At 35.8% G+C, this 110006-nt stretch overlaps 10 protein-coding genes, 2 long non-coding RNA genes and 3 pseudogenes across 12 annotated transcripts; 14 read left to right on the forward strand and 1 right to left on the reverse strand.

Moving 5' to 3' along the window:
* The first annotated feature begins 3952 nt into the window (after window positions 1-3952).
* Window positions 3953-5950, forward strand: LOC145219334 (uncharacterized; annotated as a pseudogene).
* Window positions 5951-18069: 12119 nt separating this feature from the next.
* On the forward strand, window positions 18070-22406 carry LOC145219335 (uncharacterized). Its single transcript, XM_080086710.1, has 13 exons — window positions 18070-18135; window positions 18290-18314; window positions 19045-19205; window positions 19953-20085; window positions 20144-20235; window positions 20296-20458; window positions 20759-20919; window positions 20976-21064; window positions 21121-21226; window positions 21294-21446; window positions 21670-21797; window positions 21883-21968; window positions 22225-22406. Exons 1-13 carry the CDS (start codon window positions 18070-18072, stop codon window positions 22404-22406), a joined length of 1545 nt encoding a protein of 514 aa, XP_079942836.1.
* An 11995-nt stretch (window positions 22407-34401) lies between these two features.
* Window positions 34402-37581, forward strand: LOC145219337 (uncharacterized). The gene is made up of 7 exons (XM_080086711.1): window positions 34402-34542; window positions 34604-34714; window positions 35581-35735; window positions 35824-35848; window positions 36452-36615; window positions 37151-37286; window positions 37493-37581. The coding sequence occupies exons 1-7, from the start codon at window positions 34443-34445 to the stop codon at window positions 37579-37581; spliced, it is 780 nt and encodes a 259-aa protein (XP_079942837.1). The 5' UTR covers window positions 34402-34442.
* Window positions 37582-38695: 1114 nt separating this feature from the next.
* Window positions 38696-39633, forward strand: LOC145217376 (uncharacterized). Its single transcript, XM_080084640.1, has 5 exons — window positions 38696-38830; window positions 38889-38977; window positions 39035-39140; window positions 39206-39358; window positions 39489-39633. The coding sequence occupies exons 1-5, from the start codon at window positions 38699-38701 to the stop codon at window positions 39618-39620; spliced, it is 612 nt and encodes a 203-aa protein (XP_079940766.1). The 5' UTR covers window positions 38696-38698; the 3' UTR covers window positions 39621-39633.
* A 304-nt stretch (window positions 39634-39937) lies between these two features.
* Window positions 39938-40510, forward strand: LOC145219338 (uncharacterized). The gene is made up of 3 exons (XM_080086712.1): window positions 39938-40123; window positions 40223-40311; window positions 40374-40510. The coding sequence occupies exons 1-3, from the start codon at window positions 40026-40028 to the stop codon at window positions 40508-40510; spliced, it is 324 nt and encodes a 107-aa protein (XP_079942838.1). The 5' UTR covers window positions 39938-40025.
* Window positions 40511-47469: 6959 nt separating this feature from the next.
* LOC145217396 (dihydrofolate reductase-like) lies at window positions 47470-49165 on the reverse strand (annotated as a pseudogene).
* A 911-nt stretch (window positions 49166-50076) lies between these two features.
* Window positions 50077-51377, forward strand: LOC145217408 (uncharacterized). The gene is made up of 2 exons (XR_013857391.1): window positions 50077-50842; window positions 51119-51377. It is a non-coding gene; the product is annotated as an uncharacterized LOC145217408 (long non-coding RNA).
* Window positions 51378-52529: 1152 nt separating this feature from the next.
* LOC145219339 (uncharacterized) lies at window positions 52530-61855 on the forward strand. The gene is made up of 2 exons (XM_080086713.1): window positions 52530-54135; window positions 60780-61855. Exons 1-2 carry the CDS (start codon window positions 53361-53363, stop codon window positions 61553-61555), a joined length of 1551 nt encoding a protein of 516 aa, XP_079942839.1. The 5' UTR covers window positions 52530-53360; the 3' UTR covers window positions 61556-61855.
* LOC145217373 (uncharacterized) lies at window positions 57351-58925 on the forward strand. The gene has a single exon (XM_080084637.1). It carries the CDS (start codon window positions 57664-57666, stop codon window positions 58330-58332), a length of 669 nt encoding a protein of 222 aa, XP_079940763.1. The 5' UTR covers window positions 57351-57663; the 3' UTR covers window positions 58333-58925.
* Window positions 61856-68780: 6925 nt separating the features above from the next.
* LOC145219340 (uncharacterized) lies at window positions 68781-73206 on the forward strand. The gene is made up of 13 exons (XM_080086715.1): window positions 68781-68870; window positions 68948-69067; window positions 69337-69472; window positions 69537-69848; window positions 70116-70270; window positions 70432-70520; window positions 70584-70689; window positions 70753-70905; window positions 71243-71370; window positions 71428-71513; window positions 71587-71764; window positions 72144-72232; window positions 72294-73206. Exons 1-13 carry the CDS (start codon window positions 68781-68783, stop codon window positions 72395-72397), a joined length of 1746 nt encoding a protein of 581 aa, XP_079942841.1. The 3' UTR covers window positions 72398-73206.
* Window positions 73207-79557: 6351 nt separating this feature from the next.
* On the forward strand, window positions 79558-80219 carry LOC145219341 (uncharacterized). Its single transcript, XR_013857911.1, has 3 exons — window positions 79558-79657; window positions 79853-79900; window positions 80041-80219. It is a non-coding gene; the product is annotated as an uncharacterized LOC145219341 (long non-coding RNA).
* A 6211-nt stretch (window positions 80220-86430) lies between these two features.
* On the forward strand, window positions 86431-86579 carry LOC145220922 (small nucleolar RNA U3; annotated as a pseudogene).
* Window positions 86580-88647: 2068 nt separating this feature from the next.
* On the forward strand, window positions 88648-91122 carry LOC145219342 (uncharacterized). Its single transcript, XM_080086716.1, has 11 exons — window positions 88648-88863; window positions 88921-89056; window positions 89116-89207; window positions 89262-89424; window positions 89624-89778; window positions 89856-89944; window positions 90007-90112; window positions 90173-90325; window positions 90504-90631; window positions 90722-90807; window positions 90941-91122. The coding sequence occupies exons 1-11, from the start codon at window positions 88648-88650 to the stop codon at window positions 91120-91122; spliced, it is 1506 nt and encodes a 501-aa protein (XP_079942842.1).
* Window positions 91123-97987: 6865 nt separating this feature from the next.
* LOC145217385 (intelectin-1-like) lies at window positions 97988-99187 on the forward strand. The gene is made up of 5 exons (XM_080084655.1): window positions 97988-98109; window positions 98184-98269; window positions 98574-98751; window positions 98931-99019; window positions 99084-99187. Exons 1-5 carry the CDS (start codon window positions 98000-98002, stop codon window positions 99185-99187), a joined length of 567 nt encoding a protein of 188 aa, XP_079940781.1. The 5' UTR covers window positions 97988-97999.
* Window positions 99188-102215: 3028 nt separating this feature from the next.
* On the forward strand, window positions 102216-105757 carry LOC145219343 (uncharacterized). The gene is made up of 15 exons (XM_080086717.1): window positions 102216-102312; window positions 102384-102497; window positions 102751-102901; window positions 102980-103004; window positions 103116-103286; window positions 103580-103715; window positions 103774-103865; window positions 103925-104087; window positions 104286-104449; window positions 104507-104595; window positions 104669-104774; window positions 104835-104987; window positions 105113-105240; window positions 105326-105411; window positions 105576-105757. The coding sequence occupies exons 1-15, from the start codon at window positions 102216-102218 to the stop codon at window positions 105755-105757; spliced, it is 1857 nt and encodes a 618-aa protein (XP_079942843.1).
* Window positions 105758-110006: the final 4249 nt, after the last annotated feature.

The following is a 110006-nucleotide window of genomic DNA, read 5'->3' on the forward strand; positions in this document are numbered from 1 at the left end:
GTTTAAAACCACGCGGCACAGTCAGCAATTCGCAAAGGAATGAACTTCCTGGGCAAGATTTTTGCGCGCAAATCTGGGTGTGACGTAACTTTTCGCGCCGAGTTTCCGATTTGATTTTATACTCCTAAACTTTTCGCGCCAATCGATTCTTTTTAATTTGTGAAATTAAAAAGTTACAAAAGATGAAAAAAATAAACGTTTTGAAGATAAACTAATGAAGTTGAAAATCTTTTTAAGTGAAGATCAGAAAGTAGCGAAACGTAAGGACGTTAAGCTCATCCGAATTTAACTAAACAGGTTTATTTTGGCTGAAACTGGTTCACTTCATATGGTTCATAGTCATAAATCATGATCAGTTGACATGTGTAGTACTAGTGTGGAAAGAATTTTGTTCAAGTGCACATTTTGTGCTAACTGTTTTAAAAGTAGAATGGCTTTAAAAAGGCATGTGTTTTCTTCCCATTGCTATGACAAGACTTTCAAGCTAATTTGCAACATAGATGGTTGCTCGATGCAGCTAAATGACAAAGTTTCATTGCGACAACACATTAAAAGATGGCACTGCGGGAAGTCCTGGCATATGCCGACTTGTTGGTACAGATACTCGTCCATCAACACTGCCTCCAACATAGAAGAAATTACCGTTCCAAATGACACACCAATGGAAGAAGAAACTGGTTCATGTGGTAGTGATTGTGACACTACTACTTGCAGTGATGCAGCTTGTGAAGATTCTTGTATTGATCAGGACATTATTACTTACAGAAACACAATAAAAAACTTGCACAAAAGAAAGCAGTTAATGGCTCTTTCACTAACCAAATTAAAGGTTGATTGTAATTTGACTGAGTCGGCTTTACATTTAGTAGAAACGTGGGCGGAAGGCCTACTAGAAGAGAGTATTCGAACTATAATAGGAGGAATTAAGGCAACGCCACCATTGTCTTCAAGCCATAAGGAGTTATTTCAACTCGCAATGGGATTAGCCAACCCCTTTCATGATATTGTGACTGAATATCAAAGAAAAAAACTTCTTCCAACATTGGTGGTAAGTGTGATTTGCCATGGTTGCCAATATTGTATTTTTTAACTGAAGTATACTTAAACAGACTCCTATACGACATATATTATTTGAATGTCCGAAAGATGGTTCAAAAGAAGGCGTGGAGTACCATTCACTTGAGTATATTTCACTTATTGCACTTTTAAAAACATTGCTGGAAAATTCCAGTCTCTATGACTGGGTAAGTATATTTGCAGCATTAGATTATACAAAGTGTGCTCCGTGGAAAATATTCATCTCTAAATTTAACTAAGATCATCGAATCAGAAGAGGATTTGGATGATGTGGATGCATACCAAAGTTTTTCACATGGAGAGTATGCAAAAATGCATCCTCTTTTTTTCTGAAGCAAGACCAAACTTACAACTTTTATTTTACTATGATGGATTTGAGGTTGTTAACCCGCTTGGATCCAAAACAGGCACACACAATATGGGTACAATAAGCAGTTTTGTTTGTTGTATTTCGCATTCAAGTCTTTTTTGTTTCTCTTTCAAGGTGCAATATATTTTTTGATACTCAACACTCACCCCAAACTTACATCAGCTGTAACTAGAATTTTTCTCAGTACCCTATTTTATACTAAAGATTTAAAACACCCTCCGATTGGTTGGGAAAAAAATTTGCAGCCACTTAATCAGGACATAAAGCAACTTGAAACAGTAAGTAAAATGTAGTGACAACTGTAACTCAATGTATATATATTTCTGTGTGTGTGTTTTGCAGATGGGTGTTCAGTTCAATTATAAGGGTTCAGAAGTGACTGTTCGAGGGACAGTTGCACAGATATCATTGGATAATTTAGCTGCACACTCCTTTCTAGGCTTTACCGAGCGATTTTCAGGGTTGAATACATTCGTATCAAGATACTGTACGTGCACTGGAAATGACATTCAGACAAAGGTAAAAGGCTTTTTATGTGTTGCTTATTACGTAAACTATTATAAAAACTTTTCGTTTGCAAAGTGTTTAAATTTGTTAGCATAAAGTGTTCTCCAATTGTTTTAAACAGAATTCCTACAAACAATGTCAACTACGAACCCCAGAAATGTACAACAAGTCAGTAGTAGTAGCACAGGCAACAGGGAAACCTCATCACGGTATAAAATTTCGATGTCCTTTGTTATCTCAGTATTTTCATCCAGCAGAAAATTATGCTGCTGATGTCCATCATGATTTATTTGAGGGTGCAATTCCATACATTCTTAAACTAACTTTACAGGTAGTTCGATTGTTAGCATATAATCATGAGTACATCTTGCCCTAAGCTTTTTTTTCTTTTAAACAGAATCTGGTAATTAAAAAAAGACTGTTTAGTCTTGATTGTCCGAATAACAAAATTGATTGCTTCAAGTATGGTATTGACCTAAACAACAAACCATCTCATATTTCTTATGGCAAGTTGATTGATGATTCAAACAAAAATTTGCGCCAAATCGGTATGGCATGTGTGTATGTTTGTTCAACCTAGTTTATTTTTGCTGTATTTATTGTTTTGTCAGCATCACAATATTGGTGTCTATTCCGATGTTTGCCAATGTTGATTGGAAGCTACATTCCTGATGAAGATGAAGTTTGGGAGTTATATACAATGTTTTGTGGAATTGTTGACATATGTTGCGCACCATTTGTTTCTGGGACCACAGTAACTGAACTGGAGTTAGAATTGCAAAGTTTTTTTAAAATGTTTCATGCCAGGTATCCTGATGCAACAATTACGCCAAAATTGCATTTTTTACTACACTATCCAAGATTAATTAAAAAAATTGGTCCTTTAATACATTTTTCATGCATGAGATTTGAGGCCAAGCATAAAAGTTTAAAGCAAATTGTCACCAGGAGTAACAATTACATTAATGTTCCACACACCATTGCTGTCCAGCACCAAGTGAAATTAGCATCAAATATTATTGAAAATGACATATTTTCATCCTCTTTCGAAATTAAAAAGTTTACAACTGTAAATTCACGTGATGTGTTTGGATCAAGTAGTAGCCCCACTGATGAAACTTATGTTAAAAAAACTGACAACCTCATATTTGAAGGGATAACATACTCTGTACCTTGTGTTGTATGTGTACATGTTTGTTCTGATGGGGTGCCAGATTTCCTGTCAGTAGATGCTGTTTATTTGAGTTCATCATGTGGTCCAATACTTGTAGGGCAGTTGCTTTGTGTTAATTATTACAATGAACATTATCATGCATGGTCCGTAGAACCCACATCAGTGAAAGCGTATGTTCTTCAAAAACAATTATTTTATCCTCACCCTTTGTGCATAGTTTCCCCATTCGGTGTATTTGAGAAATTTGTGTGTCCAAAATTTAGATTAGAGCCATTGAAATGTTCTGCCTGTATGTATTTGAGTTAACTGAATTGTGTGGAAATAAAAAAAATATTTTAGGATCATGGTTGCCATGTGGGAGAAACACAATGGTTGTGATTTTGCATTAGTTTGCTGCAGCTGCAATAACAGACATTTTTTGGGTAGCAATCAGGGTTGCCAATTTGGCGGTTTTGCCGCCAAATACCTCAAAATTGGCGTTTTTTGAAAGTAGTTGGCACCAAAAATAGCAACTGGCGGTTTGGCGGATATTTTTTGTAAAATTTGGCGGTTTATGGAAATGGTTGGCACCTAATTGTTTTATTTGGCGTTTTTGCTTTTTTGGAAAGGTTTGCGCTTCTGATACAACAAATTATGGCTTAAATCCGCTAGCTTACAATGGGTAGGTTCTGTTTCAATGAATTCCCGTATACGTCACACAAGCCCTTTTTGACAAATCAATGCAACAATTAAGAACAAAATATTAATTGTGGGCTAAAGGCAGAGCTTGTTTGACATCATAAAGTTTGTGTTCCAGAGAAAGTGTCAGCGCCGGCAAGTAGCATCGAGTTTATTTAGTTTAAAAAGTTCAACAATGTCATGCAAAAAGTGGAAACCATCGTACGACAGCAAGCGAAAGTATAACAGAAAGTGGGAGGACACTTTTAAATGGTTGAAGAAGGCTGTTGACGGTTCGGAAAACGGATATTGCAAGATTTGCCACCGTACTATTGGGCCACGGTTAAGTAATTTCAAAAAGCACGAGGAGACAGAAAACCACAGGAAAAATAACATTTAAAAGACAGGCTACACTTAACCTGACAAAGAATCCTTTTTTGCAACTTGCCGTAAGCATGACTTGTCATTGTGCCATGCGTTCAGTCGATCACCTAGGGGAAATATTGGTAGCTCACGGTCAGGGCAGCACTCTTGGAAAAATAAAGCTTCATAGAAGTAAATGCACATGTTTAGTTAAAAACCTCACTTCGCCCAGCCTGAAAAGCGAAGTTGTTGAAGACCTTCGTGATAAAAAGTTTGCTCTAATTGTTGATGAATCAACTGACGTTACAACACAAAAACAATATGTGTTTTAGTACGCTTCTACAGTGAGACAAAACGGGAAATTTCTACTAAATTTCTTAGTTGAATTCCGGTTTCGGAGGCTACTGGAGAAAATATATTTACATTAATTGCGCACGAAGTTACAAGTTGTGGTCAAAGCCTTACAAACTGTATAGGTTTCGCATCAGATGGCGCATCAGTGTGGTCCAGAATTAAAGCTGTGTCTCCCCAATGTGTGCAGCTCAGATGTGTATGTCATTCATTGGCACTAGGCATTCAACACGCCGTTTCCAAATTGCCATCCAATATCGGATTTCTGTTGTCAGAGACAGGTTTTTTTTATGGTTTGGTTTGGGTGACCGCTAAGTAGTTTTAAGAGACCGCAAGTGTTTCATTTAAATAAGAAAGGGAAGCTTTTAAAGAATTGTTTACAGTTATGAATGCCGCTTCTGAATTTTCAAGCGCTCCTTTGCCCTTTGAAAAAACTATCCTCCACTCGTTGGTTGGTACGGGGAAAAATCATGTTCAATATATTGATGAACTGGGAAGAACTTAAAGCGTACTTTACCTCGGATGAGCTCGGCCACGCATTAAAAATAGATGTAAAATACAAATGCAGGGTTCTGAAAGAAATGATGTGTGACTACAAAAATTACTTGTATTTTGTATTTGCCACACCGCTTGTACAGGAGTTTGAAAGATTAAACAGTCTTTTTCAGCATACAAAGGCTGACCCTCATCAATTATATCAAGATTTGTTTTTACATCAGCGTTGTCTTGAGTCGCGAATGTATGATTCAAGTGGAAGGAAAAAAAATATCGAAGAAGTTGATTTTGGTGCGAAGTTTTTAACAGAATGCGAAAAACTTGTGCAGCAGAAGAGAACCGCCTTTATCCAGGAAGAAATTGGAACCGTTAAGTCTAGGTGTCTCTCAACCGTCTTCCGCCAGCAAAAGATACATTTTAAAGTTTATCGAAATTAAGCCCAGTTGTAGTGCTAAATCAAATATCACAAACCCGTTTTACTGATTTACCATATTTATGCATCTAATACCTGAAGACAGTTTTGCAACTATCGAGGAGCAATACAGAAGAATTGTTTTTGTTAACTGGAGCAACGAAGATCCATTTAAAGAAAATGGGCTACCTGCTGATAACACTGAACGCTTTTGACTAGGTGTACGTCAGCATGAGGGATATGAAGAGCTCGCTAAATATGCGCTAACTTGCTTGATAACGCCAGTCAGTAACGCCGTGGTTGAGAGGATTTTTTCCCTTGTAACATCTATTAAAACCAAAACTAGGAATCGAATGCAGTTGTACCTTCTTGATGCCATTGTAAGAATCAGAGCGGAGTTGATACTGTCTGGTAAATGTTGTAAAGACTTTGTTGCATCGCCAAAAATGTTACATGACTTTACTTCAGATAAAATATATTCTACTGAATATGGCAGTAATGATGTTACTGGTCTTGAAACTTTAATGTGAAAATGTCACCAAACTTGTTGTTATTGTTGTTTCGTTAAACGTCGTTAATAAATCATGTTATAAAAGTGAGTGTCAGGAGACTGATTGGTTGTGGCAATACTGGCCATGTTAGGGAAAAAGTATCATCGCCAAGTAAAACGCTTAATTGTGGGTAAACAAAAACCTGAAGGCGGCATTTGGTGCATATGCATGGTTTAGGGCAAAAACGATATTTTTAGAGTGATTTTTAAAGAATTGTTGGTAAAACTAATTAAAAATGTACACCGCCAGGTGGTGCTCTTAAAACTTTCTGGTTCTGGCCGTGCTGGAAAATAAAGTTGCTATTTTTGTAACTGCATGGTGTACAGTACTGGTAAACGGTTACACGTAGATATTATAATTATAAATTCTCTACTAACCAGATTTTAAGTATGGATCAGTTTATAACACCTATTTAGCTATATATTTAAAGCCGATAATACTCGTTATCCTGCTATTTCTGTAAAATTGGTTTGGCGGTATTTTTGGCATCAAACAGTTTTGGTTTGGCACTTTTTTGTTGTGTTTGGCGCTTTTTTGAGAGTTTTTGGCACTCTTCTGCGTTTTTTATCTGGCAACCCTGGTAGCAATACCCAAGTATCTGAAAACACTAACGATTTTTTTTGGGTACCCGTTGACCATACCCAAACTATTTTTTGGGGTACAAAACCTGAGCTGAATATTTGGGTACAAAAGCCGACTACCCAAAAAAAACTTCTCACACAATTGGGTGGTACAATTTTCTACCCAATGTTTGATTGAAGTTATTTTGGGTAATCATACTACCCAACTATACTTGGGTGAATTTTAACGATACCCAAAATATTTCCGCACTTTTTTTGGTAAACAAACACACTACCCAAAACTTTAAAATTTTGTACCCAACATTTTTGACAGTGTAGGGTGCGCACAGGTTAAAGAGCACTTTTAGGTGACAAAATCGTTGCATAATAGGTGTTAGATTTATGATGAGTTGTTGACGTGTCCTTACGTTTGTTTTTTACATGACTTAACTATTAAACATAAAACAATAGAGATAATGCAATTCTAAATTGACAATAGCAAATGCAAAACTCCACAATATTGCCTAAAATTGATTTGCATGTGTGCGGCTGCATGAACATCCGACTGTAGGTTGTGTGACCTTCACTAAACGCAAGGTCACTAAAAATATGTTTTATTCCTTAATTACAAGTGAATTCAATAAAAACAAAAGTTTGGCCATCAGTAATGATCGTTGCACGATATTTAGAATTTAAAACGAAATGATTGTCTTGTTCCTTGTAACGCTTTTTTAATATAACGGTTATATTAAATCCGGCCCAATACCATATTTAGCCAGTTATTAAATATGTAGGTAGCGTTTATTTTTGCTAACTATCACGTAACTAGAAAGTTTACGGCCTGTAGATTTGTGACAATAGATATGGAACTGTTTGATTGACGCGTCGAAGATAGACAAAAACGTATTTGTTACATCACAGGCTGGTACAGCTATTCATTTGTGTCTTAACTGATCGATCTGGCGATCCCCTATTACGAAGCTGACATGTGCAGAATACAAGACAGGCAACGGTGCTTGTGATTCGACTTGGGCCTGTGTAGCTCAGTTGGCAGAGCCCGAGTCCAGGAAAAGCTCCTTTCGTTAGTTTAAATCCCACCCCGAGCTGGATTTTTCTACGCCTTGCCATATTGGAATGCATTACGAATTCACAATGCAGTATAAACTCAGTGGACTGTGCGAAAAAAAAACGTTCCTTGATAAAGTCATAACAATTTTGCGGGCGCGCCAAGTGGGCGATTTGTTACATACCACAGCTCGACCAATCATATCGTCAAGTTCGATCACGTGGCATTGTTCGACCAACAAACTATATGACTGCATGTGAAATGTGAATGTAGCTCTCAAGGTTTTGTGGTCTGTGTCCCTTAAAAGACCTTGAGCGCCGAAATTCTTATAATGTGGCTGCTTTTTGTCTTGCTTGCATCTAATGTGTCACTGGTGTCGTTTTGCAAGCGCAGGAAATAACCCGTCATTATGCTCATATGCAGGGGCGGCTCGTGCTAGGGTGTTGCGGAGCTGCAGCACCCCCTAAATATTTTTACCTAATATTCCTACCACAACAATACAGATAACTTTCATGATACTTATTTTTTATTCCTAAGTATAATTTTTATGAGAATAATTTCCGCCTTGATCGGCATTTTTTTTATTCAAAAAAAAAATTATGTCAATAATATGTTATCTATGGTGGAACTGCAGCTCCAGTTTCATGCCGAATCGTGACGTTTCACGACGTTTTGCACTTGTGCGCATGCGCACTTGGAAAAGCTACATGCCGGGCGAAATAGGCGTCTGGGTGCTGCGACTCGCGCAGCTCCAGCAATCACACAGCGTGTGAACCGGCCGCTGTGGTTGTGTTGTCTGTTCCGGGTCTATATTGTGCTCCAAAACCAAACCCGTTTGCTATATTCTAAGTTCGACAGTGAGTACAGTTAAACATTTTTTTTTGCCATATTTTAATTTTTTTGTTTGAAGATTAGTCGTGAATTTTTAAGATGACTGTAAGTGGGCTTCAGTTTTTGCAGTTATCATTGAATTAGAAAGTGTATCTACCACCTTGAAAAAGAAAAACGTCATCTAACACTTTGAAAAGTCACGATTAACCTTTATAATAAAAACCTGAATAAAAAGTTAAGAAAACTGGGATAAAACATCTTCTATTTCCAAATATGTCATGTAGGAATAAGCAACCAAGAATAATATGTTTTAAATTTAAGTGAGAGTGTTGTAATTTTCAAAGCTTGCAGAGTTTTGTACTTCAAAAAATGAATTATAAGCTATTTGTCACCAAATAAGGCAGCAAGTTTAGCAGTTAAGAAACTTACAGACAATTAGTAGTTGTACACAAAAATTAAGAAAATATGTTGAATAAACAAGTTCTGACACAAATGTAATGTGGTTGTTGAATATGTCAGTTATGATGCAAATAAAAAGCTGTATGACTATTTTTTTGTGTGGCAAATATAATCTGTAACGTGTAATGGAAGGGTCTGGTATACTTTCATGACCCAACGTCATAACTACGTCATGCCTGTACATACACCAATGACCTTTACATATGATCAACTACGTCATAGTACGGATACGTCACGCACATAATGACGTCACACATTTTCCTTATCGCCCGACGAAAATTTCCCACTTTACAAAATACACATCGCAGAAAGCTGAAAATTGGTGTGTGACGTCATGAAGGCTTTGGATGACGTCATGCAAAAAAATACGTCAATCGGGTCACGCTAACTACATCTATTCAACGTCTAAACTTACTCGCTAATGCAAAACACCTCTCGCTCGCCGATGACCTGCGCTTCCTCACTTAGGTACAATGACAAACAATCTTTAGTTTGTAGAAAGGGTAAATCATTTGAGAAAATCAATCACAATCATTTTTACACTGGTTGTTGGCGTTGTTCCTGCAATAACCTAACGTTTTTTAATATCCTGTTAATTTAGAACGCCCGAAAATGTGTAAAACATATTCAGAATGAAAACATATTCAGAATGCTGATTTCTATGTTTACCCGAATTATGACGATATTGGGTTCCTTTTAATCACATAAATCCAAGGAGCAGAAGATTGCAAAATTAAAATCATTTCGTACGATCACGAAATGGCCAGTAGTTCTGGTGCTTGCTGCAGCCAAAGTTGAGATCGCAGAAGCGCGACCGAGATATTGTTGGAAAGGCCTATCCTTCCTCTCCAGCTTGCACCCCCATGGAAGTGCGTCACCTAGCGATCGTTGGAATAAAGGTAGTTTTCGCATAAGTGTGACGTCACAATGCCTGGGGGTAGGTCGGTGGGGTCAAAGTGAGTGGAAAGTTAAATGCCTTGTGAATATTCGTGCCAAGTTTCGAACCGAAAGCTCAAGTACATTTCGGATGAGAGACCGATATCTCGACCCGCTTCAAGCGGCCGAGTTAAGAATGGAAAAGCCTATATCGGCACCTGGTATACTTTCATGACCACAAATTCTCGACCTCGCTACAGCCAAAGTTGCCATGGTTTTTGTGTTTTAATTTTGCCGCATTGCGTTTATCATGATATATACAGTTTTGAAAGTTATTTTGTTTTTGGATTGATTCGTTTGTGTTTTAACAGGCATGCAGAAAATTAGTTTCCATCCGGAAAGGGTCGTATTTTGAGAAAAGCCATCTCGACCTGCGTCAACTGGTGACACTAATGTATTTTTGGACATTAGATGTCTGTCAAGACGTAATTATGGCAGAGGCGTCAATCTCAAAGACCATTTGTGTTGATTGGTGCAATTTCCTTCGCGAAGTAAGCTTATTCGGTAGATACAAGCTTTTATTGTAAACACCTTCGTCAGATCTGCACGCAGGATCTCCTGTCCAGGCCCAACGTGATTGGCGGAGTCGGGCACATTGTGGCCATAGATGAAAGTCTGGTGGCACGCCGAAAACGCGGGTCAAATGCACAGGCGCGCCCAATACGGGAACAGTGGGTTTTTGGAGGCGTTGATCTTCAGACCAAGTAAGACCTAAAACTATTGCATATTATTTGGCTAATAAACTCTTGTACAGGGAGTGTTTTTTGGAACTAGTCCCACGCCGGGATCGTGCCACGCTAGAAACAGTTATTGTCCGACACGTGGCCCCTGGGACAACAATCTGGTCAGATGAATGGGCTGCTTACAATCACTTATCTAGTAATTTGTTTTTATTGACACGTTTTGCTATGTAATTGCTGTGCTGTTCAATTACAGGTTTGCCACAACAATACCAACACCAAACCGTCAACCATTCTCATCGTTTTGTGACTCCAGTCGGAGTACACACTAACGACATTGAAAGTTTGTGGTGTGACTGCAAACGCAAATTTAAACGCATGAACGGCGCTTACCGGGATTTTATTCCGTCTTACATAGACGAATGGATGTGGCGACGTATGCGAGATAAGTCGCAGTATTTCGCCGACCTCATTAACGCCATTGCAAGCAACCCACTGTACCAGATATAAATGTTAATAGTTCCCCAAGCGGCTATGATGAAAGACTGGTGCCACGACTCCGGGTCTCGACCCTGTCGGTATCACCTGAGCTCTGAGCCCTCGTGTTAGAGAAAATGGAAAAAATCCCGCCCGGCAAAATTTTTCCCATCACAACAACTGGCACCTTGACGTGGTGTGATGGCTTTTCACTAAGACCAGTTCTCTGTCTGCATTATTTAATAAAAATGTTGTATCAGAAGTGTCAATGCAAACACTCAATTTTGAGTAGACGAGTTACATTGTTATTAGGTGTTTTGCGAAACAATTTGTTTGAAAGTTATCCAATCTTTTGTAGAAATTTACATGTGGAATAGCGGGCTTTGACAAAGTTTTGCATAGTTTCCCACAAAACCCTTGGAGGAACCATAGTTGAATTTAGTCACTGTAAAGTCGTATGACTCAACGGTCTTAAAAATGTCAATGAAACAATGCTCACATTTGGGAAATAGAGAAGCTTTTTTGGATCAAGACAAGTCAAATTTTGTTTGCATAGTCACTTCATCATCACAGTTCCATTATCCTGCCGTAGGATCGCAACCGACCGCACGAGCCTAGCGGGGTACGTCCGGTTGGATGAGACGGTTGTACCCGCGGGTTCTGCTGGCCAAATGAAATCCGCCAAACGGAAACACAAGGTCGGTTCTTCGCAACGTTTCCTGTGATCCCATTGACAGACCCGGGTGTCAAAAGGACAGTTCGTTGCGACAATGAGAATGTTGCCGTCGAGCATCTCCTCATCATGCAGCTTGTGTAAGATCGATGACGAGATCTATGATGTTGTTCGCTGTTAAAAGTGCTGCTGGCCTTCGACCCGGACGGTTGGTCTGAAAAGACCGAATCCTACGGCAGTTTTTCGGTCTTTTGTATATGTCTAAGTATAATCTCGTTTCATGGCACAATACTAAAGAATAAAAAAGTAAAACCACACTAAGATAAAACTAAAACACCCCTTAAAAACCACAAAAGAAAAAAATTGAAAACTAGCACGAGTTCTGGTATGCAGAGATTTGATGTGTGGTAACCTCGATGGCAAATTGTTCTTGTGCCGAACGCGGTGTTTACGCGTGGATGAAAGTTTTCAGCCCTTCGGGTGTTGTGATGGTGTACTGACGTAATATGCGTGAACATGGAGTTGTATATGGAAGGTAGTGTACCAGTACGAAACGCATGTAATAGTTTGGCTATCTCATGTTTGTAAATATCTTTACATTTTGGAAGACACAAGTCATGATATAGTTGGGTTGCGCGACACCGGTAAGGGCTGCATTCGAGTGATAGTTCGCAAAATTTTGTTATGTTTAATGTTGTTGGTTTTAATTGGTGCAGTGTGGCTGCTGCCCCACGCCGCGACGGCATATTGCAGATAGGGGTTCGCAAAAGAGTAGTAAATAATACGGAGATACTGTTGTCGCAGAGTAGTCACGTAGCTTGAACACTAAACCGCAGGCTTGTGCTAGGTTTGGCTCCACATGAGCTATGTGTTTCTCCCATTTCAACTGATCGTCGATATAAACTGCAAGGTATTTAGTTTCCGTCGATCGCTGTATTTGCTGCGATCCTATGGAAATCGAAAACTTCGGCGTGTTTAAGCGTTTGGAAGGACAAAACAGTAAAAATATTGTTTTATCTGTGTTAAGCGATAGTTTGTTGTGCCGCATCCAGTTGTCAACATAAATGAGTTCCTTGTTTACGTTTACATGTAGATCACTCAGAGTGGTGGTGGTGGTGGTGGTGGTGGTGGTGGTGGTGGTGGTGGTGGTGGTGGTGGTGGTGCTGTAGGTTGTGAAGCAATTGGGTTTATAAGATTAGATTTAAGTTATTTTCATGGAAAGCAAATAAGATTGTTGGTTTGCATAAATTTTTGGCCGGCTGGTTGGTAAAAAACGAAAAATGTAATAAGCAATTAAATCTTACAATAAATAAATTTAATTATACAAGCAACGACATGTGACACGGAATGCTAACGGTTCAAACAACTGCTAGGTTCTGCACCATGTGGTCATGAAAGTATATCAGGTGCCGACATGGGCTTTTCCGTTCTTAACTCGGCCGCTTGAAACGGGTCGAGCTTCGTCGAGGTGCACTCCTTTGTCGGCCTCTCATCCGAAATGTACTTGAGCTTTTGATTTGAAACTTGGCACGAATATTCACAAGGCATTTAACTTTCCACTCACTTTGACCCCACCGACCTACCCCGAGGCATTGTGACGTCACACTTATGCGAAAACTACCTTTATTCAAACAATCGCTAGGTGACGCACTTCCATGGGGGTGCAACGCGGGGGAGTGCAAGCTGGAGAGGAAGGATAGGCCTTTCCAACAATGTCTCGGTCGCCCTTCTGCGATCTCAACTTTGGCTGTAGCGAAGTCGAGAATTTGTGGTCATGAAAGTATACCAGGTGCCAATATAGGCTTTTCCGTTCTTAACTCGGCCGCTTGAAGCGGGTCGAGATATCGGTCTCTCATCCGAAATGTACTTGAGCTTTCGGTTCGAAACTTGGCACGAATATTCACAAGGCATTTAACTTTCCACTCACTTTGACCCCACCGACCTACCCCCAGGCATTGTGACGTCACACTTATGCGAAAACTACCTTTATTCAAACGATCGCTAGGTGACGCACTTCCATGGGGGTGCAACGCGGGGGGGTGCAAGCTGGAGAGGAAGGATAGGCCTTTCCAACAATGTCTCGGTCGCCCTTCTGCGATCTCAACTTTGGCTGTAGCGAGGTCGAGAATTTGTGGTCATGAAAGTATACCAGGTGCCGATATAGGCTTTTCCGTTCTTAACTCGGCCGCTTGAAGCGGGTCGAGATATCGGTCTCTCATCCGAAATGTACTTGAGCTTTCGGTTCGAAACTTGGCACGAATATTTACAAGGGATTTAACTTTCACCCACTTTGACCCACCGACCTACCCCAAGGCATTATGACGTCACACTTAAAAACTCACAGCTCATCCGAACCTGTTGGAATTTTATAACAGTGTACATCACATAAAATTAACATACACATTTTACTATTATGAAAACATGACATTGAAGTAATATACAACTTTGTAATAATATGAAAACTTTTTATTATGGTTACCGCAGCCGTCCACAAACTTTAATGGAATATGTTGAAAATGCTGACTGTGGCTATAAGGTACTTAAATGATACATGACCATATTAATGACTGAATAGCAAGTGTGTTGGTTAGTAGTCATCGTTATAACCAGTTTTACTTAAATATTGTCCACTTGAAATACTTCGAGCTTTTTCGACTCATTTATTAATAATTTTTTTCTATATACTGTTGTTGTGTTTTACCGCATTTACAACCGCTTTGTTTCGAGTCTGTGTCACGTGTGATTTTGTGCCACATTATTACTGCATGTTATTGAGTTTGGCCCGTCGCTGTGCAAGTAAACAAAATTCCCCAATGATACCGTCTGCTGTTTACACCCGTGTACATTATTGCGTCACAACCATTACGTCACAATGGAGTTGCTAATTAAGATTTGTGTTACTTGTTTTTCTACACAAAACAATGACTAGAAAACTAAAAATGTGGCTTTTCTATATTTTGCCAACTCATATTTCTTCAATAAAGGCTAAAAATTGGAGCAGCACCCCCAGAAATTTTAGACACGAGCCGCCACTGGTACGTTGGTTTCGTCTTGGCAGTATTTTCGTACAACTTTAATAGGTTTGGCGAATTATCTCGTATTTAATTCCAACAACATTTCTTAAAAATGCTTTGTAACAACAGTTTTGCTGTTTACCGCGCAGGATTGGAATTCATCCGAAATGCCATCAATATAATTAAACGACAACACATATGCAATATACTATTACTTTGAATGGATAATTATTGATGCTGTGTCCAACTAACTTTTTGGTTACACTATGCTTTCAAGGTAAACTGATGTTTACTGCCCAAGCAATTTGACCACAATCTTTTTGCAAATATCGGAATACTTGACCACTGCAAAAACGCATTTCCTTTGTAGAAAATATGATCTTTTGACATCTGATACAGAGATCAAAGATGTAATGCACAAAATATAGGAAATTATTTCGGAAAGTGACAACTTTTGTAAGTGAAAAACTTCAGTTTCATTAAATACCAATAATGCTAACTTTTGACACATGTCACCATTTTTGCATGGGTAGATATTTCAGAACCGTACAATTCCTGAAAAACAGTACAAATTCTGCTTTTTTCGCGGGCTTAGGTTATGCTATCAATTTATTCAGTTTTTTATTTCAGGCCCGGATTGTTATTATGATGATGACGATCTTTCAGTACCAGTTCAATTTTCCATGGGGAACGATTCAGTGGTTAACTCGATGCTGTCACCAAGTGTAAAACCTCTACCGACTGGTTTTGTTCAGTTTCGTGCTTATGGAAGAACTGGGAGCGTCTATGCAATGTGTCCTGCTGTTAAGTAAGTTAAGTCGATTTAGACAGTAAATTTAAATAAGTATAATGTACTTCCAAGTGAAAACAATTGTTAAAGTCAACTGTTTATACAAAATGAGTTTAACCAAACAAATGTTTCTTTTTGCACATTGTGAAGCTGGCGGTGCTCATACAATCGCCTAATATTTAATAAAACGCAGTTACAACCTTAATTTTAAAACAAAGCCTTTAATATCAAAACAAATGTTTAGTCGTGCTAAAAATGACGTACGTTTTATTATATTAAAACATAAGCATAGTCAAACACAAGTGTTACTCTCATGACAAATTGTTTGCATCGAGAGTAAAACTTATTTAAACCAGAAAAAAAACTGATTCTGATGATTTAAAACGATGAAAAACTATACTTTCAAACTTCATACAAAAGAGCTCATCAAATTACTAAATTATTCCAGGAATTGAAATCCGATTTAGTGATATTTCAAACATTGTTACATAAGTGGTTCCCATTTGTATTAGCTATTTCTTATTGAGAGTGAACGATTGGCGAAGCGAATTTGTGTGTATTGGAGGAATGAACAATCCAGATTTTATCTAATTGGAAGACTGCAATGATTTTACAAGTATATTATGTGTTTTTTACACATTTTTACGTTTAAAATATTTTTTGGATAAACGCAGATTGGGACGGATTGCCGAGAACTTCATTGAACGAAACGACTCCAGTTGATTATGCTCATTCTAAGAGAGATTTCGATTCAACAATTATGATATTTTATCGATAAATGTGATCGAAATCATGGCTTTTTGTTCCACAACATGACAAAAACAAAACTGTAACAAAAATGTTTTCATGTGTTTACGTTTTAATTTTGATTTGTAATTGCTGCAGTTTTAAAACCAACACATTAAATTGATTTTTACGCTTTTACTGATGTTGCATTACGTTCTGACTGATTTCATTTTTGATAATTGAATTTAGATTCGACTTAAATTTTGCATGTATCCTATGGTAGCCTATAATACATTTAAACCTGCTTATATCTGCAAACACAAACGTTTGTGCGTTGTTATTATGCTGTAACATTATGCTTCATTGCAAACTAATCATTTGTAAAATTCCACAAAAATAAACTAGAAATTTCTTCCAGGACTTTGTTCACAAGTTATATTGTGATGTGGGAAAAATGTGTGATGTGACCTACGTTCTTTCACGGTCACTTGAGTCTGTAAATAAAATTGTCAAAGATGTACGTACCTTTTACCCATTGCATAAAAAATCAACATCTACAACAGTGGTTCCCAACCTTTCGTTGACCGTGCCCCCCTAAAAGTAACTTTTGGGCCTTATGGCCCCCTTCAAGTAACCCTGTAGGACCTGTGGCCCCCTTAAAAATGTAAATGGCAATCTCGTGTTGGAATTCGGTACTATTTCGGCCTTAAACAGGTCGAATAGCGCAAACAAGAATCCGTTATCGTGAAAAACTGAATACAGACAAATGGTATATGAAATAGTCAATTAAATTAGGGAATGCAGTTGAAAAGAAAACGGCTTTTAATGGGTGTTTTAGCTGAATCTACACCCGTGCCCCAACGTGAAAAACGTGACATGTATACGAAAGCATTACAATGACTACGGATTAATAATGTAGATAATCAAGTGCAATTATTATGCACCAATAAAAACTGTTTTGACAAACTTTACAGTGCCCGATTTAAAGTAACGTGCCCATCGTATGTGTTTACAATAATTTTAAAACAATGACGATATTGTTTTTGCAAAAGTAGTGTTTGGCAACATGTTTTTGTCGTATCCAAAACACCCCATTCTCTGAAACAAGAGAACTTGCTGGACGTAATGGTGGCACGTTTATAACAGAAGCACGCCTTTACTCATTAACGCAGTGTTATTGTGTTGTTGTACGTGTTCCAGCTACGCATTTCCGCTTTAAATCAAATCCATTGTTTCAAGGAATTTTCAATTTTTTCATCAACAACATACGACCTATATATGAGGAAACCCGAGTGAAACATACGACTGAAGAGTAGCGATTTTATACTGAAACTTGTTATGTTAAAATATTTATCATTATGGAAATTATAAATTTTTGTAACATTAAGTGTGGAATAGCGCTGTTATCTATAAAAGGTTTTTAAATTTCTCAAATTATAGAATATTTTTGCATCAAAAATAATAATAATATAATGATTAATTTTCTTTCGATTAGTATTTTATGACATCATTCCCTTGCATAAATTTAACATTCTATGATTTCGAATTATGCGTTGCCACTGAGCGTCTGCAATGAGTTTGAATTGTCGACTATAATTGGTTGTTTGGGATAAAACCGCTCAGGCAGATGGACATGCGAAAGCTTACATCTTGTTTTCAGGTTTTCGTAAATAGTTTTTTAAAAAGTCTGATGCAAACGCACCAGCCTCGAATATAAGACAACAAACAAAGACATCAAGTGTTTCAATGAACCCCGGTAGGGTGTATTAATGAGATTAACTCTTTCGACATGTTTTGTAAAAAAAATTTTGTTTGTGCTTGACGGTAAACTTTATATCAATTGTACATTTTGACTCATAATTAGCAGTGCATTGCATCAACGCATTTTTGTCACAAAGATATGATTGCAACTGAATCAAACGAAAGAACACCCAAAATGCCTCCAAAACAGCAAAACATCTTACGTGTGAGTATAATCTTCATGTGTGCGATTCTAATTCTGACTTTTGGGGGATTCATTTTCGGGATACTCAATTTTACAAACCAGGTTGGTAATGAAAGTAGTTGTTTTTATTACTTAAAAATTAGAAATAACAACAGTTTTCGTGATGTTGTTTCAGATCGCTTTTCACGAAACTACTCAAGGTATGTCAAATATCAGTAACATGTCTGTAATGACCCCAGAAACTAATTTTTGTGTTAAACCTTAAAATGTTTTATGTGTATTTGTAATTAAAAAATATTTTGAAACAAAGCTAAGTGAAATGTTATACAACTTGGGAGGAATCAAGAACAGATCAACAAATTTTGCCTTTTTTAAAACATCTTGTTTTTTTTACAATATTTACAGCAGTCATAACAACTACACAAACAATGTTGAACACGACTGAATCGAAGTCAACAAAGCTAGCTAATTGTGTTGAAGTTTTTTTAAAAAAAATACCCTGCTGTTAAGTTCTTTTTCAAACTAAAAGTTTGGTGTCCCGATTTTTTTCATTTTATTTGGAGGCAATTCTTGGACCTAGCTGGATCAGCAACAATAAAACCACCGCTTGGCATATTATGTTTGCTGTTGTTTTCACTCTCAACAGTTTATTTGATGTAGAGTTTATATCTTCCGCAGCACAGACAAACGTACAAGCAACCTTGGACGCAACTAAATCAGTGACAACAAATCCACCGCTTGGTACTTTCCCTACTATGTTCTGTTTGAACCGAGAAATAACTGGAATAAAATATGTTGTTTTTTCTGAGTGAATGTGATATTATGTTCGCGATTAACTATTTTACTACTTTCATGCACTTTTTTGTTAAACATTTGGAACCAATTAGTCATTAGATATTACATATAGGTAATATCATTTGATTTTTCAAGCACCACACACAACTGGACAAACAACTTTGAACACCACAGAATCAGTGACAACAAAACCACTCGGTACTTCCTCCAATCCTGCCCGTTCATGTGTTGAACTGAGAGATGCTGGATTTAAAGATGGATTCTACGTCATACAACCCTCATTAACACTGTTTGAGGTAAATATATATGTAAAATTACTCAATCAGCATCAATGTAATCATTTTAGTGAGGAAAAAGAAAATTAAATTTCGTTTATTGAAAAAGGAGCGTCAGTTTCCGTCCAAAAACAACTCCACTAATTGACAAACAGTATCCGTGTGCAAAATCAAACAGTGCTAAAAAAATTAAGAGACGTTCTTTCAATAGAGACCAGTAATACTAACAAATTGCAACACTAGTACCTTTCAAGAGTTAATATTTTTAGTTAGCCTGTACGTCCAAAGCAACTATCTCATCCTAAGCCTGGGGTTCTCAACCTTTTTTATTGTCGGTGGCAAAAGGTAATTTTTCAAGTGTGTGAGGAGCCGCAAAAATAGCTGAATGAATAACTGCAAAAAGCTCACTAATTATGAATTATGAAACACATTGCAATAGACAATTACCTTTGTACGTAATTATTCTCCGTAATAGATATATTACATTTAATAATTTTAAAATAGGCTGCATTGTAAACTTTTTGAAATAGTAAATTTCGAAAGAACGATAGCTTTTATGGTAAAAATAATCTTTAGTGATTTTATGAGGTCTAGTGAGGACCGCAAAACAAGTAGTTAGGGGTTGCATCTGGCCCTGAGAGCTGCGATTGAGAATCGCCGTTCGAAGCTATGGATTAACGTTGCAAAATTTAAGTCTTACGTAAAAATATTCAAACACAGATATTGAATATCTTTTTTTAAATGTGTTCGGATTTCTATCGTTCCTAGGCTTACTGTGACATGATAGCGGCTGGTGGTGGATGGATTCTCGCGGCCACTATTAACGACAACTTCAATATAACAGAAACTTATGATGACATGTGGTTTCTTTCGACGTCCAGCATTGAAGATAATGTTTTGGGTAACTTGTTATTCACACTTGCACTACAAACACATATTTTTAAGTGTTGTTAAAAAAGATTATCAAAATTGGATAAACACAAATTCATTCGGAACATTTGAAACATGTACAAGATCAGATTTTAAAAGTCAAGCTTATTATGAATATCAGGTAAGTAGCAAGTATGTGGTAACTGCACAATGGCATCTTTAATTTTTATTAAATTTTCAGGGTAAAGACGTTATGCTACGCCATGTTCCAAACAAAACACCATTGAATGTCAGCAGAGAGCATACTTTTCTTCAATACCAAACAGAGAACGGATTTATGGAAGATTATGGAGGGAATATGCACAAAATCTTTAATCGCAATTATACACTGCAACCAGGAAAGGGTCAGAATAACCCATTTTGCCATTATTTTTACAGAGTTTAAAAATTCAATCGTTAATTCCGCAAAGATAGACCTGATTACCATCAAGACTGAAAAAATATTGACTCAATCAAAAAACTATGTTTCAAATAGAATGTAGGTAAAATACATTTCTATGACCTGTACATCAGGAAGTCATAGGCTTGGCTGCATTGGTACTTAACTTTTTCAGTTCGAATAATAAACGGTTGAGCAATGGGGTATCACCCAAACCAGAAAACTTAAAAATTTATACTGGTAAATTTTATTCTTATTTTTTTAGTCTTTTATCCAGTTGTAAACAAAATGTTGGATCGACTTGCTGCAAAATCAAAAAATATTACTAACTTAATCACTGATTTCTATTTTTACAACTATTCGTCCCTTCATCGTCCTGATGCGTTGCATGATAGTAAATTGTTTGGTACAGATTATGGAATAAGGGTAAGTTATTTTTATTGCCATATTTTAGGCATAAATATCAATGACTTTGTGTTCAGGTTTACAGCACCCAAGATCAAGATTGTTATCAAAACAAATATAAAGGAAGCTGTGCAATCAGCAGTTTACATTACGGAAAAGATTATAGGTTAGTATTTTTTTAATTGCATCTCAAATTTTTAAGATGTGTTTTACATCAAATAGATGTGATCTTGGAAATATGATGCAATCTAGCCGAAAAATGCATCCCTTTTTTGCCTTGTTCGCTGTGGGAAATTTTGATCACTGCCTTAGTAATTTCTACTTTGGGGTACATGAAGAAGCGTTATATTCTTCTCATGTATCATATTATTTTTTAAAAATTATTTTGATTTTAGGTGCATTCTTTTCGACCAAACTATGATTCAAAAGTTGTATACAAAGGAAATCACACTATCATCAATTTCTTTTTACAATATGAAGCACAATGTAGATATGGTTCGTCGAATGCCAGCTTGTGTGATGTTTGGTTTTACGTCATTAATACCCAGGTGCGTTGGGTTTCAACCTTAGTTTTGTGAGGTTAATTATTTACGGTTTTATACTATATTTTTACAAATGCGTTACCGAAGGCTATTCAGGAGTTCGTTATGTACTGAGCACTATTGATCAATTTTACTTAAATTCTATAGATCGTTCCATCAGGTTTGGACACAAAAAATTTTAAAATCTTTTAATGTTTTGTTTGAAATATTAACTTATCCAATATCATAGAATTGGAAGTCATCTGGTAGACCAAACATTAAATTGCACAACGCAACATTAACAAAAAGTTATTCTTTTGGATGGAAAATTAATGAAACTGTTTCGAACATGCTATTTGGTTACACAATTGTTTCAAGGTGAATTGCTGTTTACTGCTAAATCTTTTGCGTATTGACGTTGGTGACACAAATTCGTGATATGCCTACACTTTATTTTACTTAGGAAAAATAATATTTTGATACCTAAAGCAGAGATCAACGCAGTTTCCCTCAAAATATTGGAAATTCTTTCAGAAACTGACAACTTTTGTAAGTAAAACATTTCAGCATCAGTAAATATTTAATTAGGATGTTAAATTTTGTTAACATGGATTTATACAATTGCTTTTGCCGCATGCATCATTTATACATGAGTTACAATTTCCAAACGAACATCACTCAACCTGCTTCTGGCATTTTTCATTAAATCATATCAACGTAGTATTTGTCATTCCAGATCCAGATTAAATATTTGCAACTGTGAACTAAGTGGAGTCCAGTAACTTGATGCTTTACATCAATTCAGGTCCAGATTGTTTGTATGATGATGATGTGCTTTCAATACCAGTTCAATTTTCCATCGGAAACGATTCAGTGGTTAACTCGATGTTGCCACCAAGTGTGAAACCTCTACCGACCGGATTTGTTCAATTTCGAGCTTATGGAAGAACTGGGAGCGTCTACGCAATGTGTCCTGCTGTTAGGTAAGTGGGACTGCTATACATATTTTATTGTACGGAACTTATGTACTGCCTTTAACAAGATCAAGTATATACTGTATCGATTGTTACTGTTACAGCTTCAATCGTACATTCTAACATTACTTTGCAGGGAATAAGCAGATAAACTTATAAATGTTGCAATCTTTTTAGGGTGAACGATTGGCGAAGTGAATTTGTGTGTATTGGAGGAATGAAGAATCCAAATTCTTCCTACTTGGATGACTGTAGTGATTTTACAAGTAGAATATCATTTTTATACATAAGGCACTTGTTTTTGCTTAAATATTTTGCTTTTCTCAATGTAGATTGGAATGGATTGCCAGGAACCATGTTAAACAATACAACTCCAGTTGATTATGCTCATTCGAGAAGGGACGTGGATTCGACCATTATGATATTTTATCGTTAAATACAATCAAAATTGACGTCCTAGAATGACCATTGATTAACATTCTTGATTTGTTATTTGATTTGTGAATAACTATATTTTTCCTATGAAAACAGTCGATGACATTACCGTTTATGTGTTTCCTAATATTACGCAATGACCTTTTTAATAGTTTGTCTCTCGTATCAACAAATCGACTTGAATTTCAATCAATGCAACAAACGTAATAAGCATTATATTATTAAACATTTTTATTTCGTAATTGACATGTAAATCAACTTTGGCTATAAACCAACGTGTTTGATTCATTTCTTTTTTTTGTAATACTATGTATTGTTACTCATTGCATATGACTCGTTTTAATCTTTGAACTTACCATTTATTGCCTTGTTGTTTGTACCTATTGTTGATTAATTAAATCGCAAAACGCAACATCGGGCCTGGTCCCGGTGAGAAAATTTGGAGAGTTTTCTGTCGGATATTGATCACATTTTAAAGTGTAACATAGTCAAGAGTTTTCCTCTGATTTATCACTGCGTTCTATCGTAGTCTACCTGTAAATAAAGTGTTACCAAAAAACCTTGTTAGAATTATCTTTCTGTAAAAAATACGTATGCGTATATAATGGGAAAGTACGTTGTGAGGACCCTTTTTGAGAAAAAGCAACATGCGCTTTACCACACCTACGCAAACTAAATGTATGTAGTCAAGCGGAAATGATTGGATACAGTTCATCCCTGCACTGATTAAGCGTGATACAGACACCTGGTGGTTGATGTACTCGCCTCTTGCAAACTTATCATCAGTGCGTGCTTGAACTGTTGCATCAGTTTGGTTGTACACAACTCGCTTTTCCCAGCCCCCTTTAATCGTAAATCTTTCACAACCATAATAAGAGTTGTGTGGTTTTATGCACTTTAAAAATGCTCTTGCAGGTGCATCACATACAAATGTTTTGATTGATACTGGAAACACTTTACCACAATAAATTACTGATTTACTTTTTAAAGCTCAATACTCAATCAAAAAATCAACCAGGTATATATCTACATTGTTTGGTTTTTTAGTTCCACAAAAAAACAGCAACTACAAATGGATGACACAGGTTAAATTGGCACATTACGGGCCATAGCTGAGTTAAAGTTGATTTGAAAAGTGGTAATCCGTCTATATTTATTACAAGTTCATTGTCACTCAAGTCAAGCATGTCACATGATCTTAGACTCAACAAAATACCTTTCTTCAAACCCAGATATCTCCGCAACACTTTTTGATGACTTTCACTGGTTTTGGAGAGTGAAGTAATGTTCTTGCATCATTTGGAACACTAAGACCATGACATTGCAAAATACCCGAAAGTTCGTTTAACGATCTTCGCGTGCAGTAGTTGCATGTAGACCACTCAGTCTTTCAGAGAAACCTCATGCGATGTCCCGCAATCTCCCGCGACGTCAGGCAATATTCAGCGTTTTACTGTCACCCCATTATTCAGACAATTCCAAATTTGCAAATGACGTTTACGCCATCGTTTTAAATACGAAAGTTCCATAATCAGCCTATTACTGAAAACACACGAACGTTTTAACAAACATCAGCGAATAATTAAGTTCACTTAAATCCTTGCCTGCACACGAATTACCAACCCACGTGTGAAACTGTCCAAAAATTATTGTGAGACATGAAGCAATCAATTGGTGGTCACATGATGAAATTGTAATTGTTTTGTCAATTGTGACGTTTCAGACGAATTCTAAAAATGCGTGGGAAAACAAATAACCACCACAACGGTCGGTGAAAACAACATAGTTTTGTGCTTATCGAACACATCCCATTAGCAGCAATAAGTGTCCTCGTTTGAACCTTCCACGTCGCCTGACCCACCAATGCTATGAACAAAAGGTGACTACAAAACATAAACGGTTTGACACACCGGCAAATTTAAACGTTTTTCACTGGCCAACTCAAAATTTCTGTCAGACACAGCATGCAAAGTTTTAGGTCATTCCAATAAGCAAATCGAAAATGAGAAGCGCACATCGTAATTATTTGCAGGGCAGGAACGTTGTCCAGAGAAAGACATGTCGGTCATAAAACACGAACGGTTTGACATAAATTCAAACGGTTTTCACTGGCCAACTCTAAACTTCTTTTAGATTGAGCATGCAAAGTTTCAGGTCATTCCAATAAGCAAATCGAAAATGAGAAGCGCACATCGTGATTATTCGCAGGACATGAGCGTTCAAATTAAGGCGGGCCAATGTCCAGAGAAAGTCGTGTCGGTCATAAAACACGAACGGTTTGACATAAATTCAAACGGTTTTCACTGGCGAACTCTAAACTTCTGTCAGATACAGCATGCAAAGTTTCAGGTCATTCCAATAAGCAAATCAAAAATAAGAAGCACACGCAGTCATTATTCACAGGGCACGACTGTTAAAATTAATGACGTCTTCTTTACATAGGTTTCGAACGTAATTCGAAGATTATTATTGTCATGTAGATACAAGGTTAAAAACTGGTTGCTTCAATACCTAGTAGTATTATTGACATTTTCTTTACATAGGTTTCGAACGTAATTCTAAGGTTATTATTTTTTTGTAGATACAACGTTGAGAACTGGTTTCTTAAATAAACCTGGTAGTATTACTGACCTCTTCTTTATGTAGATTTCTAACGTAATTCTAAGGTTATTATTGTCATGTAGATACAACGTTGAAAACTAGTTGCTTAAATGCCTAGTAGTTTTACTGATGTCTTTTTTAGGTTGGTTTCGAACGTAATTCTAAGGTTATTATTGTAATGTGGATACAACGTTGAAAACTGTCTGCTTAAATACCTAGTAGTAATACTGACGTCATCTTAACGTAGATTTCGAACGTAATTCTAAGGTTATTATTGTCATGTAGATACAACGTTGAAAACTAGTTGCTTAAGTACCTAGTAGTCAGACATGAGGCAATTCGTATTCGTCAATGCATTCGAATACAGGTTTTGCCACCTTCGTGCTGTATTCGAATGATTTTGGCTTTCGTTCGATAGTGCATGAATACAATTCGTTGATATTATCTTTTGAACCAACAATTCATGAATACAAAAGCTTAAGTAAATTTATTCGAATACAATTCGAATTGTTCTAGGTATTTGCCAACCTGAGAATTTGCAAATTCGAATACACGATATATTTTTTACGAATACAATCCGAATTGTTGTCGGCCTTTGGCAACGTAACAATTCGTAAAATCGAATACATGACTACATTTGTACGCATACAATTCGAATTGTTGTCAGCCTGTTTCTACGTAACAATTCGCAAAATCGAATACATGACTACATGTTTACGAATACAATTCGAATTGTTGTCAGCCTCTGGCAACGTAAGATACGTAAAATCGAATACATGACTACATTTTTACGAAAACAATTCGAATTGTCGATTACCTCCAGACTAGGAGTAGTCGAGAATATTTTGCTATATATTGTTGCCAAATAATTGGCAGTGAATGTGACCTGATTTGACAAGTTTTTGATTATGTTACGAAACAATGACACATAGAAGTTTAATTGTGACGTTACATAAATGGAATTGTGTTACAAATCTTGCAACATTGGGTTGTTCTCAGCACATGACAGGTGTAGCGTGTTCATGAAGCAAACATCTCATGTAAATTTCGTGAAATTTATATAACGGAGACTTAAATCAGTCAAGCTGAGTTGGCAAACAAAGCTCGTTGGTTTACATTTTTACCAATAAATTTGCAATTCATAAACCCATGTTACTTTTTGATCGAATACCTTTTAAGTTTCGGGGCGCTTTTATTTCTTTTATTTTCCGCAACTGCAAATATCCGAATCGGTGCATTCGAATGCTTTTCGAATTGTTTGCTTCTTACTACAACTGAACAATTCGTGAATACAAATAAGTAGAACTATGAATTCGAATACAATTCGATTTGTTACTTCTCAAAAAGTACGAAGTATTCGTGAATACGAATACACGTTTGGGGTTTATTCAAATAGTATTCGAATTACACGTTGTTGTTTTTTGGTCAACTATTCATGAATACTAATACTTGACACGTTTTATTCGAATACAATTCGAATTGCTGCCACATAACATTACGAAACAATTTGTGAATACGAATACTTGACTCGCATTATTCGAATACAATTCGAATTGTCGAACTTTAAAAAGTGCGTAGAATTCATGAATACGAATACATGCCTTGGTTCAGTGGTTCCCAACCTTTTTTTGACGCGACCCAAATACTTCCCAAAATGTTGTTTTGTGATGTCCCGCGACCCATGGACATGTATTCTTACTATTTCGGTTGTATTTTTGTTACTGAATCAGAAAAGCTTTCGAAAATTATTACGCCAGTTTGGAAAAGTTTAAAAATCAAACAAATACTATTCAAAACATTTCCATTTAGCCCGAACTTCAGAGCTGATTCAAAGCATTATCAGCCAATTTGACGTCACAAACAAAATTAACCATTATTACGCCAAGTTGTCTTGATATTATTTTAGGGCAACAATTTAAAACAGTTTGTTACATCATAGACAAAATAATATTACGATTATTCGCAAACAATACCCTTCTTTTGTTGAAATCAATGGGGCTTTAGAGGAGAGGAGAATCCTATACATTCCTATACGGCAGGGGTCGGCAACCATGTGTTAATGACCTCGCGTGCCAACGTTTTGCCAAATAATAGTAGTGCGTGCCCGCAGTTATTAATAGTAAAAAGAAAGCGGAGTGTTTTGTACATGTAAGGCTAAATTTTAAGACAATGGCATAGCAAAAACCATAAACAAGCAGTGTAACAGGTTAAATTGTGACTTCAATATAAACACGCAAATCGGTTGGCGTGCCATGAAAAACCCTCTCGCGTGCCAACGTTGGCACGCGTGCCAGTGGTTGCCAACCACTGCTATACGGTATACGGTAATCCTATACCGTAGAGGAGAATCCTATACATGCAACATCAAACTACACTACATTTACCTACTTAAATGATACAAATACTTCACAGTTTGGGAAGCGCTATTAGGCCTATAGGAAGTGTGAAAGCGTCACCATACATAGCCTCAACAAAGTGTACCTATGTGGCAAATTAATTGCCCAACCTTGCTGTCGAGATCACAAAAAGCACAATCAGTCGTAAGTAAAAAATGTATATTCAAATAGCGGCACGTTTAAGCTGATGCGCCCCTTGTACCTGGTAAATTTTGCTTGTAAGATAAAGTTAGCTGAGTCTCACAGTTCTTGTAAGTTTATATCGCCCCAAACTTTAAAAACTGTCACCATCAACCCCTCGTTGGACGAAATACCCATCGTTGAAGAACCCTGATTTAACCTTGGGAAATTAAAAAATAACGCTACGAAACGAAGTCAAAGTGTAAATCCTCTTATTGTCACAAAAAAACAGGCGAACCAACAGAACCTTCAGGCGACCCAACTTTGGGTCGCGACCCAGAGGTTGGGAACCACTGTTCTATGCGATAGTATAAAACATATTCCCTCATATTGTATGAATATAATAAGGTAATTTTCATGTAGCTACGCCTAGATGCTTGGTAAACGACTGATTGTCGGGTGGACTATGATTTGTATGTAAGTGTGCCGTGATCCCCGGAGTGCAAGATTGTTGCAACTGTAACGTAATCGGACACTTGGATAATTACTGAGCAGCATCAGCATTTTCGTTTACAAATCGCTAACACTAGTAACTACTTGGTTTTGCTCGACGTCATTTTTAGTCAATTTCAATTGTTGGTGGCTATACATCACCACAGAACTGTATTGTTATATAATTTACATCCAAAACAGCTTTGTATTAATCTAAATTATGTTAGTGAACATGATTCGTATCTTGGGAATCATACAGGATCGTATAGGATGTCATTGTTCAGAAATGCTTATTATACCTTTATTTTTATAGCACGTAGTACTCAGTGCTGGGTAAAATGTATAAACACTGGCTATTCAAATTAAAGGCAAATAGCTAATAAATATTTAGCGTATATTTTGCAGGTTTAAGCGTGCGCCACGCATAGTGTAAACGGGTTTAAATACCCACACTAATCTATTTCTTGACTCAATACAATCAAAATGCATCATTCGTAAAAAAGAGCTCAACAATGAATTCAAATCTTATCTATACTTGCTAATACTTAAATGTCCCAGATAACTCCAATACATCACAAAAAACATACACTCTTTTATCAAACAATGTACAGCTTTGATTTACTTACACATCCGTGAGTAGCCCGTGTTTGTGCTAGCAACGCAAGCAACAAAAGGCAAACTAGAAAGGTGTTTGCTTGCTCGTTACATTGGCTACAGCGAGAAATATTGCTTCTGATAAACGTTGCAGGTGTTTTGCAAGACGGCGCTTTGATTAAAAAACATAATAATGCCCCAAAGAATCGGTATGTTAGGTTTGCAAATTTTTTCAAACAAAGTTTACGTTGAGTATTGGCAGTGAACATAAATTAGGGGAAGTAATGTGTAGCGTTGTACCTTGGCACACATGTTATTGGAAATTATGATGTGAATATATCTTTGCGTTTATGTTTTGGTGCGTAATAAGTTTGTTCAACTAAATTTGTGTCAAAATTTTTTTAACATAATATACGCTTGTTTCTAACCGATAAACGACAAATTATCTAAAACATTTGTGTAAATCCTAACATCGTGTTTCAGTAAATACAGTGTTACTACCAGGTATATTTCAAACACGTTTCTCACATCCAAATCATTCAACGTTACGACGTCCTTTACCAACTTCATCAAGATAATGTCAGCTATACAACACAGTCTTTAGCATCCCAAGAGTGAACACGAGAAAGACGTTAGCGCAAAAACGTAGACAAAATTGTTGAGCAGTTTAAAGCGATCGATAGCTAATTGACTTTAGAACGTCAGTTTTTATGTTAATCGTGTTGGCGCGCGAGTGAATGTTCCACGATTTTAAAAGTTTATTTTTTTGTAAACTGTATCTTTGGCAATCGCACCAGCAGCTGCAGAGTTAATAAATTCATCTCATCGTTGCATGGCTAGCCTACATTGATGTCAACGAAACCTATTTTGCTACGTTTCTTTGGTGCTCCTTTACCCACGCCTTTAGTGACCGGGCCGGCTCTGTACGTACCTGGATGTGCTGGATTGTTTGTAGACAAAAGCAACAAGATTTCTTTCCTGGATACTGAAATTTTAAGCCGCCGGATGGTACACTTTCAAGCGTGTAGCACAAACCAATCAGCATTACAAGGTGTCTCTACAATTCAAGAGACTAATGCTGATTAGCTATCGGTCGCATTTGCAGCACTTAACTACGATTTTTATCAACGCATTATCGCCGTTTTTGCGGCAGAGCCTTTTTCGTGTTCACTCTCTTGCTGTTATAAGAACGATTGCTTGTCTAGCGGACGATACCCTTAGGTAGACTCCCAGTATAAGACGTCGAAACGTCGAATGACTTGTTTACATTTTTTTAGAGGGAAGCAAAGCCTATCTTGTTTCAGTTTGTAACACATATGTCGTAAAACAGCTTAAACAGTTTTTGTTTATAATACCTGAAAAACTAATTTAAAGAGAGATGACATCAACGAATTCGGACTTGGATCAAACTGATATTTGTGATCAAGGGTTTTTGAAAGGTGGAAATGTAAAACGACATATGCTGTAACACAGCACTGAGAAACTTCAGCGATGTGATGTTTGTGAAAAAACTTTCACCCAGAGTTGGATTTTAAAAAGACACATGTTGACTCACACTAACGCGAAACCGCATCGATGTGATACATGATAAAAGGTTTGCCCAAAGTGGAGATTTGACAAGACATATGTTGACCCATACCAAAGAGAAACCTTATGGATGTGATTTTTGTAATAAAAGATTTACACACTATGGAAATATGAAAAGACACATTTTGACTCATACTAAAGACAAACGTCATCGATGTGATGTTTGTGAAAAAAAGTTTGCTCGTGGTGGAGATTTGAAAAAACACATGTTGATTCAGAGAAATGATAAACGTTATGGATGTGATTTTTGTGATAAAAGATTTACACAGTATGGAAATTTAAAAACACACTGGTTGATTCATACTAAAGAGAAATCTCATCGATGTTATGTTTGTGAGAAACGATTTGCTCGTGGTATAGATTTGAAAAGACATATGTTGACTCACACTAAAGAAAAACTTCATCGATGTGATGTTTGTGAAAAAAGATTTGCACAAGGTGGATATTTAAAAGGACACATGTTGACACCCACTAAGGAAACCTTATCAATGTAATGTTTGTGAGAAACTGTTTGCTCGTGGTAGAGATTTAAAAATCCACATGTTGACGCATCCCACCACAGAGTAACCCTATCGATGTGTTGAAATTTGACGTGATTTTAAATTTGAACAGACACTTGTTGACTGACAATAAACAGTAACTTTACCGTAAACAGACTTGTTTGGGCTGAAATTCGAGTTTCATTTTTACCATTTGAACAAAAAACATGTAACACAAAATGACAACAAAAACGGATACTTTTCGTACAGTTACACTGTTCACTGAACCATTCGAGTCCACTGTTAATACTGTAAGAAATTAGGTGCCAGTCGGTGGGATATTATAAGATGCATTTAGGTCGCATTCATCAGGGTAAATAACACTAAATGCTCGTAGTAAATTGCCCGAAAAACAAAGGTAAAACGAATTGAACGCAAGTACGTCACATAGCAACGAAAACACTGCGCGATAACAAATGATTGGGCCTCTACTATTTGAGCAGCTGCTTGTAACAAGCTGAAAGGATCAAGTCTGTTTTAATGTTAATTGTGTTGCCCCGTTGGTGAATATTCCACGACGTAAGAAATAGTCTTTTGCTGTTTACATTACTCCTCACACATTCTTTCTTAAGTTTTAGATCAAGTTGTGGAATAACTGGATTGTCTCGTTAGTGGCAATAAAATGGCAGTAAAAGAAACAATATGTGCTTTTTTAATATCAGTATTTGTATTCCCTGACAATTTTTAGCTTGTCACAGCCTCTAGTTTCTGAGGATATGTCAGGAATCTTGGCATTTACGTCAACTGTCACTTTCATGTAGGTTTGTGTAAGAAACAACATTATGAAAACTACTTAGCTGTACCACATTTAACCTTGATCCTATAATTTGTGCTTTGGTAACTTTGCCGTGTAAACTTTTGATTTTTTAATGTTTTTTTTTTTATTGTACTCACTTACGTTATCTGTGGTTCTAAAAGGCTCATTATCAGTTATTGTATTAAGGAGATAACAGGTGGTGCCTTTGCAGTGTCTTCTTTAACGACACTGCGTTGTAAGTGCAGAAGTTTGGATGGGTTTCAAATTACGATGAAATTACGAGTGTAACAGATAAAAAAACGTCATGTAAGTGTGTCGATTACACTTAATTGCGTGAAATTCGGCAATTCAGCTACAATAAAGTAATACACCGAAACGTCAAAAAGCTTATACTTGCGTACGCAGTTGCACAAACACTCTAGTCATCAGTTAGTATACAAAATAGATTATGCGTAGTGACATGTCTGTGTCTTCATATACACATTTCGTCATATCATAATTTTGATAAAGGGTTTCAAATTGAAAAAAATTGATCTTGATGTGTATAAATTCGTATATTCCGCAGCGAAATGACATCTCGTAATTGTTGCACTACGAACCTTTTTGGCAAACATCACATCGTTATTAATTTACATGGTGTTGGTTGACGATGTAATAAACAACATAGGTTTACGACCGTTTAAACAATAAACGTATGGTATGATTTACTTTCTGTTTGAGCTTTTCCATGTACGTGGCTGATGCAATGGATGTATTGTCAGCAGTTAGTCTAAGTTCTTGTCAGGTTTTGCATTCAACTGGAATGTAAGATAACAATTGCAAAGTTGGAGAGCGTTGGATTAAGAAGAAAGTTGATGAGATACAAATATGTGACTACAGTTACCTAGAAACAAACGATATCGGATTATCCCCAGAAATAGTTGTTTTTACTGATATATTTGGACGTTAACATTCATACTTCGCAGAAAATATAAATAGTTACGACAAATAATCTAAAATTTTCTGGTAGTGATACAATTGTACACAAAGGTCTCGTTAGTGTACTATAGGCGGGGTTGCCATCCCGTCCTTGTCCTATCTTAAAGGTTCATGTCCCAGAGAAAATTGTCCTTTTTTAAAAAATATGTCCTTGTTTTTGACTTTAGTCATAATTTTGTCATATTTTTAACTAACTTAATACAAAACTGCAATATTTTCCTCCTAGAATCTGGTGATGCTTTTGTGACATCAGAAAAGAAAATATGAAAAATATCGCATATGATATGTCATGGTTCGTATAAATGCAAAGATTTGTTCATAAACGTTTGTTTCGTTTCGTATGAAAATTAATTTTTTCAGTTGTCCTTATTTTGGGGTCCATGTCGATGGCAACCCTGTCTTTGAAAAAAATTTGTTCTGATCAGCTCGTGTAGCCGCAGCTGCCTCGATGGCGACTTGTTAAGGGCGGCTACAATGTAAACTATGATGTTCATTGGAAATTGTTTGGAGAGTCTGATCTTTGCATCTCAATAACAGCTGACTGATTAACAGCCACACATATGTCTCTTCTTTCTTTGTATTCTTGAATAGCGTTAAAGGCGAACGTCCAAATCAGCTACACATCCACATGGGATAGAAATAGAAGCCAAAAATAGAAGTCCAATAGAAGCCCCAAAATAGCCGGCCGCAAACATCAAAGTCCACGCTTATATAACAATGCGAAACATAAGCCGGTGTACGAATTCTTTTTCTCATATTACTTATATTATTTATTTTAAGGCAGCCATGTAATTTACACAGGGTGGAAACGACGCGTTCTACACGAATCACGACTGCGGAAACACTGCAAATGCCGGCGGAAATATGTGTCAAAAGGGAATAAATACTATGTTTACTGTTAGATCTTTCTGGAACCCGAAAAATGGCTGAAAATAACTTATGACTACCATAGAAACGGAAATATAAACATTAGTCTCTGCAGAAATGAGGGTAACCACTTCCTTTTCGTGGTGTGAAACGTTATTGCGAAATAACATGTTACCGTTATCATAAACATTGCACAATAATGTTGCAACCGTTACACTCGCAATGATTTTAAACGAGATTTTCTTGGCCATGTTGCTGCTTGAAAGGTGTCACCTATAAATCTAGCGTTTCAAAAACGCATAAAAGCGTGGGTAAAAACAATGTGTATCGTTCGTGTTAACGAGGCTTCAAATGTCGCCATGTTTACGACCGTTCAAACAATGAGCACATGATGTATAACACTTTCTGTTCGAGCTGACACATGTCAATGCATTCGCTTTATTGTTTGGAGCCGATTACCTATAATGCAAGAAAGTGTAAGTAGTAAATAAGCAACGGTGTTATATACTTTTGAAGTGCTGCAGAATTCAGAAAATTGCATTAAACTTAAGTTAAACAAAAGCCTTTTGTTGCCGATAAAACCAGGGTTTGTGGTTCTAACATCGAACAAGTTTGAAACTAATCATCTAATTTTCAATCATATATAAGGTTTCTACATTTTGCAGATTTTATAGAAATTAAACATGAATCATACTTATGTCAATAAAGATCCAGATGCTTACGAAACCATAGAGTTTAAGAAAGGACAAATTGGAAAAACTGCAACTAACACCAAGAAACAGGGTAAAAAATAGTTTGTATACTTTGAAGAATAGTGTTTTAAGTTAATATTTTGGTCTTTAAGGACGTCAAAATCAAGAGACATTTTCCAATGTGTATGCAGGATCGTCATCAGACGTATATGACGAATCTATTGATACGATTGAAACCACAGTTAAAAGTGGGCACGGTTTTGGTAAGTTATATAATAGGCGGCTTTCACTGCATTTGAGTATTTTTTGTTCATAATTTTGCCAAAAATTATTTAAAACAAAACTGGCAATGACAGCTTATTTTGTCTATCAATTCCGTTCAATTCAAAGGGTAATTAATATGTAACAGGGTGACCGTCATACAACTGATTTATTCTTATACTTTTGAGCATTTATCCCACTTTAAAGGCCCATTTACACTGTGCTTAGTGGCGCCTAAACTGACCTTACCTTCCGTTTACACTGCTATTCAGGTGCGCACCAAAGTTTACTAATTAGTACACTCGACGTCATTTTAAGCTCTCAGCAACTGTCGAAGACCAACAATCACTACATAATTGTATTGTTACCTATTTTAGATTCGAAAAAGCTCGGTATGAATCTAAATCAAAAGATATTTTGTAAGTAAATACAATTTTGCATCTTGGAAATCAGGATTGTTTAGAATGTTTCTTGTATAGATTGGTGGCATGTGTATCAATTTTTATGTTTTTACAGTTCATACAATAATACATATGTAATAAATAATCAAATTTGAAGCAAATAGCGTACCATCATTTGTTTGTGGCAAATGAACCAACTTTTCAGAAAAATCAGAAACCCACACACAGCGATAACACTAATTTGATACGCAGAAAAACGCTCGGCCGGCAATCACTCGCTCATTTCTACTAGACATGAGCGGCCAAAATCAGCCAAGCTCGAAATCCGACATAAAAAAAGGAAAAAAACAAACAAACTTATGCAGATTTGATCGATCAAACTACGCATAGTGCAAACGAGCTTTGGCAGAAAATATTTTTTTTTCTTCAAGAAAGCAATGGTTATGACTGTCGTGTATTTTACACAGAAAATGTGAAATCGGATGATAAACGTCGTAAAATTGCTCCGAGCAAACAAAACCCGTCGATTCTGATTGTCGTCTTGGTATGTACGGTTGTTATTCTGGCTACTTTGGGACTAGTGTTTGGAATACTCAATTTCACAGCTAAGCAGCCAAAGCAGGTGTGTGTCAAAGCTTTTTTTGCTTTGTATGTTTTTGTTTGAAAACAATCCGTTTGAGTGTTTTCTTTTACATGTTTCATTGCTTCAGAACGGAAATGAAGAAATTAATCAAAGTAAGTCATATGCAGGGTTGCCATCGACTTGAAACCAAACACAAGGACAACCGAAAAATCAAATTTTTAGGCGAAACGAAACAAACGTTTTTAAACAAATCTTTGCATTTATACGAGTCATGACATAATATTTGCAATATTTTTGCCAGAAACAATCTGTTCAGTAACTTGTTGTTCGTAGAAAATATTTTGTGCATCTCACGACAGCTCAGGTCTAGACTCACTGTTACTTGTAGCAAGCATTTGACTTGTAATTGCTGAAAAAAAGACAAAAGAAGGACAACAGACAAAAATAAGGACATTTCTTAGAAATAAGGACAGTATGGCAACCCTGGTTATATGCAACAAAAAAAGTTTTGTGCATTTAGGAGTTTCGAAACAAATTGATGCTCAGTGATATTTGTCTGATTAAACGACATCCTAAATGCATATAGGGCTGAGTGAAAAAAATGTTTCTGAAACCCAATTTAACAACAGTAGGAGAAGCAGCATACTATGATAACAATGGGACCTAATACAAAAAAAATCGTTTTTAAGTGATGCGTATTTTAATGTTTAAGCCCTGATTGTAATTAGGTTAGAGGTAACATTTTCCTTCCGTAGCACCACAGACAACTCCAAATACTACCTTCAACACCACTGAATCAGTGACAATAAAACCACCGCTTGGTACTTTCCCAAACCCTGCCCGTTCATGTGTTGAACTGAGAGACGCTGGATTTAAAGATGGAATCTACGTCATACAACCGTTCTGCAAATCGTTTGAGGTAACTTATTGTAGTTAGATAAATGTCGTATTTTTTGTAAAACCTTACCTATGTTGTGACTCTCCATTGCCATTGGCAGCGCTCAATACGCTGTTTGCAATCTATGTTCAAAATTTTGTAATTACCAATTTTGAACCATACTTAGTTTCCGAGTAAGTTTCGAGACCAGAACAGAATAAATATGTGTTAGCAAGTCTTAATTTTCAAATAAGTTTATTTTATTTAACAGAAAATCATTCGTAAACATCCATTAAAAGGGGTATTTGAATTGTTGGCACTTAATTTTCTAACAAAAATTAGGTATTTAGTTGTAGAACTTTATTAGAGTTTGGTCTATTACCGTTATTTTGCCACATACTTAATTATGCCACTTGCACTTCCTGTTTTTTTCTTGAGCAGTCTTATTCAAGACATGAAATAAAGGGTGTTTAATCAACCAAAAAATAAATAAATGTCTGAAAGCATTTCCTTTAACAAACTACCACCCTTACATTTGATTTTGGTTCTGGCTAAATCACATTTTTATTGTACTTAGGTTTACTGTGACATGATAGCTGCTGGTGGTGGATGGATTCTCGCGGCCACAATTAACGACAATAATTTAAGTTTAGATGAAAGTTATAGTGATTTGTGGTTTGTTAAGTCGTCAAATAACAACGAAAACATTATGGGTAAATTATGATATTTTATTGCACAAAAACAAACATTTTACGTGCATCTTAAATGTTAGATTACCACAATTGGATGAACACAAATACTTTCGGAACATTTGCTACTTGCACAAGATCAGATTTTAAAAGTCAAGCTTATTATGAATACCAGGCAAATATTTTCTCGCATAATGCATTTGATTTAATAAGAAACTTGCGGTTTTTAGGGAAAAGACATTATGTTACGTCATGTCATAAATCAAACGCCACTGGAGTCCAGCAGAGAGCAGAGTATTTTGCAATATCAAACAGATAACGGATTTATGCAAATATATGGAGGAAATTTGCATGCAATGTTTAACTTACGATATCAACTAAAACCAGAAAATGGTAATACAAACACTTGACATGTTGTTTTTGCAAACAATTTAATCCAATCATTCACACAGGGCAACGAAAAATATTTTTTTCTGGTGTCAGTAATGTTTTAACTGAATTTGACTAATTTTACAGTAGTGCCCTGATGTCAAAAATGCAATTGGTTTATCTGTATGACGTCTAGTTTTTATTGTTATGGTACATCCACGTTTTAAAAAAAATCTATAGGTTGTGAAACTGGTTTTGAGTATTTTATTTGGAATTAACGTTGTTACAAGAACAAAATTTCGAATTTAATTTTAAATGTAACAGTTGGACACTCTTAAACAAACAAAATTCAACAGCAAAAACTTAAAATGGTTTAATTGTTGTAAGTTTTTAGGTATATCGGGTATAGGTTTGATCACATGTATTTCTGTAACTTTTGGAAATGACTGGCAGCAATATTCCGTTTAATTGACCCCAGTAATTAGCCAGGATCACATAATTGTACACCAGTAATGTAGCATAAAACATCTTGGATATTCATGCCACATCTCATAGATGACCTAGCCACTACACCTTGCTTTACTAGTCTGGAAAGCTCTCCACAAAACACGTATAGTTTAATGTTACCACTAGCTTGCACCAACCATTTTTAGACAGAGCATAAGCATAGAACACGTATTCATGCTATAAACATGACTACACTGGAGAAAATTCATGTGTATATTGTAACAAAACTTTAACAAACACTTAAAAGCGTGATTTTAAAGTCATTGAATCAATATGGTCATAAATTTCGATTTTGTAAACTTAAAACATTCATCTGATAAATCAGTACCCCAAAATTTGTCCATATCAGTTTTAATATTAAAAGCACTAAAAATTATTTTGGCCTGTGTTATTGAATAATGTCCATGAAGTAATTACTAGTAACTTATTGCAAATTTGGTTGCCAATGGAATGTTTGTGATCACCAAGTGGTTTAACCATCATTTAACGCAGCACTGTCAGAAGTCATGTCATGTCATAAAACCAGCTTTTTTGCAGTTTTTTATCCCGATGTGAATTCAATGTTGGATCGACTTGAGGCAAAAGACACAGAAATTATAAACTTAATTACTGATTTCTATCCTTACAGCTATGGCACTCACCCTTCCAGGCTGGAGGATAGTAATTTGTTTGGAAACTATTACGGAATGGCGGTAAGCTTTTTAAACTTTGATGGTTTTGTGGAATAATCAACAAAGTGTGTTATTGTAGATTTACTTTAACCCAGATCAAAATTGTTATCCATACGAATATAAAGCAAACTGTCCAAGTGATGATGTAGATTATGGTTTGGATTTCGGGTAAGTCAGAGATTTTTTCTCGTATTTTAAGTTTCAAGTTTCTACTTAACTATAAAGATGTGATCTTGGCAACATGATGCAATCCAGTCGAAAAATGCGTCCCTTCGTTGCCTTGTTTGCTGTAGGAAACTTCGATCACTGCTTCTACTATCTCCACTTTCGAGTAAACAAATACTGAATTAGTCCATATTCAAGTTATTGCATATTTAACACACTTAATCGTATAAGGCAACATCGTATCGACCAAGTACAGACTTCTTTAGAGAATACAAAGGAAATCACATTCTCAACAATTTCTTCTTACATTATGAAGCACAATGTAGATATGGGGCATTCGATGCCAGCTTGTGTGATGTTTGGTTTTATGTCAGTAATGCGAAGGTACGTTGGGTTCGTCACGTCTAGTGTTTTTTGACAGTTTTTTCCAGCTCCAAATTTATTTGTCAAAAATCCATTCGTCCTTTGTTTGAAATCACGGATTGTAATAATTATTTTGCTGTTTACCACTTAGGAATGGCAATCATCCGAAATGCCGCCAATAGAATTATACAACAGAACATACACATCAGACTATTATTTTGGATGGCCAATTCGTGAAGCTGTATCCAATACACTTTTTGGTTACACTATGGTTTCAAGGTGAACTGTTATTCTCTATTTAAGTAATGTGACATAAACGTCAAATTATTTTGTGCTTGTTTTCCTTATACTCTTTACTTTGTAGAAGAAATAGTGTTTTAATTCCTGAAATAGAGATCAACGCTGTTGCCTATAAACCACTGGAAATTATTTCAGAAACTGGCAACTTCTGTAAGTACAGTATATTAGTTTCACTAAATATCAAAGATGTTTTTTAATTTTTAATATAGTCACCAATTTTAAGGCCAAACAATACAACTCAAGCTTTATTAGCATCTTTTGTTGAATGTTTTAAACTAACCCATCAGTTTCTAAGTTTTTTATTTCAGGTCCGGATTGTTATTATGATGATGACGTACTTTCAGTACCAGTTCAATTTTCCATTGGAAACGCGTCAGTCGTTAACTCGATGCTGCCACCAAGTGTAAAACCTCTACAGACTGGTTTTGTTCAGTTTCGTGCTTATGGAAGAACTGGGAGCGTCTATGCAATGTGTCCTGCTGTTAAGTAAGTCGCTTGTTAAACTGTACGAAAATGCAGTCAATAATAGTAAACGATTTAAACTTATTTTAGTCCCTAAACTCACAAAATCCTGAACTGGTTTAGAGTGAACGATTGGCGAAGCGAATTTGTGTGTATTGGAGGAATGATGAATCCAGATTCTCCCTACTTGGATGACTGCAATGATTTTACAAGTAAATTAGCATTTTGTGCTGTAAAACATTTTTCAGTTCATAAATATTTTAATTAAACAAAGATTGGAACGGATTGCCGAACACTGCAGTGCAAGAAGTTACCCCAGTTGATTATGCTCATTCTCAAGAGAGATTTGGATTCAACAATTCTGATATTTTATCGATAAATAGAAATCAGTGCACATATCAAATGAACTGATTTAATTCTTTCTTTTTGTGTTCTAGGCTTTGAATTCAAGTATTACAACCCGTATTTACTTACCAATACTCGAATCTGTGTTTTGGTAATCAATTTTTTCCTTCTCACATATTTCATGCTGCAAATTAATTTCTTGAATTGATTTTGTGTTGACAAAAAAAACGCTTTCAGTCTGACCGTTTACTAAATTTGATGTGGATGTGACAGTCGCTTAGTTTGTCCAAATTACGTTAACGAAAAGTTGGTGACCGACAGTCTCGCCAATATTTCTTCAGTTTTGACTGATTGGAAGCTTTCTGTAGTTTTGACTAATTGAAAATTGCATACTACATTATGTTACTGATTGAGTCTGACATATTATTGAGTTGTAGTCAAAACAATTCGATTTTGCCTCAGTTGGTTTGACCCAGTTTCGGACCAATTTAAGTGAGGCGTAATCGGACACGCTGGAAAAGGAAATTGTTGAACAGCTGTCTGCCACATCGCTAAGTAACTTGATACTAGCTAGTTTGAAATTCACTTGGGAGTTATGCTTTATAGATAGTTAATCGCATTAGCATTCGTTTGTTTATTTGAGTCTCATTACACCAGGGTTGTATTTTTCAGTATATTTTGCTTTTTGCACACATGTTGTTGGAAGTTTGCAGTATAACGTAAATACGGGTTTGCTTCTACGTTCCGGGACGTAGTAAGTTTGTTCAACTAAATTTGTGTCAAACAATTTTAAACATAATATTCCGTTGTTTCAAACTGATTTGCAACAAAGGTGAAAATACTAACCTCTTGTTTCAACTCTTAAAAAAGTACTCGCAAGTCGGATAAAAGATTTTTCATAATACCTGAACAACTAATTTGACGAAAGGGAATCTCAGGATTTTAACTTCGAGCAAAGTGATGTTTATGATCAGAGGTTTGATGAACGTGCAAATGTAAAACGACACAAGCTGACAGCCAGCGTTGAGAAACTTCATCGATGTGATAATAGGCAACAATTTTTTGAACTTTACCTACTGTACTCCACTTACTTAGCAATAACCAGAAACAAGCAAACTTTAAAGGTGTTTACTTGTTGGTTACATTGACTACAGCGAGATATATTGCTTCGTATTCAAGTTGCAGGTGTTGCGCGCATTACACATGCGGGTCTATATTAGCGCATTAGACAAACTTAATTTTTTCCAGAGTTATTGAAAATCTGTCCGAACAGTTGGTTTTGCCAATTTTAAACAAATATAAATAACGTTTATAATCGGACACGCTGGAAATAAAAAATGTCGGACAGCTGACTGTAATATTGCAAACCCAGGTAGTGCTGGCAGACTTACACATTTTGATTTGCAGATTGGTGATTGCATTAATGATTATTCTGTTTGCAAGTCTGTACAATGCTTAGAAGACAAGAAAACATTAAAATGCCGCAAAGAATCTTTATTTAACAAAAATGTCGTTCAGCTGGTGTAATGTTAAACAAAAATACTAGTTGTTTCTGTCCATAACTTGTATTTTTGCTTACGTTTCGTCCACCAGATCGGTAGGGCTTCAACGCTGGGTGTCAGCTTGTGTCGTTTTACATTTCCATTCGAACATTTTTTTTTCACAAACATCACATCAATGAAGTTTCTTAATACTGGGTGTCAGCATTTGTGGTTTTGCATTAGCACGTTCATCAAACCTCTGATCATAAACATCACTTTGCTCTAAGTTAAAATCCTGAGATTCCATTTCGTCAAATTAGTTGTTCAGGTATTATATAAAATGTTTTATCCGACTTGCGAGTACTTTCTTAAGAGTTGAAACAAGATGTTAGTATTTTCACCTTTGTTTTAGAAGCTTTGTTGCAAATCAGTTTGAAACAACGGAATATTATGTTTAAAATTACACCAGCTGAACGACATTTTTGTTAAATATGCAACCTGGTGGACGAAAACGCCTGTACAAGAATGATTATGTTAGGTTATTTTTCGTTCTTTCTCGTAAGCCGCGAAATTGTCAAACTATTCTCATACCAAGACAGAAGTTCAAAAGCAGAACAGTACTTTTATTAGTTGTAAAATCTTGATGCCAGAACTCTCTTTGTTACCTTCACTTGGACCCAGAATACATCAAATACGGTTTCATAAAAAAGGCAGGAAGTAAATTTGAGGCAAAAGTGCAATGTGATAAAACAGCGGTCCGCCAAATTTTTTTTTTAAAGTGGGCCGTGAGCTGGAACAGGTTGGGAAGCACTGGTTCAAACACATAAAATTTGAGTCATGAGACTGAATATAAATTAGTTGCTTACATGTTATGTTAACCTAATGCTACATACTTCGGTCTTAATTACATTGTGGGAAGTAATGTGTAGTAGATATGAAATGTTGCTGCCAGGCATGATGTATCAAGAATTTTTTATCTCTTCCAGCAGTTTTTATTATAATATACCGACGTTTTGATGTTCCATACGAGACACCATCATAAGGGTAATGACATAAATTGAGACACAAAGTTGTTACATAGCAACAAGGGTGGTAAAACACACACAATACGCGGTGGTAAAAAAACGTAGTCTGCACCAATGGTCGAGTGATAACACCTAGCTCAATGCTGCAAAAGCGACGGATAATTTATCGTCCGTTTTGACGTTCATCGTGTTGGTGTGAGATTGTATGTTCAACAAGTGCTAATGCCGATCTTTTCTTTCTTGGCCACATCCCTTTCATGTTCTTTTCGGTACGTATTCAAAGACCTCCCCATCTCGTCGACGTAAATCTCATTGCACTCTTCACAGGATATACCGCGCCCTTTGTCGCGTTTGTATCTACGGTGTCTTTGATTTGCGAGGGCATCTGACGTAGGGTTTTGAATGGTGTAAACAAAAATCCCTACGGAGACCCCAAAATCGGTCAACATGCGGCGGATTAAATCCGTTAACTTAGATGTATGGCAAAGTGACAAAAGATTATTCAGTTCGGGTAGCCGTTTAACCGCAGGGCCTCGTGTACCCTTCGTAATGCCGTTTTACTGTCCATAACATGCTACTGTCAAATATTTACACCATTACCTTTTCTGCTGCAAAGGTTTTAGCGAGGGAAAGCGAGGTTTCCTAGAGTCGTAGAACATACATTCTCACACCAACACGACTTTTACACTATTGAGCTATATGACAACTTTCAGTTTATAAGTTATGTCATTTTGCCCTAATGAAGGTGTCTCGTATGTCGAAACGTCGACATACTATAACAAAAATTACAGGAGGAGATAAAAATTTGTTAATGTGTAGTATGTTTTACCTTAGCACGCATGTTGTTGGAAATTTTTAGCATGATGAAAATATATTTATGCTTCTACGTTCTGGAACGTAACAAATTTGGTCAACTCAATTTGTGTCAAAGATTTCAACGAATCCCACCTTGCTACGTCTCTTTGATATTCCTTCAAGCCCGTTCATTGATCTGTCCGACACTTTGATATACACAGTCTTTGGTTTTTCCGGTGGCGGAACTTCCACTGTAGGTACCTGAGTGTGCTGGTTTGTTTGTAGACAAAAACGAGAATATTTTATTCCTGGATATTGTTTGGCGTGCATCACAAACCAACCGGTATTACAAGGTACCTATAGTTCAAAATGAATACAAAAACTGATGTTCTAATGCCGATTAGCTATCGGTTGCATTTGCAGCACTTAACTATTTTGATCCAGGCTTTCATCAACGTATTATCGCCGTTTTCGCGGCATTGTCTTTTTCGTGTACACTCTCTTGCTGTTATAAGAACCACTGGTTGGCTAGCTAACGTTACCCTGATGTAGCCGCCCAGTATAAGACGTCCAAACGTCGAATGTATTGTTTACATTGGCCAGACGAAAGAAACGCCTATCTTTTTTCAGGTCGTAACATATTAAATACCTGAAATATGTAATACCTAAAAAACTAATTTAAAGAAAGATGACATCAACGGATTTGGGCGTGGATCAAGCGGATATTTGTGATCAAAAGTTTTTGGAAGATCGAAATGTAAAATGACAAATGCTGAAACACAGCATTGAGAAACTGCATCGATGTGATTTATGTGAAAAAACTTTTAAAGAGTTCGAACTTAAAAAGACACACGTCGACTCACACCAAAGAAAAACCTCATCGATGTGATGTTTGTGAAAAAAAGTTTGCTCGTGGTGGAGATTTGAAAAAACATATGTTGACCCACACTAAAGAGAAACCACATCGATGTGACGTTTGTGATAAAAAAATTGCCCAACGTGGAAATTTGAAAACACACATGTTGACCCATACTAAAGAGAAAACACATCGATGTAACGTTTGTGAAAAAAGATTTGTTTGAAGTGGAAATTTGAAAACACACATGTTGACCCATACTAAAGAGAAAACACATCGATGTAATATGCGTGAAAAAAGTTTGGTCGTATGGGAAAATTAAAAAGACACATGTTGACCCACACTAAAGAGAAACTTCATCGACGTGATGTTTGTGAAAAGAATTTCAGTGTCATTTCAAATTTAAAAACACACATCTTAACTCACACCAAAAAAAAAACGCATCGATGTGATGTTTATGAAAAAAGTTTTGCCCAAGGTGGGGATTTGAAATTACACATGTTGACTCACAGTAAAGTGAAACCACATCCATGTGTTATTTGTGAAAAGAGTTTCAGTATCACTTCGAATTTGAAAAGACGCGTGTTAACCCACATACTAACGAGAAGCCACATCGATTTGATGATTGTGACAAAATATTTACCAAAGTGGAAATTCGAAAACACACATATTGATTCACACTAAAAAGAAACCCCATCCATGTGAAGTTTGTTAACAGAGATTCAATGTCATTTCAAGTTTGAAACGACACATGTTGACTTACAATAAACAGTAGCTGTACCGAATTTATGTTCGTGAAAATATTTACTTTGACTGACAAACACTGATGGATTGAACTGATCTACGATCTAGCGACATCATTTCGACATCTATTCAACGTCGATAGGACGTCGTGTGTCTGCCGGGAAGCTTTTGTTTTCAAAAAATTTAAAAATCCACCTGTATTTCAAAAAAATCAGCTGAAGATGTATATTTGCCTGTTCTCAAAGGTATAGCATTGTTATTGGGTAAATAAGAAATTCAGTAAAAAAGCGGACATTTGAGCACTTTTTCTTGGTGACCTGGGTAAGCCAGGAACGAATTAATTGATTGAGCAGTATCTTTTCCCAGTGATACTTAACTTAATACTTAACATACTTGACGACGATCGCTTTTTTTTGTTTAAGTACAACTCTAACAATGAAAACTACAACTATCAATTCAAGTAAACTCTAAATCAGTTACGGCCTAACTACTGCGATATTCTTCAACCTTTGGTCGAATAATAGTACAATCAACTTGTCCATGATTGCTTTCGGCAATCTTTAGTTTTTATCAAAATGAAGCATTGTATTTTTAGCATCTGTACACAAACATGAAAAAGATGAAGCAATAAGTTTTTGCTGCCAACGAAATTTCGTTGTGTTTGTGGTTACGAACAATGCTTTATAAAACCGTAGTGCAGGGGTGCACAACCAATTTGCTAGGACAGCTTCAACGCAGATTCTTATTTAACCAACGGACGCCATTTACCAGCTTATTTTTGTTTCAAAATACTTGGTTTATATCATGTATTTACCATATAATAGCGCCCATAAAGCCAAGATTAATTTCCCGCTCGGTGCACAGATTGAGCTGCACAGCGAGGAGATCAGTATTAAGTGTTTATGATTTCATAATCTATATTGTAATGCTTGTATTCCTGTTTTGTTCGCATTGTTGCCACACAATAGGAGTACAGAAAGTCTGACACATGGTTATAATACTCTTAAGTACCACAAAAACTGTGTAGAGCAGTTCGAAACTCACCTGCCTAATCTAACCTTCCAGTGTTTTGATATTTGGCAATTACAAATTGCCGTTTTTGGTGATTCTCAAACACAGTAGTGTGCTGTGAGAGATTTACAAGTGTGCCGCAAAATATTTCCTATTTTTAAGTGCAAACACTTCCTGGTGTCATAGCAATCATGATGAAGTACTGGTGTGCATAACAACGTTTTTTTCATAACAACTTTTCCACTTTTACGATTGCCACTAAAAATTACAATAATGTTTGACATGACCAATTAGGTGTTAGCTTGTTCAAATAGAATGTATAATCTTTTTTTATGATTAATTTTATTTATTTCTGTACTGTATTCAATCGAAAATTTACATAAAACTTGTTTTGCTACGTATAGTCAGAAACTATAATGTAAGCATACGTACAACGGCAGTTTCTTAAATTGAGGTATTTCAATGTACAACTAGCAAGCCTGCGAAAAAACGGACGTCAAACTGAACGTTGGTACTCGCAAGTTGTCATCATTGTTTATCACGACATTCCAGGTAAGCCCCTCACCAGATCAGATTCAGCATCATCAATTCCTGTCACAAACTGCCAGCCCCTAGCAATCCGTGTTGTTTCACTTACTGTTATTCGAACAAAAAAAAGTTTTGTGTCGGGAAAGTTCCTCTCAAAAAATGTCAAATCTGACTTTCGGGGAGCATCAGTTACAATCCAAACCTGTTTAGCTGAAAAAAGAGCAATTGCCAGTTTGCAAAAATACTCTGGGTCATTGTTTTTTATATCCTACCCCAGGCTATCATTTTCTCCCTGTACAACTTTTTGTATTCACTGGACTTTAGTATTTCTTCATAATTTAGCCCATTTCTTTGGCAAATTCAAACTTTAGGAGTGCTGACAGTCTAATTATACCACATCTTTCTGTTCCAATAATGTGGGATACTTTCGTAGCAATGAAGTCTTTTCCACTTTTACGTTTGCCACTAAAAATTACAATAATGTTTGGCATGACCAATTAGGTGTTAGCTTATTCAAATAGAATGTATAATCTTTTTTTATAGTATTTCTGTACTGTATGCAATAGAAAAATTACATCAAACTTGTTTTGTTACGTATAGTCACAAACTATAATGTAAGCATATGTACAACAGCAGTTTCTTAAATTGAGGTATTTCAATGTACAACTAGCAGGCCTGCGAAAAAATGCACAACAAACTGAATATTGGTACTCCAAGTACATGAAAAAAATGCAGCTATATGTGATCACAATGTAGGCAACATAATTGACACAACAAAATTAGTAACACATAAACTTCAAAGCACATATGAAAGATTTAGGTATTTAGACAATCAATTCAAGAGGGTTTATTTTTTTGGTAAACTTCAACTTTCCACTTAATACCGTTTTTTTCATGTACACCCTGTGGCACGTTGTCAAATTGATCTGTTGGGAGCATCTTAAACGTTTCATCCAGCTTGGGAAAAAATGTGTCACATTTGAAATCAGCCATGACCCTTGTAAGATAAACTTTACCACAGTAAGGAGACTCTTGAATAACTTTGTAAATGTCAATAACTTTGTAAACCTCCAAGGTTAATTACTTCATGTATCTTGTTTTGCGATTGTTCACATGATAATAATTGAATTAAATCTTCAAATGACCGAACAACGGCATCCGCTCCAGGTGTGTTCAAAGGTAGTGTCCGACTCATAACAATGTTGTATCGATTTTTCACTGGTTTAAAACAGTGGTTCTTAAACTTTTTATGCATGCGGCACATTAACGAACTACAATATGTTGCCGTGGCACACTTTGCAGGTAAACATAACAAAAGTTGTTACAAATGGTAATTTTCAACCTAATCGTGATGAGTAAGGATGCTTTCAATTAACGAATAACAAAAATATGAGCTTAGAAACGTTGTCATACACACTAGTCTTTCATTGTGAAGTCTTAAAACACCAGGAAATGTTTGCACTTTAAAACAAGAAGATTTCGGGGCACACTTGGAAACCTCACACGGCACACTAGTGTGCCGCGGCAGAATCACTGGTTTAAAAGACTTGGGTATGCTATCCCATTTTTTTCTTCCCATTACAACAGCATTCTTCTTGCCCTCTGGTGGTGATCCAGTTGATGCTTTGGTGAACCATGCCATTTCCTTTCTTAACCTCCAAGGTAAACTGCCATTTACTCCAATTCCCCAGTTGTTACAACAAGCAGCTAACAGTGAATTTCAATATTTTTCATGTTGCCCAAAATACTTGATTCCAACAACAAATTATTCCTAATTTGTTTATTCAAATATAATGTATAATCGACGTCCTATACAAGACGTCTTCATCAGGAAATGACATAACTTGCAGGACAAAATTCTTATGGAGCGACAAAGTGCAAAACATATGAGAAACGGTTTGCTCTTGGTAGTGCTTTGAAAAGACACATCTTGATTCATACTAAAGAGAACCCTCATCGATGTGATGTTTGCGAAAAAAGATTCAGTGTCATTTCAAGTTTAATAAGACACATATTGACTAACAATAAACACTAACTTTACCGATTTCATGTTCGTAACAATATTTGCTTTGATTGTAAAACACCCCTGTTCGGTCTTGGTGTCCAAACAATGTGAAAAAAATCATGTACCACACACAGTCACAATGTAAACGCTGATGTTTTTCATATGCATGATCATCTGTTTCACAGCAATTACATATTTAATTTCGTTCTTGCTAATACCAGGCTTGCCAAACTTTTGAGCTATTTGAAAACTACAAATTAAGCAGTTTTATCTTACTTGGTTAAACAAGAATTCATCGGTAAACCAAATGATCATGTTTTTGTGGTGTTTTCTGTCGACCGGTGAAATCTTACATGGTTTAAACAACAATAAATTTTGCTGTATGCCGTTATTTGTGTTTTCGTGCAACTCATACAAACACACAACGTGAACAGTGTATTAATTTTGAAAACATACTACATAAGGATTCGAAATCATGCAGAGAAAATAATTTGAGACGTTTGGCCGAGTATGGCACCACAATCAAAACTTTTGTAGGTTTGTGCGTGCTCTACGTATAGTGTAAAGCTCCACATCCACCTATTTCCTGGCTCACTACAAGCAAAATGCATCATTTGCAAAAAAGAGCTAACAAATAATTTTAAATCTTATCTATACTTGCTAATATTTAGATGTCTCAACTCAAATGTGTCACAAAAAATATATGCACGTTTTAAATGAAACGATGTTTACTCAAATGGAGTTTACAATAGGCAACAGGCTTTGATTTTTTTAACTTTACTTACTTTACTCAACTTACTTAGCAATAACCAGAAACAAGCAAACTTGATTGGTGTTTACTTGTTGGTTACATTGACTACAGCGAGATATATTGCTTCATATTCAAGTTACAGGTGTTTTGCGCATTACACATGCGGGTCTATATTAGCGTATTAGACAAACATAAATTTTGCCAGAGCTATTGAAAATCTGTCCGAACAGTTGGTTTTGCCAATTTGAAATATAGATGACGTTTGTAATCGGACACGCTGGAAACAAAAAATGTTGCACAGCTGACCGTAACTTGCGAACCCAGATAGTGCTGGCAGACTTACACATTTTAATTTGCAGATTGTTGATTACATTAATGTTGATTCTGTTTGCAAGCCGGTGCATTGTTCAAAAAACATTATAGGTTTGCAAACTTGTTTAAGCATTGTAAAATTTGAGTGTTGAGATTGAAGAAATTTGTTGCTTACATGTTATGTTAACCTAATGCTTCATACTTCTTTATTATTACATTGGGGGAAGGAATATGTAGGAGAAATAAACTGTTGCTGCCAGACATAATGCATCAAGAAATTTTTAGCTCTTCCAGCAGTTGTTATAATATTCCGACGTTTTGATGTCCCATACCAGACACCTTCATCAGGATAATGACAAAGGAAGTTGGGCGAAGGTTTCTGTACAGTCGTAAATTTTAGCTAGAAACTTTGCCGAAAACTGTTCAGTGGGCTGGATGAAGGTTTAAAAGTAACGAGTTTTTGTTTGTCAGTGAAAAAGCACAGTTGGCTGTTTTAAAAAATGTAAAACTAGTAGTTTATCTTTTTAAATAGATAAAAATTCTTTTTGAATATGAAGCAAGTGTTTAAAACAAATCGCAGTCAATGTAAAAAATATGTAAAAATGTAAATAATGATCGTATAGTCACTGTAGTTAACTAATTTGTGTATGTGAGCAGACCTGCAGCTATAAGAAAAAATATCTGTGATTTTAGTTATGAAAACTTATGTTTTGTTTAGCAGGTAAATTAAAGACACTTATTTGTAATATAAGCCAGGTATTTTGTCAAAACAAAACCTCTTTTAATTAGGAAAAACTAGTTTCAATGTATGTAAAGTAAGCTGTATCTTTCTGGTTCCCTATGACCAAGGATTCCCATGTCTGACTTGGTTGGATTTACCAATACCATATGTAAGTTTGTATTTTGTAGTAACATGTTTGATATATATCTGTATCACTTATCAGTATAACTTTTGCAATGTTTTAAAATGTTGGCATTAGTATACTTTTTGCCTTGTCATTCAGATGCTGTCCTATCAAATGTTGGTAAATTTTGTGGCCAAGTTTTGTTTGTCATGTGCAGTAGGAGAAAATAATATGAAAAAGTAGTTTTAATATGTATTACTACTATACCACTATAATCTTTAACACTTAAATATTCATTAAAACTAGAGTGTTGTTATTTAGATGTAACTCAATATCCTGAAGTGTCATTACTTGATCAAGGAAGATGAAACTAAGTGTACTGGCTTTGAAAACAAGGCCGATGTTGGGAGTGTACTGGCTTTGAAAACAAGGCCCATGTTGGGAGTGAACTGGCTTTGAAACATCAGAACACTACTTGGAACATCAGACCACTACTATGCCAATAAAAAACAAAAAAATATTCAGTATTTCAAATGGTTTGTTGTTAGTTATGATCCCAATAAAATGTTTCTGGCTATTTCATTATGTTTTCATGTTGAAAATAAATAGCTACCATGAAGTTTTGCATAAAAATCCAGGTCTTCAATCGGGAACAGGACAGAAATTGTACTTAATAAACAGTAGTTGGTTATTATGACATATAGAATCAGGATATAGCAATGAGTAGCAAATAAAAAAATCACAAACGTTTTCTTCATCATTTTGGTGATTCAAACATTTTGTTACTGTACAGTAAACATGTACATATGAACAGGGAATATGACGTCACAATGTCAATTAATTCAACAGTAGTTAAATAAATGTGATTTAAGTTATTTATTACAAATAAACATACAATGGCATTTATTCATTTGGCACACTTTGTTTTGTGCATACGACGTTTCCTAAAAAAGTTGGCCGTTCGCCCAACTTCGCTTCGCTACGCTACGTCCGGTGTGAACACCCCCTTCGCTCAACTTCGCTTCGCTACGCTACGCTACGTCCGGTGTGAACGGGCCTTTAACGTTTATCGTGTTGATGTGAGATTGTATGTTCAACAAGTGTTAATGCCGATTTTTGCATCTTTCTTGGCCGCATCCCTTTTATGTTCTTTTCGGCGCGTATTCAAAGACCTCCCCATCTCGTCGACGTTAATCTAAGTGCACTCTCCACATGATATTACGTACACCACGCCCTTTGTCGCGTTTGTATCTATGCGATGTTTGCAAAAAAAGATTCAGTGTCATTTCCAATTTAAAACACACATGTTGATTCACACTAAAGAGAAACTTTATCAATGTGATGTTTGTGAAAAAAATTATGCTCACGGTAGATATTTAAAAACACACATGTTGATTCACACTAAAGAGAAACCTCATCGATGTGTTGCTTGTGAAAAGAGTTTCAGTATCATTTCAAATTTGAAGAGTCACATGTTGACCCACACCAAAGAGAAACCTGTTCTTTGTGATGTTTGTGAGAAGCGGTTTGCTCGTGGAAGAGATTTGAAAACACACATGTTGATGAACACCAAAGAAAAACCTCATCGAACCGACTTCCACCAGCGATGTTTCCTAAAGTCGCGGAACATACATTTTCACACCAACATGAAAAACGTTAAAACGGACGTTCTAATGCCGATAACTTATCAGTCGCTTTTGCACCATTGAGCTACCACCGCATTTTGTGTTTGTTTTACCGCCCTTGTTGCTATATAACAACTTTTAGTTTATAATTTATGTCACTGCCCTGATGAAGGTGTCGAATATTGGACATCGGTACGTCGGCATACTATTATAAAAACTACTGGATGAGCAAAAATTTGTTAATGCCCAGTATGTTTCACCTTAGCACGCATGTTGTTTGAAATTATTAGTATGATGTAAATATATTTGTGCTTCTACGTTCCGAAACGAAAAAAAAAAGATTTCAACGAAACCCATTTTGCTACTACTTTTTGGTGTTTCTTCAGGCGCTCGTTCATTGATCTGTCCGGCACTTTGATATACAAAGGCTTTGGTTTAAACCGTGGTAGGACTTCAACCGTAGGAACCTGGATGTGCTGGTTAGTTTCTAGACAAAAACGAGAATATTTTATTCTTGGATACAGAAATTTCGACACCCCTGGTTGATACAGTTTGTTAAGCGTACATTACAAACGAACCAGTATTACAAGGTACCTACAGTTCAAAATGAGTATAAAAACAGATGTTCTAATGCCGATTAGCTATAGGTCGCATTTACAACACTTAACTAGGAATTTTATCCACGTTTTATCAACATATTATCGCCGTTTTCGCGCCAGTGTCTTTTTTTGTTTTCTCACGGGGTGCTATAAGAACGACTGTTTGGGTAGCTCAAGTTACCCTGGTGTAGACCCCCGTATAAGCGGTCGAAACACCGTATGACTTGTTTACATTTGCCAGGCAAACGAAAAGTCTATCTTTTTTCAGCTTATAACGTATCAATCGTAGATCAGCATAACGATTTTTTTATAACACCTGAATAACTAATTTAAAGAAAGATGACATCAACGGATATGGGCGTGGATCAAGCTGATATTTGTGATCAGAGGTTTTTGGGAAGTGGAAATGTAAAACGACATATGCTGAATCACAGCATTGAGAAACTTCAGCGATGTGATGTTTGTGAAAAAACTTTTACCCAGAGTTCGACTTTAAAAAGACACATGTTGACTCACACCATAGAAAAACCTTATCAGTGTAATGTTTGTGGAAAGACATTTATTCGGCTTGGAATATTGAAACAACACATGGTGACACACACCAATGAGAAACCTCATCGGTGTGACGTTTGTGAAAAACGGTTTTCGCGTAAAGATGTTTTGAAAAAACACATGTTGGTTCACATAGATGAGAAACCTTATCGATGTGATCTTTGTGATACACGATTTACACAGAGTGGAAATTTAAAAAGACACTTGTTGACTCACACTAACGAAAAACCTTATCGATGTGTTGTTTGTGAAAAGAGATTCAGGATTAATTCAAATTTGAAAACACACATGTTGACCCACACTAAAGAGAAACCTTTTCGATGTGATGTTTGTGAAAAAGGGTTTGCTCGTAGTGGAGATTTGAAAAAACACATGTTGATTCACACTAATGAGAGACCATGTCGATGTGATACTTGTGGTAAAAAATTCACTCAACATGGAAATTTGAAGACACACATGTTGATTCACACTAAAAAGAAACCTCATCGATGCGATGTTTGTTACAAAACATTTACCCACTCTGGAAATTTGAAAAGACACATGTTGACTCACCAGAAAATGTAACTTTACCGGTGTGATGTTCATTAAAATGTTTAGTTGGGCTAAAACATTGCCTTTTTGTACGGATTTTGTTTCCTAACAGTGTAAAGAAACATGTATCTCACAGAGCAACAATAATAAAGGTGACCCTATGCACAGTTAACGTTGTTCACCAAACCATTCAAATCTTGCATAAATTATGTGGGAAATTTGGCAGCTGTCAATGAAATATCCGATTGCTTTAAATTAGGAATGCCTTTACAATATTGCAAAAAAAATTCTCGTTTGGTGCTGTTTTGTATTTTCAGTGGTCGTATTTCAAAATGACTTTTTACTGGGATTGAACAACAATAAACACGTTGTACATAATGTACATTACTTTCAAAATTTGTAACACGGTGGTTCAGCAGGCCGCAATAATCAAATTATATATATATATATATATTCTTATATGACAATGATTTACATGACATGATTAAGTAATTATTAAAATATTATAGGCGTTGAGTGTTTAACAGTTTAAACCAATTAACTCTAGTTTGACATTGGGTAAAATGTTTAAACAGACAAACCTAAATAGAAAATTCAAGATTAAATTGAAACACATTAGTATCAGAAAATTCTGGGATAAACAGTGAGAAGCTTTTAGCACATAGTCTCCAGTGAAGCAAGTTCTTGTCGCTTCATACGCCTTCGGTTTATGGCAAGTTAAAGAATCGGTATGAGGTGTTGACTACTTTCTGTTCAATTCTGTGCGTTTTTGTTGGTTTTTATGGAACCTGCCCAAACTCGTAAAAAAACGTTAAAATTATTATGTGAAATTAGTAATGGTCTGGACCAGGGGCGGGAAACATACGGCCCGCGGGCCGGATCCGGCCCGCGACGGGATTTTGACCGGCCCGCAGACAGTTTCCAGGTCATACGTGGTAATGTGGCCCGCGGCCACAGTCTGCCGCAATCCCCCACTACTTGCATACTACGTCAAGTTATAGTTGTAACGGACAGTAATGCTCCCCAATAGCAAAAAACTTTCCCGCCGTTACTATCTAAGCAAAAAAAACTATCTAAGTCTGTGGTGTATGCATTAAATTGGTGTATGCACTATGTATGGTGACCTGCTATAATCGTATGATGTTATCTTGTCTATGACGTCACAAACATTGCTTGGATGCGTTAGAATTGCGTGAAATTGCCCCTCAGTGTTGTTGTAGCAATTAAATTGGGTTTTAACTGTTAACATAAGCATTCGTTGGTGCTGGGTAAATATAATTGCACGCAAATGCTCAAGAGTCAAGAACTTTAAAAAAAACGATATATTGGGGGGCGATATTGAGTCAGTGCCCTAGCAAGGGGGCGATTTCGCTAAAATGGTTTAAGACCACTGGTTTAGGTGGTCAAAAATCCGTTTTAAATCACTGGATAAATACGCGATTAATGTATCGATTCGGGAATCCGGCCCGCCAAGTACTTTATTTTCCCATATCAGGCCCGCCGACTGGAGAAGTTGCCCGCCCCTGGTCTGGACTATAGTATAAATAGACTATATTAAAAAACTGTAACGTAGTCAGACACGTACATAAATATTGAACAACATAACCTTTTACAAATGGTTATCACTAGTAACTGCTTGGGTTTGTATAATTAGGGACTGAAAGATATAAGTGTGTGCAATAAAAAAATAACTGTTTAAACATGATGCTCAAAATTTTTCCTCATGTTCGTTTTCGCAACAATATTAGTTTGATCAAATTAATATCTGACCGACAAAACGCATTGACACTATGCTTGGTGCTCTATCCTTACCTTGTTACCCCTTTATTTTGCACTTCGATTGTCGGCGAGCACCTTAGTTTTCTAAATGAAATGCTCGACGTCATTTTTAGCTCACATAACCGTTTATGGCTATAAATCATTAAATCTGTATTGTTATATAATTTCAAACCAAAATAGCTTTATATCACGTGGTTTTGTACATTGGTAATCATACAGGATTTTATTGGATGTTATTGCTTAGATTGGTGGCATGCTTATCATGCATTCATGCGTTTATACCAAATAGTCCCCAGTGCTGAGTAGCATGCTGTAACACTAGCTAATTAAGCGCATTAAATTGAATTGTCAAACACAACATGTAAGTTAATCATTACAGTATCATAAATTATTACATTTAAGGCAAATGGATAATCATCATTTACTTTTGCCAACGAACCATGAACCACAGGTTCAAGCTGCTTGACACGCGAAAAAACGCACGGTAGTCAAACTCTCGCTTATTTCTGCGCGATATGAGCGCCCGAAATCTGTTTAGCGCAAAACAAGACAGGAAAATAAAGCAAGCTAACTTTTTGTAGGTCTGAGTGCAACGTTTGTGCCTTTTTGGGTCCCATTTCGATACTGTTATCTAATTACGAACCCCCTTTGAGCTTTAATTATTTTTGTGCTTTTAATAGTTTAATTGATTATAATCAATCTCGTTATGCGCCAATTAACAAGTTGTCGCGGGACCCTTGATCTAAACTTCAAGCTCCACACCTATTTCCTGGCTCAGTGCAAGCGGCATCATTGGTAAACAAAACGAGCTCAAAAATAAACTGTGGCCAAAAAGAAGCAAAAAAATCGGCATTAGCAAAACATGCTACATAATCACACCAATAACGTTTCTGCTGCCATAGTGTTAGCGAGTGAAACTGACTTCCACAAGCGAGGTTTTCTAGAGTCGCGGAACATACATTTTCACACCAACACGATGAACGTTAAAACGGACGTTCTAATGCCGATTACTTATCTGTCGCTTTTGCACCATTGAGCTCGGTGTTATGTGGTTATCAATCGACCATTGCGTTTTTACCACCGCCTTTGTGTGTGTTGTACCGCCCTTGTTATATAACACTTTTGAGATTTCAATTTTTGTCATTACCCTGCTGAAGATGTCTCGTATGGGACATCGAAGTGACGGCATATTAAAATAAAAACTGCTGGAATAGCTAAAAATGTGTAAAACAATTGTGTCTATCCCAACAACTTGTTTCAGTGAATATAATGTTACTACCAGCACCAGGCATATTGCAAACACGTTTCTTTGAACATCAGGCTTCACCAAGATAATGTCAGCTATCCAATGCAGTCTTTAACACCCTGAGAGTAAACACCAGAAAGACGTTGGCTCAAAAACGTAGATAAAAACTTTGTTCACCAGTTCCAGGCGACTGATAGCTAATTGACTTTAGAACATCAGTTGTTATGTTAATCTACGATTTTGACCCACGTTTTTATCTTCGTTTTCGCGCCAGTGTCTTCCTCATGTTCACTCTCGGGTTGTTATAACAGCGACTGTGTTGGGAAGCTGACATTACCCTGATGTAGAGACAGCGCGTATATGACGTTGAAAGGTCGGATCAATTGCTTACATTTGTTAGATGAACAAAAAAGTCTATCTTGTTTCATCTTATAACACATAAGTCGTAAAACAGCATAAACATTTTTTATTTATAAAAACTGAATAATTTAAAGAGAGATGAAATCAACGGTTTTGGGCTTGGAATAAACTGATATGTGTAATCAAAGGTTTTTGGAAGGAGGAAACGTAAAACGACATATGCCGAAACACAGCATTGAGAAACTTCAGCGATGTGATGTTTGTGAAAAAACTTTCACCCAGAGTTGGATTTTAAAAAGACACATGCTGACTCACACTAACGCGAAACCGCATCGATGTGATACATGTGATAAAAGATTTGCCCAAAGTGGTGATTTGACAAGACATATGTTGACCCATACCAAAGAGAAACCTTATGGATGTGATTTTTGTAATAAAAGATTTACACACTGTGGAAATATGAAAAGACACATTTTGATTCACACTAAAGAGAAACGTCATCGATGTGATGTTTGTGAAAAAAAGTTTGCTCATGGTGGACATTTGAAAAAACACATGTTGATTCATTCAAATGAGAAACCTTATGGATGTGATGTTTGTGATAAAGGATTTACACAGCATGGAAATTTAAAAACACACATGCTAATTCATACTAAAGAGAAATCTCATCGATGTGATGTTTGTGAGAAACGGTTTGCTCGTGGTATAGATTTGAAAAGACATATGTTGACTCACACTAAAGAAAAACCTTATCAATGTGATGTTTGTAAGAAACGGTTTGCTCGTGGTAGTACTTTGAAAAGACACATATTGATTCATACTAAAGAGAACCCTCATAGATAAGATGTTTGTGTGAAAAAGTTTGCTTATAGTGGAGATTTGAAAATTAACCACTAAAGAGAAGCTCCATTTAAGTATTGCGATTTGTTGTCATTTAACGTTGAACAAACGCCATTTGAATCCACTGCAAATTATGTGAACATTAGGTGCCAGTCTATGGGATATTATGAGATACTTCCTATAGCTCTACGTCTTCATCTGTTTCCAATCATTGGATCCGCAGCGAAATTTACATCTCGTAAGTGTTGCACAGCGAACCTTTTAGCAAACATGACTTAAAAATTGAGGTGCATCGTGTTGTTTGATGAAGGGATAAAATCTACAAATTTTCGTCTGTTTAAACAATAAGTATGAGATAGTTCACTTTGTGTTTGAGCTTTCCTATATTGCAATGGATGAATTGTCAGCATTCAGTCAAAGTACTCGCCAAGTTTCGTATCCAATTCCATTGTAAGATAACAGTTGCACAAGTTTTTTGTTGGATGAATCTTTTTAAAAAGTTCTTGAGATACAAATAATTGAATACAATTACCTAAAAACAAGCGTGTGGACGTTGAATTTCTTACTTTGCATAAAATATAAATACTTCACCATGGTCTCGTCAGTGCGCTAAAGACAGGGTTGCAAGGCCGTCGTTGTTTCTAAGATTTGTCCGTTTTTGAAGGCTTCAGAAATGGCCTTAACCACTTACCACTCATTTCCCTAAATCACGTTTTTATTGTAGTTAGGTTTACTGTGACGTAATAGCTGCTGGCGGTGGATGGATTCTCGCACCCACTCCACTATCAACGATAATGATTTAGGTTTGATGAAAGTTGTAGCGAGTTGTGGTTTGTTACGTCGTCAGACAACAAATTTCTATGTGGAAAATTTCTGATTTTTTTCTTTTATGCTGGACAATGTCGCATCATCAGTGTTATAAAGTATGTTATAGCTTCAAGCAGATTTTCTTTGCGTTGGAAATATACTTAAGATTCGTGGTTCCGCTCGTAAGAACATATCCTAGAAGCCACACTTTTCAACCCTTAATTTTTCTGCATTAATAAAAGGCAAATGAACTGCGGCTGAGGATTCTCTGGTTCTCCGATTTGTAAACTTCTCCTTAGCAGTTTGGTGATGACGAGTAAATGACTTTTTCGTAACACACAAAGCAAAAACGTTTGAAAATTAATTTTGCATCATGTAAAAACGAATAAATATAATCAAATAGTTAACTCAGAGAGAAAACGAGGTGTAAACTACTTGTTGGCTTGCATCACGCAATATGGGGTGTTAACTGGCACTTTGTGCAATTTCGTTTCCTTATTCAGAAAAACGCTTCGTCCCACTGTTGTGTACAACCACATGCAAAGTGCTCACACGCGTCACTGTAGCTGAATGAGTGTGTAACATCACGCATAGTTGACACCGAAATTGCCATTCAAAAAGCAGTCAAAGCATACGCTGCCAAACGTTCTATTGAAAAAACGCAACATAAACCATTTGTCCCTGTTTGTATGCCCTGAGTCAACCTATTCAATTGCTTCCTGTAATACAAAAAAACGTGCAAACGTCGGAGGACGCAGCTGCACAACCGATGACTGCTTGAATTACTTCGTGTAAGCGAGGCAACTGGAAACAGCAGCCCAGTTGAGGGATTTTCAGTAGCGAGGTAAAGCCAATGAAAAGATGAATTGATTTGTTAGGACGATTCTTTATTGTTTATAGCACACATGTTTAATATTTCACAAGCGTTTTGTTGAGGTTAAGTTGAGTGTGTACTTGTTAATATTACTTGTAACATTTTCCAGAAAAGGTAATAAAAATTGCGAAAAGTGTTTTCACCGGTGTGTTAGTACCTGGCTAATTGAAATGATTTTTCGCATATCTTAAAGTACAGGTTTAAGCATTTGGACTAAGCAGTTACCAGTCCCCAGGCCCAGTTTATGACCATTATGAATGACGGTTGCAATCGTACACGCTGGAAAAGAAAATTATTGCACAGCTGACTGCAGCATTGCGAAGCAAGTTAATGCCAGTTAGCGGCAACACTGAACACAGTGGAAAATTAGACTATGCGTAATCAAAAGTGTTTGTTCTGTTTCAAAATCTTATGTTTGGTTCTGTTAACTTTGTAATGTTACCAACAAAGCAAGTCCAGAAATGTCCACAAAAGTTTCGTTTCTTTATTGGGATGGCATACAATTTATTTTATGTGCACATTTACACATTGCAGCATTTTTAACACTTTGGTCTCCACACTAAAGCAGTGGTGGTAAGTTTGTTTAACTAAAATTATGCAAAACAATTTTAAAATAATATTTCATGGTTTCAAATGGGTTGAATGACAAAGCTAACATATTGTTTCAGGTCAAAACATAGTATTCGAAAGTCAGATAAAACTTTTCTTTATAATATCTGAACAACTATATTGACTAAATGAAATCACAGGATTTCGACTTCGAGTTAAGTGATGGAACGTGGAAATGCAAAACGACATATGCTGACACCCACTACTAAAAAACATCATCGATGTGATGTTTGTGAAAAAACTTTTGTCCAAAGTGGAAATTTAAAAATACATATGTTGACTCACACCAAAGAAAAATCTAATCGATGTGATGTTTGTGAAAAGGGCTTTGCTCGTGGTGGAGATTTGAAAAGACACATGTTGATTCACAATAAAGAGAAACCACATCGATGTGTTGTTTGTGAAAAGAGTTTCAGTATCAATTCAAATTTGAAAAGGCACATGTTGACGCACACTAAGAACAAACCCAATCGATGTTACGTTTGTGAAAAAAGATTTGCTGACAGTGGAAGTTTAAACAGACACATGTTGACCCACACTAAAAAGAAATCTCATCAATGTGAAGTTTGTGAAAAGAAATTCAGTATCAATTCAAATTTGAAAAGACACATGTTGACGCACACTATGGATAAACCCCATCGATGTGATATTTGTGATAAACGATTTTCCCAAAGCGGAAATTTGAAAACCCACATGTTAATTCACACTAACGAGAAACCTCTTCGATGTAATGTTTGTGAGAAAAGGTTTTCTCGAAGTGGATATTTCAAAACACACATGTTGATCCACACTGGAGAGAAACCACATCGATGTGATACTTGTGACAAACGATTTACCCAAAGCGGACATTTGAAAACCCACGTGTTACTTCATACAAAACAAAAACCCATTGATATTTTGGTTGCGGAAAAAGATTCAAAGTCATTTCAAGTTTGAAAAGACACTTGTTGACTCACAATAAACTGAAAATTTACCGATTTGATCTTCGCAAAAATATTTGCTTCGACTGAAAAAACACCTATTTGTACAGCTTTGGTGGCCTAACAATGTAAAACATCATATACCACACAGAGTCACAAAGTAAACGCAAATGATTTGAGTATGTATGTGAAATCATATCTTTTGTAGCGGCAGCATGCTAATACCCGCCGTTTTGTTTTGTTTTTTTCACAAAGAAAGCACAGCCTCGTACATTGAAGGTAATACTTAACCGTGTTTGTGAAATATTAAACATAGTATTAAATATTTAAAATAGGTTTTAAATTCTTATATACTTTTTTACTAATTGCTGTATTCTCTTTAATGGCGATTCTTATTTGAATAAAACTTCTTGAAATGTTTCTGTCGCTTATAACCAAACAAACCAACAATGTAGTCAAAGGATTACACAAGTGGTGTTTTCTGAAATTTATCTCCAAGGAATCTTGAGGCAGCAGTTCGAACTATAAACTTATTGTGGCTCATAGCGCAAACCTATTGGAAATTCGTGAGAGTAGCATTCGCAGTACCTTGAAGAACCCACGCGACCGCGAACTACATTTTGTGAACTCTCTATGTAGATGCAGGATAATCTTTTTTACAACAATTATATGTTTAATTTCCTTAGAGAGCGTTTAGACGTTTACCCAACGGTGACCCGACTAGTTGGCCCGATTAAAATTTGATGTTCACCCAACGTTTTGCCAACAAATATATGTTATCTGGGACAAATCTAGTTTGAAACTTTACAGTTAATTAAATGCAATTTTTGCAATCTTTACTTGAAAACCAAATGGTTAATTGCTAAAAAGGCTTTCTTGCTACCATTAGACTATATAACAGTACTGCTATGCATAGGCCATAATATAAAAATAGCTGAGCTGCAAACTAAACTATCTGCAACATTTTAAACAAACATTTTGTTGACAATTGCACATATCTGCTAAGTAAATCTAACTGTGAAAGTAGAGCTTATTTTAGTAGCAGTAGTGCAATATTAATTTGAACAAACACAATTGATTTATGTTAAACTATGTAAGCTATTTTGTGCTAATTGTATAGGCTATATATCTACCTGGTCTACTCTTCAGTCTATAGCCGTTGTGTCATTTGCTTCTTTTGAACACTAAAGCATGCTTTAAATTAGCTGCAATTGCACAATATAATAATAAATTTCAATTCACTATTAACTTAACAAAACATGCAATATATATTCAAAATCGCAAACAATTTTGAACCAATTTTAGTGTTTTTACCAGTCATTAATATTACAAGTGCTGGGGGCAACCAAATAAAATCAGTCAATAAAACTCGGCATGCTACCTCTACGCCAAATATCAAAGTCATGCTATACTAATCTGCCTTAAGTTCTTTAGATCAACTGTTTACTTCTCACACAATCATCTGTGGTTCACCGAATCTGTTTCTCTGTCACTTGTCCCATAGTGTATTGGTTTCAACATTCCAATTTTCACCACCGCCCAAACATTTCCAGACTTGTCCGGGTTGCATTTTTTTCTGAAACAATTAGGACCTTTCTTTAATCAAAAATATACCATCTGTATAATCGATGAAAGTGTTGCCCATATGAGTTTAAACTTTCAACACCTTGATGTTTTTGTCCAAATCAAATACACACCAGGACCCTACAGGGGCACAGATGCTTGTCACTTTTGAGGCTGACAAACTCGTAAAACTATGCTGCTTCAGTGAAAATCTACTTACCCGTGTGTGAACCCAGTTAATGTCCTCAGGCCAGTCAGACAAAGTTGTGATATGTCTTTCTATATTAAAATGTTTTTCTATTTTGTACAAAATACTTAATTAAGTTAAACTTACCACCAATTTTAGGAAAAAAAACTCCATAAATTAAAGCCAGTGTTCTAAGTTCCAACTTCCTACCGCACTTTAAGGTTCAGTTCAGCTGATTTAATTTGTCAACAAACAGCCACAACCGACGAAAACAACACATAGGGTAACCCCAAAGCTGTTTGTGATATCAATAGCATACCATGTCGCTTAAAGCGCAGAATCCATAACATGGAATATAATACGACAGCATAATGGCCCAGGATTATCCAGAATTCGACAGTTTAAAGCGCCTAAAAGTAGACGGATCGGGTGTTTTAATGCATCAGATCGTGGAAAATTAGGCGAACAAGGTTGTTACATTTTAATCACTATGAAGTCATCAGGGATTTGAACCACCAATTGGTAACCTCACTAAGAATAGTGATAGCACTAAAATAACCGAAAATTAATTAAATTCTGTTGCAAAATACCAAGATTGTGACTCACTCATATATGTGGAAGAAAATTCAATGGTTTGCCATTCGTTCTGATGAGTTGTTTGTTTCAAGATTTTAACCGCTTGTGTGGAGAAAACTTTTGCACTCCCTTCACTTTCATAATCTTTCGATAAATCGAATCTTGTGTACCAGACAGATTTTTCCAGTTTCATTCAATTAAACATTGTTGACATAAAAATTGTAAGTTGTTAGGTGGACATGAAAAACGACAATTTTACCACAATTTCTGAAAATAAAAATAAAAATTTTCCTAAACGTAAAGTTAAAGCTCAACAAGATTTAATTTTGATAAATAGCTTTCTATAACCGTAATATCAATGCCCTAAATGGATTTTAAAATAGATACAACTTCTGTCCGAAAAAGTATCTCCAGCCGTAGCATATCGTCGCTAATTGTTTTCGTAAAATACGCAGTAAGCTCTTAGTGCGGTAGCCGTGTCAACAACGACAATTTAGTCCCTGTATTTAACGTAGGTTCGGTGATATACAGTTTATCTTTTGACGAGTTTATGGAAACCACGGGGATCAAAAAACACATGTAATCTTATCTTGGAACTGTAAACGTATTGGCACGCTATTGCTGACAAATATACAATTAAACTACTGTATATCGTAGCAAAATAGCGTAACCAACTTGAAATAAAACAGCCGCAGCGTAACTGCTAAAAAAATAATTTAAAACATCGAGACAGTGTTACGTAAAGTTTCGCGTTTGTGCAAATATTTTTGGCTGTTCAAGTAATAACTGGGCCGATTGCGGTGCATCTAAAATATACAGGATTACGTGGTGCGCCTTAAAATCTCTTGTACGCCTCGTCATTTATTATGGGAATTCCTATAATAGTTGGCAGGTCTTGGGTGACCAAGTGATATAAAACTATGACGTCATGGTGTCAATAAAATTATCATTACTACAACATAATAACAAAAGTTAGCCCTGAAAAATTTTGTTTTCCCCTTTTTTTGTTATTTTTAGGTTAAGAATCACTGACATGTTCTTTACATCAGGAGTACGCGTACCACAGTTCGAAAACCATTTTAGCAAAACAAAATAATGAGACGGTTATTAAGTTAGATCAAATTCTTAAGATAACAAACAAGGTGTTTGTCCAGAATCTTTAAGTTTAACAGTTACAGCTTGTTTAGAGTGAACGATTGGCGAAGCGAATTTATAGGGCTATTTATCGGAACTTTGATGACGCCAATGATTTTACAAGTAAATTTTCATCTAGTCAAGTTAAACATTTGTTATGTTTCAAATACCTTTCGTTACCAGACTGACTCGGATTACTAAAGACATGGTTGCACACCTGAACCTGTTTCAATCAGATTTTGTCAAATGTCAGTAGCTACTTTCTGTGGTTTTTATCGTCGTTAGTTAAGCAATTTGTGCAAATGCAACAGCTACTTATCAGTGAAATGCTAATTGTGTCATTAAGACTATGCCATTAATTCACTAATGGAAGGCTCCTCACTAATTTTTGGTGAAACGTAAAATAGTGAAGGGTGCAATTAATGGATGGTAACGTTTTTAATTAAATTTAAATACAACAATGGAATGTGAACTTTGACGCTTGGCGTGCCATAAATAATCAGCTCACGTTTTATCAGTGAGACGCGTGCCAAGGTTGCAAACTTCTACCCTGTAGGAAGTAAGAACCTGTTTGTAAGAAAAACTACAAAAGAAGAAAAGTGCAAAGTGTAATTGTATATAAATATGGTAACATTTTATAATTTGGTGACAAGCATTTTTCCGCTGTACAGCTTTGCAAGGAGAATAAACTGTTTGTTTCAAAGGTTTTTATTTTATTGGATTTAATTGAAGCACAGTATCTAAAAGTAGCAAATTGAGGATGTGTGATACGAGTTACAAAATGAAATTTGTTGGAAGTCGCATGTTTAATGAGTCTGCAATTTATGATACGTTACTTCTAATCTTTACCTAAGCATTTTCAAATTCGGCTTTTGCGAAAACGCTTAGTTTCAATGTCCCAAATTTAAATAATCTAACTGAAAATAAATTCTTGTAGTTTGCATTTTTGTTGACATTATTTTTTCACGGTGACACACTCATATTTTTGTAAAACTGTATTTGTTGCGCTGTTCTGCTGGTCGTGAAAACCAAAAAAACGGGTCAAAGGTTGGGCATAACGCCTTTCAAAGACCCCATTTTGTGCATAACTACAGTCAAATTTGGATTTAGATGTGGACCTAGTTTGGCTCAGAGTTGTCTTTTCGGGTTGGCCGGGCTTTTCGGGCCAGTTTTGGGTTCGGGTCGGGTTCGGGCTTAGTTTTTGTCAAAAACCGGGCTCGATTCGGGCCTGACTCTGTGACAGTATTTATTTACTTTTTGAACAAATTTAACTAGCCAAGTAATCAGTTTTTGGACCTGACCTAATGCCAAACCGCACTAAAACACCTTGTTTAAGACTAATTGTCTATTGTGTTTTTTTTGTCTTGTCTTTCCTAAAGCTTCAATGTTAAGGCCTGTCACTCAAACTTTAAAATGATTTGGGTTCAATTTCAAGCCCGTTTACAACTCTGGTTGGGTTCATGTATAAATGACTTCTTTTAAATTATGTACTAATTGAACAAAAACGTGGGGCGAAAAGTGAAATAAAACCTAAACCAACAGATAAAGAGCATCACCTAAGTACCACGAAATGCGTATATAATCAGCAAACATATTTAATTAAAAAAATGAAGTACCACAACCAAGAAGTACTTAATGTCATTTAAAAAAAACGAAAAACTTTTTAATATCTAACAGTGCAAACTTCAGGATATAAACCAATATATTTGGACGCATTAACGTGTATCATATTTAGAGAATTGCGTCAAGTTTACCGTTGTCCAAACAATTTCACACGACTTGTGTCACTTTCTGTTTCGGCAAGCGGAAATTGGCAGATGTTGTTGACTGGCACGTTTGTTTTAGCATGAGTCATTGCATTCTTTACATTTTGCACGGTTGCATAGCAAAACGTGATGTGACTAAGCGTAAGAACAAACCATACGTTGAGGATCTGTTTACTTCGCTTTGACCTCAACATAATTAAAATGCTTCAATTGGGAAGGGCTAGAGCAGTGGTCTTCAACCTTTTTTACAACCCCAATTTAAAAGAAAATTAAATCAGCATTTATATGCGACCCCATTTTTTCCGATAGGGAGAAAGTGAAGTAATGCCGAAACTGAAATTATTTTCATGTATATTTGCCCGCTTAATTTTTAAGTGGACTTTAAAGATGAGCATTCAGGGTGCATCATTGCGCTCAAATGTTAGAACCCAAAAGTTTCATTCAATTTGGCCAATCTAATTTGCGTTAAAGCTCACCAGTTTGTAGAAAACAGTAAAATTTATATTTTTCCCTGTACCCGCTGTATTATTTTGGACACAATTCATGGGGCTTTATCGCGTAACAATGGGTTGGACAAATTGTGTTGCATTACAATGATTAGATTGTGACACGAGGTACCAAGCTGTACTGCAAAAGTTGCCAATTAGAACAAAAATGTATGATTTTGTGGCGGTAAATTTAAACGCCCAAAAGTTAAATTTATAGCGACCCCAGAAAAAGTTTAGGCGACCCCACTTGCGGTCGCGACCCACAGGTTGAAGACGACTGGGCTAGAGGTTCTGAACTCACTCAAACCTGATGTATTAAGCATATTTGAACAAGCGTAACATGTAACTTTGCAGTATATTGCAAATGTTCTTAGAAAACATTAAGGAATGAGGGAGTACGATCGTGGGACTCACCATTAGTGACGTAGATAGTATTTATTCGACACAGTGTAAAAATGAAATTTTCCAAACCTGTTCTCCGCAACAAATCTGAAGTTTAAAAGGTTAAATGCAATTGCAGATTAATTATCATATTTTTACACGTTTTAAAGGTTTTGGTATGATTTAAACATGAATCAATCGAATGTAAGGAAGGAAGCTAGCACTTATGAAACCATCGAGTTTAAACGTGGACATGCTCGACAAGCTACATCGAGTACAAGGAAAACAGGTGTATTTATTTTTACTTTCCAAAAGTAGGTTATTGCACAAATTTGTATACACCAGCCTTATCTTTATCATTAAGGTTTAATCTGTACCATGGATGGAAGTAAATTCAAAACATTTTTCGCAAACTTTATTCAATAAACTCGTTAAAAAGTTACGTTATAAAACAAAAATGCTTGTAACTAATCCTGGTTAGCCTAATATTTTGTAACCCAAGCATGGCATTATGTCATTTGCAGAAAACGCATATGAAAGAGACCCCACAATGAGACCTACAGCAGACACTGTACAAGATTATGGTAAGTTAAATTTTAAATGATTAACTCATACAAAATTACTTCATGTGCGTTTACTAACGTTTGTATTTACTTTTTAATTGATTGAATCGACTTTATTTAAAATTGCAGTAAACACTTTTGTCTTGAACAAAGCTTAAATAAAGCTGTGAACTTGGCCCTTTTCCTCACTAATTTTCAGACCGCAAGCTAAAATATGTGCCTTTTGCTGCATGTCACAGTATGCCAGCCCCATTAAAGGCGCCATACCGAAACAGCGCGAGTCCCGGAAAGACTCCTGTCGTAGGTTCGAATCCCACCGCAGGCTAGATTTTTCTAGCCTACGCCTTGCCATATGGTGGTGACCGACTGATTCGGTATGGCGCCTTCTATGGGCCTGGCGTGCTGTGATTTACATATGAGTGTGCCGTGATTGCAGGTCTGCATAGACGCTTCAGGGCTGATCCCAGTTATGAATTTATGTCCATCTTAACTTTTGCTGCATGTAAGTTTATATCTTGCAGTAAACGTTACGCTTCAATCGAGCGACAAAAGTCTAAAACCATCTTCAAAAAAACAAAAGTTGATGCATGTTATTATTCTCTTGGTGTGTGGAATTTTAATACTGGCTGCTTTGGGATTTGTTTTCGAGATATTAAACTTCACAAGAGACCAGGTGTGTGATGTTGGTTAAATTAATCAACTTGCATGTTGTTTACTATAAACTGTTCGTATTTTTTATAATTGTTTCAGAAATTGGCGAAATCACCCCTTGGTACATTCCTTAATCCTGCCCGTTCGTGTGTTGAACTGAGAGACGCTGGGTTAAAAGATGGAATCTATGTCATACAACCGTCGCTCACACCGTTTGAGGTATTTTAGTTGCTGATTGGAGATTTGGTTCCATTTTAGAAATTCAACAAAACTTGTATTTCAACGCAGGTTGGTTCAGATAACAAATCCAAATATGTCCGCTATGTTTAGAAATGTACATCATTACGTTTTTTTTATCGGATAACTAATTGTTCCTATGTAATCAATTGTAACAAAAGCATCCAATACATAAGAAATAGTGACATAACAAACAGATACAAGCAATATAAAATGTTCGTATTATTTTCTAATGCGCATTTCGTTCTCAGGCTTATTGTGACATGATAGCTGCTGGTGGTGGATGGATTCTTGCGGCCACTATCAACGACAAAAACTTCAACAGGACTAAAGCTTATGGTGGATCGTGGTTTCTTACGACGTCAAACAATCAAGAGAATGTTTTGGGTAAAAGAGATCATTTCGCTTGAATCCCTATTATTACACTTTCTACAGATTGTTTAAATTCCAGAATACCAAAATTGGATGAACACAAATATATTTGGAACAATCAATGATTGCTTGAAATCCGATTTCAAAAGTCAAGCTTATTTTGAATATCAGGCAAGTATATTTGAATTAAAACATGAGCATAAGTTTCAAACTGGGACAATTTTGCAGGGAAAGGACATTATGATACGTCATGTTTCAAACCGAACACCACTGGAGGTCAGCAGAAAACAAAGTTTCCTGCAATATCAAACAAAGAACGAGTTTATGGAAAATTACGGGGGAAACTTGCGTAATATTTTCAATGATCATTATCCATTAAAACCAGCTAATGGTGAGGAGACAAATAAATTTAGGAAGTAATGGTATGTGCTTTTGTAATTTGAATGTTGCTAAGCGCCAATGCCAAGAAAACTGAGAGCTGGCTTTTCGTTTTTCAATGAATGTAAATCTTTCAATGGAGTCTGTAAATTTACTGGGATTCGAATCATTCACTACATTCTTTAAGTTTGTGTCTGTGAATACAATGCCTAAGTTATAAGTTACGTCAATTTTACCTCATACTCTTCATTTTATATTTATTTTTTACCTCAACTTTTAGCTTTTTTTCCCGATGTGAATTCCACGCTGGATCGACTTGCTACAAAATCAACAGAAATCACTAACCAAATCACCGATTTCTACTTTTACGACTACGGTTTAAGTTCTTATCGACTCAATGATAATAATGTGTTTGGGAACAGATACGGAATGAGGGTAATTAACCTTGTCGAATCTTTTTTTGTTCTGAGATATGATTTAAATGCGTTATGCTAACAGCAATGAGTCCACAAAACTCCGTAAAACGTATTGATTTGATTTAAAATCTTTCAAGTTACAAATGTTTGTTAGAATTTAAACAACAAATGTTTTCTTAGATTTCCTTTTACGCAAATCAATATTGCTACCCATACAACTATAGATCTAATTGTCAAAATGGCAATATAAAATACGGATTGGGTAATGGGTAAGTCAAATTTGTTGATTATTTGCTATTTTCCGTGCGTTAAATTTTTATTAAACTTCAAAGGTGCAACCTTGGTAACATTATGAGTTCTAGTCGAAAAATGTATCCATTCTTCGCTTTGTTTGCTGTGGGAAATTTTGATCACTGCTTTAGTTCCTTAAGTTTTGAGGTGGGTATTAATGCGTGGTTACTTTTTAAACCTTAAATTGATTCTTGATTCTTACTTTTGCAGGTTAATACTTATCGATCAGCAGTTGACTCGCAAGTTGTGTACAAGGGAAATCACACATTCAACAATTTCTTTTTACATTATGAAGCACAATGTAGATATGGGACGACAAACGCCAGCTTGTGTGATGTTTGGTTTTACGTCACCAATTTTGAGGTAAATTGCGTTTGTCTCCTTTTAGTTTGTGTGCAGGCGTTATGCATACTAGGGGCGGTAATACTGGGTAAGTAAATTTAATTTTAAAATCGCCAAGTAGATACATAAGACGTTGTGTTCAGTTTTAGTTTTGTTAGTGTTTTTTATTGTCAACTTACTAAACAACAGGGAAACAAAAAGATTGGCGAATTATTGTTTGTTATTTGATGCGTAAAATACTTTGTTTTTGAAATTTTGGTAACTTTGATGTTTTCATGTAAATGATTAGTTAAAAAAATGCGCACCGGAATTAAAACAGTCAGTAACTGACAGTTTTGTTCTTCTCGATATCACATAGGATTGGAAATCATCCAAAACACTCAATATTGGATTAAGGAACTCTCAATACAGCACGTACTATTACTTTGGATGGAGAATTAGTGAAGCTGTATCCAACACACTTTTTGGTTACACAATGATTTCAAGGTAAGCACGTGTTTGAAGTAGATTAAAGATATTACTGACAAGCACTTTAATCCACAGAAAAAATGATATTCTAATACCGAAAACAGAGATCAACGCTTTTACCTACAAAATACTAGAAATTATTTCAAAAACCGAAAATTTTTGTGAGTAAAATATTTTGTCAAAAAAGCAAACAAACTTATTGATTTTGACTGATTGACAAGCTTGTCGTTTCAGGTCCTGGTTGCTTTTATGATGATGACGTACTTTCAGTACCAGTTCAATTTTCCATCGGAAACGATTCAGTGGTTAACTCGATGCTGCCACCAAGTGTTAAACCTCTACCTACCGGTTTTGTTCAGTTTCGTGCTTATGGAAGAACTGGGAGCGTCTACGCAATGTGTCCTGCTGTTAAGTAAGTGAGACTGATTTAAATAAACGCAGTTGAAGCCTACATATGGCTAACTAAAGTTAGGCAATTATTTTTATGTAAGTAGCAAAAATAAGTAGCAGTTGTGGCCCAGTGTTTTTTTGGGGCGATTGTAAAAAAAGGGGCCGTTGTGGATTATATGTACAATTAGGGGTCCAAAACAAACGATGGACTGGAAAATTTTAGCCACAAATGTTAATGTTTAGAGATACTTTTTCTTAATAATGGTCATTTAATTTAAAATCTGCAGTTGGTGAACTGTTTACCATTCTCTAAGTAATGTGGGCTTAAAGCTGTTACAGAAATTTGAAAATAGGTTGGATGTATGGCAAAGGTATTTCTGTAAAAAATGCATTTTGTTTAGAGTGAACGATTGGAGAAGCGAATTTGTATGTATTGGAGGAATGAAGAATCAAGATTTTGCCTACTTGGATGGCTGCAATGACTTTGCAAGTAGGTTTTCCACTGCTTTCATTTGACCATTTGTTTCAATATTTTGTTTGTGTTCAAACAGATTGGGACGGGTTGCCAAACACTCCGTTGAACGAAACGACTCCAGTTGAGTACGCACATTCCCAGAGAGATCTGGATTCAACAATTATGATATTTTATCGTTAAGTAGGGATTCAATAGACTCGTGTTTTTCATAACAAGACAAATGCAGTTTCGACTGAAAATAATTAAAATCAATAAACTTCTCAAACAATGCAACTTATAAAATTTATTGATATTTTTTTCTGCAGTTATTAGATTTTACTTAGCTGCATTGCCAATGTTTGATTTTAATTTTAATTGATAATTAGGTTTGAAATCAGGTTTGAATGAAAGTTGTGCTTTCTCCACAACTTTGTCCGCTGCAAAAAAAAGTTTTTTTTTCCAATTTACAATTAACATTTATTTGATAAACAATCTTTTGCTACAAAGATCACTTTAATTCATCCTTCACTGTTGTCGAACTTTTCCTTTCCATATTGCTTGTATGTGTAATTTCATTCCGATTTTATTTGCAGGATTGCTTTTCCACAGTTATAAAACTTGATTTAATCGCGTAAAGTGAGATTATACTGTGTTCATCGTGTATTTGATTTATTGTTTGTCTGCTTCCAGGGTTAATCAACGCATTATTTACAAAATAATTCACCATTTCATTGCAAACATATCAAATAACGTGCAATTTAACAGTTCTGAAATTATTCTTGTAATCCTGAAAACATGAGGTCATGCTGATCCTGACAATACATTTGCACCATTACATACCTGAAAGTATGATCATTCTAAAAAACGTAAAAGTATGATCATTCTAAATCCTGCATGTCAGTTTTGAAACTTTGACGAAATGCCACATTTTGCGTGCCAAGGTTCTGTTCGTGTAATCAAGTTTCGTTCCTTCTATTTCATAAACATACCTTTTTGCGCAAATAAATACGTAATGTACTTGGCAAAATGGAACTGATATAAGTGACAAAGCTAAGATTGTTTGGTACGTTTTGACTTTATTTAGTCGACCATACGGAACACCTGGATGATTTTAAAGAATGATTTTAAATGCCTTCTTGGCGCTGTTTCGACTCAGGTAATCGAAAACAGAAAAGAAAGACAGATCTAATTTTGCTGATAAGCACTATAAAAAAAACAATGGTTTTGATTGTGTTATACAGCATTCTAAAAAGCATTCGTATGTAACCTGGCGTGCCATGACTAATCGTGTCTACTGCCATCAGTGTAACGCGTGCCAAGGATTGTTGACACCTGTGTTAAAGGAAGTACGTTCTTGTTGGTTTGGACATTTGAGAACAGTCGAAGCAAAAACAAGGTGTGGCATATTCAAAAGCTACGCTTGTATTATGAAAAGCCGCATTTCCCATCTGTTTGAAGCATAGGTTAAGGTATTTACTCTAAAAATGCCAGCATGTGTAACTTTTACATACAACTTTTTGAAAAAACAGCAGATCGAATATCATATTACTTATTATCTTACCAGTTAAGATAAACTGCAGATTTCTAAACTCCTGCTTCGAGCGTAAATTTATGTTTGTTGGAGTGGCACAGAATATCATAACGAAAATAGTGAAAACATAGAAAGGTTAGACCAGAAAGTTAACGTATTAAGCTCGCACAGATGTCAAGATACGCACACACACGTCAAAAACACACAATCCTTCACCAATAAAATTTCCAAATCACAATAATGACTTAAGGCACCCAAACTGGCAATTCGAAATACACAAATGCAATTCTTGAGTATCGACAAAAAGAAGCATAATTATTGCACATAGAAAACATTGCGATACACGTGTGTAATTAGGCATGAGATATTTGTAAACGTGATTAGTGGTAACAAAAACATGAAATAGTTAGTTTACAGTTGTTCAAAAATAGTTACTTTCTTCTTTAACTGGCACATGTTGGCAGATGATGGCTGATACAGTGGTTGTGCTATGAGTCATTGCAGTCCGTCAAGAGTTTGTAAGTTACGACTACATAGAAGACGTGATGTGAGTAAATGTGAGACAACACATAGTTACTCAACACCACGTGGCTGAAAGTAAAATCTTGTAACTTGTTATATGTTCAGCAGATTTTGGATGAATCATGCCTATGAGAATAATGATGCTGGTGCTTATGAAAGTATTTGGAATAAATCGAGGTCAAGGCCTGATTACTGATTTCTACTTTTACGTTTATGATTCCCATAATACCTTTCTCTATGAGAAGGAATTGTTCGGTAGCAGATATGGAATGGGGGTATGTTACCAAATTTTCGAAGTTCCTGTACGTTTTTCTAACAAAATTATTGCAAAAAGGTCTTCTTTTCGATTAGTCCATATTGCCACACTGACTCAATTTCCATTAATCCATTTGAAACAAATTGTCGACATGGCTACATTACATATGGAAAAGATTCTAGGTATGTTTGAACGTGTTTGTCCTGCCCCTACACATTTGAAGGTTTACGTTTGTATTGAATGATATAACTGCGATGCAGGCAGCATAATGCAATCGAGTCGAAAAATGCATCCCTTCTTTGCCGTGGGAAACTTTGATCACTGCTTCAAAAACTTGAGATGTTGGGTACGTGAGATACCGTTAATGTATTGTACCTCCAAACATTTGTTAATATATGGTATTTAAAGGTACATTCTTATCGACCCCCTACCGATCGAAAAGTGCTGTACAAAGGAAATCACACTCGCAATAATTTCTACTTGTATTATGAAGCACAATGTAGAAATGGTTTGTCGAATGCCAGCTTGTGCGATGTTTGGTTTTACGTCATCAATAATGGGGTATTTTGTTTCGTTACTTAAAATATTCTATTACAGCTCTCAATCAAACTTCCAGAGGAAAACAGCACGATTTCATTTGTAGCCAAAAATAAACTATCCAAATTTGTTAAACATTTGTCTTTATCAAACAAATTTAACTTCTGAAACGTTAATTTGTAAAATATTTTTTTGTTTGCTGTAAATTACACAGATGTGGAAATCATCTGGTAAGCCGATTATAGATGTTGAACACGATATTAATTCCGAAGACTATTATTTTGAATGGTTTATTAGAGAACCCATATCCAACATACTTTTTGGTTACTCAATGATATCGAGGTAAAGTAATATTTAAAGTTGGAGGTATTTTTGATTTGGATTTAATCCGACATCATTTAAAAGGCGTTTGGGGTTTTTAAAATAACGTACCTTTAGGAGAGATGGAAGATTGATACCCGAAACAGTGATCAATGCTTTTACCGACAAAATATTGGAAATTGTCTCAGAATCAGAGCAGTTGTGTGAGTATTGTGTTTGCTAACTGCGAAATAAAGTATCAGTTTAAGCCAAAAATTTGTCCATTTCTAGGTCCGGATTGTTATTATGATGATGACGTACTTTCAGTACCAGTTAAATTTTCCATCGGAAACGATTCAGTGATTAACTCGATGCTGCCACCAAGTGTAAAACCTCTACCGACCGGTGTTGTTCAGTTTCGTGCTAATGGACGAACTGGGAGCGTCTACGCAATGTGTCCTGCTGTTAAGTAAAGCCGCTACAAATATTTGGTTTAAACAGTCAAATAAAACGGACATTAGTTTAGAGTGAACGATTGGCGAAGTGAGTACGTTTGTGTTGGAGGTACGAAGAACCCAGATTCTCGTTATTTGGATGACTGTAATGATTTTACAAGTAATTTATTTGAAATTAAATTTAAACAGTTGATATTTTCTTTTTTGTAATTTGTATATTTTAAAATTTTGTCTGTGTTTAATTAGATTGGAACGGATTTCCGCAAACCTCGTTGAATGAAACGAATCCAGTTGATTTTTCTCATTCTCAGAGAGACTTGGAATCAACAATTATGATATTTTATCGCTAAATTCCATTCCTTAATAGACTTCAATTATTAATAAACATTCGGATATATCAGATGTGTATTCACCAAATGAGTTTGTTAATCATTTTTCATATGTTTGACAACTTTGTGTCATGACATTTTGTTTCATTTGAATCTAAATTGTAGATAATGTGTTTTGAAAAGACGTGATTAGGCATTGTGTAGATGTAATTGTTTTCTTTGTTGATTTATTGAATTGTAATACATAACTTCATTTGTGCTGTTATAAAATGCTGTGGCCTGTTTGCAAGGGTAAAAATATCACCCGAATCCACTTCAATCTGTAAATTACAACATGACGCAATTGAATTGTGTAGTTTATATATTTTTCATGCATTTCTTGCTGAAAACAAATGTGGGGTATGGAAATAGATTTTTCATTATAATTGCAAACACAAACGTTACTTACCGTTTTTAAGTTATTCTCCAAGTTTCAGTTTCCTACAAGTTTTAAGTTACATACCAGATTTGACATATAAGCTATTGCTGCTAGGCATAATATCAAGTTTATAGAGCTTTTCTGGCAAATGTAGAGCTCTATAAACTTTAACCAGTTTTGAGTTACTTACCAGTTTTGAGTCAGTTAATAATTTTTCTGCTGCCTTGCAAACAGAATTAATATTCACTATGCACACGACTTATAGGGGCTGATAACAAGACACTGACCGTTTGGGCAAATGCATAGTTGCAATCAAATCTGTACAGGAAAACCTTTGGAACCTCCTATTCATAGTTTGATAATTGCAGTTCAACACATCTAGGAGATTTCGAGTGGGAAAACACCACCAATTCTTTAAAGCACGTCAGTTAAGTCACGATTACGAATCAGGTTGGTGAGTCACATCTCGCGTTTTCTGGTGGTACGTTATTTTAGGGTTGGCAAGCCGGTCAATTGACCGGTCAAATACGGTCAATTGACCGGTCAATTGACAGCACTTTATTTAACCGGTCAAATACTATTTTTAATTTCAAAAATAAAATGTGGTAAATTTTCTTGGACTTGCTTTTTGGTCGTTGAAAAGGGTAATTCATTTCTAATAACCCTCAGGTAGAACAGTTTAGGGCATACTCTTGTATTAATAAGTGATTTTTAAGCTAATGTAGATGTGTTTTGTTCATTTGAAAAAAATCCCATAACAATTAGGATATACTTTTCATTTGAAATTAAGATCTGATTTACGTTATGGCAAACTTTGCAAGGTTTCCAATGCAATTAAAAAACATGGATCACTTCTAGCACCGTTTTATCTTAATAAATTTGAGTGTGATAGGTCCATGAGGGGAAGTTAGTTCATTGGTATTTACTTAGGCATTTTGCAAATGTTGCACATTTTTACTGACAGATAAAAAATCTAAGTAATTTAAACCATCTGTGTAAACTTGTAGGCCCACAGTCCTTTTTTCTATAGTTGATTCAAAAATTGTTTGTAGCTATATATTTAGCTTATAATTGCCCAGAATAGATTTTTGTAGATAAGTTACTGTTCAGTACTTATTGGGATAAAGTACGTACATATCAAGCTTTTGTATATTCCTTTTTTGTCATGAATGGACAACAGCTTAACAGCATAAATTACGATTTTAAGCAGGATAAGCGAGTTTTGCAGTTAAATATCAGTCAAAATTAGACTTTAATCTGATGTATATAGAATATTATGAGAATCCAGTTCACAAATGTGATTACTGAATGAAAATTACAGACACACAGGTGGGGCCATTGATGAAATGAAGCATGCAATGCAGTCGGAAAAGTCTGTAATATAATATAAACTGAACATTTCCTATTTCACAAACAAATTTACATGAGTTGAAACCTTCATTTCCATTACTTATGGTTTAGAAGAAGATTAAACTTCTAACTTTTAACTAAAATTGCAATTTAATAATGGGAATAGTATTTGACCGATATTTGACCTATTTGACAAGTATTTGACCGGTCAATTGACCAGATTTTATTTGACCGGTCAAATGCCCAACCCTACGTTATTTGTAGGTTTTTTAAAAAGTTTAAAGATTACATCAACACATTGCTTATGCATAACTGTTCATTGTACTCTACACAGTCTACACAGTTTTATTGATATATATTACTCATTCACTTTTTGTCTAGTTTTTTTGGCAAACGATTTTCACTGGTGTTTTCGAAGAAACTTTAAACGCTACCTTTTACTCCCGGAAATCTAAGTTAATTATAAAACGAAAAAGCAGGTTTGGCATCTCTTCACTGCTGCGAACTTTTTAAAAATCATGTTTATTCCTAAAATAGTTTTGCAAGGTAGTATATATAGAGAAGTCAACGCTAAAATTAACTCGCAAATACTGAACTCAAGAAATATTTGTATAAAAACGGCTAGTAGCAGTCGTTTTCTGTGTTTTTTGCACTGCAAACATAAATAAGAAAAACAAAGTTAATTAACACAAAAATTTTTTGCAATGCTACCAATGCTGCCAAAAATAACCAACCAAACAAATCAAAGTAGTATTGCATTTTTTGAAGGATGTCACCTGGCGTGCCATGAGTAATCATTTCACCTGCCATCTGTGTAACGCGTGGCAAGGATTGTCGACACCTGTGTTGAAGGAAGTACGCACTTGTTTGGATTGACAGCAGTATGTATTTGAGGGACAAAGAAGGTGTGCTATATTAAAAAGTTAAGTTGGTAGTATAAATACTATTCGCTTCTGTTTATTGAACTGATTTATTGAACTGTCCAATGTCGTTGAGACCCTGTTTTAGTTTAGCTGATTTGATTATAGTGGTGATCTTTACGTTCAGAATATTTTAAACATTTTCTTTGTTCATTTTTCTGCGTACTGCAATGTACTAACTAAAGCATCGCGAGTGATTTCCAAGTGTGCCTTGAAGAAAATTTATTTCAGAATCTTCTTGCATATGTTCAAAATGCCTTGCACACATCAAGAACTTTACTTTAAATTTCGTACCAAAAGCAATGTCATCAATTACAATAAAGTTACAAAATAGTTTTTCAAATTGCTTTTTTATAATCCGTAGAAAACACAACACAGACCAAGACCACCTTGCAATTACGAATCAAACTGCAAAATATACAATTCATTTTTCTAATGAAGCGTGGGACTTTTTTCGATTTTATTTTCGATACTTTTTCGTTTCGATTAAACATATTTTAAGTTTCTGTTTAAGCTAACTGTTGTTGGCTGATGAAGTGGTTGTGTCATGAGTCGTAGCAGCCAGTCATAAGTCTTAGCAGCCATGGGGCGTAGCAGCCAGAGCTTGTACGATTACATAGCAACACGTGATGTGAGAGAGTGTAAGACAAAATATATACTAGACTAAATTAACTAAACCACGTAGCTAACGATGAAATCCAGTAATTGTTTTTCCGTTCAGCAGATTTTGGCAACATTTAAAAATGAATCATGATTATGAGAATAATGATGTTGGTGCTTACAAAAATATTGGATTAAATCGAGGTGACATTCGACAAGCTGCAACTAACAAAAAGAAAACAGGTACACCGTTCGAAAAATACATTTAAACAATCGTTGTTAAAAATATTTTTTAGATTTGCAAAACGATTCCATATTAACTGATTTTTATTAATAAGCTTTAACAGGCTCACTATTTTGCACTATAAAAACGTAATAAAGGATTAAGTACTAAAAACTTTATTTATGAAAGTGTTTTACACAGGGCTTATTTTTCAGATGAATGTGTTCCAATGAAATCTACAGTTGAAATTGTTCATGATTATGGTAAGTGAGTTTTCAAAACCCCTAAAACAAAACAAAAACAATTTAGGCCATAAGTTTAATTTTCACTACCGTTCTAAGTTTGTTAACGTTTTCCCTTTCTCCTGATGAACGTTTTTATGTTCATTGTGTATACTACGCAGAACCTGTTACAATTTCACCAAGTATTCAACCTCAAGAAAAGTCTTCAAAAACTGTAATCATCGTCTTAGTTTCTGTAATCGTACTCCTTGTTGTTTTATTATTAGTTGTTGCACTAGTCTTTTCCCTTACAAATTTTAACGCGAGTTAATCACTGATTCTTGATTCTGTTGTTTATCTGCATTGCATTTATATTGTTTGATTTTTTTATCTGTATTTTGATAATTTCTCATGTTTTTAGCAATTGTATATTGTTACATTGGATGCGCTTTAATCCAAATTTACTTAATCAATAACAATAATGATGTGTTGTAATAGCTTGCTACATTATTGATTAATTCAATTGTAAATGCATCAAGGGCGTTCGTACTAGCAAACAAATGCTGTGGTATTTCTGCTGCGTTTCTATTGCATGTTAGATTGCAAGAGGCGTGGTTTTTCGTGGACTTAAAAAGTTTTACATCGAAATGATTAGTTTAGATCGATATTTTGGTGTCTGTTTGTTTGTTTGCTTCAGTTATATGTTCGGTACTAGCCGAAAACGACCAAAACGCTTAGTGCACAAAATAATTTATTAACTGATATAGTTAGTAGATAATAAGTAAGCGTTTAATGCACATTGATACAGTGGTATGATGATGTTATATGCGCTCAAGCAGCATATTCCTGCTTAAAATCAAATCCATTGTTTCAAAAGATTGGTAGCTGATCCCATGAACAGTATATGTTGCAATGCATATGAGTGCAACGATAAACAAATTTGGGACCATCCAGTTAAATTGTTTGTAACATTTCACTGAAAAAGAATCTAACCCAATTAAACTAAAGATTTATCATGAGCAGGCCAGCATTTGTAATGTATCAGATACAGTTCGTGTGCAAACTTATGTGAATATTATTAGAGGTATAACGGTACACTTGCAGAATTTATTTGGATTAACTTGTTAATGATACATTTTCTTAAAATTGATTCTTTCTGTTGGACAAGGTGGGTATGGGCGCTTCTGCCCCACACAGGAGCGCAATATTCGGCTGGGGCGTAAACAAGGGCAAGGGAAGACACGCGGAGGATATCCGCGCTGGCTCCCCAAGCTGTGCCACCCAGCTTCCTGACAAGAGTTACGCGTGAGGTGAGTTTTTTGCGCGTCGTTTTAAGATGTTGGCGGTAGGTGCGTGACCTATCTAGCTGCACGTCGAGATACGTTGGTACATCGTGAAAGTTGAGAGTTCTCCCATTAGACAGGACGGCCAACTTTCGTTTAGCCTCCTTGTTATTAAGGTGGAAGGCCGCTGAAACTGTTTTTGTCTCACTGAACTTCAGCCTCCACATCCGAAGGTAGCCTGACATGACAGACATGTCCTGGCTAAGAGTCTTTTCCAAGTGTCCCCAGTCATTAACGGAATACATGATAGCCAGGTCATCGGCATAGGCATACTTCTTACATACTGTAGTTGGTATATCGCTTGGGTAGATATTAAAGAGTAGGTGAGCTAAAACAGATCTCTGGGCACGCCATTCTTGAGGCGGCGTAACCTGCTTTGCTGGCCGTTGCTGGTCTTGAGTACAAAGCTGCGGTTGTGGACAAGCTCCATGATCATTTTGACCACGTGCTTGTCCGGCAACATTCGGAGCAGCTTGCAGTTTTGGTCGCGGTGCCAAGCTGTGTCGTAGGCAGATGTAAAGTCTAGAAAAACGACACCAGCCTTCTTTTTCGCTTCGAAACTTTCCTCGAGATCTTGGGTGAGTAGGGTGACTTGATCTACAGTGGATCTTCCGCGTCTAAAACCAGCCTGCTCCTGGGGGAGTTGTTGGTCGATGACTGACTCTACACGGGCATGAATCAAGCGCTCAAAGATCTTAAATGGGATGCAGAGCAGAGATATCGGACGATAGCTCTCAGCTTCATCCAGAGGTTTGTTTTGCTTCTGGATTGCGATTACTGTCGCTTTTCTCCAGATTTTTGGAATCTTGGGCTGACACAGGCAGGTGTTGAAAAATTTACACAATCAGGATTTTAGGGCGGTTCCGGCATGAAGCAAAAACTCTGTGATCTGGGCCCTGTGCTTTACCGGGCTTCAGGTGTTGGAGGGCCGCAGACAGTTCTGCCATGGTGAAGTCCCCAGACACGTTTGTGTCCGGTCTGTTAGCCTTTCTCAAACTGACACTTCCTTGGCCACGAGTCGCGAGGACTCGCGAGTTGATGTCGTGAAGGTTCCGTTCTTGACCAATTGCGAGGCAATGGCGTTTGCGGTAATGGGACACTTTGCCAGAGGAGTTGCCGACCTGCCAGTGAGTCTATTTATTATGCTCCATGTTTTCCGACAGGAATGTGTGAAGTCAATGGACTCCACCGCTTCTCTCTAGCGATGTCGACGTTGTTCGTTAATATAAGACAGCAGTAGTGTGGCAGATGCTTCCGTCTCGTTACCCGGGGATGCGGTAAGAAAGGCTCTGTAAAGGCAGTCGCATTCGCTGTCCCAACACCGCCTGTAGGTCTTTCGATAGCCTCGTGGGATGCTTTTTTGGCCGCTTTCATGAGAGGATTACAGAAGTCCTGGTACGCCTGATTTAAGTTAGTGTCGTTGGGGGATGGTAGCATATCTGTTTTATCGTTGGTGATTAGACAGAACCGTTTCCAGTCAGCCTTCCGAACAATCCATCGCTTTGCAGGCTTACTCGTGACTGACGTTACATAGTTGCCTGTGGAGATCAGTGAAGGTCGGTGTTGAGAGCGAGGAAATTTGGCCATCACCTGTCGGTCGGGAAGTTGCAAACCACTAACGGTTGCCGCAAATGCCAGGTCGGGGTTTGTTCAAGGATTCCAGCGGACTGAGTGGAAGCTGCAGTCATCTTTTGGATTTTGAAGTAGGGTGACACCGGCGTTGCTTGCCCAGTTGACAAGTTGTTTTCCGTCTGTGTTGCTTGATTTGTACCCTCATGTCGTGTGCTGGCAGTTGAAGTCGCCAGCGTAAATACATGGAGTTGGAAACACCGGAAAGGGCGCAGGTGACAGTTGCGCCGGTGGTGGCTTGTATACGTTCACGATGTAATTACCACAGACGTTGGTGCAGAGCCATTCGATCTCCGATGTTGTTGTAGATTGACCTTAAGGCGTCCAGCTCAGGTTTTCTCGTACGAACGTGGCAAGGCCGTGTGTTCTGCTCGGGATAAATCCCGCTAGCACGAAGTTTTGGGGTGTTAGCTTGTCTGATGTTGTCCGATGTGTTTCCTGGAGCAGGATTATCGAGACTTTGTTGTTATTAGCAAGCTGCTCGACGATGTTAAGCTTGCATGAAGCGAGTCCTTCCACATTTAGCTGCATGACGTTAAACCCAAGGCTATTGCTACAAGGGCTTTGTCCTGGGCTTGACACCTGGCTGTTTTGTGGACGGTTCTTCGTGGAATTTGGACGGTGGTCCTTATGACTGCATCTGTTCGGCATCAGAGGTCGTCTTGGCGCAGAGAATTTAATGCCTTAACAGAAGGGGCCGCGTGCAGGCTGCTGTCAAAATGCCTATTTTACCTAAACAATCTTAAACCATATCAAACTGATATTCAATCTTTTGATAAAAGTTTAGTGCAAGGCAGTGTTAACAATTATTTGTTAAATTTAGTTTGGTGTTTTGGCAATATTCGCAAACACCTCATTTCCAACCTTGCATTGGTTAAACAGTCTTTAATTTCGAACCCTGCGTTGCTATCGAGCGCATAATTTAATTGCACTAAATATGTGTGACGTAATAATAGAACAGGAAGGCTGGATTGGCGCCGATCATTGACGTCAGATGCTTGCTGCATAGCTGAACAAATTGCCTGTTGCTGCCATCCTTATTAATCAGTGTTTGGAAAGCGAAATTATTGTTCCAAATTAAAGACTAACGCTCAACACTGAACATCTTTTTTAAGGTTTGCTCGGTCACTCGAGTGGCCGCCATACAGACTTCTAATCATATTGTATGTAAACCTGATGCCACAAAACAAACGGACAGACCGACGTAGCCTGTGTAATTTCCCATATCAGTTTATAATGTTACAGTTTGTGGTAATATTTAACATGACTCGTAAGTAGCAGAAAAAAGTTAGTACTTACGAAAGCAAGTGCAACTCAAACATAAGATAAAACTCAAGTATATTAAAAATACAAGGTTACAAGGTTTTTGACCGTTCTTTTTTTTGTTAAAACGGTTCTTTTGATCAATAAATCATCTGCAAAGTCATTACTACCCACATTATGTATAGTTTCCAAACTTTTTGTATTAAAATGCTCCAACCAAACTGATCCTCTTCAACTATTTTGTTAAAAATAAGTGAAAATAAACAAAAAAGCACTTAAGTGTCAAATTGAGTAGAATTAATGATTTACAAAGTTTAACTTACCGTACAGGATGAAAGCTAAAATGTGTGGCATTTAGTTTGTTTTTTGATCATTCTACTAAACCCCATGTACTGTTTGGTCAGACAAGGACCGTAACTCTACGTTTACACTTGTATTCCAGGCTTACTGTGACATGAAAGCTGCTGGTGGTGGACGCATTCTCGCGGCCCCCATAAACGTTTTCTGGGTAAAAAAAACTTTGCTGTAATTTACAGTAACTTGTAGTTTCTAACGACGTATGACAAATTAATCTTTGGTAAACTAAAATGTTTTGTTTAAGTTCGCAAAATGTATGCTTGCTTAGTTTTCCAGGTAACCAAAAATAGAACATTTGCTACATGCACAAGATCAGAAAAGTCACGGTTATTTCAAATACAAGGCAAATGATTTTCTGAAAAATGTACTTTTTACAAATGGGCGGTTTAGTGGGGCAAATACATTATGTCATGTTATTCTAAAACAAACATCACTAGAGACCAGCAGAGAGCAGCGTTTTCTGTAATATCAAACTGTAAACGGATTTATGCAATATGAAAGAATTTTTTTAGAGGTAAAAAGTCAATTAATAATAATAAAAACTTCTTCAAAAACTCATAAGCTAACCTGCATTACGAGTAACGACGTCTTCCGTGCTATTAATGAGAGGTTGAGCATTGTGAGTTTTGCAAAGTGAGGCATATTCGTAATTTCTTTTTGAATTTGTCAGTGTTTATCCTGTTGTTAATTCGATGTTGGATTGCTGCAAAATCTACAGAAATTATAAATGTAAATACTGATTTCTATTATTATCAATTTGGTTATTACCCTAAAGAGCTGCATGAGTAAATTGTTTGGTGACAAACATGGAATGGGGGTAGATTATTTAAATCGCCATGTTTTTTATGAAATTGAAATGAAAAATTGTTGGTGCAGGTGTACACAAACACAGATCAAGATTGTTATCCAGACTGATTTGCGGAAAAAAAAGAACAAGTAAAGCAAAAACAGTTTTTTGTTAAAGCTGGCATGCCCTTAGTAAGTGTCTTAGTATTACTACCTGATTGGACTTGTGCCTATATTGTCACGGTAATTTATGTATAATGCTTCGCGGTTTATGTTATTTCATCGCAGATAGCAATAATGCAACAGTTATTGTTTATTACCTCGGCAGGTATAGAATACAAATTAAACCAATAAGTACGCAGCAGACAGTACATACGGTTTCGACTATCGACCCATAAAAGTCGTGAAGCTGGTGAAAAAAAGCATAAGCCGTGTTGGCTAGTAGCCTGTAGCCATCTAACAATACTCCAGTTTGTTGGGTAACAAGCACACGGGGTGACGTCAAATGGCGATACTAGCTAACACGGCCTGTCTTGTTACCAGCTGCATTGATGAGGCTCTTTTAAACAATTTAACTAATCTGAGCCGAACAATGGAATCAATTAAAGGTAGGTTTGGCGTACACAACATTTACACGATCTCTTGTAGAGGGTTCGAGTCCCACTGAAGGGTGTATTGCGACTGATTTGGTATGGGGCCTTCAGTGGGCCTGGTGAACTATGATTCTAGTCTAAATGTTTCATGACTTCGTATGACTTTCTTTCGTGGCAATTTTAACTGTTGTGTGAAACCTTACTTTAAATATAACTAACCAACTGTAAACTAATTCAAATATCTTTTTTTTACTGTACAGTGATAAATGCATGAACGCTACAATCGCAGTAATAGACTTCTTTAATTTTTTTGTTTACTGTTTCGCGCTTTACAACGTTTCAATGTTGCGCAGCTATTTGCAATTGTGGCGCTATGTTTTCTTTTCCCAAGAAACAAAAACTTAAAACAAAAAGCAACTATGATTCGGCTTAAAGACTTTATTAAAGTCTCAGACGCACACAGTAAAACATATGACTATATTAGGTTTGTATTTGACATAAAGCGTCGCACAAATGTCTTTTATTTTATCGCTGCATTCATTGCTAGCACACCACAAGTAACCTACATTCTTTTTTGATGATAAATATGATTCTAAACGTTAAGATCATGCTTTTAGGGATCATTTCTAAAGGATGTATCTTCAAAAACGTCATCCAAGTATGGCAGACCCTCAGCTGCGATGATAAGACGCACCGGGTTCCTCTGAACACGCAAAATCGTAAAGCGTTCCTCATTTTTGACCGTGTAGTGCAGGGGTCGGCAACACCTGGCACGCGTGCCAAGAACCACGGAAGGGGTTTTTCATGGCACGCCAACCGATTTGGATGTTTTTAATGAAGTAACAATTTAACCTGTTACACTGCTTGTTTATACTTTATCTTGTCATTGTCTTTCTCCTTATTATTAATATCTGCTGGCACGAACCACTTATATTTGGAAAAACGTTGGCACGCGAGGTCATTACCGCATGCAAATAACAAGTAAGTTGGCACGCGTCGCTTAAAAGTTTGCCGACCCCTGGTGTAGTGAGTATTATTTCAAATGTCTAGTGAGTATTATTTGCTAGAGTACAATTTAATAACTGCAATAAGTACGGTAGTAATCCTTCTCGAAGACGGTATATCCACGAAACACTGGTAAATATAATAAAATTTCATACGTTTCTGACGGTAACAACATGTTTGTGAGTGTATTCACTCGAATATTTGAAAAGTCAGTCGAGTTGAGTTGGTATATTAACACAGAATTCTGTTGTTAGTAATTGACTTAAAATTAGTTTGGATTAACTTTTAAGTCATTATGAAACTACCAGCACAACAAAGTCCACATCAGTGGGAAGTACAAAGTTCAATCTGAATGTTGTGTAAATTTAGCGCATGAACAACCTAAGTATACATCACATAGTTTGTTTTGAAATAAGCAGCATTCTGTAACTAAGAAGAAATTAACAAAACTCTAAACAGGGAGTTTACAAAAGTGTAGATACATCTTTCATAAAAACGTAGGGCTAATACAAAAAATGAACGACACATGCATGTTTGAACAAACTTGTGATTGAAGTAATGCACATAAATTCTGATAAGAGTCTGCGCTTATCGGACGTTCAAACACTAAGCACTTGATGTCTGCCACTTTCTCTTTTGACTGTTGCAAGTTGGCAGGTAGTAATGAATGGTACATTAGTCGATAAAGTGATTAGGTAACTAACTGGTTGTAAAGTGAGGCAGTGCACGTAGCAACGTCTTATATGGTATTTTATCTGTGTGTATATGCAACTTTAATATTTATTTACCTGGCACCAGCACGATTGGTTGTTCTGATTACGACACAGTACATTGTGTTGATTTCAATTGACAAAAGAAATTGGTATTTAAAATGTACAGTAGCATTAAAACGTTCAGCTCTACAACAGACACTTTTATATCATTTGGATCTTGTTTCGATCTTAGAGGATGAAAATTAAACTAAACAATCATATACTTTTGCATAAACTAACATTTCACGCTTGTTTGAAACCGTGAGCTGCACATAACTTTTACCAGATTTTGTAAAAATTTAAATATGGCTAATATATATGTGAATAATGATGCTGGTGCCTACGAAACAATTGAGATGAGAAGAGAACTTCGAGAAGCTGCGGATATTACAAGGAAATCAGGTAGACTTTTTCAAGGAACGTTTAATTGACACATTTATACGAAAATACATTTCGACACAATGAAGGCTACAGATCACCAGATATTATTTTAAATCCGAAACCTATGCAGTGCTTAACCACAACAAATCGTGTTTTTATTTCCCACAAAGCGCGTGTGGTATTCAAGTTAATCATGTTAGCAAATATTTGCCTGTCAATCTTTTATTGATTTGTTTTGTGTTTTTGTCTTAAAGTTTTTTTCTTGTACGAATAATACCAACAAGAATATTTATGATTTTGTCTTTATTGTAGAAACTGTCAAAGATGCTAAAACATCTCAAAACACATCTAAAATGTTCCTTGTGGTTATACTTTTGGTGTGTGCTGTCGGAATCTTAGCTGCTTTGGCGCTAGTTGTTGGAATACTCAATTTTACAAAAGATCAGGTGTGTGATGTTTGTTTAACAAACAGCGAAACAGTTTTTTAATTAAATCTGTATGATTTTGTTGTTACAGATCGAAAATGAGGAAATTTACAGCAGTAAGTCAAATATTACAAAGATGTTTCCAACTTAAATTTTCTTTTTGTTATTTGTTAACTTTACTACGTTTAAAATTACCACCCATGGTGACATAACATAGGAAAAAATGAAAATCACACAAAATACTTCAATTTTGAAATGATTGTTTGCGTTTACAACTGCTCGTTAACATTTGTGCATTTTTGCATAGCAACACAGACAACTGGACAGACAACCTTGGAAACAAATACAATAGTGGCAACAAAACCACCCCTCGGTACTTTTCCCAATCCTGCCCGTTCATGTATTGAACTGAGAGACGCTGGGTTCAACGATGGAATCTACGTTATACAACCGTCATTGTCATCGTTTGAGGTTTATTCACTTTTTCACAGAAACCAATCCACTTTAATTTATAATTTTTGTACTTAGGTTTACTGTGACATGGTAGCTGGTGGTGGTGGATGGATTCTCGCGGCCACAATCAACGACAATGATTTAAGTTTAGAAGAAAGTTATAGCGATTTGTGGTTTGTTACGTCGTCAAACAACAACGACAATATTATGGGTAACTTATGATATTTTACTAAACAAAGACAAACGTTTTACGTGCATCTTGAATGTCAGATTACCTCAATTGGATGAACACAAATACATTTGGAACATTTGCTACTTGTACACGATCAGATTTCAAAAGTCAAGCTTTTAATGAATATCAGGCAAATATGTGTGTACATGTGCAATTGATTTATTAAGCAACTACCAGTTTTCAGGGAAAAGACGTTATGTTACGTCATGTATCCAATCAATCACCACTAGAGAACAGCAGAGAGCAGAGTTTTTTGCAATATCAAACAGAAAACGGATTTATGCAAATATATGAAGGAAATTTGAATGAAATGTTCAACTCTCGATATAAACTAGAACCACAAAATGGTAAGACAAACACTTGGCGCCATGTTGTTTATGCAAATGATTTAATCAACCATTTATTGAATTATTGTCTATAAAAAAATAGGAAATTACTAGTAATGTAGATTTAACTGCCAATTGAATGTTTGAGAAAAGCGACCGGATAAAGTTTTTTACGTATTACGATCTAATGTTATTTTACATCAAACCACCGTTCTTTTAGTTTTTTATCCAGATGTGAAATCTATGTTGGATCGACTTGACGCAAAATCAACTGAAATCACGAAATTAATTTCTGATTTCTATTTTTACAACTACGGTACTAACCCTCAGAGCCTGGAGGATAGTAATTTGTTTACAAATGTTAAAGGAATGTCAGTAAGTTTAACAAAGTGAAGTTTATCCAACTTTTATGTATTTATATGTTAAAAAATTAACAAACTGTGTAATGGTAGATTTACTTTGAACAAAATCAAAATTGTTATTCATGCAAATATCAAGCAAATTGCCCAATTGGTTACATGGATTATGGTTTGGATTTCGGGTAGGCCAGAGAATTGTCATGTTTTTTGGTCGTAAGTGTTAAGTTTTTATTCAACTTTAAAGATGCGACCTTGGCAACATGATGCGATCGAGTCGAAAAACGCACCCCTTCGTTGCCTTGTATGCTGTGGGAAACTTTGATCATTGCTTCGACTTTTTTCAATTTCGGGTGAGCGAATATTGAAACAAAACATTGTTTTTAAAAATTTTGCATTTTTGATATTTTTAGGTAACAACAAACCGACCAGATACAGATTCAATAGTTCCATACAAAGAAAATCACACTCTCAACAACTACTTTTTGCATTATGAAGCACAATGTAGATATGGATCATCATTTGCCAGCTTGTGTGATGTTTGGTTTTACGTCATTAATACTGAGGTACGTTGGGTTCGTGTTAGCACAATTTTTGTGACACTCAAATAGGTTTGACGAATTATCTCGTATTTAATTCACAACACCTTTTTTTAAAATGCATTACTCCTAGTTTGAAAGATCATGACGTCAGATCCACAAAAAATCAAGGATTGTAACAAAAATTTTGCTTTTTAACTCGTAGAGTTGGAAATCCTCCGAAATGCCCGCAATACAATTATTCAACAGAACATATTCAACATACTATTATTTTGGATGGATTATTGATGAAGCTGTATCAAACGCACTTTTTGGTTACACTATGCTTTCAAGGTAATCTGGTGTTTGCTGTCTGAGCAATTTTGACATACTCTTACAAATATCGGAATATTTGACTACTCGGCAAACACTTTTACTTTGTAGAAAATATGATGTTTTGATAGCTGATACAGAGATCAAAGCTGTTATGTACAAAATATTGGAAATTATTTCAGAAACTGACAACTTCTGTAAGTAAAATACTTCGGTTTCAGTACATATCCATAATGCTTTTTATCCTTTGACACATGCCACCATTTCCGTAGCGTAGCTACCTCAGAACCGGAAATAGTACAGTTCCTGCTTTATTATTTTTCATTTCAGGTCCGGATTGCTTTTATGATGATGACGTACTTTCAGTACCAGTTCAATTTTCCATCGGAAACGATTCAGTGCTTAACTCGATGCTGCCACCAAGCGTAAAACCACTACCGACAGGTTTTGTTCAATTTCGTGCTTATGGCAGACATGGTAGCGTCTATGCCATGTGTCCTGGTATTAAGTAAGTAAACTATCATGCAAATACGCCGTAGACCAGGGGCGTATCCAGAAATTTTTAAAGGGGGGGGGGGGGGGGGCAACAATTTTTTTGGGGGAAATCCCTAATGACGTCACACGTCGTTTAAAACGACGCGTTATGCCGCAAAGCACTTTTTCCAAAATTGGCGGTTTCTCTAACCATCTGATTGACAGAAAGAACAGGTAATTTTAGCGAAAGCTTTGTAGTTTTCTCATTTCGCCGCTGCTATCTAGCTTACTCAGCCAAACTGCAGCTGCAAAATAAGCGTGACTGTCAGGTAATCAAAATCGTTGCTTAAAAAAACAGGGTCCAATTTCTAAAGAACTAAATCTCTTGCTGAAGCGGTAATCCTACTGTTAAGTTGCGCAAAGTCACGAATGCACTAAAGGTGGTAACTGCAGAAGGCATTTTTGTGCCTGGCAAGTAACAAATTACCCTAATAACATAACTCTATTTACACCGGCAAATTTCTAAATTATTAGCTATTTCTTATTTAGAGTAAACGATTGGCGAAGCGCGTTTGTTTGTATTGGAGGAATGAACAATCCCGAATATGCCAATTTTGATGACTGCAATGATTTCACAAGTAATTGATCTGAATATTTTTTGCTCTTTTTCTTTGTCTTAAAATGTTTCTGCAATTTACACAGATTGGGACGGTTTGCCCAACACTTCGTTGAACGAAACTAAGCCTGTAGATTATGCTCATTCTAAGAGAGATTTGGATACAACAATTATGATATTTTATCGATAAATTTTGTCAAAATCGTGACAAAATCAACTGGATGTGTTTATGTTAAAATTTTAGGTTGTAAATAATTTACCAACACGTTGAATCCCTTCTTACGTGTTTGTTGAGTATGTTGTATTACATGATTACTAGTTTAATGTTTTAGACATGACATTTCGTTAATAAAGTAAATTCAAATCGCTTTTTCCTCAATTCGCTATAATTACTTTGTAACTTGCGTTTATCGACAAACTGAAATGTTTGAATAACTTATGTCGTTGTTGTGATATGCCCCTGTGGTTGATTGTAAATTAATAAAAAGATAAAACGCAGCAAATAAGTCGTGTTCAAAATTTCTGCTATTTTTCTCATGTTGAATCGTATTGCAGGTAAAACGTGTCACATGACTGATTGATTGATGTTGAATCTGCATGATTCAATAAAAATATTTTAATTGTTTTAAAAAAGGTAGTTCATTGTTGATTTGAACAATGTGCAGGTAAGTATTAGATTTTAGGATAAGATTATAGAGCAGAAAACCGTAGAAACGTTTTATGATGTAATATTTTGGAAAGAATTAGTGTTACTGTACCGTATTACTGTTACTGTATTACATGCTTAAAGATTTAAACCATTGAAAAAACAAAAACAATTCAGTATCTAACAATTCTGGAATTTAATCTGTTGGTCCCAACTAGTCTTGACTAGCAAAACAACACTGCCAAGGCAAAACACTGTCATCACTAGTTCAAAACTTTTTTTCATTTAAAATGATGCAAAATGTTTAAACACTAGAACAGTGATTTACAACCTTTTTGTGGTCAGCGTCCCCGCGTAGCACACATGCTTAGAAAAAACAAAGACAAAATGTGTTATTTAAAAAAAGTGTCTTGCGTCCTAATTTTGCACCAACACAGCAAATGATAGCAACCCGGTGTTTTAGGTAACAAACGTTTTGTGTCACAATACGCGTTAAATAAAAAAAACGGAAAAATAGATTACCGGAAGGTGTCTGCGTACCTACACAAATGCCGTCGTACCACCGGTTGGCAACAACTGCAAAAGAAGAACTGATTAGAAATATTTAATTCAGTAGTTTGGAGTCAAGTGGCAAATCAAAAAGTTAAAGCTAAAATCCTAATGAAATATTATAAACATGTGCATTAGAGCAAAGAAGCATACTTATACTACGCAAATTATACTGTATGTTTAAACATCTTTAACAATGTGTTAATGTTTTATTATGGCGACATCGACAGTTTCCTTTCTATTTTGTTATTCGCATTAAATTTTGTTTGTTTAAACAACTAGATAACTTGAGTAAAACCAGATTAGCAACGTTGGTCAAACTTTTTATAACGCTCGCATTATAGTGTACATGCAGTAAGTATTTTGCATCTGTTCCAAATAAATCCCTTGCAGTTAAAATAACTTTTTTTCTGTTCTGTTTTATCATAACACCAAACCATAATACTTGGAGCATAAGTGACCTATGGTCAATGTTACCACATATTGTTTAATCGAGTTACAAGTTTATGCGTCCCGATGTTAAAACAGTGCATATATTACATATTAGAACTTTCCAAACTGAGAAACTTTTACCATAAAAAAAGAATTTAGACTTTGCAACCATGTATTGTACACATCCGTCAAAACAGATACTAGGGGTAAAAGTTTATTGTCGAACTATTAGGACTGGTGAATGAAAATTATAATTAGATTCATTTTTTAAGAATTGATCTCCAGTGCAGTCAAAATTACAGGTATAAAATTAAAAAAATAAAATTACAAGAAACACTGACATTTTGAGACCATACGCCTTTGAGGGTGACTTTACCAGTCAAATATTTAATCTTTCAGCTGTGGTGAGTTGGTAATGAGTGAGACTGTTTATTGTTATTGTCCGAATAGGTTTTGTATTTAATACCAGTCACCAGAAAACTAGAAACACAACTGGAAGAAAGTCTAAATCAGTTGGCAATCAAAATACACCGCAAAGTTTAAACACAATGTAATTAAAATAAACTGCCAAAAAAACAATTATTAACGGAATAGAAATGATACAAACACAACGTTTGTGTTATCACAACCACATTGCGCTGAGAGAGAACCATAACGCGGTACAACAATTTGTGCAAGAAACATTTTGAAAAGCATTAGGCCACTTCAGTAAACTTACATATTTGAACAAACATGCGATTGGTGATAATGTACGTGTTTCCTGATAACGAGGTCAGCTTATCGGACGTTCAAACAACAAGATTCTGACCTATGCTACTTTCTGTTTAGGCTAGCACACATTAGTTGATGTTGGTGACTGGTACAATGTTTCTTTGCAGCAAATCATTTTTTGTAGCCGGTTGCACCGCAATATGTATTGTAAGCAAGTGTTAAGGCAAAAGAGGATTTTTTGTACGTTTGCGAATGTAAGTCGTTGTATCAAATCAACAAACTCCAGGGTCGGTGTTTTCTGGGAAGTGAGCTGGGGTTAAACGAAAACATGCAATAGTAACATAGTTCAGAAAAAAAACATGTGCAGCAGGCATGCAATAGTAACATAGTTCAGAAAAAAACATGTGCACTAGTTGTGATAGCTTTGCAACCCAAATCAGAGAAAAAGCGATAGGGCTTGCAACTAGCTGTCGTATTCTGCAAACCCAACATCAACACAGAAACGTCTTTTCTGCCAAAAATCTAACAATAAAATATTGAATACAAAAAATAAAGTTTGTATGCTATCCATATACTATAACGGGTTGAATACTTAAATTGGATGCTTTAGGATAAAAGAATAAAAAAGCCTTTGCAAGTTGTGCAGAGTTTAAGAATGCCTCGTACTTATGCAAATAGTGATGCAAGAGTTTACGAAAGCATTGAGTTTGAAGGACAATTTCGGCAAACTTCAACTGATTCAAGGAAACCGGGTAAATATTTGATTAAACTGCCTGGTTCAGTTCAGCTAGAAGTTGTCAGAATTTTTGGTTTCAAAGCAAAAATATTGCATCCAACGTCCAATTACGAATTTTCAACTCAGATTCTACTGCAACTGTGTATGAAGAAAATATTGGACGGGAGAGACCAACAGTTGGTAAGTTTTTTTCGTTTTTCTGAACCCGTAAATAGAATTAGTTGCAATTTGCTATCCAGCAAACATATATGTTTGTGTCTCATTACCAGTTTACATCATAACTTAAAGACGACTATTTCAAAACAAGTCTAGCAGTTTTAAATTAGATGCTAGACTATAGCATTGCATTTACCCAATTTTGTATCTTTTTTTGTTGTTGTAATTTTCATGTCAAGTTAATGATGTGCATTTAAATATTGCCTAATCTGCAGATATTGTTCAAAATCCATCTCTCCAAAAGTCTTCAAAAGTTCAAAGGTTGTGGCTCCTGATTATATTCTTGCTGTGTGTGCTTATAATCCTGGCTGCTTTGGGACTAGTTCTCGGAATTCTTAATTTTACAAAAGACCAGGTTCGTAAATTGAAACAGACTGATCTAATCTGATGTTGCTTCTTGAACCTTAACTCTTATCACGTTTATGATTGTTACAGAACGGTAATGAAGAAATTTCATCAAGTAAGTTGAACAACAGAAAAATTGTTTTTGGAATTCTTTTGAGTTTGCTTTACGGATTCTAAAGCAATTCATACTTAATAGATTAACTACATTATTTGCTTTGCTGCTAAACAACTAAGTGAGCATTTTGTCCGATGTAAGATTTTGGCGTTATTGTGTTACTTTTTGGAAAACATTAAAGAGTCTCAAAAATGCAATTAGGGTCGGATGGGATAATAAGCTTTCATAACACTAAATATTAAACTAACCATGCATATGCACATGAAGTTTAAAATTTATATTATTTTTTATTAGGGTTTGTGATGAAAGGGATATGTTTCCCACAAAATTACTCGATTTTGGTGACACAATTTCTTTAATGGCAATCACAATCACTGTTACATAGCTATTTTATTTACGCAGTACCGAAGACAACTGAACAATCAAAATTAAACACGACGGTATCCATCGTTACGAAACCACCACTTGGTACTTTCCCTAATCCTGCCCGTTCATGTGTTGAACTGAGAGATGCTGGTTATCAAGATGGAATTTACGTCATTCAACCGTCACTTACAACGTTTGAGGTACTTTATTAATCATATTAATTGGTACGCATAATCGTTGTAAATTGTGTTTCAAGTGTTTAGTTGTGAAGCAAATCGAATTAAACGGTTGTATTGTTCTATAAAAATGCCCAAAATACAAAACATTTAGTTTTAGATTTAAATTTTCTGGCCTTAAACGTCTCTTGTATTTAGGTCTACTGTGACATGATAGCTGCTGGTGGTGGATGGATTCTCGCGGCCACAATCAACGACAATTTCAATATAACTGAATCTTATGATGATTTGTGGTTTCTAACGACGTCAGCAAATAATCAGAATGTGTCAGGTAGACTATATTATCTGACATTAACTAACAATATTCCATTGCATTTTTACTTTAAGATAATCAAAATTGGGTAAACACAAACATATTTGGTACATTTGAAACTTGCACAAAATCAGATTTCAAAAGTCAAGCTTATTTCGAATACAAGGTGAATATAGTTTAAATAAAGTTTTCCAGTAAATTATATCAGTACGATTTTGAAGGGAAAGGACATTATGGTACGTCATGTTTCAAACTACACACCACTAGAGGCCAGCAGAGAGCAGAGTTTTCTGCAATACCAAACAGTAAACGGATTTATGCAAAACTATGGTGGAAATTTGCACACAATTTTTAATTACCATTATTCACTTAAACAAGCAGATGGTAAGAAAAACATTTTTGTGATTGGTTTGTTTTACAGTCACTTTCCCACGTTGATGGGAATTGTTAAAAAAAATATCGCAAATATTGTGCATTCACGAGGCATCGGCTCGCATGAGGTAGAATTCGAACCCACGAAGGCAATCCTTTAAGTCAACATTCCAACTATACCTCAATTTTCTGCGTTAAAAGTATTTCAATCGAATCTGTTTTTTAAGATTCTTTTTAGATTTTAGAAGATAAGACTGCCACTGAATAAGAAAAAAAATCGTTACCCAGTTTAAGTTTTGCTGGCCTTAAAAATTTTTATAAACGTTTCTGAGAAATTATCATTTTCAGAAAAACCTAGTTGTTTTAAGCACAAAAGTGTTTAATTTTTGCCTTCATTTAAACCCGTTTCCTTTTTCTACTGCAAGCTTTTTATCCCGATGTGAATTCGATGTTGGATCGACTTGCAGCCAAATCAACAGAAATCACTAGTTTGGTCACTGATTTCTATTTTTATGACTACGGTACATTTCCTGATTTGATGTATGATAGTAATTTGTATGCAGATTACGGCATGAGGGTAGGTCATTTTGATTGCTCAACTTTCATAAAATTGTGATAAAAAAAATTCGATCCAGATCAGATTTGCTACATGGGGATCTTGTTCATTCGGCGTTGAAAATAATTGTACCAATAACAACGTGTATTATGGGCAAAGTTGTGGGTAAGACAACAAGTGAAATAGTTTTGCACTTCTCACTATAACTTTCCTTTTAAATGTATAGATGTGATGGTAGCAACATAATATATTCAAGTCGTAAAGTTCACCCATTCTTTGTCTTGTTTACTGTGGGAAACTTTGATCATAGCAACACCTACTTCAGTTTTCATGTAAGTTAATATCTCAGAAATATTTAAAAAAATAAAATACATGCTTCATTACTGACAATTCCAGTTGTATTCACGTCGACCACATTTGGAATCATGGGCTAGATACAGTGGAAATCACACTCTCAACAATTTCTTTTTACACTATGACGCAAATTGTAGATATGGGTTGATGTATGCCAGTTTGTGTGATGTTTGGTTTTACGTCAATAACTATGAGGTAAATTTGTTTGCGTGGTATATTGGTACGTCAATAACTATCGCGTCATTTAATCGAAATTATTTTGGCTTATCAAATATTTATAGCCTTTAACCAAACGGAAATCTTTGTAAATCCAGGATTTATACGAAAAAGAAATTTGTTAAAAGAAAATTCCAATAGTTCAGCTACACAAACTTTGTTGCTGTAAATTTTGCAGAATTGGAAATCATCTGATATGCCACCAATAAATGTCGGTTACGATATGGATCCAGAAGACTATTATTTTTCGTGGGGAATTACTGATCCTGTGTCCAATACACTTTTCGGTTACACAATGATTTCATGGTAAACTAAATAAAAGTTGATATTGGTTAGTTTTACGCTTTAGTTTTAAAATCGAATTGAGCACATATTTTCAGGGTAGGTGTAGGATTGATACCTGAGATAGAAATGAACGCTGTCACCAACAAAATATTGGAAATTGTGTCAGAATCGGATCAATTTTGTGAGTAGTTTGTAACAGCAAATATGTCAACAAAGTTTACATTTCGAGTGATTTAAAAGATTGATTGTTGGTTCTGTATAGGTAATCAGTGTATATTTGGCATATACCTTACGATACATAACAATTGGTTGGTGACTGACTTGAATTGTTATAGGACGTTTAACACCCGTAATTATGATTTATATATGATTATGCCGTAATCGCTGATCTATAAAAACGCTTTCAAGCACAACATTTATGCCAACCTCATCTGTATAAATAACTGCGTAAGAATCCGAAATAAGAAATAAATTTGTTATTTTAGGTCCGGATTGTTTTTATGATGATGACGTACTTTCAGTACCAGTTCAATTTTCCACTGGAAACGATTCAGTGGTTAACACAATACTGCCACCAAGTGTAAAACCTCTACCGACCGGTTTTGTTCAGTTTCGTGCTTACGGAAGAACTGGGAGCGTCTACGCAATGTGTCCTGCTGTTAAGTAAGTCTAGTGGCAATTAACCAATCGAAAATCCAAATACCGTTAGTAACATTTCCCTAACTGCTGTTTTTCTCATAAAAGTTGACACTGCATTAGTTTGTTAACTATAAAAAGAGACAATAAAATGTTTTTTGAGTTCAATAGGTTTTGTCATTGCATATTTAAAATCATATTTTTAGAGTAAACGATTGGCGAAGTGAATTTGTTTGTATTGGTGGAATGAACAATCCAAATTCTTCCTACGTGGATGACTGCAATGATTTTACAAGTATACTATCAGACTGTTCTCCATATTATTTATTTTATTGTAATTTTGTTTTTAATCAATGCAGATTGGAACGGATTACCAGGTACCTCGTTGAACAAAACGACTCCAGTTGATTATGCTCATTCACAGAAAGATTTAGATTCGACAATTATGATATTTTATCGATAAATGAGATTTTATTCTATGCAATGTCTAACAGATTTGTCACTTTACTAGTTTGTTCAATCTGCGGATATAAACCCAAGATATCAATTACTTTGTATGTGTTTGCCTATGTCTTATCTTATGAAATTTAACTAGTATTGATTAGTGATACTTGATTCTGTTCTTTATCGATATTGCCTTTATGGACATTGTTTGATTTGTGCTTTGTTGTTAATACAAAACGCACTATTGTACAAAACTCACTATTAGGATAATTTCTAATGTGTTTGCCAATCGGCTATCAATTGATTTGTGTTCATGTTAAATCATGTATTCACTACATCATGTATAATTGCATAACGGTATGTTTTGTTGCGTTTGTCAGTATCCTTTGTTTTGTTTTTAAATTATTAAAGGCCGATTGTGTTGAACGTTCAGTTAAGTTTATTTCTCTTGGTTATAGCGACACAATAAAACTAATACATTCACCAAGACGGAAATAGATTCGCAACGTTAAAGCGTTGTGGGGCCCTTAACAGTGGCGGTTGCAATTGTTGGATAATTACAAAACGCGGCTTACTAACACGTAAACTACTACACTTTACATCATTTCGTAAAATCGACAGAAACTCTTTTTTGCATGCAATTAACTGCTGCAACTCATGCAAAAAAACAGCGTGATCAATTAGTAATAAAGCTAAACATGTAACAGTATTGGTTTTGAAACAGTACTGCCTGCCTACATGAAGAATCGAAATCATAAACTTTACTTGTAAAATATACAGAAGCAAATATCTCAGGACGCTTGGTAATATTTGTCGTCAGGCTGATAATTCAAGATCAATATCTTTCCTTTAGGAATCATTTGCAAATATCTTTAAAAAGTCATCCAAGTAGGACAGACTCAACTGCGACGTTGAGCAGCTTTCTCTGAGCATAAAGCTTGGTGTTGCATAAAATATTAAGACTACGTTAAAAATTTTAAAGATTGACGTAGTTATATCGGTTGCAGGTAGCAGGATGTTCTGAACAGTTTTAAATAGCAACAATGTTTCATTATATGCCTAAATGCCTGATGAAACACTTAACAAATTTGTAGCTCTTCCAGCAGTTTTTATTATAATATGCCGACGTTTCGATGATACGAGACACCTTCATCAGTTATATAAATTAAAAACACAAAGTTGTTATAAAGCAACAAGGGAGATAAAACACAAAAAACGCAGTGGCAGCTATCGGAAGTTCTACAAATTTGCCTGGCAGCAACAGTATATTTACTTAAAACAATGTTGTTAAAACAGTCAAACGATCACACACCAATAGATTCTACTTTTTGTGTTTGCTACATGTAAGTTCTTTGCATTTGAAAAGTTGCTCAGTAGCAAGCGTTTGTGTAATATATATTCTAAAACACAATTTTACGAACATTCGGATTTAACACATAACATTAGCAGGATTACTAGACTGGTTTAAACTAATTTAGGTTTGTGTTGTACAATTCGTACATAAAACCCAACGCGAAACAGCAAAATATTAAGTACGGAGATTTTTACAACTTTAACAAACATTGGACAACCTTGCCACGGTTTTATTGTACATCATTTGTGATAACGACCCTTTTAAAGCGATAGGTTTATTACCGTTGAAATCACTTAAACGTCATGTACATTACTTTCTGTTTAGCATTTGGAAAACGATGGGTCAGCAGTCATTTAAAACAGTCAATAAATGTAACTCTTTGCATGATATAAGATTAAGTGATTTGAAGAGATGATATGCGTTGTGTATTTATTAGTTTAATCCAATTCACCTTTTGTTGAAATATACACACATGTTAAGAAATGTGAATACCTTTCAATTTAAATAGGAAATGCAAGAAAAGATTGAAACACATCAGTAATTAAGAATTCTAACTGAAATGAACTGTGAGAAACTTTTAGGATATTGTCTACAATTACACTACGTCTTATCCATTGTGTGACTTGGCACTGCTATATTTGTAATATTTTGTTAAAGTCATCTCAGCAGAATTAAACGAAATAAGATCAAAAAGGATTCAGACTACAGACGTATCGTAGTAATAAAACATTGAGACTGGAAAAGGGTGGAACCTTTACGATTTCGACACAATGCTTTGTAAGGTGTAATTCGTAGTAACGAGCACTTCCTGACACTTGTGGATTGTTTCTGCTGTATGTACGTGAGAATAGAAATACGTGTACTGAGTAGTTGCACAGCAATACTTTACTTACCAAATACCACAGCAAGACGCTTTTTTTTCTCTGTCTCAAGCTGGATGTTAATGAAACAAAGAGCAAAAGTCAATATAAAATCAGATCAATTGAATTGCATACCTTTTAGTTTCAAAGTTGGATATCAGCAAATGATATGTTGTCATATTGTAAATAGACCTGTGTAAAATTAAAACCGAAGAGCTATTCGCCCAATATGTCACACGGCCCAATTTCACTTATCCGTTTTGTCAGTTTTTTTGCGACAAGGCAAACACGCATTCTGTTCTTTGTGTGACTCAAATACTATTAAGAGCCAGACTATTGTTCAAGCAGGTTGTAAAACAAGGAGGTAGAAAGACCTCTCTAAAGGTTTATTGGCAAACAAATTTTCAAAAAACTATTTGTTCTACCTCAAAGACTAAGACTTTCGGTTTGAGCTGACACATATTGTAGCTGTAGCAATGTTGTTTCTTTTGCTTTATTCCACAATTGCTTGCATGCAGAAAGCAGATAAGGAAGCTATAGATGTCTAAAATACGAATTTAGTAAAAGGTTATCTTAGATTGGTAAAACTGTTTTTTGTTTCATCTAAACACAGTCTTGCCTAGTGTCTATGCATCGAAATATAAAGAATAATGTAAGGACATTATAGACAATGAACAAAAAAGAAACATATTTCAAAGTTGACGGGCAAAGTTTAACCAAGGTCTTTTTCCGGCGTTCTTGCATCGAAAATGAGTAAAAATTTGTTATGACAAATTATTTAATTTGTGTCTAAGAGATTTCTCAGATTTAGAAAAGTTATTAATGTTCAAATCATGGCGCATATTTACATAAATCATGGTGATGACACATACGAAACGGTGGGAATTAAAGAAGGACAAGCGATGAAACAAACTCTCAAAAGAGAACCAGGTATTTCAAACTTTAGCGCTCTTTTAATGTATGATTTAATATGGTATATAAAGCAAATTTTGTTACGACAGAAAGTCGACCAGGATTCTCAAACATATACGAGGAATCATCATCAAATGCTCGTAATGTAACAGGATTGCGGCAAAATGAAACTACAACAAGAGATAAAACTATTCACGATTTTAGTAAGTTCACAATAAATTCCCTTTAGCAAGGTGGCGCAAGATTTTTTAGTTTCTTTTTTATTTTGAGTTAAGGTCAACCATACAGTAAGATTTTCAAAGATAAGTTTTGTGAAGTAGGTCTCAAGCTCTGTAACCTACGTTCGGAGAAAGAGTAGGTCGACGTAAATGGTCGTTAGTTACGATAAATTTAAAACTCAATATGAAACCGAAGAGCTGTAGCAATTGCACATTTACAAATGTTCAATATTTTTAGACAATAAAAGTGCTCAATCACGTCACGAAACACCTAAAAAATGTTGGAATATGCGAGAGATGTGCCATCTGAATACAATCTTGGTGTTGGTGGTTGTGATTCTGGCTGTTTTGGGACTCATTTTCGGCATAATCAATTTCACAAAAGTCAGGTGACTCAGCAAAAAGAAAATTTTTAACTGCCTCTGTAACTATGGTTATTAAAGTTGTTTCTGTTTGTCTTGTTTCAGAACGCAGAAAAAGCAACATCTGAAAGTAAGAGTTTCAAATTGTTTTTTCATCTGTGAAAATTTTATAGTTGTAGCGTTTAAAAAGGTACTTAATTTACCTCTGGTAAATGCTTAATAAATAAACAAATTTACATGAAAAGTTTTAGCACCACACACAACTGAACAAACAACTAACACAACTGAATCAGTGACAACAAAACCACCATTTGGTACTTTCCCCAATCCTGCCAGTTCATGTATTGAACTGAGAGACGCTGGATTTAAAGATGGAATCTACGTCATACAACCGTCACATACAGCATTTGAGGTAAATAATGTTTTGTTTGCGTTTCAAAAGTCATTTGCTGAAACAAAATTATCCATTACTTTAAAGCGGATGCTTTATTCAACAGCAGTGCAATAAGACCAACCAACAATAAAAACGCTCTTGTAAGGCAACAACGTCAGCGCGAGAAAAAGGCATAACGCACGTTTCGATAAACACGAATGTAAACATGCAAACGTGGTCGCCATAACTTCAAATTAAGCTTTCAAGACTAATAAAAATTCAATCATTTAAAAGCTATAGAAAAAGTTGGTCACAGTTAGTTTTAACTGCAGGTTTACTGTGACATGAAAGCTGCCGGTGGTGGATGGATTCTCGCGGCCACAATTAACGACAGGAATTTTAATATGACTGAAGCTTATGGTGGATCGTGGTTTCTCGCCACGTCAAACAATTACCAGAATTACATGAGTTAGTTTGACAACGTTACATTAATGGCTAAAGCTTATTATTAGCTTTTTAATTCCAGATTACCAAAATTGGATGTACAGAAATTATTTTGGAACATTCGCTACATGCACAAGATCAGATTTTAAAAGCCAAGCTTATTATGAATATCAGGCAAATATAATGTGGTGTGAAATTCGTACTTTTTTTGTAAAACGGAGAAAATCTTTTAGGGAAAAGACGTTATGTTACGTCATGTTCCAAACCAAACACCACTGCAGGCCAGCAGAGAAGAGAGTTTTCTGCAATATCACACTGAAAACGGTTTTATGACCAATTACGGAGGGAGTTTGCATAAAATTTATAATTATCATTATCCATTGAATCCATCGAATGGTAATATACTTAACTTCGCGATATTTTCTTCTTAGTTCTCATATTTTGCCTGCACATTACACATGTGAGTAAGAAATGGTAATGTAGGCGGCGAATGAGTTGTTGGCGGGACAGGGTTAAAAGTGATCTTTACGTGGATGATTTGTTTGATTACAGTTCTGGATTAGTTTAATTTACTAATGACATTCCCTATTTTAGCTATTTTCCCCGATGTGAATTCAATGTTGGATCGCCTTGCTGCAAAATCCACAGAAATCACAAGTCTAATTTCAGACTTCTATTTTTACGATTATGGCACTGATTCGGACCGCTTGCGTGATAGCAATTTGTATGATTATTATTATTATTTTGAAGGAATGCAGGTAAGTTAACTGCATGACCGTATTATTGTGAAATTACAAATAAAAGTGTTGATACAGATTTACTTTCGCACAAGCCAATCTTGCTATCCAAGCTTGTACCAAGCAAACTGTCAAACAGGCTACTTGCAGTATGAGTTGGATTATAAGTAAGTCAAATATTGTTTTGGTTTAAGTTTAACCGGTTTCACGCCAAGTTTTACTCTTTTCCAAACAATACAGATGTGATCTCGGCAATACGAAAAGATCGAGCCGAAGAACGCATCCCTTCTTTGCCTTGTTTTCTGTAGGAAACTTTGATCGTTGTTTTTACAACATGTTGCTTTGGGTAGGGGATGTTGTATAAATAATTTGTTAGAATTTGTTTCTTGATGCTTGATCTGTTAAGGGAAATTCTGGTCGAGCAATTACTGATTCAATAGTTTTGTATAAGGGAAATCACACTTTCAACAGTTTCGTTTTACATTATGAAGCACAATGTAGAAATGGGACTTTGTATGCCAGCTTGTGTGATGTCTGGTTTTATGTCATTAATACTGAGGTACGTTGGTTTCGTCACTTTAGATTTTTATGCTTTTCCACTAACAAAATTAGGCAAAACATAGACTTGTGTTGTTGACGTACAACATTACATCATAAGCAACTAGCTTGTTGTTTATCACGCAGAATTGGAACTCACTTGGAACGCCTTTAACAGAACCGTACAACTATATATCCTCAAGAAGGTATGAATTTGGATGGAGAATTCGTGAAGCTGTATCCAACACACTTTTTGGTTACACAATGGTTTCAAGGTAAACTGTTGATCACTGCTGGAAGTGAACTGTTTATCACTGCAGACATCGTAATATTTTTGTTACATTTGAATTTCCTCCATAGAAAAAATGCTACTTTGATTACCAAATCGGAGATCAACACTGTTACCTACAAGATATTGCAAATTATTTCAGAAACTGACAATTTCTGTAAGTTAAACATTTCAGAAACACTCAATCTCCAAGTAGTTTGTTTTGTTAACAAAAATTTTGACAATCGGTTTTGAATCATTCACTTATAACTATTCCAAACCAATCGTCTTCTTTATGCACTATTCTTTATGTAAATCAATATTTTAGTCACCGTGTTTCAGGCCCGGATTGCTCTTACGGTGATGACGTACTTTCAGTACCAGTTCAATTTTCGATCGGAAACGATTCAGTGGTTAACTCGATGCTGCCACCAAGTGTAAAACCTCTACCGACCGGTTTTGTTCAGTTTCGTGCTTATGGCAGACATGGAAGCGTTTATGCAATGTGCCCAGCTGTTAAGTAAGTCCCACTTCAGGCACATCCACCTGTACAAAATTACAACTGTAGATATAGTTGATTTGAAGTTAACATTAAAAAGTTAATGGGTACTAATTGGAGCCAAACGTATACAACAACTGATTTGTTTAGAGTGAACGATTGGCGTAGCGAATTTGTTTGTATTGGAGGAATAAAGAATCCAGACTCTCTCTACTTGGATGACTGCAATGATTTCACAAGTAAATAACTTTTTCTTTACCATTTGGGTTTTTCAATGAAACGTATTTGATAAAACAGATTGGAATGGATTACCAAACACCATGATGCAAGAAACAACTCCTGTTGATTATGCCCATTCCCAGAGAGATTTGGATTCAACAATTATGATATTTTATCGTTAAATAAGATTTGAATCGACAGATCAGTCGTATCCCTTGCAAATGATAATGTTCCATATTGTTTGTATGTGTAATTTCATTTTGATTAAATCATTTCAAAATATATGACTAATTTACAAGACTGTGATGGCACCAGTGTCACTGTTAAACAAATGTTAACAAGTCGTATTGTTTCTTAGCGCGCATTGACGCCATTCTGTATTCATTGCATCTTTGATTTTGTCTACTTACAGGGTTAATCAACTTATTGTTCATGAAAAAATTCACCACCTCATTGCAAACAAATAAATTGCAGTAAGTTATATGTAAACTTCAATCCAAAAAATTAGTCTTGCAATCTTTTAAGCAGTAGATCATGCCTGCTCCTTACAATACAGATACACCGTTTTAAACCCGGAAGTTTAGTTTCACTTTGAAACGTTAAAGCAGGGTCAACATTCTGAATGTAGCTTGCCAGTCTAAAAACTTTGGCGTAGTGCCACACATTTAATTAAATTTCGTACCTTTTATTCTTTTAACATTTTCTTTTCTTGCAAAAAATGCGTAATGTGCTTTGGCATCAAAATGTAGCAAATATATACCACTAAAACTATTTGATAAGTATTTAACTGGCCATGTGTAACAAGTCTTAAAGAATGGATTTTCATGGCATTATTGTCCTATATTTCACTCAAATCATATAAATAAAACAAAAAGGCGCTTCTAATTTCGCCTCTTAAATACTATTAAAGCTATCAAATGACGACAAACAGTACAGTGGTTTTTATTTGATTATACAGTGTTTAAAAAAAGAACTCGTATGTAGCTTGGCGTGTCATCTGTCTTCAGTGTAACGCGTGCCATGAATTGTTGACACCTGTGCTAAGGAAGTACGCACTTGCTTGTTGACAATTGAGAAAAGTCAAAGTGAAATAGGTGTAGCATATTCAAAACCTACGCTTGTGTTATGAAAAGCCGCAGTTCTTATCTATTTCAAGCAAAGGTTAAAGTATTTACCGTAAATACCGAACATGTGTAACGTTTTTACACGCAATGTAGAGAAGGCAGATCAATTATCTTACTTGACTGGTCTAGGGCTAGACGAAAAGTACCACTGAAAATAAAAAGCAGATTTCTAAAATCTTGCTTTGAGCGTAAAATCATGTTTGTTGGTGGGACACGGGGTTGCATAAAATAAAATAGTGAAACAATAGAAAGGTTGAACGTGCCCATGTTTTTTAAGGCCTTACTTTTTAAAGCTTTCTTGTTCGTTCCATAAAATTAGTGTATGGCGTCAAATAATTTCCCTTAATTTGTTCCCTTCTCTGGCAGTGGTAGAATATATGTGTTCATACTCTTCTCGTGGCATTTTTTCTCCGGTTTTGTAGTGAATAGTTGATAGTTTGTGTTTGAGTTAAGTTGATTCGCTTGATGAAAGAACACATAGCGAATTGCACTTGTACTGACCCAGTGGGTAGACAATTATTAACACGTATATCTGACTCCAATAATTAAACTATCGCTATCTAAACAAACAACAAGACGCAAAGCTAAATTAACGTTCCCACATTATATTTTAATAAGGCATACCACGACAGCGCCTCTTGCGGCTAAACACGCAACACAAAAGTCACCGCGCCACGAATCAACTGTGAGACATCAATTCCAATGCGTACTCTAGTCACTCTTATGATAACTTAGATAACTTATGGTAACTGTAGGTAACTTAAGGTAACTTATGGTAACTGTAGATAACTCTAGGTAACTCTAGATAACTGATTTTTAGTTTGAAACACGTCGTCTTTATAGGATTCAGGTCAAATCTCGTTATACGGGTTTAGCTGTAAAACGTTCGCCCGAAAAGATTAACTGTGTTCTAAACCGTAATTATTCTTTAAATTGCTTTACAGAAGTGTCGCATATAACATGGCTGGAGGCCGAGTAATACGTGGGTTACTGTTAACACGTTAGGAGCGATACAACAATAGCCTTAAGCAGTAATTGACCGGTCCAGTAATAAGAAAAACAGGTTTAAATAGCCGGTCAAGCCTTTGTGTAGAAAAAGGCGAGTTATGAACGAATTTGACCGGGACGATATGACACGACAATTACACGAATTAAAATGTTTTGAATTAAAAAGTCCAAAGTCCGATATGTTTTAAATGAAAAGTCCAAGGTCCGATACACACTTAAACAATCATCATATCGAAAACAACTGCGCAGTGATAAAACGTTTACCGCGTGTGTTAAGGTTTGTGGTTCCCAACCTCTTCGACACATTCCTCACTTAACATTTCAAAATATCTATATTTCTCCCAGACTAAATATTAGCTGCTAAACCACACAAAGACCACTAAAAAATGGGTCTTTTATCTACATCACGGATTTTATTTCCAGATTTTACGAACCGCATTTACAAATTAAAACAAACTCGTGTCTTTAAGTTTTCAAGTTCCTTCCGATTGGAAACCAGTGCTTGCCACGCCCTAGCGTTTTTATCCACTCTAAAGCGGCGCCAGAGGAGGAAACTTCAACAGCTCTTTCTCTTCCTGGCTCCCGTCAAAGTGGCCTCCAGCGACTCATGAAGAAACACATGTGTTTGTTTTGACAAACGGCTTGACAATAATTGTTGTGTGCTGCAACTTTCTTTGTTTGTTCGCTTAAGAGTTGTAAACATCAGAAACAAAGATTCTTTTCTATGACCAAAAAGTATTCTATTTTCATTTGATCCGGAACGAAATAAAAATATCGGTAACCAGAACTGAATAACAAATTTTATAAATTGCACATAACGAATAATGTTATTTCGTTATGCTACCTTCTGGTATGAAACGCTGGTTTTCCTTCGATTTTTTTACTTCTTAGTGACTTTAATTTGCCTACATTAGTGACCTCACCTTCTAAAAGCGTGACAATAAAATGATTGATTGACTAATTTGCCAGCATAGGCAAGCACAACCAATGCAACCACCACAACCTAAAAAATCACCCGAAACAACAAATAAATATCGGAATCACGAGTAAAATTTCATAACTCTACAAGTAACTTTTTTCGCATACTAACTTTTCCCTGTTTTACTATAAAACAAAACCCAAGCTCTTTCCTAATACAGGTGGTTAGCTTCTAGGTGCCCCTCGGCTGATCCCACTAACGTTCCCCCAGAGGTGTTATAGTTGTGCGCTGGTGAGCTCCCGCCAAACAACGCTTTACGATACAGTCTAGCTGCTGCGCGTTTAGCCATTATCGCCCAATTGTCTCCTTCACTATTTAACGCTTCATAACGTTTTAACGTAGCTCAGCTAATTCCGGCTTGATTTTTTAGTATATTTTTTTTCGAATTTCTTGTTTCGCTATATGTGCCTTCTAAAAGTTAAACTCTACTCAACTCAAATCGTCATATCTAACCAACACATACCAACCATGATGGAGGTTGTTTTGTCTGCAAGCACAGTGACATTGTAAGAAAGATTAAGCAACAGTTAAGTCGAAATTTACGTGAATATTAACAAGTATACGCAACTTATAATAAATCAACAAGCATAGGATTGTGAAGTTGCCCACTGGTTCACAAATGAATCGCGCATCATTTAATATCAGTGTAAGCACTAAAAAAACAATGATTTTAGCATGGCAGTGAAATAATATGTTCTAGCAGTTGGTTTGACCTAGTTTTGGACCAATATAACTGACGCTTGTAATCGGACACGCTGAAAAAGGAAATTGTTGCACAGCTGACTGCCATTTTTGCGAAGCCAGTTGTTGCCAGTAGGCATGTACCTCTAGTGGAAATAAGGCTTTGCCAAAAGTTTATTGCATTTGTTCGGATTTGTAAACGTTATAATGCGCCAAAGTGTTCTTTGGCTAAGCAAGTTAGATAAAGTTGATGTTTGATAATA

The sequence above is a fragment of the Phallusia mammillata genome, chromosome 3, assembly GCF_965637545.1.
Source record: "Phallusia mammillata chromosome 3, kaPhaMamm4.hap1.1, whole genome shotgun sequence".
NCBI lineage: Eukaryota > Metazoa > Chordata > Ascidiacea > Phlebobranchia > Ascidiidae > Phallusia > Phallusia mammillata.

Excerpts from the sequence above, each read along its gene's own strand:
- LOC145219335 (XM_080086710.1), top strand. The coding sequence starts at position 18,070 with ATGATTGCAACTGAATCAAACGAAAGAACACCCAAAATGCCTCCAAAA. Across the intron at positions 19,206-19,952 it reads CCTCATTAACACTGTTTGAG|GCTTACTGTGACATGATAGC; the intron begins GTAAATATATAT and ends TATCGTTCCTAG. Across the intron at positions 20,920-20,975 it reads GTACAGATTATGGAATAAGG|GTTTACAGCACCCAAGATCA; the intron begins GTAAGTTATTTT and ends CTTTGTGTTCAG.
- LOC145217376 (XM_080084640.1), top strand. The coding sequence starts at position 38,699 with ATGTTGGATCGACTTGAGGCAAAAGACACAGAAATTATAAACTTAATT. Across the intron at positions 38,831-38,888 it reads GAAACTATTACGGAATGGCG|ATTTACTTTAACCCAGATCA; the intron begins GTAAGCTTTTTA and ends GTGTTATTGTAG. Across the intron at positions 38,978-39,034 it reads GATTATGGTTTGGATTTCGG|ATGTGATCTTGGCAACATGA; the intron begins GTAAGTCAGAGA and ends TTAACTATAAAG.
- LOC145219339 (XM_080086713.1), top strand. The coding sequence starts at position 53,361 with ATGACATCAACGGATATGGGCGTGGATCAAGCTGATATTTGTGATCAG. Across the intron at positions 54,136-60,779 it reads GTTGACTCACCAGAAAATGT|TGATGGAACGTGGAAATGCA; the intron begins AACTTTACCGGT and ends CTTCGAGTTAAG.
- LOC145219343 (XM_080086717.1), top strand. The coding sequence starts at position 102,216 with ATGGCGCATATTTACATAAATCATGGTGATGACACATACGAAACGGTG. Across the intron at positions 102,498-102,750 it reads TAAAACTATTCACGATTTTA|ACAATAAAAGTGCTCAATCA; the intron begins GTAAGTTCACAA and ends CAATATTTTTAG. Across the intron at positions 103,716-103,773 it reads CAATTACCAGAATTACATGA|ATTACCAAAATTGGATGTAC; the intron begins GTTAGTTTGACA and ends TTTTAATTCCAG.
- LOC145219338 (XM_080086712.1), top strand. The coding sequence starts at position 40,026 with ATGCTGCCACCAAGTGTAAAACCTCTACAGACTGGTTTTGTTCAGTTT. Across the intron at positions 40,124-40,222 it reads GCAATGTGTCCTGCTGTTAA|AGTGAACGATTGGCGAAGCG; the intron begins GTAAGTCGCTTG and ends GAACTGGTTTAG. Across the intron at positions 40,312-40,373 it reads TGACTGCAATGATTTTACAA|ATTGGAACGGATTGCCGAAC; the intron begins GTAAATTAGCAT and ends AATTAAACAAAG.
- LOC145219337 (XM_080086711.1), top strand. The coding sequence starts at position 34,443 with ATGAATCATACTTATGTCAATAAAGATCCAGATGCTTACGAAACCATA. Across the intron at positions 35,736-35,823 it reads CAGCTAAGCAGCCAAAGCAG|AACGGAAATGAAGAAATTAA; the intron begins GTGTGTGTCAAA and ends TCATTGCTTCAG. Across the intron at positions 37,287-37,492 it reads TAACAACGAAAACATTATGG|GGAAAAGACATTATGTTACG; the intron begins GTAAATTATGAT and ends TGCGGTTTTTAG.
- LOC145219342 (XM_080086716.1), top strand. The coding sequence starts at position 88,648 with ATGATTGTTTGCGTTTACAACTGCTCGTTAACATTTGTGCATTTTTGC. Across the intron at positions 89,425-89,623 it reads TAAACTAGAACCACAAAATG|TTTTTTATCCAGATGTGAAA; the intron begins GTAAGACAAACA and ends CCGTTCTTTTAG. Across the intron at positions 90,632-90,721 it reads GGTTACACTATGCTTTCAAG|AAAATATGATGTTTTGATAG; the intron begins GTAATCTGGTGT and ends TTTACTTTGTAG.
- LOC145217385 (XM_080084655.1), top strand. The coding sequence starts at position 98,000 with ATGCCACCAATAAATGTCGGTTACGATATGGATCCAGAAGACTATTAT. Across the intron at positions 98,270-98,573 it reads GTCAGAATCGGATCAATTTT|GTCCGGATTGTTTTTATGAT; the intron begins GTGAGTAGTTTG and ends TTGTTATTTTAG. Across the intron at positions 98,752-98,930 it reads GCAATGTGTCCTGCTGTTAA|AGTAAACGATTGGCGAAGTG; the intron begins GTAAGTCTAGTG and ends TCATATTTTTAG.
- LOC145219340 (XM_080086715.1), top strand. The coding sequence starts at position 68,781 with ATGCATGTTATTATTCTCTTGGTGTGTGGAATTTTAATACTGGCTGCT. Across the intron at positions 70,271-70,431 it reads GGAACAGATACGGAATGAGG|ATTTCCTTTTACGCAAATCA; the intron begins GTAATTAACCTT and ends ATGTTTTCTTAG. Across the intron at positions 71,765-72,143 it reads GCAATGTGTCCTGCTGTTAA|AGTGAACGATTGGAGAAGCG; the intron begins GTAAGTGAGACT and ends CATTTTGTTTAG.
- LOC145217373 (XM_080084637.1), top strand. The coding sequence starts at position 57,664 with ATGTGTAATCAAAGGTTTTTGGAAGGAGGAAACGTAAAACGACATATG.